The sequence below is a fragment of the Manis pentadactyla genome, chromosome 10 (genome assembly GCF_030020395.1).
Source record: "Manis pentadactyla isolate mManPen7 chromosome 10, mManPen7.hap1, whole genome shotgun sequence".
Lineage (NCBI taxonomy): Eukaryota > Metazoa > Chordata > Mammalia > Pholidota > Manidae > Manis > Manis pentadactyla.
This window is the reverse complement of record NC_080028.1, coordinates 86314551-86458729: the sequence shown is the minus strand read 5'-3', so window position 1 is coordinate 86458729 and position 144179 is coordinate 86314551. Positions and strand designations below refer to the sequence as shown.

At 38.6% G+C, this 144179-nt stretch overlaps 1 protein-coding gene and 1 long non-coding RNA gene across 4 annotated transcripts; one reads left to right on the top strand and one right to left on the bottom strand.

Moving 5' to 3' along the window:
* Positions 1-49947: 49947 nt before the first annotated feature.
* On the bottom strand, positions 49948-125570 carry ZNF713 (zinc finger protein 713). 3 transcript variants are annotated; one of them, XM_057487185.1, is made up of 6 exons: positions 125364-125398; positions 81580-81668; positions 65424-65535; positions 61113-61239; positions 60684-60776; positions 49948-52639 (listed from the first exon to the last, which is right to left on the bottom strand). In XM_057487185.1, the coding sequence occupies exons 4-6, from the start codon at positions 61144-61146 to the stop codon at positions 51582-51584; spliced, it is 1185 nt and encodes a 394-aa protein (XP_057343168.1). In that variant the 5' UTR covers positions 61147-61239; positions 65424-65535; positions 81580-81668; positions 125364-125398; the 3' UTR covers positions 49948-51581. The 3 variants fall into 3 exon arrangements, with proteins under 3 accessions (XP_057343168.1, XP_057343166.1, XP_057343167.1); XM_057487183.1 differs by lacking the exon at positions 65424-65535 and having other exon boundaries at positions 49951-52639; positions 125364-125570; XM_057487184.1 differs by lacking the exons at positions 65424-65535; positions 81580-81668; positions 125364-125398 and adding an exon at positions 64039-64157 and having other exon boundaries at positions 50687-52639.
* On the top strand, positions 64492-67247 carry LOC130679155 (uncharacterized). Its single transcript, XR_008992178.1, has 3 exons — positions 64492-64591; positions 65313-65430; positions 66923-67247. It is a non-coding gene; the product is annotated as an uncharacterized LOC130679155 (long non-coding RNA).
* Positions 125571-144179: the final 18609 nt, after the last annotated feature.

Sequence of the window (144179 nt, the reverse complement as noted above, 5' to 3'; positions counted from 1 at the left end):
CTCCAATCTTCTGAGGCATAACAAACAAGTTCTTACATGGAGAACAAATTCTTACATAATGAATAAGTTACATAGTGAACAGTACAAGGGCAGTCATCACAGAAACTTTCGGTTTTGCTCATGCATTATGAACTCTAAACAGTCAGTTCAAATATGAATACACATTTGGTTTTTATACTTGATTTATATGTGGATACCACATTTCTCTCTTTATTATTATTATTTTTAATAAAATGCTGAAATGGTAGGTAGATACAAGATAAAGGTAGAAAACATAGTTTAGTGTTGTAAGAGAGCAAATGTAGATGATCAGGTGTGTGCCTGTAGACTATGTGTTAATCCAAGCTAGACAAGGGCAATAAAACATCCACGTATGCAGAAGATTTCTCTCAGAATGGGGGGGTGAGGTTCTAAGCCTCACCTCTGTTGATCCCCAATTTGTCACCTGATGACCCCCCTGCAACTGTGCCTGTCTTAGGTTGTTCCTCCCTTGAGGAATCTTACCCGTCTCTGGATAACCAGTCATCCTCCGGGGCCATACAGGGAAATGTAAAGTTGGTAAGTGAGAGAGAAGCCTTATTGTTTGAAATGGTTAGCTTTTTATTTCTTTGCATATTTATGCCCTGTAGCTTCTATGCCCAGCATTTGTCTTGGAAGAATTATGATACTCGGTAAATTTGATATGAGGCACGAATTCTATTTAAGGGTTGTAATTAGGAAGGAAGAAGAAAAGCTATAGAAGTAGCAGGCGGAAGAAAACATGGGAAGATTGATTATTTCTTTGACCTATCTTCTTGTAGAGTAACTTCAGCATGTATAGGTTTTAAGCTACTAATTAAATTGCGCACACACATTAACATAATAGGAGTATAGTTACATAACCAAAGCATATCTGTAATTACCAGCCATCTCCAGTGAAACCAAGAAAACCAGTTAGGCACCTTAGGCATTTGTGAAAACTTATCTATGATATGGTGGATATTGTCCAACTGAATTTGAACAGTCTGAGAGAAATCAGACAAATTAAAACAACCCATTCCTGGGGAATGTTCACATCAATTATGTTCTTTTAACAGTAAATAGTCTGTAGTTGTAAGATTTTGGAGCGCTACAATTTGCACTTCTCCTAATTCTTGGTTGAGTTCCAACAGTATAAATCCAGTCAAATTTGTTGTTTTACTGTATGCACAGGCCAGCTTAGATATCTCCTTCATTCCCATGGCAAGTCCAGGAGCTGGTGGGATGAGTGCATCTACAGCTGTAGCAGTGCATGGATCTTTGTTGGGGTTTTTTGATGATCATCTTCTGGCATGAGTCTTCCAGAGAGTGCTGATGTTGGAAGTTCTCTTTCATATCGTATCTTAGTTCATTTTCGGGGTAGCCCAATTAGGCTTTGATCTTCTGTATAAACGCAAACAGACCCTTTGCCTACACTTTTATATGCCCTTTATACCCTTGTGTAGAACTCATTGGAGATTACCACACAGGAACTGCCCTTTTTTTTTTGTTTTTTTTGTTTTTGGTATCACTAATTTACACTTACATGACGAATATTATGTTTACTAGGCTCTCTCCTATACAATGTCTCCCCTATAAACCCCTTTACAGTCACTGTCCATCAGCATAGCAAAATGTTGTAGAATCACTACTTGCCTTCTCTGTGTTGTACAGCCCTCCCTTTTCTCCTACCCACCATGCATGTTAATATTAATACCCCCTACTTCTCCCCACCCCCTTAGCCCTCCCTACCCACCCAAACTCCCCAGTCCCTTTCCCTTTGGTATATGTTAGTCCATTCTTGAGTTCTGTGATTCTGCTGCTGTTTTGTTCCTTCAGTTTTTCCTTTATTCTTATATTCCACAGATAAGTGAAATCATTTGGTATTTCTCTTTCTCCACTTGGCTTGTTTCACTGAGCATAATACCCTCCAGCTCCATCCATGTTGCTGCAAATGATTGGATTTGCCCTTTTCTCATGGCTGAGTGGTATTCCATTGAGTATATGTACCACTTCTTCTTTATGCATTCATCTATCGATGGACATTTAGGTTGCTTCCAATTCTTGGCTATTGTAAATAGTGCTGTGATAAACATAGGGGTGCACTGATCTTTCTCATAATTGATTGCTGCATTCTAAGGGTAAATTCCTAGGAGTGCAATTCCTGGGTCAAATGGTAAGTCTGTTTTGAGCATTTTGATGTACCTCCATACTGCTTTTCACAATGGTAGAACTCACTTATATTCCCACCAGCAGTGTAGGAGGGTTCCCCTTTCTCCACAGCCTCGCCAGCATTTGTTGTTCTCTGTCTTTTGGATGGCAGCCATCCTTACTGGTGTGAGGAGATACCTCATTGTAGTTTTAATTTGCATTTCTCTGATAATTAGCGATGTGGAGCATCTTTTCATGTGTCTGTTGGCCATCTCTATTTCTTTTTTGGAGAACTGTCTGTTCAGTTCCTCTGCCCATTTTTTAATTGGGTTATTTGTTTTTTGTTTGTTGAGGCGTGTGAGCTCCTTATATATTCTGGACGTCAAGCCTTTATCGGATGTGTCATTTTCAAATATATTCTCCCATACTGTAGGGATCCTTCTTGTTCTATTGATGGTGTCTTTTGCTGTACAGAAGCTTTTCAGCTTAATATAGTCCCACTTACTCATTTTTGCTGTTGTTTTCCTTGCCCGGGGAGATATGTTCAAGAAGAGGTCACTCATGTTTATGTCTAAGAGGTTTTTGCCTATGTTTTCTTCCTAGAGTTTAATGGTTTCATGACTTACATTCAGGTCTTTGATCCATTTTGAGTTTACTTTTGTATATGGGGTTAGACAACGGTCCAGTTTCATTCTCCTACATGTAGCTGTCCAGTTTTGCCAGCACCACCTGTTGAAGAGACTGTCATTTCGCCATTGTATGTCCATGGCTCCTTTATCAAATATTAATTGACCATATATGTCTGGGTTAATGTCTGGATTCTCTAGTCTGTTCCATTGGTCTGTGGCTCTGCTCCTGTGCCAGTACCAAATTGTCTTGATTACTATGGCTTTATAGTAGAGCTTGAAGTTGGGGAGTGAAATCCCCCCTACTTTATTCTTCTTTCTCAGGATTGCTTTGGCTATTCGGGGTCTTTGGTGTTTCCATATGAATTTTTGAATTATTTGTTCCAGTTCATTGAAGAATGTTGCTGGTAGTTTCATAGGGATTGCATCAAATCTGTATATTGCTTTGGGCAGGATGGCCATTTTGACGATATTAATTCTTCCTAGCCACGAGCATGGGATGAGTTTCCATCTGCTAGTGTCTCCTTTAATTTCTCTTAAGAGTGACTTGTAGTTTTCAGAGTATAAGTCTTTCACTTTTTTGGTTAGGTTTATTCTCAGGTATTTTATTTTTTTTGATGCAATTGTGAATGGAGTTGTTTTCCTGCTTTCTCTTTCTGTTGGTTCATTGTTAGTATATAGGAAAGCCACAGATTTCTGTGTATTGATTTTGTATCCTGTAACTTTGCTGTATGCTGATATCAGTTCTAGTAGTTTTGGGTGGAGTTCTTAGGGTTTTTTATGTACAGTATCATGTCATCTGCAAATAGTAACAGTTTAACTTCTTTTTTACCAATCTGGATTCCTTGTATTTCTTTGTTTTGTCTGATTGCCGTGGCTAGGACCTCCAGTACTATGTTAAATAACAGTGGAGAGAGTGGGCATCCCTGTCTAGTTCCCGATCTCAGAGGAATTGCTTTCAGCTTCTCGCTGTTCAATATAATGTTGGCTGTGGGTTTATCATAGATGGCCTGTATTATGTTGAGGTACTTGCCCTCTATTCCCATTTTGCTGAGAGTTTTTATCATGAATGGATGTTGAACTTTGTCAAATGCTTTTTCAGCATCTATGGAGATGATCATGTGGTTTTTGTCTTTCTTTTTGTTGATGTGGTGGATGATGTTGATGGACTTTCGAATGTTGTACCATCCTTGCATCCCTGGGATGAATCCCACTTGGTCATGGTGTATGATCCTTTTGATGTATTTTTGAATTCGGTTTGCTAATATTTTGTTGAGTATTTTTGCATCTACGTTCATCAGGGATATTGGTCTGTAGTTTTCTTTTTTGGTGGGGTCTTTGCCTGGTTTTGGTATTAGGGTGATGTTAGCTTCATAGAATGAGTTTGGGAGTATCCCCTCCTCCTCTATTTTTTGGAAAACTTTAAGGAGAATGGGTATTACGTCTTCCCTGTATGTCTGATAAAATTCCGAGGTAAATCCATCTGGCCCTGGGGTTTTGTTCTTTGGTAGTTTTTTGATTACCGCTTCAATTTCATTGCTGGTAATTGGTCTGTTTAGATTTTCTGTTTCTTTCTGGGTCAATCTTGGAAGGTTGTATTTTTCTAGGAAGTTGTCCATTTCTCCTAGGTTTCCCAGCTTGTTAGCATATAGGTTTTCATAGTATTCTCTAATAATTCTTTGTATTTCTCTGGGGTCCGTCGTGATTTTTCCTTACTCGTTTCTGATCCTGTTGATTTGTGTTGACTCTCTTTTCCTCTTAATACGTCTGGCTAGAGGCTTATCTATTTTGTTTATTTTCTCGAAGAACCAGCTCTTGGTTTCATTGATTTTTGCTATTGTTTTATTCTTCTCAATTTTATTTATTTCTTCTCTGATCTTTATTATGTCCCTCCTTCTGCTGACCTTAGGCCTCATCTGTTCTTCTTTTTCCAATTTCGATAATTGTGACATTAGACCATTCATTTGGGATTGCTCTTCCTTTTTTAAATATGCTTGGATTGCTATATACTTTCCTCTTAAGACTGCTTTTGCTGTGTCCCACCGAAGTTGGGGCTTAGTGTTGTTGTCATTTGTTTCCATATATTGCTGGATCTCCATTTTGATTTGGTCATTGATATATTGATTATTTAGGAGCGTATTGTTAAGCCTCCATGTGTTTGTGAGCCTCTTTGCTTTCTTTGTACAGTTTATTTCTAGTTTTATGCCTTTGTGGTCTGAAAAGTTGGTTGGTAGGATTTCAATCTTTTGGAATTTTCTGAGGCTCTTTTTGTGGCCTAGTATGTAGTCTATTCTGGAGAATGTTCCATGTGCACTTGAGAAGAATGTATATCCCGCTGCTTTTGGATGTAGAGTTCTATATATGTCTATTAGGTCCATCTGCTCTACTGTGTTGTTCAGTGCTTCCGTGTCCTTACTTATTTTCTTCCCAGTGGATCTATCCTTTGGGGTGTGTGGTGTGTTGAAGTCTCCTAGAATGAATGCACTGCAGTCTATATCCCCCTTTAGTTCTGTTAGTATTTGTTTCACATATGCTGTTGCTCCTGTGTTGGGTGCATATATATTTAGAATGGTTATATCCTCTTGTTTGACTCAGCCCTTTATCATTATGTAGTGTCCTTCTTTATCTCTTGTTACTTTCTTTCTTTTGAAGTCTATTTTGTCTGATATTAGTACTGCAACCCCTGCTTTCTTCTCACTGTTGTTTGCTTGAAATATGTTTTTCCATCCCTTGACTTTTAGTCTGTACATGTCTTTGGGTTTGAGGTGAGTTTCTTGTAAGCAGCATATAGATGGGTCTTGCTTTTTTATGCATTCTGTTACTCTGTGTCTTTTGATTGGTGCACTCAACCCATTAACATTTAGGTTGACTATTGAAAGATATGTACTTTTTGCCATTGCAGGCTTTAAATTCGTGGTTACCAAAGGTTCAAGGTTAGCCTCTTTAGTATCTTACTGCCTAACTTAGCTCGCTTATTGAGCTGTTATATACACTGTCTGGAGATTCTTTTCTTCTCTCCCTTCTTGTTCCTCCTCCTTGATTCTTCATATGTTGCGTGTTTTGTGCTGTGCTCTTTCTAGGTGTGCTCCCATCTAGAGCAGTCCCTGTAAGATGTTCTGTAGAGGTGGTTTGTGGAAAGCAAATTCCCTCAGCTTTTGTTTGTCTGGGAATTGTTTAATCCCACCGTCATATTTGAATGATAGTCGTGCTGGATACAGTATCCTTGGTTCAAGGCCCTTCTGTTTCATTGTATTAAATATATCATGCCATTCTCTTCTGGCCTGTAGGTTTTCTGTTGAGAAATCTGACGTTAGCCTGATGGGTTTCCCTTTATAGGTGACCTTTTTCTCTCTAGCTGCCTTTAACACTCTTTCCTTGTCCTTGATATTTGCCATTTTAATTATTAGGTGTCTTGGTGTTGCCCTTCTTGGATCCTTTCTGTTGGGGGTTCTGTGTATTTCCGTGGTCTGTTCGATTACTTCCTCCCCCAGTGTGGGGAAGTTTTCAGCAATTATTTCTTCTAAGATACTTTCCATCTCTTTTCCTCTCTCTTCTTCTTCTGGGACCCCTATAATACGGATATTGTTCCTTTTGGATTGGTCACACAGTTCTCTTAATATTGTTTCATTCCTGGAGATCCTTTTGTCTCTCTCTATGTCAGCTTCTATGCGTTCCTGTTCTCTGATTTCAATTCCATCAATGGCCTCTTGCATTCTATCCATTCTGCTTATAAACCGTTCCGGAGTTTGTTTCATTTCTGCGATCTCCTTTCTGGCATCTGTGATCTCCCTCCAGACTTCATCCCATTTCTCTTGCGTATTTCTCTGCATCTCTGTCATCATGTTTATGATTCTTATTTTGAATTCTTTGTCAGGAAGACTCGTTAGGTCTGTCTCCTTCTCTGGTGTTGTCTCTGTGATCTTTGTCTGCCTGTAGCTTTGCCTTTTCATGGTTATAGGAATAGTTTGCAGAGCTGGGACAAGTGCCGGCTGGAAGGACTTCCTTTCTTGTTGGTTTGTTGCCCTCCTTTCCTGGGAGAACAGCGACCTCTAGTGGCTTGTGCTGCGCAGCTCCACGCAGACAGGGTTTCTGCTTCCTGCCCGGCTGCTATGGAGTTAATCTCCGCTGTTGCTCTGGGGGTGGCCTGGCTCGGGCAGCTACTCCAAAGTGGTGGAGTCGCGTTGGAGCAGGAGCGGCTGGGAGGCTTTTTATCTCCCTAAGGAGCCTCCATGCTCCCTGCAGCCCAGTGTTAGGGTGCCCAGAGATCCCCGGATTCCCTACCTCTGGATTAAGTGTCCCGCCCTGCCCCTTTAAGACTTCCAAAAAGCACCTGACAAAACAAAACAACAACCACCAAAAAAAAAAAAAAGTTTTTTTAATTAAAAAAGAAAATGTGGTCGCTCGTTTTTCTTTATTCTCCAGTGCCAGCCTCAGGTCTCTGCTCACCGGTCTTGCTGCCCTTTTCCCTAGTATTGGGGTCCCTATCCCTTTAAGACTTCCAAAAAGCGCTCGCCAGAACAAAACAGCAAAAAAGCAAAAAAAAAAAAAAATGGTCACGCGCTTTTCTTATGTCCCCCAGCACCCGGCCTCCAGTGCCCGCTCACTGTTCTTGCTACCCTGTTTTCCTAGTATCGAGGGCCCTGCACTCTGGCCCGGATTGCTGGGGCTGGGTGTTCGGCTGTCCTGTGCTCCATCTCCCTCCCACTCTGCCTATTGTTCTCCCGCCGGGAGCTGGGGGGAGGGGTGCTCGGCTCCCGCCGTGCCGGGGCTTGTATCTTACCCCCTTCGCGAGGCGCTGGGTTCTCTCAGGTGCAGATGTGGTCTGGATATTGTCCTGTGTCCTCTGGTCTTTATTCTAGGAAGGGTTGTCTTTGTTATATTTTCATAGATATATGTTGTTTTGGGAGGAGATTTCCGCTGCTCTACTCATGCCGCCATCTTCCGCCCCCAGCCTCGAAGTTCATTTTATCTTATATTAGTACTGCTAGTTCAGCTTTCTTTTTTCATCCTTATTTGCATGGAATATCTGTGTTTTTAGGTCTGAAGTGTCTCTTTTGGGCAGCAAAGAGATGGGTCCCGTGTTTTTATCCATTCAGTCACCTTATATCTTTTGATTGGTGCATTTAGTCCATTTACTTTTAATGGAATTATTGATATATACATACTGATGGCCATTTTGTTAAGTGTTTCCTTGTTGTTTTTGTCATTCTTCTCTCATCCTTGCTTCCTCTCACTCTCGTCTTTTGCATTTTTTGACTTTCTTTAGTGTTATGGCTGGATACCCTTCTTTCTTTTTATATTATAAGTTTTGGTTTGGTGGTTACCATAGTGTTCTTATTTGACATCCTTGAATATAACAATCCATATTAAGCCGATGGTCACTTTAGTTCCAATTCCTTCTAACACCACTACATTTATCATTCCCCTGCTCCACTTTTTATATATGTGTCTTATTTTATACCTTTTTAAGGAAAGATTCCATTAACTAATTTTTAGATGTGATGATTTTTGCTACTTTGTCTTTTTGACCTTCATACTGACTTTTAAGTAATTGAGCTACTACCTTTGCTATGTGTTTGCTTTACCAGTGGAAATATTACCCTTTCTTAAGTTTGTTGCCTCTAGTTAGGTTCTTTACCTCTTACAGAATTCCCCTCAACTTTTCTTGTAAGTCTGGTTTAGTAGTGGTAAACTCTTTTAACTTATGTCGATCTGTGAAGCTCTTTATCTCCCCTTCCATTGTGAATGATAACCTTGCTGGGTAGGTAGGTATTCTTGATGGGAAGTCTTTCCTTTAAGCACATTGACTATGTCATTCCATTCCCTTCTGACCTGTAAAGTTCTACTGAAAAATCAGCTCATAATCTTATGGGGTTCCCCTTATTTGTAATTCTTTGCTTTTCTTTTGCTGCTGTTATAATTCTTTGTCTTTGATATCTGACATTTTAATTATGATGCATCTTGGTGTAGACCTCCTTGGGTTCATCTTTGGAGCTCTCTGTGCTTCTTGGACCTGGTACTCTGTTTCCTTCCCCATGCTAGGAAATTTTTCTGCTATGGTTTCTTCAAATAAGTTTTCTTCTCCTGTTTCTCCCTCTTTTCCTTTGGAGACTCCTATAATGCAGATGTTAGGACATTCAATGTTGTCTCAGAGCTCTCCTAACCTATCCCTATTTAGAAAGATTCTTTCTTCAGCATCCTCTAGTCTGCTGTTTATCCCCTCTAGTGTATTTTTATTTGCTCTATTGAGTTCTTCATCTCTGTTTCTTTTTGTAGATTTCCTATGTCTTTGTTGACATCTACCTTGAGCCCACCATTTTTTTTCTCAGGGCCAGTGAGCATCTTTATAACCATTACTCTATCAGATAGATTGGTTATGTCTGTTTCATTTAGTTTTTTTATATTTTGGAGCATATCGCTCTGTCTCATCATTTTGTTAGACTTTTGGTGCTTGATTCTATGAATTAGCTGTAAAGGATTGGCATTGAGTTGGAGGGTCTTCTCGATAGACTGCATGTGCTTCATGGTTTTGTTAAGCTGAAGGCTGAGTGTAAAAGGCTTTTCCTGTTTCTGGAGCCCCCAGGATATGGTCCTGGGGATGCAGTCTTGGGGTTCCCATTGGAGGGACTTCTGGGTGAACACCTGTGGGTTCTGCACTGGTGTGGGGAGGCTGGTGGGCCAGTGGCAAATTGGAAACACACTCCAGGTAACTCCAGGATTGACAGCAGTTTAGTCTCCTGTGCCTCCTCACCCATAGGGCCGTGTACACTCTGGGCTGCTCCAGGGATTCTAGCATTGGCACTGGCTGTATCCTGCTGCTGGGTGAAGGCAGGCCCTGTGCATGTTCCCCTAAAGCCTGTGTTTGCCCTGGCCAACTCTGGGAAATCCACCATTGGTGTTGGCCCACAGTTTCCTGGGAAATCCCTATCAGGCTGGGGAACTTTCTGGTTCTGCTGATGGTGGCTGGACTGGTGGATGGCAGTGGGCAGCAAGATGGGACTGCTTGATCTCCTGTAGGTGCATTTGGATATGAGGGGCTTGGCCCAAAAGGCCACCTAGACCAAGTTTGAGGTTAGTGTGTGCACCCAGGCCCTGTTCTCTTCCACTCTAATATGTGCAGAAGGAAAACAATGTTGCTGACCAGCTCCTCTGATCCCAGAGTGCTTCCAGCTTTTCCATTGCGAAGTGGCAGATGCTTAGTTCTGAAACAAGTTCTTTCACTTATGGTCTAGTTGCACTTTAAACCACAAGGCTTTTTTCTTGCATCTAAGTACAGGGAGCCTATACCTGGCTCTCTCAGTGATATTCCTTTCCCTCCCCTCTGCCAGTCACAGTGATGGAGGTGGGGTTCTCACTACTACCATGTGTCTGTCTCTTCTTTTGTTTTTTGTTAGGTGATCTTTCTATCCCTCATTGTATAGAAGTTGTTCACTCCAGTCTCCATTCTTCTTCAGGATGAAATACTCTGTCTGCAGGTGTATATTCAGTGTGTACATGGGAGAATGTGCATTCAGTCTTTCTCTACTTTGCCATCTTTCCAGAATCCCCCCAACAGTGTTTTTCATTCCTAGCATTTCTTTTGGTTCTTTCTTAGAGTTTCCTTCTGTCTGCATACATTACCCTTCTGTTGTTGTATCATGTACACTTTTTGCATTATAATCATTGGCATATTAAACATAATTGTTTTAATTTCCTGGTTTGATAATCCTGACACCTCTGTCATGTTCGAGTTTGGTTCTAATGCTTGCTCTGTCTCTTCAAACTGTGTGTGTGTTTACAGTACCTTGCAATTTCTTGTTGAAAGCTACACTGGGTAATAGAATCTGGTACTGGTTCCCATGGAGGTTTACTTTTGAACTTCGGCTCTGATAAGTTTAATTCTCTGTTTTTAAGGTTTTTCTCTCCAGTTTTTGGGGTAGCAATTTGACCTGTGATCTCAACTTTCTGATGGATATAAGAAGAATTATTAATTTTTTTGATGGATATAAGAAGTCTCTTCAGATTTTTTCTTGTGAAGACAGGAGTGATGACTTCTAAGTTGTTGTAAACTGAATTGGAAACTAGTCATCCACAATTTATTTTTCAATTCCCCATAGTTGGGCATTTAGGCTGTTTTCCAGCAAACATACCACTACACAAGCATCTTTCCTCAAGCATCTCTGGATAAATTCTAAGAAAGGTTGAAGTTTACTAACTTTGCCTATGATTAAGCCTCTTCATATTTTACCAATACTTCTCAAGGAAGAATGGGAACAGTCAGGAGGGGCTGAAATTTTAATCACCTTTTAAAAATGTTTTATTCAATCATAACCTACATACAGACAAATATACATAGGTGTACAGCTCATTGAATTTTTAGAAACTGAACTCATCCATGTACTCAACATCCAAATCAAGAACTGGAACATTCCATCAGAAGCCCCATTACTCCCTCCCCGGCACTACTCAATGGAAAGTAGGATTAAAAAACAAAGAGTCCTATTCCATGATGTCTTTGGAACCTTAGTTTATTAATACATTGGTAAAAATCTAGGCCAAAAAAACTTGATAAGTCATGTCTGCAGTCACTTAACAGTCTGAAGTCTGGCTGGGAAGATTATATTGTGTACTTTCGGGCAAGTTTAATCATAGAAGGATTGTTTTCTTCTTCCCCTTTCCAGCTCAGATATATTTTGCACTGAAATATGGCAGTGCAGGGAGGGGGCATACTCCTTTTCCATTCTATTCTTTTCCAGTTCATCTCCTATCCACTTGTCTGTGACTCTTTCACCTCACATAGGGAATGCTAAAGGGGACAATCTGTCTCATACTCACTTTTGTATCTTGATATTTATTATATCGGTTTCTCAGTCAAAATCAGGGTAGGTAGCCAAAGCAATATTGAGAATAAAGAATGAAGCTGGGGATACCATCCTTCCTGCTTTCAAGCTATACACAAAGTTACAGTAACTGAAAGAGTATGGTACTGGCACAAAAATAGACAGCTCAATCAGTGGAACAGATAGAGACTCCAGAAAAAAACCCACACTTATATGGCCAGTTAATATGTGGCAAAGGATGCAAGAATATACAATGGGGAAAATACAGTTTCTTCAATAAATGGTGCTGGGAAAACTGCACAGCTACACTCAAGAGAATAAAACTAGCTCACTGTGCAACACTATTCAAAAAAGTAAACTCTAAGTGGGTTAAATACCTAAATGTAAGACATTAAATCATAAAACTCCCAGAAGAAAACATAGGCACTAGTAATTTTTTTCTCAGTATGTCTCTCCAGACAATGGAAACAAAAAGGAAAATAAGCAAAAGGGGCTGTATCAAATTAAAACACTTCTGTGCATGGAAGGAATCCAACAAAATGAAAAGACAACCTATTCTATGGGAGAATATATTTACAAATGATGTATCTGATATCCTTCCCCACCACAGATTGCACAGGTGTTGGGTTCTCTCTGTTATCATGTTTCTATGTCTCCTGCCATATTTTATGTGATCTTTCTATCCCTCATTGTGCAGAATGTTTACACATAGTCCTCAGTTCTTCCTCAAGATGAAGTGCTCTGTGTGTGGCTGTAGATTTGGTGTGAAAGTGGGAGGAGGTAGGCTCAAGAACTCTACACTGCCGTCTTCCCAGAAGTCTCCTATTACTCATTTTTATATTATAAAAATGGTTTGCAAATTGTGAATACATTAAACCAAGCATACTTCACTTTTCCTTTATATAATGAAGTTTTTCTTCATCTCTGAACAAAACTTGCTTGAATCATCATTAGACTAGGTGGTACAAATTTTAAAAATTCATTCTGTATTGACAATGTTAATATTTTCTAATTTATTCATTCCATCTGAGGGCTGCTTCTATATAACTGTGAATTTAAAAAATACATGTCTTTCATCCACCTTAAAAAAATCGCAATAAAATGTAGAAATCAAAAGTGTTCAGTTCAATTAATCTTGTCAGCTATATATGCCTATGTAACTGCCACTAACACAAGATATAAAACGTTTTTATCACCTGAAAAAGTTCCCCTATTTGAACCCTCCTACACTGTTGGTGGGAATGTAAACTAGTTGAACCATTGTGTAAAGCAGTATAGAGGTTCCTCAAAAAGCTCAAAATAGAAATACCATTTGACCCAGGAATTCCACTTCTAGGAATTTACCCTAAGAATGCAGCAGCCCAGTTCAAAAAAGACATATGCACCCCTATGTTTATCGCAGCACTATTTACAATAGCCAGGAAATGGAAGCAACCTAAGTGTCCATCAGTAGATGAATGGATAAGAAGATGTGGTACATATACACAATGGAATATTATTCAGTCATAAGAAGAAAACAAATCCTACCATTTGCAACAACATGGATGGAGCTAGAGGGTATTATGCTCAGTAAATAAGCCAGGTGGAGAAAGACAAGTACCAAATAATTTCACTCATCTGTGGAGTATAAGAACAAAGCAAAAACTGAAGGAACAAAACAGCAGCAGAATCACAGAACCCAATAATGGACTAACAGTTACCAAAGGGAAAGGGATTGGGGAGGATGGGTGGGAAAGGGGGCATTACGATTAGCATGTATAATGTGCGGGGAGGGGGGCACAGGGAAGGCTGTGTAACACGGAGAAGACAAGTAGTGATTTTACAGCATCTTACTACGCTGATGGACAGTGACTGTAATGGGGTTTGTGGGGAGGACTTGGTGAAGGGTGGAGTCTAGTAAACATAATGTTTCTCATGTAATTGTAGATTAGTGACACCAAAAAGAAAAAAAAAGTTCCCCTATTTGTCAGCTTCCTATGCCCACCACCTTAAGCTCCCTGACTTTTGGTATTAAAGAGTGCTATTAATTTTTCCTGTACTTTATAAATGGAATCATTGTATAAATTTCTTTGTATTTCTAAATCAAATAATGTTTTTGAGATTCCTCATTGTCGCTGTCTGAGCAGTTCATTCCTTTTTCTTGCTGAGTCATGTTGATGGACTTTGCATTGTTTCTGGATTTTAGCTATTATGAACAAGGTTTCTATGAACATTTTTGTACAAACATTTTCATGGACACATGCTTTCATTTCTCTCAAGTAAATATCTAGGAGTGAAATTGCTGGATCATAGGGTGGGTAAATATTAAACTTTATAAGACAGTGCCAAACAGTTCTACAAAATGGCTGTACTAGTTCACATTTCCACCAGCAAAGTATGAGTGTTTTAGTTTACATCCTCACCAACATTTATTGTTGTCTGCCTTTTAAGCCATTTTTATATATCTTTCTTTCTTAACAAAGTATCATTGATATACAATCTTATGATGGTTTCACATAACACAGTGGTTTAATTTACTCATATTATCAAGTCATCACCCATCTATTGCAGTCACTGTCTATCAGCATAGTGAGATGTTATAGTCATTAATTGTCTTCTCTGTGCTGTACTGCCCTCCCTGTGGCTAACCTGTATTGTGATTGTGAATTATAGTGCCCCGTAATCCTATTCTACCTTCCCACCCACCCTCCCCAACACCTCCATTTTGGTAACCACTAGTCCCTTCTCAGTGTCTGTGAGTCCACTGCTATTTTGTTCCTTCAGTTTTGCTTTGATTTTTAAAATTTTGGTATCATTAATGTACAATTACTTGAACAACATTATGGTTACTAGATCCCCCTTTTATCAAGTCCCCACCACATACCCATTACAGTCACTGTCCATCAGTTTAGTAGGATGTTATATAGAATCATTACTTGTCTTCTCTGTATGTACTGCCTCCCCCCTGCCACCCAGTTACATTATGTGTGTTAATTGTAATGCCACTTTTTCCCTCTTATCCCTCCTTTCCCACCCATCCTCCCCAGTTCCTTTCCCCTTGGTAACTGTTAGTCCATTCTTGGGTTCTTTATCCATTCATCTACTGATGGACACTTAGGTTGCTTCCATTTCTTGACTATTGTAAATAGTGCTGCAATAAACATAGGGGTGCATCTGTCTTTTTCAAACTGGGCTGCTGCATTCTTAGGGCAAATTCCTGTGAGTGGAATTCCTGGGTCAAATGGTATTTCTATTTTGAGCTTTTTGAGGAATCTCCATACTGCTTTCCACAATGGTTGAACTAATTTACATTCCCATCAGCAGTGTAGGAAGGTTCTCCTTTCTCCACATCCTTGCCAACATTTGTTGTTGTTTGTCTTTTGGATATTGGCCATCCTAACTCGTATGAGGTGATATCTCATTGTGGTTTTAAACAGTGCAAGGGCAGTCATATCACAGAAACTTTCGGTTTTGATCACGCATCATGAACTATAAACAATCAAGTCAGATATTATTTGTTTGATTTTTAGACTTGATTTATATGTGAATCCCACATTTCTCCCTTATTATTATTATTATTATTATTATTATTATAAATAAAATGCTGAAGTGGTAGGTAGATGCAAGATAAAGGTAGAAAACATAATTTAGTGCTGTATCCTCTGCCCATTTTTTAATTGGATTATTTGCTTTTTGTTTGTTGAGGTGCATGACCTCTTTATATATTTTGGATGTCAACTGTTTATCAGATCTGTCATTTATGAATATATTCTGCCATACTGTAGGCTGCCTTTTTGTTCTGTTGGTGGTGTCCTTTGCTGTACAGAAGCTTTTTAGTTCAATGTAGTCCCACTTGTTCATTTTTGCTTTTGTTTCCCTTGCCCAGGGAGATATGTTCATGAAGAAGTCACTCATGTTTATGTCCAAGAGAGTTTTGCCTATGTTTTTTGCTAAGAGTTTTATGGTTTCATATCTTACATTCAGGTCTTTGATCCATCTTGAGTTTACTTTGTGTATGGGGTTAGATGATCCAGTTTCATTCTCTTACATGTAGCTGTCCAGTTGTGCCAATACCAGCTGTTGAAGAGGTTCTCATTTCCCCCATTGTATATCTATGGCTCCTTTAGAGTATATTAATTGACAATATATGTTTGGGTTAATATACGGACTCTCTATTCAGTTCCATTGTTCTCCGGATCTGTGCTTGTGCCAGTACCAAATTGTCTTGGTTACTGTGGCTTTGTAGTAGAGCTTGAAGTTGGGAAGCGAGATCCCCCCTGCTTTATTCTTCCTTTTCAGGATTGATTTGGTTATTTGGTGTTTTTGGTGGTCCCATATGAATTTTAGAACTATTTGTTTCAGTTTGTTGAAGCATGGTGTTGGTATTTTGATAGGGATTGCATTGAATCTGTAGATTGCTTTAGGCAGTAAGGCCATTTTGACAATATTAACTCTTCCTACACAAGAGCATGGGATGAATTTCCATTTGTTTGTGTCATCTCTAATTTCTCTTAAGAGTGTCTTGTAGTTTTCAGGGTATAGGTCTTTCACTTCCTTGGTTAGGTTTATTCCTAGGCATTTTATTCTTTTTGATGCAATTGTGAATGGAATTGTTTTCGTGATTTCTCTTTCTATTAGCTCATCATTAGTATATAGGGATGAAACAGATTTCTGGGTATTAATTTTGTATCTTGCAACTTTGCTGAATTCAGATATTAGTTCTAGTAGTTTTGGAGTGGATTCTTTAGGGTTTGTTATGAACAATATCATGTCATATGCAAACAGTGACAGTTTGACTTCTTCCTCACCAATCTGGATGCCTTTTATTTCTTTGTGTTGTCTGATTGCCATGGCTAGGAACTCCAGTACTGTGTTGAATAAAAGTGGGGAGAGTGCGCATCAGTGTCTTGTTCCTGATCTTAGAGGAAAACTTTCAGCTTCTTGCTGTTAAGTATCATGTTGGCTGTGGGTATGTCATATATGGTCTTTATTATGTTGAGGTACTTGCGTGCAATACCCACTTTGTTGAGAGTTTCTATCATGAATGGATGTTGAATTTTGTTGAATACTTTTTCAGCATGTATGGAAATGATCATGTGGTTTGTGTCCTTTTTGTTGATGTGGTGGATGATGTTGATGGATTTTCAAATGTTTTACCATCCTTGCATCCCTGTAATGAATCCCACTTGATCATGGTGTATGATCCTCTCGATGTGTTTTTGAATTTGGTTTGCTAATATTTTGTTTAGTATTTTTGCATGTATGTTCATCAGGGATATTGGTCTGTAGTTTTCTTTTTTTGTGGTGTCTTTGCCTTGTTTTGTTATTAGAGTGATGCTGGCTTCATGGAATGAATTTGGAAGTATTCCCTCCTCTTCTATTTTTTAGGAAACGTGAAGGAGGATGGTTCTTAGGTCTTCTCTGAATGTCTGAAAAAATTCAGTGGTGAATCTTTCTGGTACAGTGTTTTTGTTCTTGTGTAATTTTTTGATTACCGACTCAATGTCATTGCTGGTAATTGGTCTGTTTACAGTTTCTGTTTATTCCTTGCTCAGTCTTGGAAGGTTCCATTTTTCAAGAAAGTTGTCCATTTCTTCTAGGTTATACAGTTTGTTAGCATATAGATTTTCATAGTATTCTCTAATAATTTTTGTATTTCTGTGGTGTCCATCATGATTTTTCCTTTCCATTTCTGATTCTGTTTATAAGTCTGGCTAAGGGTTTATCTATTTTGTTTATTTTCTCAAAGAACCAGCTGTTGTTTTCATTGATTTTTTTCTATTGTTTTATTCTTCTCAATTTTATTTATTTCATCTCTGATCTTTATTATGTCCCTCCTTCTGACTTTGGGTCTCATTTGTTCTTCTTTGTCCAGTTTCAATAATTGTTGATTTTTGACTATTCATTTAGTATTGTTCTCCCTTCTTTAAACAGGCCTGGATTGCTATATACTTTCCTCTTAGAACTGCCTTCACTGTGTCCCACAGAAATTGGGGCATTATGCTCTTGCTTTTGTTTGCCTCCATATATTGCTTGGACTCTGTTTTAATTTGGTCATTGATCCATTGATTATTTAGGAGCATGTTGTTAAGCCTCCATGTGTTTGTGAGCCTTTTTGTTTTCACTGTACAATTTATTTCTAGTTTTGTACATTTGTGATCTGAGAATTTGATTGGTAGAATCTTTTTTGAATTTACTGAGGCTCTTTTTGTGGTGTTGTATGTGGTCTATTCTGGAAAGTGTTGCATTTGCACTTGAGAAGAATGTGTATCCTGTTGCTTTTGGGTGTAGAGTTCTGGGGATGTCTGCTTGGTCCATCTCTTCTAGTGTGTTGTTCAGTGCCTCTGTGTCCTTACTTCTTATCTGTCTGGTTGATCTGTCTTTTGGAGTGAGTGGTGTGTTGAAGTCTCCTAAAATGAATGCACTGCATTCTATTTCTTACTTTAATTCTGTTAGTGTTTCATATATGTTGGTGCTCCTGTGTTGGGTGCATAGATATTTATTATGGTTATATTCTCTTGTTAGATTGACCCCTTTATCATTATGTAATGTTCTTTATCTCTTGTTACTTTCTTTGTTTTGAAGTTTATTTTGTGTGATACAAGTAGTGCAACACCTGCTTTTTTCTCCCTATTGTTTGCATTGAAATATCTTTTTCCATCCCTTCACTTTTAGTCTGTGTATGTTTTTGGGTTTGAAGTGAGTCTCTTGTAAGCAGCATACAGATGGGTTTTGCTTTTTTATCCATTCTGTTCCTCTGTGTCTTTTGATTGGTGCATTCAGTCCACTTACATTTAGGGTGATTATCGATAGATATATACTTATTGCCATTGCAGGCTTTGGATTCATGGTTACCAAATGTTCAAGGGTAGCTTCTTTACTATCTAACCATCTAACTTTAAGTCACTTAATATGCTGTTATAAACACAGTGTGAATTTTTATTTCTCTCCATCCTTTTTCTTCCTCTTCTACTCTTTATATGTTAGGTGTTTTATTCTGTACTCTTTTGTGTATAGCTGATTTTATTTTTGCCTTTGGTTAGTAATTGGTTGTTCTGCTTTCTTTGCTGTGATTTTATTTTCTCTGGTGATGTCTATTTAGCCTTAGAAGGACTTCCATCTAGAACAGTCCCTTTATAATACACTGCAGAGGTGGTTTCTGGGAGGTAAATTCCCTCAACTTTTGCTTATCTGGGAATTGTTCAATCCCTCCTTCAAATTTAAATGATAATCTTCGTGGATACAGTATTGTTGTTTCAAGGCCCTTCTGTTCAATTGCATTAAATATATCATGCCATTCTCTTTTGGCCTGTAAGGTTTCTGTTGAGAAGTCTGATGATAGCCTGATGGATTTTCCTTTGTAGGTGATCTTTTTTTCTCTCTGGATGCTTTTAATACCCTGTCCTTGTCTTTGATCTTTGCCATTTTAATTATTATATGTCTTGGTGTTGTCCTCCCAGAGTCCCTTGTATTGGGAGATCTGTGGGCTTCCATGGTCTGAGAGACTATTTCCATTCCCAGCTTGGGGAACTTTTCAGTAATTATTTCTTCAAAGACATTTTCTATCCCTTTTTCTCTTTCTTCTTCTTCTGGTACCCCTATAATGTGAATATTGTTCTGTTTGGATTGGTCACACAGTTCTCTTAATATTCTCTCATTCCTAGAGACCCTTTTATCTTTCTCTGCCTCAGCTTCTCTGTATTCCTGTTCTCTGATTTCTATTCCATTAATAGTCTCTTGGACCTCACCCAGCCTGCTCTTAAATCCTTTCATTGTTTGTTTCATTTCTGTCATCTCCCTCTGAAATTCATCCAATAGCTCTTGCATATTTCTCTGCAGCTCTATCAGACGGTTATGACTTTTATTTTGAACTCTTTTTCAGAAAGATTGGTCATATTGGTCTCACCAGGGCCTCTCTTTGGTGTTTGATTGATTTAGACTGGACCAGGTTCTGCTGTCTTTCATGGCAATAGAAGTGATTGCTGGCAAGTGGTGCATGTCAGTGGGGAGAACAAAGTCCCTTCCTGCTTGCTGGTCACCTTCCCCTTCTCCCTGCCTGTGCCAGTTAACTACACACAGGGAGTAATCTCTGAGTTAATCCCCTGAGCTGCTGTGGGTGGTGTAGGCCTCGGGATAGCCTAGGGCACTGCTGGGGATCGCAGGTGCTCAAAGTGTGTTCTTCTGTGAGAATGGCTCCTCTTTGTGCCTTCTGGACTTTGTGCCCATTTCCTCTTCCTGTGCCAGGCAGCTGCACGCAGGGGGAAGCCCCTTGGTCTGGCCCAGGTAGCTGTGCACTAGGAGAAGACTCAGTGTTGTTGCTTTGGGTGGGGATGCTCTCCTGTTGGTCCGCAGTAATGGCGGGTCAGCCGGTTTGCTTTTAGTGCCAGTGGGGTGGCAATGAATGGCAAGCTGCTTATCACCACGAGGGGCTTTGGAGCTGCATTGCAACCCAGGGGGTTAGGGTGCCTGAAGTTCCTTAAAAGTTCCAAGCCTGCTAGGCTGAGTGTGCCAGGACGATTTTGTCCTCCTATTAAACCCTTGTCCCTTTAAAACTTTTAAAGCACCCACTTTTCTTGTTCCAGGGCAGCCAGCTGTGGGAACCTGTTTGCAGTCTCAGTCTCGGATTTTACTTTTCCATTTCTCTAATATCCAGTACACTATTGGATGTGTGTCTGTGCTCCTGGTGCAGATAACTAGGGCTGGTTATTTAGCAGTCCTGTGCTTCCACTCTCTTCCCACTCTGATTCTTTTCCTCCCGCTGGTGAGCTGGGATGGGGGGAGTGCTCGGTCCCACTGGATCACCTCTTTGTAGCTTACCCTTTTTGTGAGACGCTGAGTTCTCACAGATGTAGATGTAGCCTGGCTTCTGTACTGTATCTTATGGTCTCTCTTTTAGGAATAGTTGTATTTGCTGTATTTTCAAAATATATATGGTTTTGGGAGGAGATTTCCACTGCCCTACTCATGCTGCCATTGTGAGGAAACTGGCATGTGAGTTCTTTACATATTTTGGATGTTAACCCCTTATTGGATAAGTCACTTATGAATATATTCTCCCATACTGTAGGATGCTTTTTTGTTCTGCTGTTGGTGTCCTTTGCTATACAGAAGCTTTTTAGTTTGATGTAGTCCCATTTGTTCATTTTTGCTTTTGTTTCCCTTGCCTCAGGAGATGTGCTCAGGTAAAAGTTGCTCATGTTTATATTCAAGATATTTTTGCCTATGTTTTCTCTAAGAGTTTTATGGTTTCATGAGCTACATTCAGGTCTTTGATCCATTTCAAGTTTACTTTGTGTATGGAGTTAGACAATAATCCAGCTTCATTCTTACATGTAGCAGTTGTCCAGTTTTCCGAGCACCAGTTGTTGAAGAGGCTGTCATTTCCCCATTGTATATCCATGGCTGCTTTATCATATATTAATTGACCATATATGTGGCTTTATATCTGGGCTTTCTATTCTGTTGCATTGATCTATGTGTCTGTTCTTGTGCCAGCACCAAGTTTTGATTACTGTGGCTTTGTAGTAGAGCTTGAAGTTAAGGAACATAAACCCCCCAGCTTTGGTATTTCTCAGGATTGCTTTGGCTTTTCAGGGTCTTATTGAATAAATGGTTTTCAAATATTTTCTCCCATTCCTAGGTTTACTTTCATTTTGATGATTCTCCCCTTTGCTATGCACTTTTTTGTTGATGTAGTCCCACTTGTTTATTTTTTCTTTTGTTGCCTATGCTTTTGGTGTCACTTCCAAAATTTCATTGGCAAGATTAGTGTCAAGTTGCTTTTCTTCTGTTTTCTTCTAGGAGTTTTATGGTTTTGGGTTGTATTTTAACATAAGTTGCTTTGTGTCTGTTGTAGGAAAAAGGTCCAATTTCCATCTTTTGGATGTGGATACCCAATTTTCCTAACATCATTTATTAAAGAGACTATCCTTTCCCAATTATGCACTCTTTGGTTCTTTGTTGAAAATATGTTGACTGTATATATGTCATTTATTTCTGGGCCCTATATTCTGTTCCATTTGTCTATATGTCTTTTATTAGCACAACAGTCTCGAGATCATCCATATTGTAGTATATGTGAGTACTTATTTCCTTTTTATGGTTGAATAATGTAACATTTTTTTAATCCAGTTATCAATTGATGGGCATTTGGGCTGTTTCCACTTTTTGTCTACTATGAATAATGCTATGAACATAGTTTTTATATGGTGTATATTTTCATTTCTCCTGGGTAAATACCTAGGATAATTGCTGGGTCATATAGTAACCCCATGTCTATCATTTTGAAGAATTGCCAGGCTATTTTCTAAAGTGACTGAACCATTTTACATTCCCATCAGCAGTATATGAAGGTTTCTATTTCTCCTCACCATCCTCCCCAAGATTTATTACCTGACTTTTGATTGTAGCCATCCAATAGGGTTTGAACTTTTGATTTGCATTTCCTCAAAGATAATAATATTATCTTTTTGTGTGTCTATTGGATATTTTTATGTCTTCTTTGGAGAAGTGTCTATTCAGATCTTTTGCCCATTTTTCAGTTGGGTTTTTAAAAATTGTTTTTTCCAAAATAGCATAATAGTCCTTTACATATTATAGATACAAGTCCCTTATCAACTATATGACTTGCAAATACTTTCTCCCAGTGTGGCTTTTTTTTTGGTATCATTAATACACAATTACATGAGCAATACTGTGGTTACTAGATCACCCCAATTATCAAGTCCCCACCACACACCCCATTAGAGTCACTGTCCATCAGCGTAGTAAGATTCTATAGAATCACTTGTCTTCTCTGTGCTACACTGCCTTCCCTGTGCCCCCACCCCACTGCATTATGTATGCTAATTGTAATGCCCCCTTTCCCCCTTCTCCCTCCCTTCCCACCCCCTGCCCCACAGTCCCTTTCCCTTTAGCAACTGTTAGTCCATTCTTGGGTTCTCTGAGTCTGTTGCTATTTTGTTCCTTCAGTTTTTGCTTTGTTTTTATGCTACACAGATGTGAAACCATTTGGTACTTGTTTTTCTCTGCCTGGCTTATTTCACTCAGCCTAATACCTTCTAGCTCCATCCATGTTGTTGCAAATGGTAGGATTTGTCTTCTTCTTATGGCTGAATAATACTCCATTGTGTATATGTACCACATCTTCTTTATCCATTCATCTACTGATGGACACTTAGGTTGCTTCCATTTCTTGGCTATTGTAAATGGTGCTGCAGTAAACATAGGGGTGCATATGTCTTTTTGAGACTGGGAAACTACTTTCTTAGGGTAAATTCTTAGGAGTGGAATTCCTGGGTCAAATGGTACTTCTATTTTTAGTTTTTTGAGGAACCTCCATACTGCTTTCCACAATGGTTGAACTAGTTTACATTCCCACCAGCAGTGTAGGAGTGTAGGAGGGCTCCTCTTTGTCCACATCCTTGCCAGTATTTGTCATTCCTATTCTTTTTTGTGTTGGGCTTGTGTTTTTACTTTCTTGGTGATGTTCTTGGAAGCATAAAATTTGTATCTTTTGATGAAGTCCAATTAACATTTTTCTTTTTTCACTGTCATTTTATTGTATTTAGAAATGCTTTGCTTAATCCAAGTTTATGAAGATTTAATACTATGTTTGCTTTTCAAAGTTTTAGATAGTTTTAGCTCTTACATTTAGGTCTGGGATCCATTTTGAGTTAATTTTTGTATATAGTGTAAGAAAGGGGTTCAAATTCATTCCTTTGCATGTGGAAACCTAGTTGTTCCAGCATTATTTTTTGAAAAGACTATTCTTTCCTCATTTAACTATCTTGGCATCCTTGTCAAAAATCAATTGACTATCCAAGGGGATGGTAGTACAGCATGGAAAATATAGTCAATGATTCTGTAACATCTTTCTATGTTGATAGATGGTGACCACACTAGAGGGGGTGAATATTTAATAATATGGATAATTGTTGAACCACTGGTGTTTTGTACATTTGAAACTGTTAGGGGGGTTGAGTTTATTTTCCTTGGTCCTTTTCCCACTGCAACAAAGTATTGAAGGGCAGAGACACAGTAGTGAAGCAGAGTAAAAGTTTTATTTGAATGAACTCCAAGAGAGGAGCAGGCCAGAGTAAGGTAGGTAAAGGCAGGTGTATTTGAATAAAGCAGAGATGAAGGAAAAATGGAGGAAAGCAGAGCTCATTGAACTGCTGGTCAGCATAAGGGCATAATCCCTTGCCAATTCCTAAAGCCAGTGTCACCCAGTGTCCAGTGTCCACTTGGATCTGCACGGTGTGGGAACTAAGTCCTTACCACCCCAGGATTTGGGGAAGCTATAGAGCACTGGATGGTGTGAGATTATGTCCTGAGATCTTCCCAAAGGCAAAGAAAAGAGATTTTCAGGCAGGCTACTAATGAGCATGATTGTATACCTGCAGTCATGACTTGGTCACCCAGGTGATGGGAACTTGCAAGCCCAAATCAGAGCTCTCAGCAGCCCCTCCCTACTTTTCTGAACTAGGAAAGAGAGACTGACACAATCAAAGAAAGGTGAATGTGGGAAACCTCAGAGTGGAGGTGTACTTAAGGGTTAAGGGTCTGGGGTTTTATAGGGCTTTTTTGGGTAAGGATCAGCATAAGGCATGATGTGTACAGGTGATTCATAATTCCTTTGAAGTTTTGTCTTAAGAATAGGGTAATGCTGGTTTGGGACTTCAGCATTCTTTGTCCACATAGGTTTATTTACTCTTCCAAAATCTGTCTCCTGCCCTGGTTACAAAATTACTTGATTAAGGGGCATGAAGAAGAGGAAAAAACAGCATATAGTTTAAATTAAAGAGTAAGTTGGGCCTTTCAGCAGGCTAAAGTAAATCTTAGAATGGCATGATCTAATTGATACAGTGAAGATATGGGCTGAGCTGTGCTCTGATACTTTTCTTCATCTGGGGAATATCTAGGAATTCCAAGTTGCTCCTGGCCTTTGGAATGTAGGGGCTGGCCTACGGCCGAGGCTGAGTCCCACTATGGCTGAACACCGCCCTTCCACTGTAGCTGACCAATGCCCTAAGATGGTGCCCGCTTCCTGGGCACCACCCTTCCTGGTTTGGTGGCATTAGCATAAGGAAGTTGCTCCTATAGGCTTGCCTCATGCTTCCGCGCTCGTGCTCAACTCATGCAGAAGGCATGCTAACAATCAGCTTAAAGGTCATGCATGATCTTGATCACCATAGGCCAGCTTCCTTTATATAAGGCGTAAGCAGGAAAGAGAAGCACACTCTCTCTCTCTCTCTCTCTCTCTCCTCTCATTCTTCCTCTCACTCGCTCCCTCCGGCTGTTGCTTCTTTTCACTCACCTTCTCCCGACCTTCCGAGCAACAATAAAGAACTGAAGTGAACCAGATCTGTGTACATATCGCTGTCGTCACCGCCACAAGGAGCGAACGCAATATCTGGTGCCGAAACCCGGGAATTTTTCTCCAACCACCCAGAGGAGAAACTGGCGGATGCAGACGCCATAGAGCTTCTTACCCTGAAGCAGTACCTGTGGACCCCATTTGGAAGGATTGCTCGGGAAGGCGCCTCAGAGGAGAAGGGTGAGTGGACCAACGAGCAAAGCGAAAGTAGAAGTAGGAAAGGAGATAGCAAGCGGCTGTGGTGGGGATTTCTGTTTTGTCTGTCCGTCATAGTGTTCTTTGTTGTACTGTTTTGTTTTGTCAAAAATGTTATGAAAAGTTAGGGCGCCAATGAAAGTTCACGGGATAGCAACGAAGCAAGGAAAGTTCGCGGTATAGAGATGAATGTAAATTAGTGATAAGCCATAAGGGAAGGAGAGGAGGTTCTTGAAAGAAGAAAGAGCCTCTGACACAGGGGGGGTCCTCTGATGAGGAAGAGGACCAAGAATTATCAGGAGAAGAGTTCGAGGCTAGGGCTGCTCAGAGAGGACATCGGCCCACATTGTACCCCTCACTGAGCCAACTGAGAATAAGCAGAGAGGAAGGAGAGACTAGTTCGGCCCCTCTCCCCAATAAGAGCAGTAAGGTAGAAGAGATTGTGCCAACCGCCCCAAATTATCCATTTTGCTCTCCAACCTATAGAGCAGAGCCACCCCTTTACCAGAGTTACTCATGTTGTGGTGGCCAGGGGTGCCAAGAACAATTGGGCAAGAATAGATGGAGGGAATGGCTAACCATGGAGGGGAATGCAGCCTTCCCAGTAATAGAAGATCCAAACACCCAGCAAAGATACCATCAAGCCCTAGATTTTAAGCTTGTTAAAAGCCCAAAGGAAGCTGCCACCACCTATGGAGTGCAAGCAGCGTTCACTGTGGCCATAGTGGAGTCATTAGCCACTCAGAATCTAACACCAGATGATTGGGCTAATGTAGCCAGAGCATGCCTTACTGGAGATCAGTACCTGCTATTCAAAACTGCGTGGGCAGAGCTTTCACAAGATACTGCCCGGCACAACGCTGCCGCAGGGAACAATCAGTGGAACCTAGAGATGCTAATGGGCACAGGACTTTACTTAGGACAGCATAATCAGATAAATTACCCGCCTGCAGTGTATATGCAAATAGCTACAGCAGCTGTCAAGGCCTGGAAAACACTCCAGGGCACTGGTGATTTACAGGGTCAATTATCTAAAGTACTCCAAGGACCAAATGAGCCTTATGCAGACTTCTTGGCAAGGCTGATGCAAACCGCAGGCCGTATATTTGGAGATGTTGACACAGCAATGCCCCTAGTAAAACAGTTGGCCTATGAGCAAGCAAATAAATGGTGTAAAGAGGCTATCAGGCCTTGGAAAAATAAAGACTTAAATATTTACCTCAAAGTTTGCAGGGACATCAATGACACTGTAGTGCAAGGACAGGTAATGGCTGCAGCCATAACTCAGGGACTGCAAAACGCATGCTTCCATTGCAAGCAGATGGGTCATTTAAAGCGAGATTGCCCGAAATTAGGCGGAGGAGGAGCCAGTGTGACCAACATCCAACCACAACGGAGATTATGTCCCAGATGGAGAAAAGGAAACCATTGGGCAAGAGAGTGCAGATCAGTAGTAGATGTGGAGGGACGCCCACTACCCCCGCAGCAGGCAAAAAACGGGAGGCCGGGCCCCCTACCTCAGGGCCCTCAAATGTATGGGGTGATCCAACAAATTCCCAGGACACATTTTCATCTGACAGATAAAGGATCCAACTTGGAGTTGAAGAACCAAGGAGAGCCACCTCAGGGAGCGCAGGAGTGGACATCTGTGCCACCACCAGACTCGTACTGACTCCCGAGATGGGAGTCCAGTTAGTAGAGTCAGACTTTAAAGGACCATTGCCTAAAGAGACAGTGGGACTTCTGTTGGACCGGAGTTCCACAACTAAAGCAGGATTAATAGTACACCCAGGAGTTATTGACCCAGATTATGAGGGAGTAGTAAGGATTATGGTCTCCTCCCCAAGAGGCGTTACAGTCATTAATTCTGGAGACCGCATTGCTCAAATTCTTATGCTTCCTAGTAAGCATAGACAATATGGACATAAAAACATGAAAAGAGGTCAATCAGGATTTGGATCATCTGGGGCCCCTCTGACCTGTCTCACATTAGAGCTGGGAGACAGGCCTATGCTTGTCCTAAAGATTAGAGACAGGAACTTCTTAGGACTATTAGACACAGGAGCAGATCGCAGCATTATAAGGGAAGATGAGTGGCCGAAAGATTGGCCTTTAAACCGAGCTGCTCAGACTTTAAGAGGGCTAGGCATAGCCCAAGCCCCATCATGTAGTGCTGCCACACTCCCCTGGAAGGACCCGGAGGGACATGAGGGAGTGATTCAACCTTATGTGCTGAACATACCGATGTCTCTCTGGGGAAGAGACATACTGACTCAAATGAACCTCAAATTAACAACAGAGACCTTTTATAGCGATCAGGCAAAATCCATAATGCGGAAGCAGGGCTATACAGGGACCGGAGGCATAGGAAAAAACCTGACTGGCATAGAGATACCTATCCCACTCTCAGGAGTGGTACCCAGTAGGATTGGAGGCCCAGGACTGGGTTTTTCCTCGGGGCCATTGAGGGAAGACAACAACTAAAAATACAATGGCTATCAGAGGAGCCCGTGTGGGTTCCTCAGTGGCCCCTTAGCAGAGAGAAAAAAGAAGCAGCCCACACATTAGTGCAAGAGCAAATTGCCGCAGGGCATCTTCAAAGTTCTACTTCCCCATGGAATACACCCATATTTGTCATAAGAAAGAAATCAGGAAAATGGAGATTGCTGAATGATTTAAGAGCTGTGAATAAACAGATGATTCTCATGGGATTAGTACAATTAGGTTTACCATTGCCTATGGCCCTGCCAAAAGATTGGAAGACGGTTGTAATAGATATCAAAGATTGTTTCTTTTCCATCCCCCTTCATTCTGAGGACTGTAAAAAGTTTGCCTTCACTGTACCAGCCATCAACCATGATTGCCCAGATGAGTGGTATGAGTGGAAAGTGTTGCCACAAGGCATGGCAAATAGCCCTACTATGTGCCAGTTGTATGTGCGTGAGGCCCTGGCAGAAGTTAGAAAAAAGTTCCCTGATGTAATTATCTATCATTATATGGATTATATTCTCTTATGTCATGAAAAGAATAGTAAAGTAGAAGAATCCCTCTGCTTCTTGCAAGCACACTTTAAGATATGGGGCCTGGAACTAGCACCAGAGAAAATACAGGCAACTTGCACCAAACAGTATTTAGGAATTAAATTGGAAGATACTATTGCTAGGCCATTAAAAATAACAATAAGAACAGATCAATTAAAAACCCTTAATGATTTTCAAAAACTACTTGGAGATATAAATTGGGTAAGGCCATTCCTAAAGCTTACAGATGAAGAGCTCAGTCCATTATATGAGACACTGAAGGGCGATTCTGATTTATCATCTCCGCGCTCTCTCAGTAAGCAAGCCAAGGAAGCCTTGAGCCTAGTCCAATCCCGCTTGCAGCTTGCCCAGGTAGATAGAATAGACTATGGCAAATTGCTATTCCTTATCGTGATACCCAGTAATAATAGCCCAACAGGGGTACTTTGGCAGGAAGGACCAATTCTCTGGGTATATCTGGCCCATTCTCCAAGAAAAACATTAAGATGGTATCCTCAGAGTATAGCTGATTTGATCATCAAGGGAATCAGGACAGCTATAAAAACATTTGGGATTCCCCCAAACATAATAATAATACCTTATACTGCTGAGCAGATTGAATGTCTTACTGCATGCTGTGATGCATGGGCTGTTGCTTACACCATCACCAATGCTTCCTTTGACAACCACTACCCAAAACATCCTTGGCTACAGTTCTGCCTCTCTAATCCCGTCATCTTTCCTAAAAACACAAGATGTAATCCCATACCCAAGGCTAAGGTGGTGTTCACTGATGGGTCAAAGAATGGCATTGGGACTGTGGTCACTGGTGACCAATCTTGGACATACAGTTTTCCAACCACTTCAGCCCAACAAACAGAGCTGTTGGCTGTAGCACAAGCTTTTACGCTTTTCTCACAGGAACCTTTTAACCTTTTAGCAGATAGTATGTAGTGAATGCTGTGTCCATCTTAGAGAATGTAAGTTATATTAGCCAGTCTTCCCCCGTTGCCAGTATTTTTAGAAAGCTACAACAACTGATCTGGGATCGATCAACACCTTTCTTTATTGGACATGTAAGAGCCCACACTTCCCTCCCAGGACCCATTGCTGAGGGAAACAGACGTGCCAATGCCCTGACCCGTGAGTTTAACATCTTAGCTCTATTTGACCCTGTAGAACAAGCTGCTCAATTTCACAAACAATTCCATGTTAATGCACATACTCTTCGCCTAAAATATAATATTACTAGAGACCAAGCAAGAGCCATAGTAGTTAGTTGCAAATGGTGTGTCACACTCCTACCCTCCATCTCAGAAGGAGTTAATCCAAAGGGGCTACTCCCCAATCACATTTGGCAAATGGATGTTACCCATATTCCAGAATTCGGTAAGATGAACTATGTCCATGTGTCTGTAGACACCTGCTCAGGCATCATTTTTGCCTCTTGCCGTACAGGAGAAAAATCTAGAGATGTCATATCTCACTGCCTCCAGGCATTTTCGGCCTGGGGAAAGCCCAAACATTTAAAAACTGACAATGGACCAGCATATACATCCCAATCGCTCCTCAGCTTTTTAAAAACAATGGATATCACCCACACCACGGGCATTCCCTATAACCCTCAAGGGCAAGGCGTGGTAGAGCGCACCAACCTGACCCTTAAAAATGCTCTCTATAAACAAAAAGGGGGAATAGAGGCAGACTTCAGATCCCCCAGAGACAAACTTAACATCATATTATTCATTTTAAATTTTTTGACATTGGACAAAGATGGCCACAGTGCAGCAGAGTGGCATAATCGCCGTTCCAGGCCTAAAGACATGCCCGCAGTTATGTGGAAGGATGTATTGGAAGGATCATGGAAAGGCCCGGATCCAGTGTTAATCTGGAGCCGAGGCTCTGTTTGTGTTTTCCCACAGGACCGAAACAATCCCATCTGGGTGCCTGAACGCCTGACACAGAGAGTGGCAAGACCAGAACCGGAAGTGCGAGATGCCGACCCCACTGATGCTCATCCTGCTACTGATCCTTCAGCAGGCGATAGTGGAACCCAGAGAACTATGGGGTCTGGTAAAGGCTTGGCCTCTACCACTCCCGGTGACTGAAACTGCACATACCTTTCCCGCCTTTTTCTCTACCTATAGTACACTTAATCTCCCATATCTGCCCTTTGACAGCTCTATGTGTTGCTGGCATTCCTTTTCATAACCTCTCTAAAGCTGCCAATCTGTCCAGGGAATTAGGCAAGATGTTATCCACCAATTGGTCCAGTGAGTTTGACGTGCTCACCACTCAGCTACGGCTAGAAATATTGAATGTTAGTCCCCAAAAGGTAGAGGCGCTGTCTGTAGCTCAGTTTGCTGAAGCCGTGCTAAATGCCACCAAAGCCTGGTCAGGCATGGGTGTTCTGTTCCATGCAATGGCAACATTGGAAAGTGCGGATGGCTCTGGTGCAGGCCATGGCAGCTATAGAAGAAGGCATCTCCCCTAGGGTGTAGCACAATATGTTGGACCAGTAGTCAAAGACGGGTAAGATCAGGAGGTACGCATACCAACCTAAGACAGGGCGCAGACCTTAGCTGTCTGTTGCCCTATGACGGGTAAGGATGCTGCACCTCCCTGACAACCTAAGACAGGCATGGTCCCCGAGCCTCATTGTGTTAAAAAACAAAAAAGGGGGAGATGTAGGGGCCGGCCTACGGCCGAGGCTGAGTCCCACTATGGCTGAACACTGCCCTTCCACTGTAGCTGACCAATGCCCTAAGATGGTGCCCGCTTCCTGGGCACCACCCTTCCTGGTTTGGTGGCATTAGCATAAGGAAGTTGCTCCTATAGGCTTGCCCCATGCTTCTGCGCTCGTGCTCAACTCATGCAGAAGGCATGCTAACAATCAGCTTAAAGGTCACGCATGATCTTGATCACCATAGGCCAGCTTCCTTTATATAAGGCGTAAGCAGGAAAGAGAAGCACACTCTCTCACTCTCTCTCTCTCTCTCCTCTCATTCTTCCTCTCACTCGCTCCCTCCGGCTGTTGCTTCTTCTCACTCACCTTCTCCCGACCTTCCGAGAAACAATAAAGAACTGAAGTGAACCAGGTCTGTGTACGTATCGCTGTCGTCACCGCCACAAGGAGCGAACGCGATATTGGAACTTCAATTAATGAATTCATAAACTCTGTGAGTCCTTTCTGGCTTTCTAGTTTTATCTTGTTAACTCTTTGAGTCCCTTTTGGTGGGCTTTATTGACCTATTCTCCCTCCACCTGCTCATATCTGTTTGTGCCTAATAAAACCATTATGATTGTATGTCAATGATACTTCAATAAAAATATTAATTTACCATCAATATAAAGGTTCATTTATGGACTCTCAATTCTGTTCTATGGATCTGTATGCTAGGACCATTGTGTCTAGAACATCATAGTTTTGCACTAATATTTGAAATCAAGAAGTGTGAGCTCTCTACCTTTTTTCTACTTGTTGAAAATATTTTGGCTGTTCTTAATCCTTGCATTTCAATATGAATTTTAGGATCAGTTTGTCAATTTCTGCAGGAAGAAAAAACAAAAAAATAAGCTGAGATTTTGGTAGGGATGGTGTTAAGTCTGTCATCAGCCTTTCTTAGCACCTGTTAATTTCCTTTTCTATGGGTGGTGTCTTTCAATGGGAGCTTTCATTTCTTTTTGCATTAAAACATTTTGCCTTCACATTTCTCCTGAAATGTTAGAATTATGTAATGTAGATATTTACCAAGTTTTCTGATTCTGATTTTAGAGGGACACATATGGACCCAAGAAAATATCTTTATTAGAATATTGGGAGGTTGAGATGTATCTGCAAAATTTTAGTGCATATTGGCAGACACTATATGTGACAGGAAATTATAAGAAAAAGATTACTTGAAGGACAAATATTTCCAGACAATCTATTTGGAGGTTCATTCCTTGTGCTCCTTGATAATACTGTCTTATTTGTCATGGGATATGAGTTATTATTGTGATGAGGGGTTGCAGTGGGTGGAATAGTGTCCACCCCAATTTCCTCACTACCCAGAATCTCAGAATGTGGCCTTATTTAGAAATTCGAAGATATAATTAGTAAAGGGTTGGGATAGTATCATTCTGGATTAGGGTGGGCCTAAAACTAATGTCCTTATAAAAAGAAGAGCACACAGAGACATACAGAGAAAAGGTCATGTGAAAATAGAGGCACAGATTGAAGTGATGCAGCTATAAGCCAAGGATTGCTGGAAGCCACTAGACACTAGGAAGAGGCAAGGAAAGAACTGTCCCTAGAGACTTCAGAGGGGACACAGTCCTATCAAAAACTTGATTTTTGGACTTCTAGCCTCCAGGACTAAGAGAGAATAAATTTTTGTTTTAAGCCACTTAGTTTATGATAGTTTATTATGTCATTCCTAGGAAATGAATTAAGGTATGAAATTAAAAATATTGAGAGAGGAGATTTTGATAAGCATGAGCACTTTCAAATATACACTGTTATGCTTAGTTTAGAGGTCAGTGAACTATGGTCCACAATCCAGATCTGGCCTCCTGTCTGTCTTTGGAAATAATGTTTTACTGGAACGCAGTCATGCCATTCATTTATGTTTTTTCTATGGTTGCTTCAGTACTACAATGAGAGAGTTAAGTGATTGCAACAGAGAACTGTATGTTCCACAAAGCCTAAAATATTTATTATCTGTCCATTTAGAGAAAAATGTTTGCTGGCATGTGACTGAAATCATGAAACTGCCTGCTCACTTCATCCCCACAGGCATCATGAAGTCAATGTAACTTCTAAAGATGGTGTTGTATTTGAAAGAATTAGGTTTGTCTATGAATGCAAAATTCTCAAAATAGCAGTGACTTAAGGGAGACAGAAGTTTATTTCTCTCTTGTAAATTTACAGTCTAAACCTGGTAATGGCAACATTACGATCATCAGGAACACTGGCACCTCCTATCTTGTTCATTTTCCATCCTCAACCTACAGTTTTCACAGCATAATCCAAGATGCAGTTAGCACATTTGTATTCTACTCAGTAGGAAGGGGGAAAGGAAAAAGAACATACTTTCTTTTAAGGACTCTTCCAGGAAATGTCACACTTCTACTTATACCTCATTAGCCAGAACCTAGTCACATGTAGCATAAGGAGGCTGAGAAATATAGTTATTATTCTGAGAGGCAAAGCCCACAGTTAAAAATCAGGGATTTAATTACTTTAGAAGGAAGGGAATATAGATCTTAGGGAATGGACTAGTAATGTCTGCCACAGCAGCAAAGCAGGTTGACTTTTGTCCTTTTTGCTATTCAAGGATATGAGGGAGGCCACTATATCTCAAGGAAACTTCTACTAATATTAACACACTTACATACATTGAACTAATAACTGTGTACAATAGGGATGCATCCACGGCTACTGTTTCAGGAGTCCCACTGGAAACGTGCTCAAGGATTTGAATCTACAGTGATTTTAGGGAAACAGAATCTGTAAGACTTCATAACTGATTTCATGTGAGGTGGAGGGTGAGAGAAATCTAGGGTAATACTCAGGTGTCTGCCTTAAGTGACTAGGTGGACTCTTGGGCATACTGGCATTTGAGAGATGAGAGAAAGAGGAGGTTCTTCAGTTTCATTTACTTGTAAGGTTATTAATTACCCCTATGTAATGCTCAATTTTGGTACCTTTTAGTCTAAGTGAATATTTAAATCTCATTTTACAAATGGCTATGTGGGTCTCAGAGACAAGTAGTTGTTGCCTTGCATGTTTACCCTTGTCTTATCTGAGCTCCTTCCATGTCCCCCAGCCATCTCTCATCTCGTGGAAAGTTCAACATGTGTGGCCCTGACAGTTACTGAACATTTTTATTTCTGGACTTTCTAGGTTTCTTACTGAGATGGCATCATGATATGTTATAGCATTATAATTGTATAAATGCACTATCACATTATTGTGGTGTGAGAGAAAATGGAGGTGGTAGCCGGGAGTGTCAGGGGATCTGGTGTCCAATTGGCATGTTATATCATGTTATATTCAAAGTATTATCATGGAGTGTGTTCTTGTGGGGTTTTGCTGTAACTCACAAATTATAAGTTCAATAAAATGATCAAGTTCTTCCAAATATCATATCACCTCTTCTCCTTCCATCTCCTATCTTTTTTTTTACAAAGGTAAAATTTTGGCTCATTTTAAGGTTCAATAATGCTGCTTTTCCAATCAACTTCTTAAAAAAATTAAAAATGATAGAAACTGAGCAACAGTACATTGAGCAATCATAAACCCTTTACTAAGACATCCATTGATCTTTAACATTTTGCCATACATTTTCTCATATATTATACATACACACACAATCATACCGACATACACAAACGTGTGTGTGTGACATGTTTTTAAAAACCATTTAGGAGTTGCTGGCAGACATCATGACACTTCACCCATATATACTCCATTCATCATGTTTCTACAGGCATACCTTGGAAATACTGCAGGTTCTGTTCCAGACCACCATAATGAAGTGAACATTGCCGTAATGTGAATATTTGCAGTAAAGTAAGTCCAGTGAATTTTTTGGTTTCCCAGTGCATGAAGAAGTTATATTTATACTATACTATAGTCTATTAAGTCTATATCATTATGTCTAAAAAATGTAAATACCTTAATTAAAAACAATGTGTTGCTAAAAAATGCTAACTATATCTGAGCTTTAAACAAGTCATAGTTTTTTTTCCTGTTGGATGGTCTTGCCTTGATGTTGATGGCTGCTGACTGATCAGGGTGATGGTTGCTGAAGGTTGGGGTGGCTGTGGCAATTTCTTAAAATAATAAAACAATTGTTTGCTACATCCATTGATTCTTCCTTTCCTGAACTTCTCTGTAACATGCAGTGCTGCTTGATAGCACTTTACCCACAGAGGGACTTCTTTCAAAATTGAAGTTGATTCTCTCAAACCCTGCTTCTACTTTATCAACTAAGTTTATGGAATCCTTTAGGGAATTTGTTATCTAAATCCTTTGTTGTAAATTCAACAATATTCACAGCATCTTCATCAGGAGTGGATCCCATCCCAAGAAACCACTTTCTTTGTTCATCCATAAGAAACAATTCCTCATCCATTAAAGTATCATGATGAGATTGCAGCACTTCAAATATAGTAATGCAAAAGTTTGAAATATTGTGAGAATTACCAAAACGTGACACAGACACATGAAGTGAGCAAATGCTATTGGAAAAATGGTGCCAACAGACTCACTTGACATGTTGCAACAGTTGCCACAAACTTTCAGCTTATGAATAATGCAGTATCTGCAAAGCACAGTAAAGCAAAGTGCAATAAAACTGGGTATGCCTCAATCTCCTAAGAACGAGGACACTTTCCTGTATCACCACAGTAAAGTCATCACACTCAGGAAATTTCACATTTATATACTGAGTCCATAGCCACAATTTCTTAATCATTCTATTATATCCTTTATAGTTTTTGCAAAATTTGATCTAGGACCTAATCAAGGATCACACATTGCTCTTAGTTGTCATGTCTACTTTCCTTCAGTCTAGAACAGTCCCTCAGTCTTTCTTTTATGACACTGACATTTAAAATGAGCACAAGCCAGTTGTTTTGCCAGTTGTCTCTCAATTTGGTTTTGAGTTTCCTAATGTTTGAATTATTGGCAGGAATATTATATGTGATGTATCCTTCTCAAAGCACCATCATCATGAATAACATGATTTCAGTGTGTCCCATTTTTTATATTAGTTTGAGCTTTGAGATAGCATCTGCCAGATTTCTCCACTGTAATTCCCTAGGTAATTAACAAGTAATTGCTAGGGAGATGCTTTTGAGACTGTGTGACTGTCCTGTTCTCCAAACAAGCTTTCAGCCAATTTTTAAACATTCACTAATGATTCTCAATTATTAATATGGTGGTTATAAAATGTGATTTTTCTATCATTCCTACTGCATTTTTAGTTGACATTATTTTGTAAGGAAGAAACTTCTCCTTTCTTCATATTATATTAAAAAGAGTAATACAATTTTGAGATGTAATCCACATACAGTGGAATACATATACAGCTTAAGTGTTCAATCAGTTTTGATGAATGCACACACACAACTCAGACTACTATTAAAGTAGAACATTTCCTTAAGTTCCCTCATGACCTTAGTCAATCCATCCCCTCCAGGAACAACCACTGATTTTAATTTCTATCACCATATTAACACTGCTTATTCTAGAACTTCATGTAAATGGAATCATATGGTATAATGCTTTTAAGTCAGGCTTCTTTCACTTAGTATAATGTTTATGAGGTAGATTTATTCTGTTGCACTCACACTTAAAATTTTTTAAATTGTTTTTGGTATTAATACAGACTAATGGATTCTTGTTTTAACAGTTTTATTGAGATAAGGAAATTTCACATTTATATACTGAGTCCATAGCCACAATTTCTTAATCATTCTAATATATCCTTTTTAGTTTTTAAGGATATACAGGCTTCACAATTCACCCACTTATAGTATAAAATTCAATGGTTTTTGCTATGTTCACAGATATGTGCAATCATTATCACAATTTTAGAACATTTCATCACCTCAAAAACAAACTCTATAATCTTTAGCTTTCAGCCCATCTCCACTCTCAGGCCTAAGCAACCCCTAATCTACTTTCTGTCTCTATCGATTTTCCTATTCTGCACTTTCACATGAATGGAATCGAATAATGTATGATCTGGCTTCTTTAACTAGTGTAATGTTTTCAAGATTCATTCATGTCATGGCATGAATTAGTACTTCATTCCTTTTTATGGCTAAGTAATATTCCACTATGTGGTTATACCACATTGTTTACCCATTTGTTAATGGATATTTGAGTTGTTTCAACCTTTCTTCTTTAATTTCCAAATTATATTTTTTAATTAATTTTTTTATTGAAGTATCATTGATATACAATCTTATATTGGTTTCAAATGTACAACACAATGGTTCAATAGTCACCTATATTATTAAATCCTCACCCCCACTGGTGTGGTTACTATCTCTCAACATAGAAAGATGTTATAGAATCATTGATTATATTCTCCATGCTGTACTACTATCCCTGTGACCAACTTATATTATGATTGAGAATTTTTGTGCCCCTGTATTTGCCTTACTCTCTCCACCCACATACCCCAACTCCTCCCCTATGGTAACCACTACTCCTCAGTGTCTTGACTAATGGACTTTTAATAATGTTTTATTCTTGTCATTCATTTGAAGTTCAAATTGTTCCAAAATTGACCATGGGAGCCTCTTTGATGCCCATGACTTTCTGACTTGTCTCCATTAGTTTTTGTGGAACAAAACTTACTTTCTGGAAGAAAAGTATGATCCAAGTTCACCTATACTTTCCCTGTCCACTGGACAAACAGATTCTCCATGGAGAAGTTTCAGAGGGGAATGGAATTTAGAAACCAAATCTAGGTGCTAGGTGAGCATCTTGCTATTGGCATTTTCTTGCTTCCAGGCTAATTAAAGGGATGCAGCTATCTACATATTGAAACACATACATACAAGCCCATCTGTGCACACACATGCACCCACGCAAACCTCTAAACACCAGTAAGTTCTCCTTCCCCATCCCTTATTTGTATCTCCTTTCTTCCACAATGAGAACTCTAGTCCCCACCTCAGCAACATCAATGACATAATGTGCTAAATTCTACAATACATGCTATATATTTTTTAAATTGTAATAATAATAATATCACTACTTAGAGCAAATCTCATAGGTAAATTCCTCTGCATTTTTTTGGTACCTAATGTGTACAGTGAAAGCACTGTTAGAAATTTTTTGGATTCCTTTTCTTCTGTGTGGTTATGATATCAATATTCTATACAGTTAAATTAATTTGTATCTGCTTGTATACAATTTTGCAGTCAAGAATAGGGAGAAATATGTCCTTTTTTATTTAATCTTATTTTTTGAATGTGTAAATCATTAAAATGATTCAAAAATCAAAACTATAAGCTCTATTCAGAGATGTTTCATTCCCTTCTTACCCTGTAATCATGTTCTTGTTTCCCATAGGTAACCAATTTGTTAGTTTTTGATTTGTCTTTCCTGTATTTCTTTTTGCAAAAATAATCACATACATACATATTTTTTCTTTCTTACAAAAAAGTAACATTGTATACATGGTCTTTTGCATTTGCCTTTTTCATTTAACATGTATTAAAACAGTCACTAATAATCAGTTCTTAGAGATCTTCCTTGTTCTTTTTCAGATGCACAGATTTGTTGAGTAGTCTTGTGTGAATATATATTTTTTCTGGGTATTTTAATAACTTTGTGCATGTGTGCTTTATTATTGTTAGAGGTATGCCTTCAGGGTAAATTTCTAGAGTGTGTTTGCTGAACCAAAAGGGTAAATGCATATTAGGTTTTACTAGATATTGCCAAATTCCCTTCCACAGGGGTTGTGTGGTTTTGCATTTCTACAAGTGATGTATAAGAGTGCCTGTTTCCTCACAGTTTTATAGAGTTTGTTGTCAAGATTTTGGTTTTCTCCTGATTGGTGAGAAATGGTATTTCAGGTCAGTCTTAGTTTGCATTTCTCTTATGACTGAAGTTGAACATCTTTTCATATTTGAAGGGTTACTTGTATCACTTTTGTGAACTCTCTTTTCAGGTTTTTTTACCCATTTTCTAGTGATTTTTAAAATCTCTTTGAAATTGATTTTTGAGTAGTGATTATTTCTTAAATTTTCATTTCCACATGTAGGTTTCTCTAAAAGCACGTCCTTTACATTTCTGTTATGTTGTCAATACTGAGTTTTTTTCAGCAAGCTGTATATTGCTATCATACTCATCAATCACTCTTTCCCCCACCATTTACCTCTTACCTTAGCTCCATGTAATAACTTTTGAGTGCCCCAAATGTAGCTTGCCAAATAGCTGTTCTACCCAAATTGGAGAGAACCTTTTATTTTGTAATCCCAGCTGGAGCTACTGCTACCAGGGCATCAGAAATTCTGCAGTTGAGGAGGCAATCAACTGTAGATTCATTATGAACATAACCAGTTATTGGGAAAGTACATGAGAGCTAACTTTAAGGAAGCACTAAGAAGTAGAGAAGCCCAGTTATTCTTACAAAATACAATGCTAGGAAGTCAGAATTTTTGGAGGACATTCATTTCCTGCTGAGCTACTCAAGGCACACTATGCATGGGTTTTCCCTGCCCCAAACACACAATACCATTCCCTTATGCCATCTCTTAAGAATATTGAGTGTATGTATTTTTTTAAAAGGTATCATTGATATACACTCTTATGAAGGTTTCACATGAAAAACAGTGGTTACTACATTCACCCATCTTATCAAGTCCCCCCCATAGCCTATTGCAGTCACTGTCCACAGTATAGTAAGATGCCAGAGTCACTACTTGTCTTCTCTGTGCTACACTGTCTTCCTCATGATCCCCACCACCACCATGTGTGCCAATCATAATACCCCTCAATCCCCTTCTCCCTCCCTCCTACCCACCCTCCTCCACCCCTCCCCTTTGGTAACTGCTAGTCCCTTCTTGGAGTCTGTGAGTCTGCTGCTGTTTTGTTCCTTCAATTTTGCTTCATTGTTATACTCCACAAATGAGGGAAATCATTTGGTATTTATCTTTCTCTGCTTACCTTATTTCACTGAGCATAATACCCTCTAGCTCTATCCATGCTGTTGCAAGTGGCAGGATTTGTTTCTTTCTTATGGCTGAATAGTATTCCATTGTGTATATGTACCACATCTTCTTTATTAATGAGTGTATAATTTTAAAAAGGAAGTTAGGAGCTGGCTTCACACAAAAAGTTGAGGACCTCTCAAAGGCATCTTGGGATCAATTTTAAATGAATTTGTTTTAAGTGATTTGTCAGTGGAGGTGAACGTCCCAGTGACAGAAATACTATCTTGTTGAAATCCGTAGGGTACATCTACATACATTAAATTAGAAAAGTCAGTGAGAAATAAAAGTCTTGTCTTAAAGACATATGATCCAGCTTCTACTGCTAAAAGTGAAAGCAACAGCTGTAGCCATAGCAGGGCTTTTGTCTCTCTCAGTGGTCATGAACATCCCTAGTGCCTAGATGCTGGTCTTTACTACCACTCTACACTAAAAGAAATAGAACCTTTGGGCAGGATTTGGGAAGATAATCCTGTGTCTTGGAGGAAAAAATTCAGGATATGCTTGGAACATCTTACTTCCAAAAATGAGAATATGCTTAAGGATAACAGATAGAGTGCCAAGAATTAAAAGAAGTTAGCTGAATGGAGTTTCCACTGGCCAGGCTGTCACAATTTGAACATTGAAAAAAATGGTTAATTGGAACTGCTTGAGTATGTAAGAGGCCAAGTGTTCATAATGATATTAAAGAACAAAGTTAATGTAATCAAGTGTGCCAAAACAGTTGCAAAAGGATGAATATGGTATGCATGATTCATTATTGATCTTAAAAAGCAATATGTATTTTTTCTTTCTAAGTATGTGCATGTGTATATATACTGGGTAGTTCTTCCTATTTCACTTAGACCAAGTAGAAAGATAGTTAGTTCAACAGTTAATCAGCTCTAAAAGTCACATACAATAACAAGGGTAAAGAGGTTTAAAAAGTGTGTTGCAAAATGAAGCGGCTAAATATTCTATAGAGGAAAACTGACATTCTTCACGCAGGAGCTAGATGGCTGTAATAATTATATTAATGAGGCATACAAAAGCCCTAAATAATGCTAGCCAAAAAACCACTGAACCAAAATGAGAGGACAATGGGCAAGATGGCTTTTGGTAAGTTCACATGTCAAAAATTTTAAACCTATATAAAAGGAAGGTCTTTAATAAAATGTCCCATGACATAACAAGTGATATTTTGTTCTAAGAGATTTTATAGATGACTTAAGGATCAGCCAATTGCTAATCCATAAATTATGCTTAATTTGTCTGAGAATTATTATTTTGGGATGAGATTACAAAAATCTGAGGAAGGTGTACAAATAGAACGTGGTAGAGCCTAAACCTAGGAACATATGAACATTCCTTACTCTGAGCACCAGTATTTTGATGTGTATTTAGGGATCACTCCTTAACTGGGAATATTTTGAAGAGGCAGAGTACATGAGAATGAATTCACACCAGAATAACATAGTTTACTGTACAATATAAGCATAATCATTTATGACCCTAAGTTATATATAATAGACTTTTAATTTTACAATTCCTATGGAGAATTGTTGAAAATCCTTGGCCAACTGTGGTCTAGTTGAATCCAGGGATTGTCTAATAATCTGGGATTGTCCAAATTCTGTGGATCCTTTCTAAAAACCCCATATTCTCACTTTTCACCTGAGCTGAGATACACTGCCTTGTATTAGAGCCCTTAGTACTCTGTGGAATATCCAGTATTTGTGTCTGGTTGCAAAATTAAACTTTGATTAAAGCTTTAATTAATCATTACTTCTTTTGTCTGAGACTTCACCTTAGCATACTCTCCCTCTTCTTGAAATCTGACTGCCCTACACTCTGCCTCCCTGATAGCAAATGAATGTTAAATTTAGCTCTTTTTGATGAGGAGATACCTCCAGAACTGATCTACCCTGAAAATGGGTCTCAACTACACAGATGTTTGAAAAGAACTACTATTAGAAATCCTCCCTGACTACAGGAACTCAAGGTTTTGTTACCTATTTCACACCCACTGATATGTGGGATATAAGTGTCCTTTGAAAAGTTTAATTTTTGTGATGAAATGAGTTGATTACTTTTTTGGTTTTTAGTGTTTTAATTTTTTAAAGGCTTAAAATAATTTCAGCTTTGACTGAAAATGTCAAAAGTCCTATAAAATCTAGTCCTTCACAGGGGAAAATAGGGAAGTCCTGATTGGGGAGATAGGTTGAAGAAAGTTGAAAAAGCAGGGGGAATGCATTCCTACCTTAGTCTCATGGCTTCTTTAGCCATGCCTGAGAAGACTGAGAGAAAGACAAAGGCAAGAAACCGAAGCAGCCCTTAGTTGAAGCTATATATGGCTTATGACAGTTTTAACATTTATAATTCTTTGGAACATCAAAATGTGGGGGGCGGAAGATGGCGGCGTGAGTAGAGCAGCGGAAATCTCCTCCCAAAACAACATATATCTATGAAAATATAACAAAGACAACCCTTCCTAGAATAAAGACCAGAGGACACAGGACAATATCCAGACCACATCCACACCTGAGAGAACCCAGCGCCTCGCGAAGGGGGTAAGATACAAGCCCCGGCCCCGCGGGAGCCGAGCGCCCCTGCCCCCAGCTCCCTGCGGGAGAAGAGCAGGCAGAGCGGGAGGGAGACGGAGCCCAGGGCTGCCGAACACCCAGCCCCAGCCATCCGGGCCAGAGTGCAGGGCCCTCGATACTGGGAAAACAGGGCAGCAAGAACAGTGAGCAGGCACTGGAGGCTGGGCGACAGAGGACATAAGAAAAGCGCGCGACCATTTTTTTTTTTTTTGCTTTTTTGCTGCTTTGTTTTGGCGAGCGCTTTTTGGAAGTCTTAAAGGGACAGGGACCCCAATACTAGGGAAACAGGGCAGAAAGACCGGTGAGCAGAGGCCTGAGGCTGGCACCGGAGAATAAAGAAAAACGAACGACCACCTTTTTTTTTTTTAATTAAAAATTTTTTTTTTTTTTTTTAATTAAAAAAATTTTTTTTCTTGTTTTTTTTTGTGGTCGTTGTTTTGTTTTGGTGGGTGCTTTTTGGAAGTCTTAAAGGGGCAGGGCGGGCCACTTAATCCAGAGGTAGGGAATCCGGGATCTCTGGGCACCCTAACCCCTGGGCTGCAGGGAGCAGGGAGGCCCCTTACGGAGATAAATAGCCTCCCAGCAGCTCCTGCTCCAACGCGACTCCACCATTTTGGAGTAGCTGCCCGAGCCAGGCCACGCCCACAGCAACAGCGGAGATTAACTCCATAGCAGCCGGGCAGGAAGCAGAAACCCTGTCTGCGCGCAGCTGCGCAGCACAAGCCACTAGAGGCCGCTGTTCTCCCAGGAGAGGAGGGCCACAAACCAACAAGAAAGGAAGTCCTTCCAGCCGTCACTCGTCCCAGTTCTGCAGACTATTCCTATCACCATGAAAAGGCAAAGCTACAGGCAGACAAAGATCACAGAGACAACACCAGAGAAAGAGACAGACCTAACCAGTCTTCCTGACAAAGAATTCAAAATAAGAATCATAAACATGCTGACAGAGATGCAGAGAAATACGCAAGAAAAATGGGATGAAGTCCGGAAAGAGATCACAGATGCCAGAAAGGAGATCGCAGAAATGAAACAAACTCTGGAAGGGTTTATAAGCAGAATGGATAGAATGCAAGAGGCCATTGATGGAATTGAAATCAGAGAACAGGAACGCATGGAAGCTGACAGAGAGAGAGACAAAAGGATCTCCAGGAATGAAACAATATTAAGAGAACTGTGTGACCAATCTAAAAGGAGCAATATCCGTATTATAGGGGTCCCAGAAGAAGAAGAGAGAGGCAAAGAGATGGAAAGTATCTTAGAAGAAATAATTGCTGAAAACTTCCCCACACTGGGGGAGGAAGTAATCAAACAGACCACGGAAATACACAGAACCCCCAACAGAAAGGATCCAAGAAGGGCAACACCAAGACACATATTAATTAAAATGGCAAAGATCAAGGACAAGGAAAGAGTGTTAAAGGCAGCTAGAGAGAAAAAGGTCACCTATAAAGGGAAACCCATCAGGCTAACGTCAGATTTCTCAACAGAAACCCTACAGGCCAGAAGAGAATGGCATGATATATTTAATACAATGAAACAGAAGGGCCTTGAACCAAGGATACTGTATCCAGCACGACTATCATTCAAATATGACGGTGGGATTAAACAATTCCCAGACAAACAAAAGCTGAGGGAATTTGCTTTCCACAAACCACCTCTACAGAACATCTTACAGGGACTGCTCTAGATGGGAGCACTCCTAGAAGGAGCACAGCACAAAACACCCAACATATGAAGAATCGAGGAGGAGGAACAAGAAGGGAGAGAAGAAAAGAATCTCCAGACAGTGTATATAACAGCTCAATAAGCGAGCTAAGTTAGGCAGTAAGATACTAAAGAGGCTAACCTTGAACCTTTGGTAACCACGAATTTAAAGCCTGCAATGGCAATAAGTACATATCTTTCAATAGTCACCCTAAATGTTAATGGGTTGAATGCACCAATCAAAAGACACAGAGTAACAGAATGGATAAAAAAGCAAGACCCATCTATATGCTGCTTACAAGAAACTCACCTCAAACCCAAAGACATGTACAGAATAAAAGTCAAGGGATGGAAAAACATATTTCAAGCAAACAACAGTGAGAAGAAAGCAGGGGTTGCCGTACTAATATCAGACAAAATAGACTTCAAAACAAAGAAAGTAACAAGAGATAAAGAAGGACACTACATAATGATAAAGGGCTCAGTCAAACAAGAGGATATAACCATTCTAAATATATATGCACCCAACACAGGAGCACCAGCATATGTGAAACAAATACTAACAGAACTAAAGGGGGATATAGACTGCAATGCATTCATTCTAGGAGACTTCAACACACCACTCACCCCAAAGGATAGATCCACTGGGCAGAAAATAAGTAAGGACACGGAAGCACTGAACAACACAGTAGAGCAGATGGACCTAATAGACATCTATAGAACTCTACATCCAAAAGCAGCGGGATATACATTCTTCTCAAGTGCACATGGAACATTCTCCAGAATAGACCACATACTAGGCCACAAAAAGAGCCTCAGAAAATTCCAAAAGATTGAAATCCTACCAACCAACTTTTCAGACCACAAAGGCATAAAACTAGAAATAAACTGTACAAAGAAAGCAAAGAGGCTCACGAACACATGGAGGCTTAACAACACGCTCCTAAATAATCAATGGATCAATGACCAAATCAAAATGGAGATCCAGCAATATATGGAAACAAATGACAACAACAACACTAAGCCCCAACTTCTGTGGGACACAGCAAAAGCAGTCTTAAGAGGAAAGTATATAGCAATCCAAGCATATTTAAAAAAGGAAGAGCAATCCCAAATGAATGGTCTAATGTCACAATTATCGAAATTGGAAAAAGAAGAACAGATGAGGCCTAAGGTCAGCAGAAGGAGGGACATAATAAAGATCAGAGAAGAAATAAATAAAATTGAGAAGAATAAAACAATAGCAAAAATCAATGAAACCAAGAGCTGGTTCTTCGAGAAAATAAACAAAATAGATAAGCCTCTAGCCAGACTTATTAAGAAGAAAAGAGAGTCAACACAAATCAACAGTATCAGAAACGAGAAAGGAAAAATCACGACGGACCCCACGGAAATGCAAAGAATTATTGGAGAATACTATGAAAACCTATATGCTAACAAGCTGGGAAACCTAGGAGAAATGGACAACTTCCTAGAAAAATATAACCTTCCAAGATTGACCCAGGAAGAAACAGAAAATCTAAACAGACCAATTACCAGCAACGAAATTGAAGAGGTAATCAAAAAACTACCAAAGAACAAAACCCCCGGGCCAGATGGATTTACCTCGGAATTTTATCAGACATACAGGGAAGACATAATACCCATTCTCCTTAAAGTTTTCCAAAAAATAGAGGAGGAGGGGATACTCCCAAACTCATTCTATGAAGCTAACATCACCCTAATACCAAAACCAGGCAAAGACCCCACCAAAAAAGAAAACTACAGACCAATATCCCTGATGAACGTAGATGCAAAAATACTCAACAAAATATTAGCAAACCGAATTCAAAAATACATCAAAAGGATCATACACCATGACCAAGTGGGATTCATTCCAGGGATGCAAGGATGGTACAACATTCGAAAGTCCATCAACATCATCCACCACATCAACAAAAAGAAAGACAAAAACCACATGATCATCTCCATAGATGCTGAAAAAGCATTTGACAAAGTTCAACATCCATTCATGTTAAAAACTCTCAGCAAAATGGGAATAGAGGGCAAGTACCTCAACATAATAAAGGCCATCTATGATAAACCCACAGCCAACATTATATTGAACAGCGAGAAGCTGAAAGCATTTCCTCTGAGATTGGGAACTAGACAGGGATGCCCACTCTCTCCACTGTTATTTAACATAGTACTGGAGGTCCTAGCCACGGCAATCAGACAAAATAAAGAAATACAAGGAATCCAGATTGGTAAAGAAGAAGTTAAACTGTCACTATTTGCAGATGACATGATACTGTACATAAAAAACCCTAAAGACTCCACCCCAAAACTACTAGAACTGATATCGGAATACAGCAAAGTTGCAGGATACAAAATCAACACACAGAAATCTGTGGCTTTCCTATATACTAACAATGAACCAACAGAGAGAGAAATCAGGAAAACAACTCCATTCACAATTGCATCAAAAAAAATAAAATAACTAGGAATAAACCTAACCAAAGAAGTGAAAGACTTATACTCTGAAAACTACAAGTCACTCTTAAGAGAAATTAAAGGGGACACTAACAGATGGAAACTCATCCCATGCTCGTGGCTAGGAAGAATTAATATCGTTAAAATGGCCATCCTGCCCAAAGCAATATACAGATTTGATGCAATCCCTATGAAACTACCAGCAACATTCTTCAATGAACTGGAACAAATAATTCAAAAATTCATATGGAAACACCAAAGACCCCGAATAGCCAAAGCAATCCTGAGAAAGAAGAATAAAGTAGGGGGGATCTCACTCCCCAACTTCAAGCTCTACTATAAAGCCATAGTAATCAAGACAATTTGGTACTGGCACAAGAGCAGAGCTACAGACCAATGGAACAGACTAGAGAATCCAGACATTAACCCAGACATATATGGTCAATTAATATTTGATAAAGGAGCCATGGACATACAATGGCGAAATGACAGTCTCTTCAACAGGTGGTGCTGGCAAAACTGGACAGCTACATGTAGGAGAATGAAACTGGACCATTGTCTAACCCCATATACAAAAGTAAACTCAAAATGGATCAAAGACCTGAATGTAAGCCATGAAACCATTAAACTCCTGGAAGAAAACATAGGCGAAAACCTCTTAGACATAAACATGAGTGACCTCTTCTTGAACATATCTCCCCGGGCAAGGAAAACAACAGCAAAAATGAGTAAGTGGGACTATATTAAGCTGAAAAGCTTCTGTACAGCAAAAGACACCATCAATAGAACAAGAAGGATCCCTACAGTATGGGAGAATATATTTGAAAATGACACATCCGATAAAGGCTTGACGTCCAGAATATATAAGGAGCTCTCACGCCTCAACAAACAAAAAACAAATAACCCAATTAAAAAATGGGCAGAGGAACTGAAGAGACAGTTCTCCAAAAAAGAAATACAGATGGCCAACAGACACATGAAAAGATGCTCCACATCGCTAATTATCAGAGAAATGCAAATTAAAACTACAATGAGGTATCACCTCACACCAGTAAGGATGGCTGCCATCCAAAAGACAAACAACAACAAATGTTGGCGAGGCTGTGGAGAAAGGGGAACCCTCCTACACTGCTGGTGGGAATGTAAGTTAGTTCAACCATTGTGGAAAGCAGTATGGAGGTACATCAAAATGCTCAAAACAGACTTACCATTTGACCCAGGAATTGCACTCCTAGGAATTTACCCTAAGAATGCAGCAATCAAGTTTGAGAAAGACAGATGCACCCCTATGTTTATTGCAGCACTATTTACAATAGCCAAGAATTGGAAGCAACCTAAATGTCCATCAATAGATGAATGGATAAAGAAGATGTGGTACATATACACAATGGAATACTACTCAGCTATAAGAAAAGGGCAAATCCAATCATTTGCAGCAACATGGATGGAGCTGGAGGGTATTATGCTCAGTGAAACAAGCCAAGCAGAGAAAGAGAAATACCAAATGATTTCACTTATCTGTGGAATATAAGAACAAAGGAAAAACTGAAGGAACAAAACAGCAGCAGAATCACAGAACTCAAGAATGGACTAACAGGTACCAAAGGGAAAGGGACTGGGGAGGATGGGTGGGTAGGGAGGGATAAGGGGGGGAGAAGTAGGGGGGTATTAAGATTAACATGCATGGGGGGGTAGGAGAAAAGGGAGGGCTGTACAACACAGAGAAGGCAAGTAGTGATTCTACAACATTTTGCTATGCTGATGGACAGTGACTGTAAAGGGGTTTATAGGGGAGACCTGGTATAGGGGAGAGCCTAGTAAACATAATATTCGTCATGTAAGTGTAGATTAGTGATAGCAAAAAAAAAAAAAAAAAAAAAAAAAGGGCAGTTCCTGTGTGGTAACCTCCAACGAGTTCTACACAAGGGTATAAAGGGCATATAAAAGTGTAGGCAAAGGGTCTGTTTGTGTTTATACAGAGGATCAAAGCCTAATTGGGCTACCCCGAAAATGAACTAAGATATGATATGAAAAAGAACTTCCAACATCTGCACCCTCTGGAAGACTCATGCCAGAAGATGATCATCAAAAAACCCCAACAAAGATCCACGCACTGCTACAGCTGTAGATGCACTCATCCCACCAGTTCCTGGACCTGCCATGGGAATGAGGAAGGAGATATCTAAGCTGGCCTGTGCATACAGTAAAACAACAAAATTGGACTGGATCTATACTGTTGGAACTCAACCAAGAATTTGGAGAAGTGCAAATTGTAGCGCTCCAAAGTCTTACAACTACAAACTATTTATTGTTAAAAGAACATATGGCATGTGAACAGTCCCCAGGAATGGGTTGTTTTAATTTGTCTGATTTCTCTCAGACTGTTCAAGTTCATTTGGACAATATCCACCATATCATAGATAAGTTTTCACAAATGCCTAAGGTGCCTAACTGGTTTTCTTGGTTTCACTGCAGATGGCTGGTAATTACAGATATGCTTTGGTTATGTAACTATACTCCTATTATGTTAATGTGTGTGTGCAATTTAAGTAGTAGCTTAAAACCTATACATGCTGAAGTTACTCTACAAGAAGATATATCAAAGAAATAATCAATCTTCCCATGTTTTCTTCCGCCTGCTACTTCTATAGCTTTTCTTCTTCCTTCCTAATTACAACCCTTAAATAGAATTCGTGCCTCATATCAAATTTACCGAGTATCATAATTCTTCCAAGTGGTAAAGATACCTCAAGACAAATGCTGGGCATAGAAGCCACAGGGCATAAATATGCAAAGAAGTAAAAAGCTAACTTTTTCAAACAATAAGGCTTCTCTCTCACTTACCAACTTCACATTTCCCTGTATGGCCCCGGAAGATGACTGGTTAGCCAGAGACGGGTAAGATTCCTCAAGGGAGGAACAACCTAAGACAGGCACAGTCGCAGGGGGGCCATCAGGTGAGAAATTGGGGATCAACAGAGGTGAGGCTTAGAACCTCACCCCCCCGTTCTGAGAGAAATCTTCTGCATACGTGGATGTTTTATTGCCCTGGTCTAGCTTGGATTAACACATAGTCTACAGGCACACACCTGATCATCTACATGTGCTCTCTTACAACACTAAACTATGTTTTCTACCTTTATCTTGTATCTACCTACCACTTCAGCATTTTATTAAAAATAATAATAATAAAGAGAGAAATGTGGTATCCACATATAAATCAAGTATAAAAACCAAATCAGTATTCATATTTGAACTGACTGTTTATAGTTCATAATGTATGAGCAAAACCGAAAGTTTCTGTGATGACTGCCCTTGTACTGTTCACTATGTAACTTATTCATTATGTAAGAATTTGTTCTACATGTAAAAACTTGTTTGTTATGCCTCAGAAGATTGGAGACTGACAAAAATTAGGCTTGGGGTGGAATAATGATTGTGCATTGAGCATTGACTCCCCTATACAGAATTTTATTGTCGTTAACAACCATTTGATCAATAAATATGAGAGATGCCCTCACAAAAAAAAAAAAAAAAAAAAAAAAAAAAGGACAGACTTCCAATGGTAAAATAAATTAGTAACCGGGATGTAATGTATAGCATAAGGAATATAGTCAAGATATTGTTACAGCCTGGTAGGGTGATAGCTGGAACCTAGAATTATGTATATAAATGTTCTACCACTGTGTTGTACACTTGAAACTCATGTAATGTAATACTGTGTGTCAACTACCCTTCAATAAAAAATAATTATTAAAATAAAAAAAAAAAAATGTGATTTCTGTCAAGGCAATATAATAAAAACCAAATTAAGCCACCTTAAATTCATTTTGGGAAAAGGTGTTACATAAATATATTTCAACAAGGAAAATGAACTATCAAGCCAATTAGTAATATTTCCTTAATTGTTTATAAAACTGGCAAGGCTCTTTGCTGGTTCTTAGCCTCACTAAGAATGGGATGCCAGCTCACCCTCTGGTATAGTTTACTACCCCATGTACCGTAGGGCACATCTACATGGATTTTTCCACACTCATTATATACATAGTGGTGCAGGGAGGCATAGGTATTCTTAGCCTCTGGTAATTATAAAAAAAACAACGAACACCTCTTCTCTATTCAAACCTGCAAATATAGCAGAAATAACAATATTAATTAAAAAATCTGTTTAAAATTAGAACAGGATAGAAAAGTAGACTTTTCTGCATCACTTGTCAAAGTTCATCAGTATGACCCTCAGTCTCCTCCAAGACTTTTTAAAAAGTGAATCTAGGACTTGTTTGAAAGTCCTATGAAAATAATGCAAGGATTGCTAAAAAAGTAATAAAATATTGCCATGTCCTATCACATTGTTTCTCAAATGGTACAGATTTAGGTGATACACTAATGGATATTTTTAATTTCAAAGTTATATATTTACTTTGATGGAAATTAGAACAAATATAATTAGCATATGAAACTCGTAATTTACACAAATAGTAATTCCTAGGACAAGGTTAAAAATTCTGAGTCCTTTTAAAGAAAAATATTAAGTAAACACTATGGTTAAAAACTGTAATATTGAGAAATAGTGCTCTTTTCTGATAATTTCAAGTTTAGTGACTGGTTACACTATATCGCTGCCTTGATTAACCAATGCTCGTATCATTTAAAAACTTTATACCATAAAACTCATAGATGAATAATTATAGATTATTGCCTACAGTATTAAAAACAGTTTTGTATCAGATTTGGAATGTGACTCCTAATATAATCTTGTTTATAAAATATTTTCACTATTTAAACACTTTCCTAGAATATAATATGCTACTAGTATAAGATCTAAATTGCTTGGTTTCTATGCATTAAAAGTTTGATAAGCTTCCTCTATGCTATGAATAATTTGATATTGAATGGAATGAAAAGGTCTTATCAAAAAGTTTCCTATATTTATATATTCATATGATTTCCCTGCCATGAGTTACATGCTGTTGAGTAAGTGAAGGATTGTGGCTTAAGGTTTTTTCACATTTATTATACTCACATAATTTCTCCCGGATATGGATTTTCCTATGTTGATTAAGGTGTGCACTCTGACTAAAGGCTTTCTCACATTCATTGCATTTATAAGGTTTCTCTCCTGTATGAGTTCTCTCATGCTGATTAAGATGTGTCCTCTGGCTAAAGGTTTTCCCACAAAAACTACATTCATAAGGTTTCTCTCCAGTATGAAGCCTGTGATGTTCAGTAAGGGATGTAATACGGCTAAAGGCTTTATCACATTGTTTACACTTATAGGGCTTCTCTCCAGTATGAATTCTCAGATGTTGGGTAAAGGAAGAATGTTGACGAAAAGCTTTTCCACATTCATTGCATATAAAAGGTTTTTCTCCTGTGTGAATTCGTTGATGTTGAATAAGATGTATCCTCTGGCTGAATCTTTTCCCACATTCATCACATTTATAGGGCTTCTCTCCTGTAAGGACTACCTGAGGTTGAGCAAGAGATGAGTTATGGCCAAAGGCCTTCCCACATTCACTGGGTTTCTCTTCAGCATGAATATGATTAGTAAGAAAAATATGTTGATTGAAGATTTTTCCACACTCATTATATACATAAGGATTCTCTCTTACATACTTTCCCTGATAGTAAATCAAGCCTGAATTATTTTTGATGCTATTTCCTTGTGTATCAGAATTAAGGGATATTTTAATTGAAGGAATTCTTTGATGCATAATAAGGTTTGAATTTAGATTATAGTTTCCCCCAAATCTAATACATTCAAGGCTTTCCACCTGTGTGATATTTTTGTGGGTAAAAGATACCTGTCCTAAATGTTTCTGCTTGTTTTCTTGGTTATACTCTAACTGGTAATCAAAATCCCAGAGTCTTCCAAAGATGGAGTACCAGAAACTGTCTCCTGTTAGTTTCTCCATTATCATGTCATGGGTTTGATTTTCATCAGAAATATTCTGGTTTGGAGTTGATTTTTTCATTTCAGGTCTAGTCTCCCCATCTAAAAGAAATTCAGAACATACAAATATTTTGCAGTATTCTCTAAGTTTTGAAAAAGAAATTGCTGCACAATGAATTACCTAGTGAAACAGCAATAATGTAGACAAGGCATATGTGACATTGAAAGTTTTAAAATATAGCCATATAACAGAAAGACTATAAAAGGATGACAAGAAGCAGTGAACAGGGAAGAATTTTAAAACGTGTGACAATCATAAAAAGAAGAGATTATCCTGGAGTATTCACGGTTCAAAGGAAAAGGAAAGGAGAATAACAAATATCAGAAAAAGGTCTGTGTTCAGAGCTGGAAGATATTAGAGGAAAGACTGTACTTAGAGAAGACAGGTCCAAGTCTAGGACCTTATAAATCTCATCTGTGGATTATTCCATTGTAATGCTAGCTTTATTTAGAAAGCATTTCTCCCTAGCTCTAATTTTTTGTTTAAAATCATAAAACTAACACTTCCTTATAGTAACATATTCAAATAATATGGAAATGCATAAAGTTACAATTCTAATCTAGAGGTAATCATTACTAATTGGAGATGATCTTGCCAGATTTTTCCTACATTCACACAAATATAAAGGTAAACCATATTTTGAACAATCCTGGCTCATGGGCTGTGATAAAAACAAAACTTCATTTCAATCTTCTACCACTTTTCAAAACTTTATTTAGTGGGGGTATTTTCCTCTGCTTCTGAATGGAGATCTGGGAAGGTCCCATGGCTTTTCCCCCAATTCTTAGGTAATAGATACTTCTACTGTATAGCATCAAGTCACAAACATAGTATTCAGTAATTAAAATAGTCATATACATTAGTCAAAATTCCAAAATTAATTCCTTTCCTCTCCTTTGAGCTGTTCCAGGCATTTTCCTCTTCCTCCTCTTCCTGTTGACCCCTTCCCTGAATCTACTTTCTCCCTGCTAGTTTTTTCCCTGACTCTACTCTCTCACTTCTTTCTCTACTTACTTGCCTGCTTACCTCTTCCTTCATTCACAACTGTTGTTTAGTTCCCTCCCAGCAAGAGTTGGAGGGTAGGAGCTGTGTTGTGGGAGGAGGGTTTAAGAGATAGGCCAATTTTTGTATGACTGGTTACCCTGACATTTTCAGGTTGGCAGATGGCTAAAATGGACTCACTTTTGGGAACTTTTATGACTCGTGGGAGTTTGTAGCTGAACCTCTTTCTGTCCTGTCATTTCCATGATCTAGATAGATAGATCTCTGTTTTGGGTAGTCCCTTGGGACTAGTCCTAGAACATGAATCCTAGTGGACAAGATCCAAGATCATGTTGGCTGATTCATGAAAAACACTCATGATGCCTTGCCCCTATAAACTTGGATAATGAACTTATCAGCTTCTCCTGGCTCACTCAAAAAAGTCATTTCATTTAGTTAGCTGTTTTGGGGCCTTGAACTGCTTTAACTTTCTCAGATGTGATTCATGCATTAGTCTTGGTCTTCAGAACACAGGGAATGTGTATCAATGCCGTAGAAGTGGTGGCTTAGAAGCTGGCACATATGATGTCCAAATTAGGACACTTCATAGTAAAAGGGGGCACCTTTAATAATTATGCCAAGAACTGGGAAAATAAATTGTAATTATGCCATAGTACTTTATATTTTGCTGTTTTATATTACTGCATATCATGAACACATTTCCACATCAACAGATATATTTTCATAGAATTTTTAAAGGTCTATAAAATATCCAATTTTATGGATTTACGAAGTACTTTTAATCAATTCATACTTAGGTTATATTGGAACTTACTCTTATCACAAACAAACAGCACAGTAAGAATAGTTAGTTGGCTGAACATAAAATAGGAATTTTAAAAAGAAAAAATCTAAATCAGAAGATTATCAAAAACAGATCAATGTGATTAAAGATGTACAAAAAAGATAATTAAACTATTTCAACCAAATTATCAATAGGACCACTTTGTTTTCAGCCAAAATGCTTTTGTCTACCAGGGATTTTGAGTCTAAAATGTTTAGAATGACTAGCTGTAGCTCTTTAGACTGTCTGTAATGTTCTCTTAACCCCATCCACAGCCTGCTAATCTTGCTCATGGAACCACAGGTAAGTATGGTGCTCCAAGCTCCTACTGCCTAGGATTAGAGTTTACAGCTTTAATCTCCTAAATTTTAGCTTTCATACTTTTGTTTATCCCTAGAAACATGGCAACCTGATCAACATGTTCATGGCCATTTTGTTGACTGCCTTCTTTCTAACTCTTGCTTCTATGAGGGAAAAGGGAAAACTCTGGTGGCTGACAGCTTACCATGATGATACCAGGAGGAATGATTGTGCTGTACACATGGACTGTACAGGTACTGCTTCCTGACTTTGAATACTTTCAAGGCACATCAGATCACTCATCACAGGGTTGCCTATCTACATCCAGTGGGATGCCAGGGGACAGGGTTTCTAATTCAGCTTGAGAAATGATTACCTTGGGCTTCAAAGCAGTTTTGAGAACAAACTCTATTCCATTTGCCCCAGCTACTCACCTAAGTCCCCATGTTAGTACAAATGAGTGCAACTGCCCTTAAAAGGAGGGTGGGCACCAATGAGGATGACCACCCTCATCACCCCATGTATACAGGAGCATGTAGAGGCGCTGTTCATTCATTATCCACTAATTTCTTCCTGAGTTGGCTTACTTGGCTAGAAACCCAATCATTCATGGAAACATCCAAGCCCTGCTTTGTACTTGTCTATCCCCTATCAGATCTTACACTGCCTATCTCACTGCTGCTTGAGATTACAGATAAAAGTGCTACTTGGGAAGAAAGTGTTTTCAGATATGGAAGCAAAAGAGTTTCCCCTGCCTACACTGTGAGAATGACATGCAATCTATCTTGTGCCCAAGTCCTAAGTTAAAAGAGTATAATGTCATGGTAACAGCAACAGACTAAGGCTCTACCTTCTGACAGAGGTTCTTCAGGCTTTCATTATTCTTACAGGAGCCTAAGGGAACTTCATAAAGAAAAACAGGGGATTTATGTAGACTATTGTAGTCTCAATGGTGTTACTATCTGTCTCCACTGACTCTGCATTTCCTGGATCAATTCCAGGGGTTATGGGCCTTTAATAAAATTCCATTTCAAGGGAATTTATAACATACTTTGTATTAAGAAAGGGTACCTTCCAGACAGGCCCTTGGTCAATATAAGCACATTGTGATGTCACTGGATAACTTAAATAATACCCTGTAGGCCTTCTGTACCACTGCATACCTCACCAGTAGACACCCCGTTTAGCATCACCCAGTGACTTTTGAACTGGATTATTCACAAAGTAGGGAGGAAGGAAACAAGAAACAAGAGGAAAGGAGAGAGGGAGGGAAGGAAGGAGGGAGAAAAAGGATTAGGGGAAAAAGAAAGGGAGGGAGGAAAACAAATTTTTTTAAGTTTATTATTTCTACTTGCAAAGCATTGTGGTATTTCCAGTTCTTTTGTTAGTTAAAAAAAATGTACCATGGTTATATTAATTTAGTGGGTAAAAATTAATTAAAAATCAAACAGAACAGGCTAAAAAAGAACAGAAAATATCAAAGTTCATCAAACAGTGATAATGATAAATGTTTGGCAAAACTTTGTTTCAGTTTTAGAGATTATACAGATCTCATGGGCTGCAATAAAAATACATTTGTTAATGAGAGTGGTGGTCATAGAGAGTTACAAACTACTGCTTTACCAGAGGTTGGCAAGCTTTTTCTGTAAAGGGTTTTGTGGGCTCTGTTGTAAATCCTCAACTCTGCTTTATATTGTGAAAGCAGTCATAGACAATATGTAAGACAGAGAATGGTTTTAGAATGCGTTACTATAAAACTACTTAAAAAATATGTGACTCTAGACTATGTTTTGTTCATCCAAAGAGTCTACAATGCTAAACTGAGTGTGTGGAAAGAAAGCTCTTTGATTAGTCTAAGATACCTTTGTGTTGACTGGTGGTTGCAATGTATGAGTGCTTTCTCCCCTATGGGCTCAACAGTGTGTGTTATCAAACCTTTGGAATTTTGCTAGTCTGATAGGTAAGAAACGGTAATTTGTTGTAGTTTCAATTTGTGTTTCTCTTACCATGTATGAGACTGAACATTTTTTCATGTTAAAGGTATTTGTATTCCTTTATCTAAGAATCATATTTGTGTATTTTCCTATTGGGCTGTTGGCCTCATTGATTTAGAGGAGACTTACATGCTAATGGGTGATTAGCCTTTATATACTGGTAAGCATTTTCCATCCTTGTTACTTATCTTTTTACTTTGCTTATTATTTTATACCATAGAGAATTTTGGGATTTGTGTGTGTTGAATGTATGAATCTTTTCTTTTATGGCTTCTAGATTCTGAATCATAGAGGCAACTCCCCATTTCAATGTTATATAAAAGATTTCCGTATGTTTTCTTCCAGATCTCTTACGTTTTCATGTTTTACATTGAAAGTCTCTGATCCCTTTGGAGTTTTTCTTGATTTAAGGGGTAAGCTATGGATCCAATAGCTACCCATTATTTATTAAAGGTCTACTTTTTAAATACTAGTTGTCTTAACACCATTTATTAAGAAATCTACCTTTTCCCTCCTAATCTGAGATAATGCTTTTATCATATACTAAACTCCTGCATGTATTTGGGTCTATTTCTAGATTACCATTCTGGTCAGTAGTCTGTCTTGTTTTAATTAATGAAATTTTATTATGTATCATCTAGCCTGGATAGTCCCCCTTACTGTTTTTCCTTTCAGAGCTCCCCTGATTATCTTTGTGTTTTGGTTTTCCCATGGGAACTCTACAATGAGCTTATTTACATGCTCTTAAAATCTTGTCGGCACTTTGTATGGGATTACATTATGTGTATAGTAGAGACACTGACTTGATTGTTCCTTTGCCTTCTTTACTCTGCTTCAACAATCTATTTACCTGGCCATACAGTTATGTAAGAAATCTCAAACTCAGTGTCCCACTCTCTTGCCCAATGAGTGGACTTATTCACATTATACTTACTTTCTGATCTCATCTAGAACTCCATTTCTTTGACTCTTCTGTTACTTTCTAGTTTTCAGTCCCCTTCAGACCTTACTTCTTGTCACTTCTTGCACTCTATGTCAAATCACCTGATTAACTCTCTTTCCCAGTTTTCCTCCTTTAGTTCTACTAGTCTAACAGGCCCTTAACCTAGGCTCTACAAACCATTTCCAGGGCTGAATAACAGGAGAAACGGCTTGCCCCTGGAAATTAGAAGCCACAAATGTATAGAGCAAAATCTCATTTGGGCCCTCAAAGCTGATCAGTAATCCCTTACTCTTTTTTGGTCAGTTTCCACTGATCTTAATAAGCTTAGTAAGCAAGTGATCCTCAAGTTCTCTACTTGTCTTCCCAATTCCTTTACATTCAATAGAAGACCTTGCCTCCTACTTTACCAAGAAAATAGGAATCATCATGTGTGAACTCCCTAAAATCTTATACCAACAAACTTATTTAGATACAAAATCACCCTAATCTTTTTTCCAGTCACATTCTCATCTCTTCTAGAACTTTGCTCCATCTTTTGTATTTATTTTCTACTTATCCTCTTTATTGACTTCTTCCCTTCAGAATTATAAACATGCTAAAATGGTTCCTGCTTAAAACAATCCTCCTTTTACACTACCTCCTAGTCTAGTAAATATCCTTTTTATTGTCTCCTTTTCTCATTGTAGCTTCTTGTACAAGTACTGATGCTTACTAGCTCTACTTTCTTATCTCCTGTTCACTCAACAACATATAATCAATTGTTCTTCTAATCACTCCCCTGTCATTTCTCTCATTGATATAATTTCTAACTTCTCTGTTGCTAAATCCACTGGACATTTTCCAGGTCTCATCTTAGCTAGGAAGAGATTTATAGACATCAGCAGATGTTAATAACATGAAGGAAGCAATATGCCAGATAGCATATCAGAATTAGGTCACATAAGCCAGAATTAGGTCACATAAGCCAGATCATTCTAGCACAGTCCCTCAATCAAAAATACTTTCAGATATCCTCATAACAAGAACTACTGATTGTGTCTCACAGTATAATGCAAAAATGCAAGTAGTCTCCTTGGAGGAGACTGCCTGTCTCTGATAACAAAGAAGAAATCAGTTATTCAAGCAAATCTGTGAACCAAGAGCCTTAAGCATCCACATATAGTTGTATAATAAAATGTGGAAATTTTCTTAAGTTAACAATTATTTTCTCTAGTTGGGTGTCTGTGGGTAGGGACATAATGGGAGATACTGTATATCCTACACATGGCCAGCCTATGTGTCTGGGGAAAGAACAGTTCTCCCTTCTGCTGGAGGTGCCCACCTTGGCAATTCACCTGAAAAGGGAGTTTTTCATGTTCTTCCTTCAGTTTCCTACTCCCCAATTTTCAGGGTGTGGAGGTTCATAGAAATGATGTTACCCAGTGTTGTCAGGGATAATGTTAGGGGTTCTTGACCAAATGTTTTCATTATTAGCCTCTATCCATGGAATGTTAGCACTGGTCAGGCCAAAATGTAGGTTCAGTGAGGCTGAAATAGGAAAAAGTTTTCCTACCTAAAATAACTTAGAGCACTGAGAGCCAGGATAGCGAAGTCAAAGTCAACTTGAAAAAGCTGATGACAGAAAGCCAAGTCCAAATGATGTAACAAGGTGTCAGAGCAAAGAATCAGAGTAGGAACTAAATAGAAATGAGGTAGGTTAGCCTGGCTTAATGGATTAGAGTGAAAAATACCTAACTCAGTATACATATGCCATAAATTTAACAGTCAATTACTTGCTAAATCAGGCAGAGCACTTTAGTTGCTAATCCAACAAGAGAGAGGTAAGATTTGGGAGATTTTTTGATCAAGAAGTCTCATATTTAGTGAGATGCTTTAAAGAAGAGAGTATGAAATTAACAGAGCCAGGTTTTGAAATATTTAATTAAAATGATAGCATGATATTCACAAACAAAAAATATAATCTAAAATCTGGGAAGATAATGTGGATGAAATACTGAGGCTAGGAATGTAGAAATTGGAAAATAACACAGAAGGCCTACTTAAATGCAATGTACTAATAAGAATGGAACACCAAGACCACAGGAATACCTGCCTTTAGAAGAATAAGGAGGAAATGAAGGTAGCAAAGGAGCAGGTGTAGAGGCTAGAAGAGGCAAGAATAGTGTATATCAGAACCCAGGGTGGAAGAAAATTTCAAGAAGTAAAGAGAAATATTGAGGCTAGGAATGTAGAAATTGGAAAATAACACAGAAGGCCTACTTAAATGCAATGTACTAATAAGAATGGAACACCAAGACCACAGGAATACCTGCCTTTAGAAGAATAAGGAGGAAAAGAAGGTAGCAAAGGAGCAGGTGTAGAGGCTAGAAGAGGCAAGAATAGTGTATATCAGAACCCAGGGTGGAAGAAAATTTCAAGAAGTAAAGCCAACACAACCAAATGCAACAGGATCATAGGAGACAATAATGGTATTTTTTTTAGCCACTGGATTTGACTAGAAGAAAGTAACTGGCAATCTCCAAGAAAACAATTTTAGTAGTACAGGTAGGAGAGAAGTCATACCATAAAGGTGATCAAGAAAATTGAAGCTATGTTTTTAGATAAGTTTAAAGAGTTTGATAATAAAAGGAAAATGAAATAATAAAAAGTAAGCAAAAATAAAAGAGGATTTTTGGTATGGAAGAGAAAGAATTAAAGAATACTGGAGAGAGAACTTATGCCTAAAAAATAGAAAGAAAGTGTTATGTGAAGATTTTCCCCACCAAGGTATTTATGGATATTCAAATGAATACCTTCAAAATAACTTGTGTAAATTTTTTTTATAAGTAAAAATGATCTCTAATCAGAAAAAGAAAATGAGAGCCTCTTCCACTATGGAATAGTCAAATATGAACTAGGTTTTTGAAAAGGTCTCGTATTCTTTAAATCCCAGAGGGAGATATTTGGAGCACACTAAGTTGAGTATTTCAGAAATGACTGTTTCCCTTCACTGAGTAGCAGATACCCAAGTGTTTGCTTCTTACCTGGATGAGTATCCACTGAGTTGCCTCTTTCCATCATCCATTGCTCCTCTTGCTCCAACTGAGTGATCACCTCTGGCTTATAAAGTTGATGCCCTTTTCATGGAAAAAATATATGTCTTAGAAGTTTATACTGTGAACAAAAGTCTCTCTCAGAAATAATATCCAACCTTTCTAGTCTTTAGGGCCTCTCTGGATTTGGAAAGGGGAGATTTCAGAGGCATCAAAATAAGGCTGCCTCCCCTTTCAACAATATCAATAAAGCCCTTGTACTGAGGAGAAAGCAGGAAACAAAGGTTTGTTTCCAAAATTGACTAGCATTCTTCTGTCCTGACCTGAACTATACTCACAAAAGCTTTGGAGATTTTCATTACTTAAGGAAATAAACCCATCTAAGAATGGGTTCCAGTTTTACAGGGTCATCATCCTTACCCAGTGTGACCAGATTCCTATAGTTCTCCAGCATCACATCTCGGTATAGATTCTTCTGAGCAGGGTATAGCTGGTCCCATTCCTCTCTGGTGAAGTCCACAGCCACATCCTGGAATGTCAGTGATTCCTGAAACATCAAATACATGCCTGCTCAGCCAGGGATCCATGAGGGAAGGGGCAAAGGTACAGCAGTAGACAAAGGTTAGGATGTTTTAGCTACTGTCCTGACAGTCTTCAGGACTCTGAGTAATCCAGATCAGAATTTGTGAAATAATTAGTACCTGTCTTTTCACCATCTTTCAAGATTTAAAAATGCATGAAATAATGCTTGTTTTTAAGCTTTTTACAACTTGTAGGGGAAAGACTTTCATATCATTTAAGTAATTTAAAAAAACCACATGGGAAATTCATGCTGTAAGATTTCAGAAATGAAAGAATTCAGGTCATGTTGAAATAGTAAAAGCACATATCATGTTGGTGGATCTTGTGTAAATCCCTAACATTTTAAAATTTTGAACAGAACAGGAAAGAGGATATTCCATTGGGTTAAAAAAAGCAACAGGGGCAAACAGGTTGAGAGGAGAAGGCACATGATGTTGGGATCAGTAAAAGAAACTGTCTTGTTAAAGGTAGGAATTTCAAATAAAAAAGGGTGACCTCTAAATTTCCTCTATTGTTAATGCTTTCTAACCTTTTGCTCTAAGAGACACAGACATGCAGACACACACAACTCAATTCTTCAGAATCAGTAGAATGTGATGTTCCAAGTAAGTTGTTTTTCCCCTAAGATTCAATATTTAAGTCACAGTATGGGCATTTTATTTAAATTATTTTTCATGCTTTGATAATATATCTTTCTCAAATATATTTCAATTCATTGATGTAGGCAATTTAGAGATGAGTCATTGAAGCTAAAAGAAATTAAATAATTTATCCAGGGATGTTTTGAGACTAAACCTCAATTTGGGCTTGTCTAATGTCTCCTCAGGACTAGTACAGAAGGGCTACTGGGGTTCTTCTCAGCAAGTCATATCAGGAGACACATTACTGGCAATGATAACTTATAATTTGGTTAAGGTGGCTATCTAACAGTAATTTCTACTGGAAAACTACTATTTCATCCTGTAATTAAAAGGTGTCTTGTTGGGGAGATACTTTGAGACTATGTAAATATTTCATTGCTCCTCAAGCTTTCATCTACTAGTTTTTAGCATCCACTGATGATTTTTGCCTGGATCAACTGTAATTATGATGGTTGCTCAATAGTACTTTTCATCATTCTTTGTACATTATTAGTTGACCTTCTACTGTGATATCAGCAGATGTCAATAACATCTTTAATTATATCAGGTGGAATTAGTTTTTTCAGTAAGTTATAATTTACTATCACTATTTTAATACTGATTGTCCTAGATTTAGTCTGTAGGAGCCCCTTCAAACTGGCTTCTGTGTCTTTCTAACATATCCTTATTCTCTTCTTTATTTTCTGGGATAGAAAGATGTTCTTTGAAGGTTCATATTGTACTTTCTTCCCTCAAGCCCAAATCAGCCATTTTTCTAAGGATCCCTGGTTCCTTTTAATGGTCCAATACTGAGTGCGTCTGCTTCCAACTAGAAGATCTGCAGTTGCAGGGTGTCATGTTCTGCTCTGCTGGTCAAATACTGAGTGGCTATGTCTGGTTCTTTTTAATGGAAAATGGCATTTAGAAACCAAAATCTGAGCACTAGGTTTTTTGAATGTTACTGGAATTAATCATTGCTTCTAGGCCCTATATATAATAATAAAATAATCAGTGGCTGCATCTGCAAAATAGAGGTATATATGTATATAAAATGATGTATGTATACATAAACATAGACACACACTTTCATATCCATTTCTCCATGTAGCTATATGTATTAAAACCAATGAGTTCATACTGCTACCTCTAATTCTAATCCAACATTGTAGGGTTCATTGTATTCTTCTCTCTTCATATTTGTTCCCTTCTCTGACCTGGCTGTCATTATACACAACATATTTATTTGCTCAATCTTAGAATGTAAACAAAATGGTCTCAGTGTTGCTAACACATGTCTCTGCACAAAAGCAGTCTATAAATTAAAGAATTTGGTAGAGTTATTTTGCTTTTACCCTCAAGGTGTTAAGTACCACTGTTTAACTTTAAAGGTTAACTCCATTTCCTGATTCTTCCAGTAATTCCCACTTACATCAGTAATTTAAAATATAGTTTAATTCAATTGATCCTGTTCGCAATCAATTTTAGGCCCTCCTTCTATACTCCCCTCCGCCCTCCCACCATTCCATCTTTTTCACCCCAAACCCATTCAAGGCCTGTAGGCAACCAATCTCAGTAGACTGAGTATCATCTTTCCAAGTGGTGTCTCTTTTTGTTCAAATGAACAGATATATTTATACGTATGTTTTTATTTCCTCTTTATTACACAAAACAGTATACTATAGATACTGTTTTGGATATTACTTTTTTCACAGATGAGTTTATCCTGGAAATCCTTCCATATCAGTTCATAGATATCTTCCTCACTTTTGTTTATAGCTGCATAACATTCTATTGTGTGAATGTTGCACAATTTATTTAACTAGTCCATTACAGACATTTTAGTTGCTTTCTTCTCTTTTGCTATTATAAATAATGCTGCAATTATTTTATATGTATATTATTTCACAACTGTGTACAAGTCTATCTGTAGAATCAACTCCCTAAGATGGGATGTCTGGTAAGAGTATATAAATCTGTAATTTTGATACATATTGTCAAATTGATCTCTACAGGGATTGTATCAATTTACATTCTATAACATTAATCTATCGCTGCTAACAAAACATCCCAAATTTAGTGGCTCTAAACATTTATTTTGTTCGCAAAATCTGTAATGTGGGCAGGACTCAGTGTGACTAGCTCACCTTTGTTCCATTTGGTTTCAGCCAAGTGGCTCAACTTTGGGCCGTGAAATTCACTTTTAAGATGGCTCACTCATATGGATGGCAAGTTGGTGCTATTGGTGGTCAGCCAGAGTCCTCACTTCCCTCCAGAGGGCCTTTCCACAGGATCCTTGGGCTTTTTCATGGCATGGGGGCTGGATCACAAGGGCAAAATTCCCAAGAGAACCTTTTTATTTCCCAGCCTCAGCAGTTGCATAGCTCACTTCCAGCATGCCACAAGACTGCCCAGATGTAAGAGGGAAATAGTCCCTTATCTTTTGATGGAAAGAGTATTTAAGTCACCTTATAAGAAGAGCCTCTGGGATGGTAGAAATTGTGCCATTTTGGGAAAATACACTCTGCCACAGTCTACTTTTTGAACAAAAACTCACATCCCTCCCACATGCAAATACACTTATCTTCTTCTCCAAGATCCTTAAGTTTCATCCCATTGTGACACTGGCTTGAAGTCCAAGATCTTGTCATCAAAATCAGACCCAAATGCAGATGAGGATCTTGGAGTGTAGTTTCCCAGGTATGGTTCCTTGAAGACTCTCTCCCTATACAATGACCTTTGAACTTAAGAATAGTTATTTGGCCCCACCCTCTAACCTACACAAACTTACAATGGTATGAAAGGCATAGAAATAACCACTAGGGACACTTCCAATTCAAGTAAACAGTAGTCCACTGCAATTCTAAAATGTAGCTGAAGTGGGCACGTGTTGAGAGCTCTGAATGAGAAACAGTTTTATTTTCAAGCTGAGTAATTCCCGGTTTCTTTATAATTTATCTTTTTCCTCTACATTTTACTTTAGGTAGCCAGAAGCCACCGGTTGGCAATATCAATCTTTTGTCTGAAAATCTACTTAGATAGATCATTGAGTTCATTAAGCATATTTCCCATTTTCCTTGTTACTGAAGGTAACATTGCCCAACATTTGTTGTTCTTGGGTCTCCTTTTCTTTAGCTCATGTTTTCCTTACTACCTCTAAGCCTGGACAAAGGTCCTTCAAGCCTATACTAATTCTCCTTGAGGTCCCTTATGATGTTACTTGTTAGTCTTTTCTTTTCCATCTTCTTCCTACTTTTTAATTGGTTCTGTTCCAAAGCTAATGCCATATGCTCTAGGTTTTTGTTTTGGCAGCACCCCACTTGCAGGTACTAAAATCCATAACAGTTATCTGTTGCTGCATAATAAATCACTCCCAAATTTGTGGGTTTAATACAGCAACTATCATTTATTTTGCTCACAGATTTGCAATTTGGACAAGACTCATGGGGACAGAATGCCTCTGATCTATGTGGCATCAGCTGGGAGGGCTAGACTTTAGATTGGAGAATACACTTGAAGATGGCTTACTCACATGGCTGGTAAGTTTGTGCTAGCTTTCAGCTAAGAGCTCAGTTAGAAACCTTGGTTACTCTCTCCAAGATGGCTTCTCCCTGGGCTATTTGGGTTTCTTCCTGGCAAAGTACCTGGGTTTAGAGAAAGCATCTCATGAAAATGAGGTGGAAGTCTTACTGCTTTTTATAACTTGCCTGGATAGTCACATCGCTTTACTTTCACAGGTAACAAACAGGCTTGCCCAGATTCAGTGTAGGAAATATAGACCTCAATGTCTTGAGTGTCAAAGTCATATTGAAAGTGACATAAAGTCATAAAGTGTTTCAGATGGGAGAGATTTTGACCATTTTTCTGAAAATGCAATTTGCCACACACCACACCAGCAGTGTAAGAAAGAGCCTGTTCCCTGAAGCTTTGCCAAGAGAGTACATTATCAAGCTTGTGGAAAATATCAAACTTGTGGCAAGTATGAAGCTTGGTGATAAAATACCAAGTTTTCTCTAGTTTTAATTTAAATTTTCTCTTTTTATGAGTATAGGTGAACGTTTTTCCTGTGTTTAAGATTCATCTGTATTTTCTTTCCTGTGAATTATCTTTTTATGATATTTGTACATTTTTCTATTGGGCTCCTAATCTCTTACTGATTTAGGTAAGAGCCTTATGTATTATAAACATTAGTCCATTGTAATTTGAGTAGCAAAATATATTTCTCTATTTGACATGTCTTTTTAGTTTGCTTATAGTTTCCATTTGTCATACAGATTTTTTGGTACTTTTAAGGAGTTGAATGCAACAATCTTTTCTTTGATAGCTTCTGAATCTTTAGCTGTAATTGAGAAAGTCTTTCCTCAGTGAAGGTAATGAAGGAATTCTATTTTTTTAAATTGAGGTATAATCAAGATACATTATATTAGTTTCAGGTGTACAACATAATGATTTGACATTTGTATACATTGCAAAAAGATCACCATATTATTTGCCACCTGTCACCATACAAAGTCACATTTTTTTCTTGTGATGAGAACTTTTAAGATTTATTCTCTTAACAACTTTCGAATTTGCAATACAATATTATTGACTATAGGCTCCATGCTGTACATTACTTATTTATTTTATAACTGGAAGTTTGTACCTCTTCATCGCCTTCACCCATTTTGCCCATCCCCCACCCCTCTCCCTTCTGGCAACTACCAATCTGTTTCTCTATGAATTTTGTTTGTTATTTTGTTCTTTAGATTCCAGATGTAAGTGAAATCATATGGTATGTGTCCTTCTCTGCCTGGACTATTTCACTTAGCATAATACCCTCTAGGTCTATCCATGTTGTCACAAGTGGCAAGGTTTCATTCTTTTTTATAGTTGAGTAGAATTCTATTGTATATATAAACCACATTCCTTTATCCATTCATCTACTGATGGACATTTAGGTTGTTTCCATATCTTGGATATCGCAAATAATGATACAGTGAACATAGTGGTGTATATATTTTCTTGAATTAGTGTTTTCATTTCCTTCAGATAAACACCCAGAAATGGAATTGCTGGATTGTATGGTAGTTCTGTTTTTAAGTTTTGGAGGAACTTCCATACTGTTTTCCACTGCAGCTGCAACAATTTTCATTCCCACAGGGCATGAGGGCTCCATTTTCTCCTCATTCTTGCCAGCACTTGTTATTTTTCTTTTTGATAATAGCCGTTCTAACAGGTGTGAGATGATATCTCATTATGGTTATGATTTGCACTTCCCTGATGATTAGTGATGAAAAGATGAACATCTTTCATGAGCCTGCTGGACATCAGTGTGTCTTTGCTGGAAAAATGTTTGTTAACATCCTCTGCCATATTTTTTGTTTTTTTTTAGATAATTATTTTTTATTGAAGGGTAGTTGACGCACAGTATTACACTACATTAGATTCAAGTGTACAACACAGTGATAAAACATTTCTATACATAATTCTAGGTTCCAGCTATCACCCTACCAAGCTGTTACAATATCTTGACTATATTCTTTATGCTATACATTACATCCTGGTTACTTATTTATTTTAACATTGGAAGTATGTCCTTTTTTTTTTTTTTGTGAGGGCATCTCTCATATTTATTGATCAAATGGTTGTTAACGACAATAAAATTCTCTATAGGGGAGGCAATGCTCAATGCACAATCGTTAATCCACCCCAAGCCTAATTTTCGTCAGTCTCCAATCTTCTGAGGCATAACGAACTAGTTCTTACATGGAGAACAAATTCTTACATAGTGAATAAGTTACATGGTGAACAGTACAAGGGCAGTCATCACAGAAGCTTTCAGTTTTGCTCATGCATTATGAACTATAAACAGTCAGTTCAAATATGAATACTCATTTAGTTTTTATACTTGATTTATATGTGTATACCACATTTCTCTCTTTATTATTATTATTTTTAATAAAATGCTGAAGTGGTAGATAGATACAAGATAAAGGTAGAAAACATAGTTTAGTGTTGTAAGAGAGCAAATGTAGATGATCAGGTGTGTGCCTGTAGACTATGTGTTAATCCAAGCTAGACAAGGGCAATAAAACATCCACGTATGCAGAAGATTTCTCTCAGAACGGGGGGGTGAGGTTCTAAGCCTCACCTCTATTGATCCCCATTTTCTCACCTGATGACCCCCCTGCAACTGTGCCTGTCTTAGGTTGTTCCTCCCTTGAGGAATCTTACCCGTCTCTGGCTAACCAGTCATCTTCCGGGGCCATACAGGGAAATGTTAAGTTGGTAAGTGAGAGAGAAGCCTTATTGTTTGAAATGGTGCGCTTTTTATTTCTTTGCATATTTATGCCCTGTAGCTTCTATGCCCAGCATTTGTCTTGAGGTATCTTTACCACTTGGAAGAATTATGATACTCGGTAAATTTGATATGAGGCACGAATTCTATTTAAGGGTTGTACTTAGGAAGGAAGAAGAAAAGCTATAGAAGTAGCAGGCGGAAGAAAACATGGGAAGATTGATTATTTCTTTGACCTATATTCTTGTAGAGTAACTTCAGCATGTACAGGTTTCAAGCTACTACTTAAATTGCGCACACACATTAACATAATAGGAGTATAGTTACATAACCAAAGCATATCTGTAATTACCAGCCATCTCCAGTGAAACCAAGAAAACCAGTTAGGCACTTTAGTCATTTCTGAAAACTTATCTATGATATGGTGGATATTGTCCAACTGAACTTGAACAGTCTGAGAGAAATCAGACAAATTAAAACAACCCATTCCTGGGGAATGTTCACATCCCTTATGTTCTTTTAACAGTAAATAGTCTGTAGTTGTAAGATTTTGAAGCGCTATAATTTGCACTTCTCCTAATTCTTGGTTGAGTTCCAACAGTATAAATCCAGTCAAATTTGTTGTTTTACTGTATGCACAGGCCAGCTTAGATATCTCCTTCATTCCCATGGCAAGTCCAGGAGCTGGTGGGATGAGTGCATCTACAGCTGTAGCAGTGCGTGGATCTTTGTTGGGGTTTTTTGATGATCATCTTCTGGCATGAGTCTTCCAGAGAGTGCTGATGTTGGAAGTTCTCTTTCATATCGTATCTTAGTTCATTTTTGGGGTAGCCAAATTAGGCTTTGATCTTCTGTATAAACGCAAACAGACCCTTTGCCTACACTTTTATATGCCCTTTATACCCTTGTGTAGAACTCATTGGAGGTTACCACACAGGAACTGCCCTTTTTTTTTTTTTTTTTTGGTATCACTAATCTACACTTACATGACGAATATTATGTTTACTAGGCTCTCCCCTATACCAGGTCTCCCCTATAAACCCCTTTACAGTCACTGTCCATCAGCATAGCAAAATGTTGTAGAATCACTACTTGCCTTCTCTGTGTTGTACAGCCCTCCCTTTTCTCCTATCCCCCATGCATGTTAATCTTAATACCCCCTACTTCTCCCCACCCCCTTATCCCTCCCTACCCACCCATCCTCCCCAGTCAATTTCCCTTTGGTACCTGTTAGTCCATTCTTGAGTTCTGTGATTCTGCTGCTGTTTTGTTCCTTCAGTTTTTCCTTTGTTCTTATATTCCACAGATGAGGGAAATCATTTGGTATTTCTCTTTCTCCGCTTGGCTTGTTTCACTGAGCATAATACCCTCCGGCTCCATCCATGTTGCTGCAAATAATTGGATTTGCCCTTTTCTTATGGCTGAGTAGTATTCCATTGTGTATATGTACCACTTCTTCTTTATCCATTCATCTCGATGGACATTTAGGTTGCTTCCAATTCTTGGCTATTGTAAATAGTGCTGCAATAAACATAGGGGTGCACTGATCTTTCTCATACTTGATTGCTGCATTCTTAGGGTAAATTCCTAGGAGTGCAATTCCTGGGTCAAATGGTAAGTCTGTTTTGAGCATTTTGATGTACCTCCATACTGCTTTCCACAATGGTTGAACAAGTTTACATTCCCACCAGCAGTGTAGGAGGGTTCCCCTTTCTCCACAGCCTCGCCAACATTTGTTGTTGTTTGTCTTTTGGATGGCAGCCATCCTTACTGGTGTGAGGTGATACCTCATTGTAGTTTTAATTTGCATTTCTCTGATAATTAGCGATGTGGAGCATCTTTTCATGTGTCTGTTGGCCATCTCTATTTCTTTTTTGGAGAACTTTCTGTTCACTTCCTCTGCCCATTTTTTAATTGGGTTATTTGTTTTTTGTTTGTTGAGGCGTGTGAGCTCTTTATATATTCTGGACGTCAAGCCTTTATCGGATGTGTCATTTTCAAATATATTCTCCCATACTGTAGGGATCCTTTTTGTTCTATTGATGGTGTCTTTTGCTGTACAGAAGCTTTTCAGCTTAATATAGTCCTACTTACTCATTTTTGCTGTTGTTTTCCTTACCCAAGGAGATATGTTCAAGAAGAGGTCACTCCTGTTTATATCTAAGAGGCTTTTGCCTATGTTTTCTTCAAAGAGTTTAATGGTTTCATGACTTACATTCAGGTCTTTGATCCATTTTGAGTTTACTTTTGTGTATGGGGTTAGACAATGGTCCAGTTTCATTCTCCTACATGTAGGTGTCCAGTTTTGCCAGCACCACCTGTTGAAGAGACTGTCATTTCGCCATTGTATGTCCATGGCTCCTTTATCAAATATTAATTGACCATATATGTCTGGGTTAATGTCTGGATTCTCTAGTCTGTTCCATTGGTCTGTGGCTCTGCTCTTGTGCCAGTACCAAATTGTCTTGATTACTATGGCTTTATAGTAGAGCTTGAAGTTGGGGAGTGAGAACCCCCCAACTTTATTCTTCTTTCTCAGGATTGCTTTGGCTATTCGGGGTCTTTGGTGTTTCCATATGAATTTTTGAATTATTTGTTCCAGTTCATTGAAGAATGTTGCTGGTAGTTTCATAGGGATTGCATCAAATCTGTATATTGCTTTGGGCAGGATGGCCATTTTGACGATATTAATTCTTCCTAGCCACGAGCATGGGATGAGTTTCCATCTGTTAGTGTCCCCTTTAATTTCTCTTAAGAGTGACTTGTAGTTTTCAGAGTATAAGTCTTTCACTTCTTTGGTTAGGTTTATTCCTAGGTATTTTTTTTTTTTGGTGCAATTGTGAATGGAGTTGTTTTCCTGATTTCTCTTTCTGTTGGTTCATTGTTAGTATATAGGAAAGCCACAGATTTCTGTATTCTGCAACTTTGCTGTATTCCGATATCAGTTCTAGTAGTTTTGGGGTGGAGTCTTAAGGGTTTTTTATGTACAGTATCATGTCATCTGCAAATAGTGACAGTTTAACTTCTTATTTACCAATCTGGATTCCTTGTATTTCTTTGTTTTGTCTGATTGCCGTGGCTAGGACCTCCAGCACCATGTGAAATAACAGTGGAGAGAGTGGGCATCCCTGTCTAGTTCCTGATATCAGAGGAAATGCTTTCAGCTTCTCGCTGTTCAATATAATGTTGGCTGTGGGTTTATCATAGATGGCCTTTATTATGTTGAGGTACTTGCCCTCTATTCCCATTTTGCTTTTTGCTGAGAGTTTTTATCATGAATGGATGTTGAACTTTGTCAAATGCTGTTTCAGCATCTATGGAGATGATCATGTGGTTTTTGTCTTTCTTTTTGTTGATGTGGTGGATGATGCTGATAGACTTTCGAATGTTGTACCATCGTTGCATCCCTGGGATGAATCCCACTTGGTCATGGTGTATGATCCTTTTGATGTATTTTTGAATTCGGTTTGCTAATATTTTGTTGAGTATTTTTGCATCTACGTTCATCAGGGATATTGGTCTGTAGTTTTCTTTATTGGTGGGGTCTTTGCCTGGTTTTGGTATTAGGGTGATGTTAGCTTCATAGAATGAGTTTGGGAGTATCCACTCCTCCTCTATTTTTTGGAAAACTTTAAGGAGAATGGGTATTATGTCTTCCCTGTATGTCTGATAAAATTCCGAGGTAAATCCATCTGGTCCAGGGGTTTTGTTCTTTGGTAGTTTTTTGATTATCGCTTCAATTTCGTTGCTGGTAATTGGTCTGTTTAGATTTTCTGTTTCTTTCTGGGTCAATCTTGGAAGGTTGTATTTTTCTAGGAAGTTGTCCATTTCTCCTAGGTTTCCCAGCTTGTTAGCATATAGGTTTTCATAGTATTCTCTAATAATTCTGTGTATTTCTGTGGGGTCCGTCGTGATTTTTCCTTTCTCATTTCTGATACTGTTGATTTGTGTTGACTCTCTTTTCTTCTTAATAAGTCTGGCTAGAGGCTTATCTATTTTGTTTATTTTCTCGAAGAACCAGCTCTTGGTTTCATTGATTTTTGCTATTGTTTTATTCTTCTCAATTTTATTTATTTCTTCTCTGATCTTTATTATGTCCCTCCTTCTGCTGACCTTAGGCCTCATCTGCTCTTCTTTTCCCAAATTCGATAATTGTGACATTAGACCATTCATTTGGGATTGCTCTTCCTTTTTAAAATATGCTTGGATTGCTATATTCTTTCCTCTTAAGACTGCTTTTGCTGTGTCCCACAGAAGTTGGGGCTTAGTGTTGTTGTTGTCATTTGTTTCCATATATTGCTGGATCTCCATTTTGATTTTGTCATTGATCCATTGATTATTTCGAAGCGTGTTGTTAAGCCTCCATGTGTTTGTGAGCCTCTTTGCTTTCTTTGTACAGTTTATTTCTAGTTTTATGCCTTTGTGGTCTGAAAAGTTGGTTGGTAGGATTTCAATCTTTTGGAATTTTCTGAGGCTCTTTTTGTGGCCTAGTATGTGCTCTATTCTGGAGAATGTTCCATGTGCACTTGAGAAGAATGTATATCCCGCTGCTTTAGGATGTAGAGTTCTATAGATGTCTATTAGGTCCATCTGCTCTACTGTGTTGTTCAGTGCTTCCGTGTCCTTACTTATTTTCTGCCCAGTGGATCTATCCTTTGGGGTGAGTGGTGTGTTGAAGTCTCCTAGAATGAATGCATTGCAGTCTATATCCCCCTTTAGTTCTGTTAGTATTTGTTTCACATATGCTGTTGCTCCTGTGTTGGGTGCATATATATTTAGAATGGTTATATCCTCTTGTTGGACTGAGCCCTTTATCATTATGTAGTGTCCTTCTTTATCTCTTGTTACTTTCTTTGTTTTGAAGTCTATTTTGTCTGATATTAGTACTGCAACCCCTGCTTTCTTCTCACTGTTGTTTGCTTGAAATATGTTTTTCCATCCCTTGACTTTTAGTCTGTACATGTCTTTGGGTTTGAGGTGAGTTTCTTGTAAGCAGCATATAGATGGGTCTTGCTTTTTTATCCATTCTGTTACTCTGTGTCTTTTGATTGGTGCATTCAACCCATTAACATTTAGGGTGACTATTGAAAGATATGTACTTATTGCCATTGCAGGCTTTAAATTCGTGGTTACCAAAGGTTCAAGGTTAGCCTCTTTAGTATCTTCCTGCCTAACTTAGCTCGCTTATTGAGCTGTTATATACACTGTCTGGAGATTCTTTTCTTCTCTTCCTTCTTGTTCCTCCTCCTTGATTCTTCATATGTTGGGTGTTTTGTGCTGTGCTCTTTCTAGGAGTGCTCCCATCTACAGCAGTCCCTGTAAGATGTCCTGTAGAGGTGGTATGTGGAAAGCAAATTCCCTCAGCTTTTGTTTGTCTGGGAATTGTTTAATCCCACCGTCATATTTGAATGATCGTCGTGCTGGATACAGTATCCTTGGTTCAAGGCCCTTCTGTTTCATTGTATTAAATATATCATGCCATTCTCTTCTGGCCTGTAGGTTTTCTGTTGAGAAATCTGACGTTAGCCTGATGGGTTTCCCTTTATAGTTGACCTTTTTCTCTCTAGCTGCCTTTAACACTCTTTCATTGTCCTTGATCTTTGCCATTTTAATTATTATGTGTCTTGGTGTTGCCCTTCTTGGATCCTTTCTGTTGGGGGTTCTGTGTATTTCCGTGGTCTGTTCGATTACTTCCTCCCCCAGTGTGGGGAAGTTTTCAGCAATTATTTCTTCTAAGATACTTTCCATCTCTTTTCCACTCTCTTCTTCTTCTGGTACCCCTATAATACGGATATTGTTCCTTTTGGATTGGTCACACAGTTCTCTTAATATTGTTTCATTCCTGGAGATCCTTTTGTCTCTCTCTATGTCAGCTTCTATGCGTTCCTGTTCTCTGATTTCAATTCCATCAATGGCCTCTTGCATTCTATCCATTCTGCTTATAAACCGTTCCGGAGTTTGTTTCATTTCTGCGATCTCCTTTCTGGCATCTGTGATCTCCCTCCAGACTTCATCCCATTTCTCTTGCGTATTTCTCTGCATCTCTGTCAGCATGTTTATGATTCTTACTTTGAATTCTTTGTCAGGGAGACTGGTTAGGTCTGTCTCCTTCTCTGGTGTTGTCTCTGTGATCTTTGTCTGCCTGTAGCTTTGCCTTTTCATGGTTATAGGAATAGTTTGCAGAGCTGGGACAAGTGCCGGCTGGAAGGACTTCTTGTTGGTTTGTGGCCCTCCTCTCCTGGGAGAACAGCGACCTCTAGTGGCTTGTGCTGCGCAGCTGCATGCAGACAGGGTTTCTGCTTACTGCCCGGCTGCTATGGAGTTAATCTCCGCTGTTGCTGTGGGGGTGGCCTGGCTTGGGCAGCTACTCCAAAGTGGTGGAGTCGCGTTGGAGCAGGAGTGGCTGGGAGGCTATTTATCTCCGTAAGGGGCCTCCGTGCTCCCTGCAGCCCAGGGGTTAGGGTGCCCAGAGATCCCCGAATTCCCTACCTCTGGATTAAGTGTCCCGCCCTGCCCCTTTAAGACTTCCAAAAAGCACCCGCCAAAACAAAACAACACCCACCAAAAAAAAAAAAAAGGTTTTTTAATTAAAAAAAAAAAGGTGGTCGCTCGTTTTTCTTTATTCTCCAGTGCCAGCCTCAGGTCTCTGCTCACCGGTCTTGCTGCCCTGTTTCCCTAGTATTGGGGTCCCTATCCCTTTAAGACTTCCAAAAAGCGCTCGCCAAAACAAAACAGCAAAAAAGCAAAAAAAAAAAGAAAATGGTCGCACGCTTTTCTTATGTCCTCCGGCACCCGGCCTTCAGTGCCCGCTCACTGTTCTTGCTGCCCTGTTTTCCTAGTATCGAGGGCCTTGTACTCTGGCCCGGATGGCTGGGGCTGGGTGTTCGGCAGTCCTGGGCTCTGTCTCCCTCCCGCTCTGCCTAGTCTTCTCCCGCAGGGAGCTGGGGGGAGGGGCGCTCGGCTCCCGCTTGGCCAGGGCTTGTATCTTACCCCCTTCTCGAGGCGCTGGGTTCTCTCAGGTGCAGATGTGGTCTGGATATTGTCCTGTGTCCTCTGGTCTTTATTCTAGGAAGGGTTGTCTTTTTTATATTTTCATAGATATATGTTGTTTTGGGAGGAGATTTCTGCTGCTCTACTCATGGCGCCATCTTCCCTTATGGTATCCTCTGCCATATTTTTTAACCAGATTGTTTTGTTATTATTACTGAGTTGTATGAATTCTTTATGTACAGGCTTATTTTATTACATTTCACTTTATAATGCTTTGCAAATTTTTCTTTGCAAGCTAAAGGTTTGTAGCAATGCTGTGTCAAGTGACTATTATTGGTATCATTTTTCCAACAGAATTCGATCAGTTTATGTTTCTGTGTAACACTTTGGTAATTCTTGCAATATTTCAAACTTTTACTCTTTATTATTAAATCTACTATGTCTGTGATTAGTGATTCTTAATGTTACTACAGCACAAACTGTGCCCATATAAAATGATGAATTTAATTGATAAATGATGTGTCTGTTCTGTTTCACTGACTGGCCGTTCCCTTGCTTCTCTCCCTCTTCTTAGTCTTCCCTATTCCCTGAGATGCAATAAGATTGAAATTAGGCCAATTAATAACTACAATAGCCTTCAAGTGTTCAAGCAAAAGGAGTCATATATGTGCCACTTTATAGCAAAAGTAAGAAATGATTAAGTTTAGTGAGGAAGGCATGCCAAAAGCTCAGAAAAGCTGAAAGGCAGGCCTCTTGCCCCAGTTAGCAGAGCTGTGAATGCAAAGGAGTTCTTGAAGGAAATTAAAAGTGCTACACCAGTGAACACAGGAGTAATAAGAAAGCACAATAGTTTTGTTGCTGATATGGAGAAAGTTTTAGTGATGTGGATAGATCAAACCAGCCACAACATTCCCTTAAGCCAAAGCCTAATGCAGAGCAAGGCCCAAAATCTCTTAAATTCTTTGAAGACTGAGAGAGATGAGGGAACTGCAGAAGTAAAGTATGAAGCTAGCAGAGGTTCGCTCATGAGGTTTAAAGAAAAAAGCTGTCTCCATAATATAAAGGTAAAGGTGAAGTGGCAAACTGCAGCAGTTAATCCAAAGATGTAGCTAAGAAGGTGGCTACACTAAAGAACAGATTATCAGTGTAGAATAAATAGCCTTATATTGGAAGAACATGCCATTTGAGATTCGATAGCTAGAAAAAGGAAGTCAATGCCTAGCTTCAATGCTTCAAAGGACAGCCTGACTCTCTTGTTAGGGGTTAATGTAGCTTGTGACTTTAAGCTGAAGCCCATGTTCATTGACCATTCTGAAAAGATTAGAGTCCGTAATTATGCAAAATCTACTCTGCCTGTGCTGTACAAATGCAGTAACAAAGCCTGGATGACAGTACATCTGTTTATAACATGGCTTACTGAATATTTTAAGCCCACTGTTGAGATCTTCTGCTCAGAAAAATAGACTCTTTTCAAAATATTACCATTTATTGAAAAACGTACTTGGTCACCCAAGAGCTCTGGTGGAGACATTCAATGAGATAAATGTTTTCATGCCTGCTAACACAGCATCCATTCTGAAGCCCTTGCATCAAAGGAGTAATTTTTACTTTAAAGTCTTATTATTTATAAGAAATACATCTCATAAGGCTATAGCTACCACAGATAGTGATTCCTCTGATGCAACTGGGCAAAGTAAATAAAAGACCTCCAGGAAAGGATTTACTATTCTAGATGCCGTTAAGAACATTCATGATTCATGGGAAGAGGTCAAATTTTATCAATATTAAAAGGAGTTTGGAAGAGCTTGATTTCAGCCCTCATGGATGACTTTGAGGGGTCTCAGTTAGATGTCTCAGTTGAGATGTCTTCAGTGGAGAAAGTAACTGTACATGTGGTGGTAATACAAGAGAACTAGAAATGGAGCCTAAAGATGTGACTGAATTGCTGCAATCTCATGATAAAACCTGAATGGATAGGAGTTTTTTCTTATTGATGAGCAAGAAAAGTGGTTTCTGGAGATGGAATCTACTCTTGGTGAAGACGCTATGAAGATTGAAATGAAAACAAAGGATTTAGAAGATGACAAACTTAATTGATAAGGCAACAGCAGGATTTTGAGAGGACTGACTACAATTTTGAAAGACGTTCTACCATGGGTAGGATGCTATCAAATAGCACCTCATGCTACAGAGAAATCCTTTGTGAAAAGAAGAGTCAACTGATGTGGCAAACTTCATTGTCACCTTATTTTAAGAAATTTCCATAACCACTTAAACCTTCAGCAACCACCACCCTCATCAGTCAGCAGCCATCAACACTGAGACAAGACCCTTCACCAGCAAAAAGATTATGACTTGCTGAAAGCTCAAATATTGGTTAGCATTTTTAATACAATATTTTTAAATTAAGGTATGTTCTCAGTGCCTTTCTATTCCTGTGAGGAACTTTGAAATTAAAGAGTAAACCGAATGAATCTATTCCTTGCAACCCAAAGATCCTAAACCACTAATGTACCAAATAAATGCTCAGCCTCAGATGACAGTCTCTTTGTCCTGCTGTTGCTCAAGTTTTATTTCCTGCCTAGAATGGTCCTGTCTTCTCTACTCTTTTAACCCTACCCAATATCAGCACAAATTCAAACTCCACCTTCTTCATTAACTATTTCCTCATCCCTCCAACCTCAATTAGATCTCTCCCTTCTCTGAACACTTGAGAAATAATACAGGTATAGAATCCCCTGAGATTTTTATGATTTACCTTCAGTGTTTTACGATTTTGCTCACACTTGACAGTTTCTTTTTTAAAAAAAAACCTAACTGGCATTTATTAAGTCTTTCCAGTACATTCAACTAGTTTTCACAGAAACAATTCCTTATTTATTAGTAATACCTCATTAGTTTATATAATACTTAACCCAATTATAGATTTGTAATAACAGGCTCGAACAGGTTTTTGAAGAGATGCAATGGATTACTGATAAACATTAACTTGTGGTAGCAGATGTCCTCAGGCATATTGAATTATGCCAGAGAAATGACAAGTATGGCTTACATTCTGGTGAGCTACTTAAGTGAAGGGTGATTAAATGATAGTCTATGGTTTCCTTTGTTTCCTTTACAACATCTAGCAAGGACATGAGTCCATGATAGGGTAAAAATGCTAGAAGGAGAAAAGAGCAATAAAGGGCTATATTAGATACAGGAAGCATCCTAGATTATCATCTGTCACAAGAGTCCCAAGAGCAAACAACAAAGATAAACCCCTAGTCAGACTTATTAAGAGAAAAAGAGAATCTACACACATAGACAGAATCAGAAATGAGAAAGTAAAAATTACTACGAACACCACAGAAATACAAAGAATTATTAGAGAATACTATGAAAATCTATATGCTAACAAACTGGATAACCTAGAAGAAATGGACAACTTTCTAGAAAAATACAACCTTCCAAGACTGACCAAGGAAGAAACATAAAATCTAAACAGACCAATTTCTAAGCAGACCAATTACCAGCAACGAAACTGAATCGGTAATCAAAAAACTACCCAAGAACAAAACCCCCATACCAGATAGATTCACCGCTGAATTTTATAAGACATTTAGAGAAGACATAATACCCATGATCCTTAAAGTTTTCCAAAAAGTAGAAGAGGAGTGAACACTTCCAAACTCATTCTATGAAGCTAGCATCACTGTAATACCAAAACCAGGCAAAGACACCACAAAAAAGAAAACTACAGACCAACATCCCTGATGAACATACATGCAAAAATACTCAACAAAATAGTAGCAAACTAAATTCAGAAATATATCAAGAGGATCATAAACCATGATCAAGTGGGATTCATCTCATGGATGCAAGGATGGTACAACATTCGAAAATCCACCAACATCATCCACCACATCAACAAAAAGAAGGAAGACCATGTGATCATCTTCATAGATGCTGAAAAAGCATTCAACAAAATCCAACATCCATTCATGATAAAAACTCTCAAAAAAATGGGTATCACAGGCAACTACCTCAACATAATGAAGGCCACATATGACAAACCCACAGCCAACATCATACTTAAACAGCAAGAAGCTGAAAGCTTTTCTCCTAAGATTGGGAACAAGACAAGGATGAGCACTCTCCCCACTTTTATTTAATATAGTACTGGAGGTCCTAGCCACGGCAATCAGACAACACAAAGAAATAAAAGGCATCCAGATTGGTAAGGAAGAAGCCAAACTGTCACTGTTTGCAGATGACATGACATTGTACATAACAAACCCTAAAGAATCCACTCCAAAACTACTAGAACTAGTATCTGAATTCAGCAAAGTTGCAGGATACAAAATTAATACACAGAAATCTGCTGCATTCCTATACACTAATGATGAACTAGCAGAAAGAGAAATCAGGAAAACAATTCCATTTACAATTGCATCAAAAAGAATAAAATACCTAGGAATAAACCTAACCAAGGAAGTAAAAGACCTATACCCTGAAAACTACAAGACACTCTTAAGAGAAATTAAAGAGGACACTAATAAATGGAACTTCATCTCATGCTCTTGGGTAGAAAGAATTAATTTTGTCAAAATAGCCATCCTGCCTAAAGCAATCTACAGATTCAATGCAATCCCTATCAAAATACCAACAGCATTCTTCAACAAACTGGAACAAATAGTTCTAAAATTCATGTGGAACCAACAAAGTCCCTGAACAGCCAATGCAATTCTGAGAAGAAAGAATAAAGCAGGATCTCGCTTCCCAACTTCAAGTTCTACTACAAAACCACAGTAATCAAGACAATTTGGTACTGTCACAAGAGCAGACCCATAGACCAGTGGAAAAGAATAGATAGTCCAAATATTAACCTAAGCATATATGGTCAATTAATATACAATAAAGGAGCCGTGGATACACAGTGGAGAAATGAGAGCCTCTTCAACAACTGGTGTTGGCAAAACTGGACAGCTACATGTAAGAGAATGAAACTGGATTATTGTCTAACCCCATACACAAAGTAAACGCAAAATGGATCAAAGGCCTGAATGTAAGTCATGAAACCATAAAACTCTTAGAAGAAAATATAGGTGAAACTCCCTTGAATATAAACATGAGCAACTTCTTCATGAATATATCTCCCGGGCAAGGGAAACAAAAGCAAAAATGAAGTGGGTCTATATCGAACTAAAAAGCTTCTGTACAGCAAAGTACACCATCAGTAGAACAAAAAGACATCCTACAGTATGGGAGAATATATTCATAAATGACATATCTGATAGAAGGTTGACATCCAAAATATATAAAGAACTCACCACCTCAACAAACAAACAAGCAAATAATCCAATTAAAAATTGGCAGAGGATCTGAACAGACATTTCTCCAAAGAAGAAATTCAGATGGCCAACAGGCACATGAAAAGATGCTCTACATCGCTAATCATCAGAGAAATGCAAATTAAAACCACAATGACATATCATCTCACACCAGTTAGGATGGCCACCATCCAAAAGACAAACAACAACAAATGTTGGTGAGGTTGTGGAGAAAGGGGATCCCTCCTACACTGCTGGTGGGAATGTAAATTAGTTCAACCATTGTGGAAAGCAGTATGGAGGTTCCTCAAGAATCTCAAAACAGAAATACCATTTGATCCAGGAATTCCACTCCTAGGAATTTACCCTACAAATGCAGCAGCCCAGTTTGAAAAAGACATATGCACCCCTATGTTTATCACAGCAGTATTTACAAAGCCAAGATATGGAAGCATCAGTAGATGAATGGATAAAGAAGATGTAGTACATATACAGAATGGAATATTATTCAGCCATAAGAAGAAAACAAATCCTACCATTTGCAACAACATGGATGGAGCCAGAGGGTATTATGCTCAGTGAAATAAGCCAGGCAGAGAAAGACAAGTATCAAATGATTTCACTCATCTGTGGAGTATAAGAAGAAAGAAAAAAACTGAAGGAACAAAACAGCAGCAGACTCACAGAACCCAAGAATGGACTAACAGTAACCAAAGGGAAAGGGACTGGAGAGGATGGGTGGGAAGGGAGCGATAAGGGGGAAAAAGGGGCATTACAATTAGCACACATAATATAGGGGGCCATGGGGAAGGCAGTACAACACAAAGACAAGTAGTGATTCTATAGCATCTTACTATGCTAATGGACAGTGACTGTAATGGGGTATGTGGTGGGGAGTTCATAATGGGGGAGTCTAGTAACCATAATGTTGCTCATGTAATTGTACATTAATGATTCCAAAATTTAAAAAACATTTTTTTAATAAAAAAAAAGAGTCCCAAGGGCTCTGGAGTTTTGGGATTTAGCTCTGCTAAGGACTGGAAAATAAAGTGCTCACATTCTGAGAACTGTAATAGCATTTCAGAGGAAAATAAAACTAAACTTACCTGGAACCTAACCATCTGTGATCCATCATTTGTTTCCTTCTCCTCCGTGTTCCCTTTCCAGGGAAGTACAGCATTCTGAGAAGGCATAACTGGGAAAAAGAGAGCAGAAGCATCTTGTTGATACATAACATTAAGGGTGAACCTAACTCTTGGAGCTTTTGCTTTGTGCTAGGATGACAGTTTAGAGAGAAACTGTTTAAGATATAAGCTTAGAGGGGTGGAAGATGGCGGCGTGAGTAGAGCAGCGGAAATCTCCTCCCAAAACAACATATATCTATGAAAATATAACAAAGACAACCCTTCCTAGAATAAAGACCAGAGGACACAGGACAATATCCAGACCACATCCGCACCTGAGAGAACCCAGCGCCTCGCGAAGGGGGTAAGATACAAACCCCGGCCCGGCGGGAGCCAAGCACCCCCGCTCCCCCCAGCTCCCGGCGGGAGAAGAGCAGGCAGAGCGGGAGGGAGACGGAGCCCAGGACTGCCGAACACCCAGCCCTAGCCATCCGGGCCAGAGGGCAGGGCGCTAAATACTAGGAAAAAAGGGCAGCAAGAACAGTGAGCAGACACTGGAGGCTGGGCGACAGAGGACATAAGAAAAGCGCGCGACCATTTTTTTTTTTGCTTTTTTGCTGTTTTGTTTTGGCGAGCGCTTTCTGGAAGTCTTAAAGGGATAGGGACCCCAATATTAGGGAAACAGGGCAGAAAGACCGGTGAGGAGAGGCCTGACGCTGGCACCGGAGAATAAAGAAAAACGAACGACCACCTTTTTTTTTTTTTTTTAATTAAAAACTTTTTTTTTTAATTAAAAAAATTTTTTTTCTTTTTTTTTTTTGGTGGTCATTGTTTTGTTTTGGCGGGTGATTTTGGAAGTCTTAAAGTGGCAGGGCGGGTCACTTAATCCAGAGGTAGGGAATCCGGGATCTCTGGGCATCCTAACCCCTGGGCTACAGGGAGCAGGGAGGCCCCTTACGGAGATTAATAGCCTCCCAGCAGCTCCTGCTCCAACGTGACTCCACCATTTTGGAGTAGCTGCCAGAGCTAGGCCACGCCCACAGCAACAGCGGAGATTAACTCCATAGCAGTCAGGCAGGAAGCAGAAACCCTGTCTGCGCGCAGCTGCGCAGCACAAGCCACTAGAGGTCGCTGTTCTCCCAGGAGAGGAGGGCCACAAACCAACAAGAAAGGAAGTCCTTCCAGCCGTCACTCGTCCCAGTTCTGCAGACTATTCCTATCACCATGAAAAGGCAAAGCTACAGGCAGACAAAGATCACAGGGACAACACCAGAGAAGGAGACAGACCTAACCAGTCTTCCTGAAAAAGAATTCAAAATAAGAATCATAAACATGCTGACAGAGATGCAGAGAAATACGCAAGAGAAATGGGATGAAGTCCGGAAGGAGATCACAGATGCCAGAAAGGAGATCGCAGAAATGAAACAAACTCTGGAAGGGTTTATAAGCAGAATGGATAGAATGCAAGAGGCCATTGATGGAATTGAAATCAGAGAACAGGAACACATAGAAGCTGACATAGAGAGAGACAAAAGGATCTCCAGGAATGAAACAATATTAAGAGAACTGTGTGACCAATCCAAAAGGAACAATATCCGTATTATAGGGGTCCCAGAAGAAGAAGAGAGAGGAAAAGAGATGGAAAGTATCTTAGAAGAAATAATTGCTGAAAACTTCCCCACACTGGGGGAGGAAGTAATCGAACAGACCACGGAAATACACAGAACCCCCAACAGAAAGGATCCAAGAAGGGCAACACCAAGACACATAATAATTAAAATGGCAAAGATCAAGGACAAGGAAAGAGTGTTAAAGGCAGCTAGAGAGAAAAAGGTCAACTATAAAGGGAAACCCATCAGGCTAACGTCAGATTTCTCAACAGAAAACCTACAGGCCAGAAGAGAATGGCATGAGATATTTAATACAATGAAACAGAAGGGCCTTGAACCAAGGATACTGTATCCAGCACAACTATCATTCAAATATGACGGTGGGATTAAACAATTCCCAGACAAACAAAAGCTGAGGGAATTTGCTTTCCACAAACAACCTCTACAGAACATCTTACAGGGACTGCTCTAGATGGGAGCACTCCTAGAAAGAGCACAGCACAAAACACCCAACATATGAAGAATCAAGGAGGAGGAACAAGAAGGGAGAGAAGAAAAGAATCTCCAGACAGTGTATGTAACAGCTCAATAAGCGAGCTAAGTTAGGCAGGAAGATACTAAAGAGGCTAACCTTGAACCTTTGGTAACCATGAATTTAAAGCCTGCAATGGCAAAAAGTACATATCTTTCAATAGTCACCCTAAATGTTAATGGGTTGAATGGACCAATCAAAAGACACAGAGTAACAGAATGGATAAAAAAGCAAGACCCATCTATATGCTGCTTACAAGAAACTCACCTCAAACCCAAAGACATGTACAGACTAAAAGTCAAGGGATGGAAAAACATATTTCAAGCAAACAACAGTGAGAAGAAAGCAGGGGTTGCAGTACTAATATCAGACAAAATAGACTTCAAAACAAAGAAAGAAACAAGAGATAAAGAAGGACACTACATAATGATAAAGGGCTCAGTCCAACAAGAGGATATAACCATTCTAAATATATATGCACCCAACACAGGAGCAACAGCATATGTGAAACAAATACTAACAGAACTAAAGGGGGATATAGACTGCAATGCATTCATTCTAGGAGACTTCAACACACCACTCACCCCAAAGGATAGATCCACTGGGCAGAAAATAAGTAAGGACACGGAAGCACTGAACAACACAGTAGAGCAGATGGACCTAATAGACATCTATAGAACTCTACATCCAAAAGCAGCGGGATATACATTCTTCTCAAGTGCACATGGAAAATTCTCCAGAATAGAGCACAAACTAGGCCACAAAAAGAGCCTCAGAAAATTCCAAAAGATTGAAATCCTACCAACCAACTTTTCAGACCACAAAGGCATAAAACTAGAAATAAACTGTACAAAGAAAGCAAAGAGGCTCACAAACACATGGAGGCTTAACAACACGCTCTGAAATAATCAATGGATCAATGACCAAATCAAAATGGAGATCCAGCAATATATGGAAACAAATGACAACAACAACACTAAGCCCCAACTTCTGTGGGACACAGCAAAAGCAGTCTTAAGAGGAAAGAATATAGCAATCCAAGCATATTTTAAAAAGGAAGAGCAATCCCAAATGAATGGTCTAATGTCACAATTATCGAATTTGGGAAAAGAAGAGCAGATGAGGCCTAAGGTCAGCAGAAGGAGGGACATAATAAAGATCAGAGAAGAAATAAATAAAATTGAGAAGAATAAAACAATAGCAAAAATCAATGAAACCAAGAGCTGGTTCTTCGAGAAAATAAACAAAATAGATAAGCCTCTAGCCAGACTTATTAAGAAGAAAAGAGAGTCAACACAAATCAACAGTATCAGAAATGAGAAAGGAAAAATCACGACGGACCCCACAGAAATACACAGAATTATTAGAGAATACTATGAAAACCTATATGCTAACAAGCTGGGAAACCTAGGAGAAATGGACAACTTCCTAGAAAAATACAACCTTCCAAGATTGACCCAGAAAGAAACAGAAAATCTAAACAGACCAATTACCAGCAACGAAATTGAAGCGGTAATCAAAAAACTACCAAAGAACAAAACCCCTGGACCAGATGGATTTACCTCGGAATTTTATCAGACATACAGGGAAGACATAATACCCATTCTCCTTAAAGTTTTCCAAAAAATAGAGGAGGAGTGGATACTCCCAAACTCATTCTATGAAGCTAACATCACCCTAATACCAAAACCAGGCAAAGACCCCACCAAAAAAGAAAACTACAGACCAATATCCCTGATGAACGTAGATGCAAAAATACCCAACAAAATATTAGCAAACCGAATTCAAAAATACATCAAAAGGATCATACACCATGACCAAGTGGGATTCATCCCAGGGATGCAACGATGGTACAACATTCGAAAGTCTATCAGCATCATCCACCACATCAACAAAAAGAAAGACAAAAACCACATGATCATCTCCATAGATGCTGAAACAGCATTTGACAAAGTTCAACATCCATTTATGTTAAAAACTCTAAGCAAAATGGGAATAGAGGGCAAGTACCTCAACATAATAAAGGCCATCTATGATAAACCCACAGCCAATATTATATTGAACAGCGAGAAGCTGAAAGCATTTCCTCTGATATCAGGAACTAGACAGGGATGCCCACTCTCTCCACTGTTATTTCACATGGTGCTGGAGGTCCTAGCCACGGCAATCAGACAAAACAAAGAAATACAAGGAATCCAGATTGGCAAAGAAGAAGTCAAACTGTCACTATTTGCAGATGACATGATACTGTACATAAAAAACCCTTAAGACTCCACCCCAAAACTACTAGAACTGATATCGGAATACAGCAAACTTGCAGGATACAAAATCAACACACAGAAATCTGTGGCTTTCCTATATACCAACAATGAACCAACAGAAAGAGAAATCAGGAAAACAACCCCATTCACAATTGCATCAAAAAAAATAAAATACCTAGGAATAAACCTAACCAAAGAAGTGAAAGACTTATATTCTGAAAACTACAAGTCACTCTTAAGAGAAATTAAAGGGGACACTAACAGATGGAAACTCATCCCATGCTCATGGCTAGGAAGAATTAATATCGTCAAAATGGCCATCCTGCCCAAAGCAATATACAGATTTGATGCAATCCCTATGAAACTACCAGCAACATTCTTCAATGAACTGGAACAAATAATTCAAAAATTCATATGGAAACACCAAAGACCCCGAATAGCCAAAGCAATCCTGAGAAAGAAGAATAAAGTAGGGGGGATCTCACTCCCCAACTTCAAGCTCTACTATAAAGCAATAGTAATCAAGACAATTTGGTACTGGCACAAGAGCAGAGCCACAGACCAATGGAACAGACTAGAGAATCCAGACATTAACCCAGACATATATGGTCAATTAATATTTGATAAAGGAGCCATGGACATACAATGGCGAAATGACAGTCTCTTCAACAGGTGGTGCTGGCAAAACTGGACAGCTACATGTAGGAGAATGAAACTGGACCATTGTCTAACCCCTTACACAAAAGTAAACTCAAAATGGATCAAAGACCTGAATGTAAGCCATGAAACCATTAAACTCTTGGAAGAAAACATAGGCAAAAACCTCTTAGACATAAACATGAGTGACCTCTTCTTGAACATATCTCCCCAGGCAAGGAAAACAACAGCAAAAATGAGTAAGTGGGACTATATTAAGCTGAAAAGCTTCTGTACAGCAAAAGACACCATCAATAGAACAAGAAGGATCCCTACAGTATGGGAGAATATATTTGAAAATGACACATCCGATAAAGGCTTGACGTCCAGAATATATAAGGAGCTCACATGCCTCAGCAAAGAAAAAACAAATAACCCAATTAAAAAATGGGCAGAGGAACTGAACAGACAGTTCTCCAAAAAAGAAATAGAGATGGCCAACAGACACATGAAAAGATGCTCCACATCGCTAATTATCAGAGAAATGCAAATTAAAACTACAATGAGGTATCACCTCACACCAGTAAGGATGGCTGCCATCCAAAAGACAAACAACAACAAATGTTGGCGAGGCTGTGGAGAAAGGGGAACCCTCCTACACTGCTGGTGGGAATGTAAACTTGTTCAACCATTGTGGAAAGCAGTATGGAGGTACATCAAAATGCTCAAAACAGACTTACCATTTGACCCAGGAATTGCACTCCTAGGAATTTACCCTAAGAATGCAGCAATCAAGTTTGAGAAAGACAGATGCACCCCTATGTTTATTGCAGCACTATTTACAATAGCCAAGAATTGGAAGCAACCTAAATGTCCATCAATAGATGAATGGATAAAGAAGATGTGGTACATATACACAATGGAATTCTACTCAGCCATAAGAAAAGGGCAAATCCAATCATTTGCAGCAACATGGATGGAGCCGGAGGGTATTATGCTCAGTGAAACAAGCCAAGCGGAGAAAGAGAAATACCAAATGATTTCCTTCATCTGTGGAATATAAGAACAAAGGTAAAACTGAAGGAACAAAACAGCAGCAGAATCACAGAGCTCAAGAATGGACTAACAGGTACCAAAGGGAAAGGGACTGGGGAGGATGGGTGGTTAGGGAGGGATAAGGGGGGGAGAAGTAGGGGGGTATTAAGATTAACATGCATGGGGGGGTAGGAGAAAAGGGAGGGCTGTACAACACAGAGAAGGCAAGTAGTGATTCTACAACATTTTGCTATGCTGATGGACAGTGACTATAAAGGGGTTTATAGGGGAGACCTGGTATTGGGAAGAGCCTAGTAAACATAATATTCGTCATGTAAGTGTAGATTAGTGATACCAAAAACAAAGCAAAAAAAAAAAAAAGGGCAGTTCCTGTGTGGTAACCTCCAACGAGTTCTACACAAGGGTATAAAGGGCATATAAAAGTGTAGGCAAAGGGTCTGTTTGTGTTTATACAGAGGATCAATCCTAATTGGGCTACCCCGAAAATGAACTAAGATACGATATGAAAAAGAACTTCCAACATCTGCACTCTCGGGAAGACTCATGCCAGAAGATGATCGTCAAAAAACCCCAACAGGAGGCGGAGCCAACATGGCGGCGTGAGTAGGACAGTGGGAATCTCCTCCCAAAAACATATATACTTTTGAAAATACAACAAACACAACTAGCCCTAAAAGAGAGACCAGAAGATGCAGGACAGTGGCCAGACTGCAGCTACACCAGCGAGAACCCAGCGACTGGTGAAAGGGGTAAGATACAAGCCCCGGCCCGGCGGGACCCGAGCGCCCCTCCCCCCAGCTCCGGCGGGAGAAGAATAGGCAGAGCGGGAGGGAGACGGAGCCCAGGACTGCCGAACACCCAGCCCCAGCCATCCGGGCCAGAGCGCAGACACAGTATATGCCAAGGGGGCCCTGGATACTGGGGGAACAGGGAGTAAGACCTCTGAGCGGGTGCTGAAGCTGATGCCCCTGTGACAAAGAAAAGCGGGGGCTTTTTGAAAGTCTTAAAGGGACAGGGACTTAACAGCTTGACGGAAACAACCCAGGTCACAGTACAGCAGCTGGAAATCACAGGGAAAACCGGGTGCACTAACCCCCTGGGCAACAGCTCTGAGACCCCTCATGGAGGCAAACAGTCAAGCAGCCCCCCCATCCATCACCCCACCGGGCGCTGTGAAAGCAGAGAAGCAGCCTGAGACAAATTCCGCCCACAGAAAGGGAAATTTCTCCCTCCCGGCCAGGCAAGACACAAAGACCCACTCTACACGCAATTACCCAACACAAGCCACTAGGGGTCGCAGTTGCCCCAGTAAAGAAAGGCCAGTAGTAAGTGAAAATTTTGGCCCTCCCAGCTGACAGTCAATAGCACCTGTCAACATGAAAAGGCAAAAAAATATGATCCAGACAAGACTAACCCAGACAGCTTCGGCATCTGCTACATCTTCCCCTGAGAAGGAATCTGGGGAGATAGATTTAGCCAGTCTACCTGAAAAAGAATTCAAAACAAAAGTCATAACCATGCTGATGGACTTGCAGAGAAATATGCAAGAACTAAGGAAGGAGAATTCAGAAATAAAACAAGCTCTGGAAGGACTTCAAAACAGAATGGACGAGATGCAAGAGACCATTAATGGACTAGAAAACAGAGAACAGGAACGCAGAGAAGCTGATGCAGAGAGAGATAAAAGGATCTCCAGGAACGAAAGAATTTTAAGAGAGCTGAGTGATCAATATAAAAGAAATAATATAAGAATCATAGGCATTCCAGAAGAAGTAGAGAGAGAAAAGGGGATAGAAAATGTCTTTGAAGAAATAATTGCTGAAAATTTCCCCAAACTAGGGGAAGAAATGGCCTCTCAGACCACAGAGGTACACAGAACTCCCATGACAAGGGATCCAAGGAGGGCAACACCAAGACACATAATAATTAAAATGGCAAAGATCAAAGACAAGGACAAAGTATTACAAGCAGCCAGAGAGAAAAAAAAGGTTACCTACAAAGGAAAACCCATCAGGCTATCATCAGACTTCTCAACAGAAACCCTACAGGCCAGAAGAGAATGGCATGATATACTTAATGCAATGAAACAGAAGGGCCTCGAACCAAGACTACTGTATCCAGCACGAATATCATTTAAATATGAAGGAGGGATTAAACAATTCCCAGACAAGCAAAAGTTGAGGGAATTTGCCTCCCACAGACCACCTCTACAGGGCATCCTACAGGGACTGCTCTAGATGGGAGCACTCCTAAAAAGAGCACACAACAAAACACCCAACATATGAAGAAGGGAGGAGGAGGAATAAGAAGGGAGAGAAATAAAGAATCATCAGATTGTGTTTATAATAGCTCAACAAGCGAGTTAAGTTAGACAGTAAGACAGTAAAGAAGCTAACCCTAAACCTTTGGTAACCACAGACTTAAAGCCTGCAATGGCAATAAATTCATACCTTTCAATAATCACCCTAAATGTAAATGGACTGAATGCACCAATCAAAAGACACAGAGTAATAGAATGGTTAAAAAAGCAAGATCCATCCATATGCTGCTTACAAGAGACTCACCTCAAACCCAAAGACGCGCACAGACTTAAAGTCAAGGGATGGAAAAAGATATTTCAAGCAAACAACAGAGAGAAGAAAGCAGGTGTTGCAATTCTGGTATCAGACAAAACAGACTTCAAAATAAAGAAAGTAACAAAAGACAAAGAAGGACATTACATAATGATAAAGGGCTCAGTCCATCAAGAGGATATAACCATTATAAATATATATGCACCCAATACAGGAGCACCAACATACCTGAAACAAATATTAACAGAACTAAAGGAGGAAATAGAATGCAATGCATTCATTCTAGGAGACTTCAACACACCACTCACTCCAAAGGACAGATCCACCAGACAGAAAATAAGTAAGGACACAGAGGCACTGAACAACACACTAGAACAGATGGACCTAATAGACATCTACAGAACTCTACATCCAAAAGCAACAGGATACACGTTCTTCTCAAGTGCACATGGAACATTCTCCAGAATAGACCACATACTAGGACACAAAAAGAGCCTCAGTAAATTCCAAAAGATTGAAATCCTACCAACCAACTTTTCAGACCACAAAGGCATTAAACTAGAAATAAACTGTTCAAAGAAAGCAAAAAGGCTCACAAACACATGGAGGCTAAACAACACGCTCCTAAAAAATCAATGGATCAATGACCAAATCAAAAGGGAGATCCAGCAATATATGGAAACAAATGACAACAACAACACTAAGCCCCAACTTCTGTGGGAAGCAGCAAAAGCAGTCTTAAGAGGAAAGTATATAGCACTCCAAGCATATTTAAAAAAGGAAGAGCAATCCCAAATGAACGGTCTAATGTCACAACTATCAAAATTGGAAAAAGAAGAACAAATGAGGCCTAAGGTCAGAGGAAGGAGGGACATAATAAAGATCAGAGAAGAAATAAATAAAATTGAGAAGAATAAAACAATAGCAAAAATCAATGAAACCAAGAGCTGGTTCTTCGAGAAAATAAACAAAATAGATAAGCCTCTAGCCAGACTTATTAAGAGGAAAAGAGAGTCAACACAAATCAACAGTATCAGAAATGAGAAAGGAAAAATCACAACAGATCCCGCAGAAATACAAAGAATTATTAGAGACTACTATGAAAACCTATATGCTAACAAGCTGGGAAACCTAGGAGAAATGGACAACTTCCTAGAAAAATACAACCTTCCAAGACTGACCCAAAAAGAAACAGAAAATCTAAACAGACCAATTACCAGCAACGAAATTGAAGCGGTAATCAAAAAACTACCAAAGAACAAAACCCCGGGCCAGATGGATTTACCTCGGAATTTTATCAGACATACAGGGAAGACATAATACCCATTCTCCTTAAAGTTTTCCAAGAAATAGAAGAGGAGGGGACACTCCCAAACTCATTCTATGAAGCTAACATCACCCTAATACCAAAACCAGGCAAAGACAAAACCAAAAAAGAAAACTACAGACCAATATCCCTGATGAACGTAGACGCAAAAATACTCAACAAAATTTTAGCAAACCGAATTCAAAAATACATCAAAACCATCGTACACCATGACCAAGTGGGATTCATCCCAGGGATGCAAGGATGGCACAACATTCGAAAGTCCATCAATATCATACACCACATCAACAAAAAGAAAGACAAAAACCACATGATCATCTCCATAGATGCTGAAAAAGCATTTGACAAAGTTCAACATCCATTCATGATAAAAACTCTCAGCAAAATGGGAATAGAGGGCAAGTACCTCAACATAATAAAGGCCATCTATGAAAAACCCACAGCCAACATTATATTGAATAGCGAGAAGCTGAAAGCATTTCCGCTGAGATCGGGAACTAGACAGGGATGCCCACTCTCCCCACTGTTATTTAACATTGTACTAGAGGTCCTAGCCACGGCAATCAGACAAAACAAAAAAATACAAGGAATCCAGATTGGCAAAGAAGAAGTCAAACTGTCACTATTTGCAGATGACATGATACTGTACATAAAAAACCCTAAAGACTCCACCCCAGAACTACTAGAACTGATATCGGAATACAGCAAAGTTGCAGGATACAAAATCAACACACAGAAATCTGTGGCTTTCCTATATACCAACAATGAACCAACAGAAAGAGAAATCAGGAAAACAACTCCATTCACAATTGCATCAAAAAAAATAAAATACCTAGGAATAAACCTAACCAAAGAAGTGAAAGACTTATATTCTGAAAACTACAAGTCACTCTTAAAAGAAATTAAAGGGGACACTAACAGATGGAAACGCATCCCATGCTCATGGCTAGGAAGAATTAATATCGTCAAAATGGCCATCCTGCCCAAAGCAATATACAGATTTGATGCAATCCCTATGAAACTACCAGCAACATTCTTCAATGAACTGGAACAAATAATTCAAAAATTCATATGGAACCACCAAAGACCCCGAATAGCCAAAGCAATCCTGAGAAAGAAGAATAAAGTAGGGGGGATCTCACTCCCCAACTTCAAGCTCTATTATAAAGCCATAGTAATCAAGACAATTTGGTACTGGCACAAGAACAGAGCCACAGACCAATGGAACAGACTAGACAATCCAGACATTAACTCAGACGTATATGGTCAATTAATATTTGATAAAGGAGCCATGGACATACAATGGCGAAATGACAGTCTCTTCAACAGATGGTGCTGGCAAAACTGGACAGCTACATGTAGGAGAATGAAACTGGACCATCGTCTAACCCCATATACAAAAGTAAACTCAAAATGGTTGAAAGACCTGAATGTAAGTCATGAAACCATTAAACTCTTGGAAGAAAACATAGGCACAAACCTCTTAGACATAAACATGAGTGACCTCTTCTTGAACATATCTCCCCGGGCAAGGAAAACAACAGCAAAAATGAACAAGTGGGACTATATTAAGCTGAAAAGCTTCTGTACAGCAAAAGACACCATCAATAGAACAAAAAGAAACCCTACAGTATGGGAGAATATCTTTGAAAATGACACATCCGATAAAGGCTTGATGTCCAGAATATATAAAGAGCTCACACGCCTCAACAAACAAAAAACAAATAACCCAATTAAAAAATGGGCAAAGGAACTGAACAGACGGTTCTCCAAAAAAGAAATAGAGATGGCCAACAGACACATGAAAAGATGCTCCACATCGCTAATTATCAGAGAAATGCAAATTAAAACTACAATGAGGTATCACCTCACACCAGTAAGGATGGCTGCCATCCAAAAGACAAACAACAACAAATGTTGGCGAGGCTGTGGAGAAAGGGGAACCCTCCTACACTGCTGGTGGGAATGTAAACTTGTTCAACCATTGTGGAAAGCAGTATGGAGGTACATCAAAATGCTCAAAACAGACTTACCATTTGACCCAGGAATTGCACTCCTAGGAATTTACCCTAAGAATGCAGCAATCAAGTATGAGAAAGATCAGTGCACCCCTTTGTTTATCGCAGCACTATTTACAATAGCCAAGAATTGGAAGCAACCTAAATGTCCATCGATAGATGAATGGATAAAGAAGATGTGGTACATATACACAATGGAATACTACTCAGCCATAAGAAAAGGGCAAATCCAACCATTTGCAGCAACATGGATGGAGCTGGAGGGTATTTTGCTCAGTGAAACAAGCCAAGCAGAGAAAGAGAAATACCAAATGATTTCACTCATCTGTGGAATATAAGAACAAAGGAAAAAGTGAAGGAACAAAACAGCAGCAGAATCACAGAACTCAAGAATGGACTAACAGGTACCAAAGGGAAAGGGACTGGGGAGGATGGGTGGGTAGGGAGGGATAAGGGGGGGAGAAGTAGGGGGTTATTAAGATTAGCATCCATTGCGGGGTGGGAGAAAGGGGAGGGCTGTACAACACAGAGAAGACAAGTAGTGATTCTACAACAGGTTGCTACGCTGATGGACAGTGACTGTAAAGGAGTATATAGGGGGGACCTGGTATAGGGGAGAGCCTAGTAAAGAAAGTATTCGTCATGTAAGTGTAGATTAATGATTAAAAAAAAAAAATGCAGTTCCTATGTGGTGACCTCTAATGAGTTCTACACAATGATATAAAGGACATATAAAAGTGTAGGCAAAGGGTCTGTTTGTGTTTATACAGAGGATCAAAGCCTAATTTGGCTACCCCGAAAATGAACTAAGAAACGATATGAAAGAGAACTTCCAACATCAGCACTCTCGGGAAGACTCATGCCAGAAGATGATCATCAAAAAACCCCAACAAAGATCCACACACTGCTACAGCTGTAGATGCACTCATCCCACCAGCTCCTGGACTTGCCATGGTAATGAAGGAGATATCTAAGCTGGCCTGTGCATACAGTAAAACAACAAATTTGACTGGATCTATACTGTTGGAATTCAACCAAGAATTAGGAGAAGTGCAAATTGTAGCGCTCCAAAATCTTACAACTACAGACTATTCACTGTTAAAAGAACATATATAATGTGAAGAGTGCCCAGGAATGGGTTGTTTTAATTTGTCTGATTTTTCTCAAACTATTCAAATTCAGTTAGATAATAACCATCATATCATTGATAAGTTTTCACAAATGCCTAGGGTGCCTAACTGGTTTTCTTGGTTTCACTGCAGATGGCTGGTAATTACAGATATGCTTTGGTTATGTAACTATACTCCTATTATGTTAATGTGTGTGCGCAATTTAAGTAGTAGCTTAAAATCTATACATGCTGAAGTTACTCTACAAGAAGATATGTCAAAGAAATAATCAATCTTCCCATGTTTTCTCCCGCCTGCTACTTCTATAGCTTTTCTTCTTCCTTCCTAATTACAACGAATTCTTAAATAGAATTCGTGCCTCATATCAAATTTACCGAGTATCATAACTCCTCCAAGTGGTAAAGATACCTCAAGACAAATGCTGGGCATAGAAGCCACAGGGCATAAATATGCAAAGAAGTAAAAAGCTAACCTTTTCAAACAATAAGGCTTCTCTCTCACTTACCAACTTCACATTTCCCTGTATGGCCCCGGAAGATGACTGGTTAGCCAGAGACGGGTAAGATTCCTCAAGGGAGGAACAACCTAAGACAGGCACAGTCGCAGGGGGGCCATCAGGTGAGAAATTGGGGATCAACAGAGGTGATGCTTAGAACCTCACCCCCCCTGTTCTGAGAGAAATCTTCTGCATACGTGGATGTTTTATTGCCCTGGTCTAGCTTGGATTAACACATAGTCTACAGGCACACACCTGATCATCTACATTTGCTCTCTTACAACACTAAACTATGTTTTCTACCTTTATCTTGTATCTACCTACCACTTCAGCATTTTATTAAAAATAATAATAATAAAGAGAGAAATGTGGTATCCACATATAAATCAAGTATAAAAACCAAATGAGTATTCATATTTGAACTGACTGTTTAGAGTTCATAATGCATGAGCAAAATCGAAAGTTTCTGTGATGACTGCCCTTGTACTGTTCACTATGTAACTTATTCATTATGTAAGAATTTGTTCTACATGTAAGAACTTGTTTGTTATGCCTCAGAAGATTGGAGACTGACGAAAATTAGGCTTGGGGTGGATTAATGATTGTGCATTGAGCATTGACTCCCCTATACAGAATTTTATTGTCGTTAACAACCATTTGATCAATAAATATGAGAGATGTCCTCACAAAAAAAAAAAAAAAAAAAAGGACAGACTTCCAATGGTAAAATAAATAAGTAACCGGGATGTAATATATAGCATAAGGAATATCGTCAAGATATTGTAACAGCTTGGTAGGGTGATAGCTGGAACCTAGAATTATGTATATAAATGTTCTACCACTGTGTTGTACACTTGGAACTAATGTAATGTAATACTGTGCGTCAACTACCCTTCAATAAAAAATAATTATTTAAAAAAAAAAAAGATATAAGCTTAAAGATTAGATGTCTGAACTGTGACATTCTTGTTTCTCTATTACATTGAGGAATTCAGTGCAGAACTTTCTCTTTCTCTTGCTATGACTTGTGGGAATTTCAAGAGAGTTCCATGGTTTTCAATACTACTACACACTTAGTGAATTTAAAACAGATGCCAATGTTCAGTTCTTATCCCCAGAGATTTGAATAAATCCAATTTCATCCAAGTTGGTCTGGAGGAGCCTGGGCAACAGCATTTAAATTCTAAAGTCTCTAACGATTCTAAGTGGGAGATGAGAACCCCTGGAAAGAGTTGATTCAGAGAACATATGTTGAGGACTAGCCTTACTCTTTAAGGGGATAAATTTACCCCAAACTCAAACTCCAGAGATCGTCTCTCCTCTATTCTCCTTAAGATAACCCTTCTAATATAAAAATATTTCATTCTTTTCATTTCTCAGAAAGTTAACCTTCCTTTTTGAGTACCTGGATTCAGTCCTCCACCAAGATTACTGTACCTTTCTGTGGTTCTTAAGTTGTAATGTCACCAAAGCTTTGTTTTCTTCTAGCAGGACTGTCAGGAAATACACAGTACTAACAGCTTCAATATCCTTCTCAGTCCCTGAATGTTAATTTTCCAGTGCCTTATCACATGGAATATCACTCCACGGTATTAAAGGTGCCTCATTTCTGCTTAGAGCCTTAGGAGCCAATGGATATCCACAAGAATGATTTCTGCTTCCCAGCTACTCTCAGAATCAATTCTGCCTTTTTCTTGCAGAGCTGAAATATGAAGGTTCCTGAAGGTGGCTATTACTTTTTTCCCCTAAAAGCACTGATAATCATGTACAGACTTCACTATGGTATCCAAATCTGTCTCCTGGCAGGGATCGTGTAAATACAATTTCAGGTTGAGCACCTGTAATGAGATGAACTAGAATCATCAGAAGAAACCCAGCAGCCTCAGTCACCTAGGGATCTCCTATCTGTAAAGAGACAGACTATTCATTCATAAAGATAGAGCACAGTAGGATATGGCATTCTTTAAAATAGTCCAAAATAATTTTAGAATTTCTCAGATTCACAATTACAAAAAGCAGAGATGTATAGATGCATCAACTAGAACAAACTTTAGTCTCAGTCTTTTCCCACCCTATTTCCCAATAGAAAACACGTGGTCCTTTCCAACACCAACAATAGAGTGAAATGTATTGATTTTCTAATAATCATGAAAGAATACATTCTTTTTCTATTCACAAAGGTTGGCCTAAGAAACTTCTCTCAAAAGCTAGTGATGGCAATGAAGAATGAAGCCATTTCTGAAAAGCATTTTTTTTAAAAAAGAGAAAACTGCAGTTGCAGTGGAACTGCCTTGTTAGATAAGGAAGTCACTCACTGCTCAAGAGATGCCCCAGATCTAACATTTTACAACCAGTTCAGCTAAGAGGCAGATCTTTCACAAGTCATTTAAAAGCACTCTAAGAACCAGGTCCTTATTTCACCAGCATAAGCTATCTGAGGAGCTAGAAAGAATTTGTGAGGATGCCTTAACATTTCAAACCAAATAATCTCAAAACAGTTTAGTCACAGTGACAAAAACATTTACCAGGTTAGGCAGACAGTGTTTCTCCTTCATATGTGCAAACCCAAGGGGATGAGGATATATACTATATATTGTGTGCAAATTTAGTTAACTTGAGAATGTTTTTAATGGCATGTGATGGGATCAGGGTCCCATAGAACATACTCAAAAATGCTCATTTATTCCTTGGTTCTTCGGTTTAATGAAGGATTTAAAGTTGAAGATCACAGACCTAGGCAAAAGAGCTGGTTCTAGAACCTAGGTCTTCTGATTCACTGTCCTGGGTTCCTTCTAGTATACTCTAAAGTCCTTGTTCATACTTGTTCTCTCCCTTTTCCTTTTTTTTACCTGCCCCCCCCACCCCCAACCTGTGTGCGATTGTTCATACAGCACACAGACCTTTCCAGAGAAGTCTCTGATTTTGCCAGTCTTTTTCAGACAAGTAACCATGATAGCTTCAAAAGTAATGAATTCCCCTGACTGCCTAAGGAATATCAGGATTTTAATAAATTCAGACAAAGAATGACTCTAGGCTTAACGTTTTCATTTCCACCCCAAGCTCTTCCAAAAATGTGAGTGAACTTTACTAACCATGTAGAAAACCCATGTAGTGGTTCTCAATCTGAGCTGTGCATTCACCTCAGCCCAAATTTTAAAATATTCTATGTAATATATACTGTCCAGGATCCACCTAAGATCTGCTAAATCAGAATTTGTTGAGGTGTAGTCTGGCACCTATATATATTTTAAATGACCCATAAATGATTCTGATATGATCATGAATTCAGAACAATCAGACCATTGGAATTCTTTGACTTCCTCAATACCAGTGATTTACACCATCATTCTAGTGCCACACCACTTCTGAAATCTTTCTCACCTTTCAAAATACTAGACTGTGAATCAGGAGACCCAGGCTCTAGATTGGATGGGGAAGAAAGTGAAGACAGGAGCGGATTAATACCTAGGGGTAAGACAGCAAAAGAATAATGTTTATTAAGCACTGTCTGAAAATTACCTGGATTATGGTACTTGTTGGGAAGCAAATTCACTGGTCCTATCCCAGACCTAATGACATAGCACCAGTGGAATGTATTATGAGCCCAGGAATTTGCATTAAAAGGTATTTCTTCCCTGGAATCAGTCCATTCTCTCTGGCCTCCTTATAGGCTTGAATCTAGCACATATCTTCTAATTCCTGTATCTTCAGCTTTATCTTTTACTTTTATTTTTAAATTTTTTGGTATTTTTAATTGAAGTATAGTTGATATGCAATATTATATTAGTTTCAAGTGTACAGCATAGTGATTCAACAGTTAGATACATCACCAAAGCCTCACCCCAATTAGTGCAGTACTATCTACCAAGAAAGATGTTACAGAATTACTGACTATATTTCCTATGCTGTACTTTCAACCCTGTGAATAATTTATATTATGATTGACATTTGTGCCTCTTTATCCCCTTCATCTATTTCACACCCTCTCCCCAATCCCTCCCCCATGGTAATCACCAGTCACTTCACAGTGTCTAAGAGTCTACCATGTTTTTGTTCATTTTGTTTTGTTTCTCTCTAGATTCCACAAATAAGTGAAATCATATGGTATTTGTCTTTGTCTACCTGGCTTATTTTACTTAGCGTAATGAAAGTCTACCCATGTTGTTGCAAATGGCAGAAACTGTTCTACCCATGTTGTTGCAAATGGCAGAAACTGTTTCTTTATTATGGCCAAATAATACTCCATTATACATATATCACATGTGCTTTATCTCTTTACCTAGTGATGGACACTTTGGTTGTTTTCATATATCTTGTCTATTGTAAATAATGGAGCAGTAAACATAAGGGTGCACATATATATTTGAATTAGAGATTTTGTTTTCTTTGGGTAAATTCCTATAAATGGAGTTACTGGGTCATATATTTCTATTTTTAGATTTTTGAGGACTCCCCCATAGTGCCTCCCATAGTGGCTGCATGAATTTACATTGCCATCAGCAGTGCAGGAGGGTTCCCTTTTCTCCACATCCTTGCCAATACCTGTTAGTTCTTGTCTTTTGGATAGTGGCCATTTTCACTGGTGTGACATGATGTCTCATTGTGGTTCTGATTTGCATTTCCCTGATGATTTAGTGATATGGAGTATCTTTTCATGTGCCTGTTGGCCATCTGTATTTCTTCTTTGGAAAAATGTCTTCTGCCCATTTTTTAATCAGAGTATTTGTTTTTTGGTATTGAGGCATACGAGTCCTTTATTTTGCATGCTAACCCCTTATCAGATATACTATTTATGAATATATTCTCCCATACTGTAGATTGCCTTTTTGTTTTATTGTGTCTTTTGCTGTATAGAAGCTTTTCAGTTTAATGTAGTCTCAGTTCTTTGTGTTTGCTTTTGTTTCCCTTGCCCAGGGAGATGTATCAGAAAAAAAATTTCTCATGCTGATGTTCAAGAGAGTCTTGCCTAAATTTTCTTCTAAGAGTTTTATAGTTTCATGTCTTATATTTAGGTATTTAATCCATTTTGAATTAACTTTTGTGTATGGTGTTAGTGATCCAGTTTCATTCTCTTGCATGAAGCTGTCCAGTTCACTCAAAACCATTTACTGAAGACATTGTCTTTTCTCTAATGTATGTTCTTACCTCCTTTACCACATATTAATTGATTATACATGTGTGGGCTTAATTTTGGGCTCTCGACTCTTTTATTGATCAATGGGTCTGTTCTTGTGCCGTACCATACTGTTTTGATTACTGTAGCTTTGTAGTATAGCTTGAAGTCAGGGATGTAATAAACCATTTTGTTCTTCTCTCTCAAGATTGCTTTAGCTATCTGGGGTCTTCTGTGGTTCCACATAAATTTTAGGTTTATTTGCTATAGTTCATTGAAAAGTGCCATTGGTATTTTGATAGGGATTGCACTGATTCTGTAAATTGCTTTGGGCAGGATGGCCATTTTGACAATATTAATTCTTCCTATCCATGAGCATGGGATAGATTTCCATTTATTTGTGTTTTCTCCAATTTCTTTCATTAGTGTCTTATAGTTATCAGAGTACACGTTTTTCACCATCTTAGTTAGGTTTATTCTTAGGTATTTTATTCTTCTTGATGCAATTATAAAAGTAATTGTTTCCCTGGTTTCTCTTTCTGCTAGTGCATTATTAGATTTCTTTATATTGATTTTCTATCCTGCAACTTTTGAGTACATTTATTAGTTCTAATGCTTTTTTTGGTGGAGTCTTCATGGTTCTCTACATATAGTATCATGTCATCTACAAACAGTGACATATTTAAAAACTACTACTTCCTTACTAATTTGGATGCCTTTTATATATTTTTTCTTGTTGGATTGTCATGGCTAGGGCTTCCAGTATTATGTTGAACAGAAGTGGTGAGAGTGAGCATCCTTGTCTTGTTCCTGATCTTAGAGGAAAAGCTTTCAGCTTTTCATCATTGTGTATGATGTTAGCTGTGGGTTTGTCATATTTGGCTTTTATTAAGTTGAGATTTGTTACCTCTATACCCATTTTGTTGAGAGTTTTTATCATGAATTTTGTCAAATGATTTTTCAGCATCTATTCAGATGTTCATATGGTTTTTATATTTCCTTTTGTTAATGTTGTGTATCAGATTGATTGACTTATGAAATTTGTACTATCTTTGCATACCTGGAATAAATCCCATTTGGCCATGATGAATGATCCTCGATGTATTTTTGAATTCAGTTTGCTAATATTTTGTTGAGGATTTTTGCATCTACGATCATCAGAGATCTTGGCCTATTGTTCATTTATTTATTTATTTATTTTGTATTGTCTTTGTTTTTGGTATTAAGAGTGATGCTGACCTCACAGAATGAGTTTGGAAATATTCACTCTTCCACTTTTTGGAATACTTTAAGAAGAATGCGTATTAGTTCTTTAAGTGTTTGGTAGAGTTCAGCTGTGAAGCCATCTGGTTATGGACTTCTGTTTTTTGGGAGTGTTTTGATTACCAGTTCAATTTCGTTATTGGTAATTATTCTGTTTAGATGTTCTGTTTCTTCCAGGGCCAGTCTTGGCAGGTTGAACTTTAATAGTAGTTTGTCCATTTTTTCTAGGTTGTCCACTTTATTAGCATATAATTTTTCATAGAATTCTCTAATAATTCTTTGTATTTCTGTGGTATCAGTTGTAACTATTCCTTTTTTGTTTCTGATTTTATTTGTGTCATTTATCTAGATAAGTCTGGCTAGGGGTTTGTCTATTTTGTTTACCTTCTCAAAGAACTAGTTCTTGATTTCACTGAGTTTTTCCGAGTGTTTTATGCTTCTCTATTTTATTTCTGCTTTGATCTTTATTATGTCCTTCCTTCTCTTAAGTTTAGGCTTCATGAGTTCTTTTTCTAGTTTCTTTATTTGTGAATTTAGACTATTATTTGTGATTGTTTTTGTTTCTTGAGGTAGGGTTTTATGGCTATATACTAACCCCTTAAAACTGCTTTTATATCATCCCACATATTTTGAACTGTTATATTTTTGTTTCCATTTGTCTCCATGTATTGGTTGATTTCTTCATTCATTTCTTCATTGATCCATTTATTATTTAGAAGCATGATGCTTAGCCTTCATTTGTTTGTGGCTATTTTTGTTTTCTTCCTGCAATTGATTTCTGGTTTCATACCATTGTGGTCTGAAAAGATGCTTGACACAATTCCAATCTTGAATTTATTGTAACTCTTTTTGTGTCCTAATATGTGATCTGTTCTGGAGAACATTACATGTGCACTTGAGAAAAAGTGCATCCTATTGTTTTTGGGTCAAATGTTCTGTATACATCTGTTAAGTTCATCTGATCTAGTGTGTTGTTCAGTGCCTCTGTTTCCTTATTTATTTTCTGCCTGGTTGATCTCTCTACTGATATAAGTGGTGTGTTAAAGTCCCCTAATATGATTAAGTTGCAGTTTATTTCTCCCCTTTGTTCTGTAAATATTTGTTTTATATAATTAGGTGCTCCTGTTTTGGATGTGTAAATATTTACAAAATGCTTCTTGTTGGATTGATACCTTTACCCTTATCGAATTTGCTTTTCTGTTACTTTTTTTGTTTTAAAATCTACTTTGTCTGATGTAAGTACTGCTACTCCTTTTTTTCCCCCCTATTATTTGCATGAAGTATCTTTTTCCATCTCTTCACTTTCAGTCTATGTATGTCATTAAGTCTGAAATGAGTCTCTTGCAGGCAGCATATAGATGGATGTTTCATTATCCATTCTGCCACCCTATGTCTTTTGACTGGTGAATTCAGTTCCTTTAGATTTAAGGTAATTATCGATAGGTACATACTTACTGACATTTTATTAATTGTTTTCTGGTTGTTTTTGTAGTTCCTCTCTGATCCTTTCTTCCTCTTATACTCTTGTTATTTGATAGTTTTCTTTAGTGTTGTGAACGGATTTCATTTAAAAATTTTTTGTATACCTACTACTATAGTCTTTAGGTTTGTGGTTACGATAAGATTCAGTTTCCTAAAAATATATGTTTATATTAATTTGATGGTTGCTCTGTTTCAAACATGGTTGGAAAGTACTTTTTATTCACCTTCCTTTCTCACACTTTATATATTACATGTCATAATCTGCATTTTTTGTGTATCCCTTAACTGATTTTTGTATAGTGATTTTACTACTTTTGGCTTTTTAATTTTTTTAACCCTATACTTGCTTAGTTAATTGGTCTACTACCTTCACTGTGAGTTTATTCTCACTGATGAAAAATCTTTAGGATTAAGAACATTTCCATTTATAGAAGTTCCTTTAACATATCCTGTAAGGCCAGTTTAGTGGTGGTGAATTCCTTTAGTCTTCATTCATCTGGGAAATTTTTAATCTGTCCTTCAATTTTGAATGATAATCTTGCTGGGTATTCTTGGTTGAAGGTCCTTCTGTTTCAATACATAAGTATTTCACTCCCTTCTGTCTGTAAAGTTTTTTCTGAGAGATCTGCTGATAGCCTGTTGGAGTTTCCCTTATAAGTAATTTTTTTTTTCTCTCTGGCTGCTTTAAATAACCTCTCCTTATCTACCACGTTCGCCCCTTGTGGCGGTGATGACAGCGATATGTACACAGATCTGGTTCACTTCAGTTCTTTATTGTTGCTCGGAAGGCCGGGAGAAGGTGAGTGAGAAGAAGCAACAGCCGGAGGGAGCGAGTGAGAGGAAGAATGAGAGGAGAGAAAGAGAGAGTGAGAGTGAGTGAGACAGAGAGAGAGTGCTTCTCTTTCCTGCTTACGCCTTATATAAAGGAAGCTGGCCTATGGTGATCAAGATCATGCGTGACCTTTAAGCTGATTGTTAGCATGCCTTCTGCATGAGTTGAGCACGAGCACGGAAGCATGGGGCAAGCCTATAGGAGCAACTTCCTTATGCTAATGCCACCAAACCAGGCAGGGTGGCGCCCAGGAAGTGGGCGCCATCTTAGGGCATTGGTCAGCAAGAGTGGAAGAGCGGTGTTCAGCCATAGTGGGACTCAGCCTCGGCCGTAGGCCAGCCCCTAAAATTATCCTTAATCTTTGTAATTTTAATTATTGTATGTCTTTGTGTTGTCTTACTGGGGTTCCTTTTGTAAGGGCTCTCTGCACTACCAGGACCTGAGTGTTTATTTTCCTCCCCAAATTGGGGAAGTTTTCAGCAATTATTTCTTCAAAGACTTTCTACTCCTTTGTCTCTCTCTTCTCCTTCTGTGACCTCTATTATGTAAATACTGTTTCATTTGTAGTTATCTCACAGGTCTCTTTCCATCCTCTCAATTCTAGAGATTCTATTTGCTCTCAGTTCCTCAGCTTTGTTGTTTTCCTATTTTCTAGTTTTCCATCTGATTGATTGTCTCTACTTGGAACAGTCTATTATTCATTCACTCTGTTTTTTTTTTTTTCTCATTTCAGTTACTGTATTCTTCAGCTCTGAGTGGCTCTTTTTTTATTTTGCTATTATTAATGTACAATTACATGAGCAATATTATGGTTACTAGACTCCCCCTATTATCAAGTCCCCATCACATACCCCATTAGAGTCACTATCCATCAGCATAGTAAGATGTTGTAGAATCCTGAGTGGCTCTTTTTAAAATCTTCTATCTCTGTTGAAGTTCTCTGTGAGATTTTCAATGCTTTTCCACAGATCAGTGAGCATATATATGACTATTACTTTGGCATCTTTATCAAGAAGTTTGGTGATGTCTGTTTCAGTTAGCTCTCATGTCTTATCCTGTTCATTTGGAACATATTCCTCTGCCTCATTTTGTGTTTCTGTGTTTTTTCCTTTGTATTAGATAGATCCACTATGCCTCCTGGTTTAGAGAGTAAAGGCTTTATAAAGAAGGTGCCCTGTGGTGCCCAGAAGCTTAAGACTCTTTGCTCACCTGTGCCTGGTTGTCATTTGCAGCACAGCCACAATTGCTGTTGGTGGGCTGTGGGTAGAGCCTCCTTTCTATCTGTCCGCTGTCAGTGACTATGTCAGGCTACTGTCTGCTGGCAGTGGCTGTGTCAGTTTTTTTTTCTGGCAGCTCACCTCAGCCAGCCTTTGTGAACCATGCAGCAGTACAACTGCTGTGTTGTGAGCAAGGATGCTTTCTGCCTGCCTGGCAGCAATGGTGGTGCTGCTGGGCTGACATGGCAGATGGGGAAAGTGCACAGGGGAGTGCAGCACAGTGCTGGGCTGTCAGCAAGAAGGAAGGAGTGTTTGGAGCTGGCTCCCCCCAGGCACATCTGCAGTTAGGCTGAGAGGGCCAAGAAATCTGGGAAAGTCTCCCTCTGCCTGCCAGGCAGCAAAGTCTGTTGCTGGGATATGCAGGCTGAGCAGGTGGGTGCTCAAGGAAGTGCCTCAGGTCTGAGCCAACAGCAAGGGGGATGGAGCATTTGGGGCTAGCTTCTGTGAATGCCTGAACAGTTCGGCTGAGGGAGGGCTGGGGAAGCATCATCCACATCCCCTTTCTCCTGAGGAGAGAGCTCTATCCAAACTCTGCCCCTCTGTCACCTTTCCTGATGGTAAATCTTTCAAACCGCCACCTCTGTGTTGGGTCTCATCAGGACCGAAGGAGTGTACCTGTCTTCCACAAGCAGCAGGAGCTTCAGCCTCCCAGAGTGCTCCAACTCTCCCTGGTGTCCAGCCCAAATGCAATATGGACTCATGTTCCCAGAGCAGATCTCCAGGGACAGGTGTGTAGGATCCCTGTGTGCTTATCCCCTCTCTGTTCCATTCGTCTCCCTCATGCTTATGGGCTGGGACGGTGGAAGGGCTTGGATTCTGACTGCAGCTCTACAGCTTGCCCCTTCTCTGTGTGATCTTCTCTTCTTCACTAGGTGTAGATGGCCTATTCTGAAGTCTTCAGGTCATTTGCAGGGTCAGTTGTATTTGCTGTAGTTGCTTCCTTGGTGTAGATGTGGAAGGAAGTTTCCTGCCTTCCTACTCCACCATCTTCTTCCTGCCAGATCTATTAGTATTTGTTTCACATATTTAGGTACTCCTATGTTGGGTGTACAGATATTTATAATTGTTATACCCTCTTGTTGGACTGATCCCTTTATCATTATGTAATGTCTTTTGTCTCTGGTTTCTTTCCTTTGATGTCTATTTTGTCTGATACTCCTGCCTTTTCTCCTTTTTATGCATGAAATATCTTTTTCCATCCCTTCACTTTTAGTCTATGCATGTCATTAAGTCTAAAATGAGTCTCTTCTAGGCAGCATATAGATGGGTCTTATTTTTTTTATCCATTCTATCCTGTATCCTTTGCTTTGTGCATTTAGTCCATTTGCATTTAACACAGCTATTGATAGTGTGGTTAAACTGCAATATTTCCAGAACCCCCACCTGACCTTAGACCATTTACATATCAATAGGTGTTTCTTACCACAGCCTCTGAAAGCAAGGGGTGGAGAGAGAACAGCTGCTCTCTCCTCCCCTCTATTACTGGTATGTAATTGGTCTGGTGCCTGTCAGTTACCAGGGACATCCCCCATGGAGTTCCTCCCAGAAGGGGCCACTGGGGAAGTGGGCATGTGGTGTTGGGAGAGACAGGGAGCAAGAGCAGAGGCCAGCGGGGATGAACAGATTCAGGTCTCATTGTGAGCAATAAAAGGGTTTCTCCCAGTCTAGTGTTTCCCTTGATTGATTTTGGTCACACCAGTTTATTTGCCCTGGGCCGGGAACACTGCTTCCCCCCAGAACTACAGATAGGTATGTATTATTGCCATTTTATTACTGTTTTATTGTCATTCTTGTAGTTCCTCTCTACTCCTTTCTTATTTTCCTACAGTCTTCTCTTGTGATTTGGTATTTTTGTTTAGTGTTATGCTTGGATTCCTTTTTAAATAAATTTTTGTGTATCTATTATAGCCTTTAGGTTCATAGTTACAGTAAGGTTCATAGTTTCCTATAATAGTATATATTAAATTGATGGTTACCTGATTTCAGAAACAATCTAAGAGTACTACTACTTTTTCTCCTTCCTTTTTCTCACTTTTTTTATAAGATGTCATAATCTATGTCTTTTGTGTATACCTTGTCTGATTTTGTATATGGAGTATATAATTTCTTTTTTTTTTGCTTTTTTAATTAAACTTTTATTGAGATAATTATGTATTCACATGCACCTGAGACCCCTTGTACAATTTGCCCAGTTTACCCCAACAGTAACATTTTGCAAAACTATTGTACAACAACCAGAATATTGACACTGATACAGCCCACCAATCTTACTCAGATTTCTCTAGTCGTACTCATTTTTTGTGTGTGTATTAAGTCTTATACAATTCTATTACCCGTGTAGGTTTGTCTATCTGCCACAGAGTTACAATACTGAACACTTCAAGCTTCAACACCACAAGGATCCCTCAATGCCCTGCCCCCTTATAAACATATCCACCTCCCTCTGGCCCTTTCCCCCCATCCTCCTCTGCTCCCCACATCCCTAACCCTCGACAACCACTAATCTTGTCCTCTATTTCTAAAATTTTGTCATTTCAAAACATTAATACATGGAGTAATACAGTAGTATGTAACTTTTTGGGACTGGCTTTTTTTCCACTCAGTGTCATTCTCTAGAGACCCATCAAGGTGGTTCTGTGCATTCATAGTTTGTTCTTTTCTGTTGCTGAGTAATATTCCATGGTATGGGGGTACCATAGTTTACATAGCCATTCACTTGTTAAAGACATCTAGACCCATACCAATTTTTTTGCTATTACTGAGGAAACCCTCCCTGCTATGAAGCTTTGTGTACAGGTTTCTGTGTGAACATGAGTTTTCATTTCTCTGGGATAAATGCCTAGGAGTGTAATTGCTGAGCCATGTGGTAGTTGCACATTTTTTGTATGAAACTGTCAGGCTATTTTACAAAACAGCTGTAGCATTTTAAATCCCCCATTAACAATGTCTGAGTGATCCAGTTTCTCTGTATCTTTGCTGGCATTTCCTGTTGTCATTCTGGTACGTGCATAAGGATGTTTCATTGTGTTTTTAATTTGTATTTCCCTGATGCCTAGTGATGTTGAACATCTTTGGCTGTGATTATTTGCCATCTTTATATTCTCTTCAGTGACCTGTCTATTTATGTCTTTTGCCATTTTTAAAAATTGTATTTTTATTTTTTACAGCTGAGTCTTGAGTATTCTTTATATATTCTAGTCCTTTGTCAAATATATATTTTACAAATATTCTGCTAGCCTGTAGATTACTTTTCTTTTTAATTTATTTTTTATTAATTTTTTGGTATCATTAATATATACTTACATGAACAATATTGTGGTTACTAGATTCCCCCCATTATCAAGTCCCCACCACATACCCCATTATAGTCACTGTCCATCAGCATAGTAAGATGCTATAGAACCACTACTTGTCTTCTCTGTGCTATACTGCCTCCACTGTGCCCCCCCCTGCTACCTTATGTGTGCTAATTGTAATGCCCCTTTTCCCCTTTTCCCTCCCTTCTCACCCATCTTCCCCAGTCCCTTTCCCTTTGGTAACTGTTAGTCCATTCTTGGGTTCTGCGATTCTGCTGCTGTTTTGTTGCTTTAATTTTTCTTTGTTCTTATACTCCAGATGAGTGAAATCATTTGATACTTGTCTTTCTCTGCCTAGCTTATTTCACTGAGCATAATACCTTCTAACTCCATCCATGTTGTTACAAATGGTAGGATTTTTCTTCTTATGGCTGAATAATACTCCACTGTGTATATGTACCACATCTTCTTTATCCATTCATCTACTGATGGACACTTAGGTTGCTTCCATTTCTTGGCTATTGTAAATAGTGCTGCTATAAACATAGGGGTGCATATGTCTTTTTCAAACTGGGCTGCTGCATTTGTAGGGTAAATTCCTGTGAGTGGAATTCCTGGGTCAAATGGTATTCCTATTTTGAGTTTTTTGAGGGACCTCCATATGCTTTCCACAAAGGTTGAACCAATTTACATTCCCACCAGCAGTGTAGGAGGGTTCCCCTTTCTCCACATCCTCGCCAACATTTGTTGTTTGTCTATTGGATGTTGGCCATCCTAACTGGTGTGAGATGATATGTCATTGTGGTTTTAATTTGCATTTCTCTGATGATTAGCGATGTGAAGCAACTTTTCATGTGCCTGTTGGCCATCTGAACTTCTTCTTTGAGAAGTGTCTGCTTAGATCCTCTGCCCATTTTTTAATTGGGTTGTTTGGTTTTTGTTTGTTGAGGTACACGAGTTCTTTGTATATTTTGGATGTCAACCCCTTATGGGATATGCCACTTCTGAATATATTCCCCCATACTGTAGGATACTTTTACTACTGATGGTGTCCATTGCTGTATGGATGCTTTTTAGTTCGATGTAGTCCCACTTGTTCATTTTTGCTTTTGTTTCCCTTGTCCATGGAGATACGTTCATGAAGAATTTGCTCATGTTTATATTCAAGAGAGCTTTGCCTATATTTTCTTCTAAGAGTTTTATGGTTTCATGATTTACATTCAGGTCTTTGATCCATTCGAGTTTACTTTTCTATATGGAGTTAGACAGCAATCCAGTTTCATTCTCTTACATTCAGCTGTCCAGCTTTGCCAATACCAGCTGTTGAAGAGGCTGTCATTTCCCCACTGTATACCCATGGCTCCTTTATCGTATATTAATTGACCATATATGCTTGGGTTAATATCTGGACTTTCTATTTTGTTCCACTGGTCTATGGGTCTGTTCTTGTGGCAGTACCAAATTGTCTTGATTACTGTGGGTCTGTAGTAAAGCTGGAAGTTGGGTAGCGAGATCACCCTTGCTTTATTCTTCCTTTTCAGGATTGCTTTGGCTATTCGGGGTCTTTTGTCATTCTATATGAATTTTAGAACTATTTGTTCCAGTTCGTTGCAGCATGGTGTCAGTATTTTTATAGGGATTGCATTGAATCTGTAATTGCTTTAGGCAGGATGGCCATTTTGACAATATTAATTTTTCCTACCTAAGAGCGTGGGATGAATTTCCACTTATTAGTATCCTCTTTAATTTCTCTTAGGAGTGTCTTGTAGTTTTCAGGGTATAGGTCTTTCACTTCTTTGGTTAGGTTTATTCCTAGGTATTTTATTCTTTTTGATGCAATTGTGAATGGAATTGTTTTCTTGATTTATCTTTCTGCTAGTTCATCATTAGTGTATAGGAATGCAACAGATTTCTGTGTATTAATTTTGTATCCTGCAACTTTGCTGAATTCAGATTTTAGATCTAGTAGTTTTGGAGTGGATTCTTTAGGGTTTGTTATGTACAATATCATGTCATCTGCAAACAGTGACAGTTTAACTTCTTCCTTACCAATCTGGATGCCTTTTATTTCTTTGTGTTGTCTTATTGCTGTGGCTAGAACCTCCAGCACTATGTTGAATAAAAGCGGGTGCACATCATTGTCTTGTTCCCGATCTTAGAGGAAAACTTTCAGCTTCTTGCTGTTAAGTATCATGTTGGCTGTAGGTTTGTCATATATGGCTTTTATTATGTTGAGGTACTTGCATGCAATACCCATTTTCTTGAGAGTTTTTATCATTGAATGGATGTTGAATTTTGTTCAATGCTTTTTCAGCATCTATGGAAATGATCATGTGGTTTTTGTCCTTCTTTTTGTTGATATGGTGGATGATATTGATGGATTTTCGAATGTTGTACCATCCTTGCATCCCTGTGATGAATCCCACTTGATTCGATTTGCTAATATTTTTTTCAGTATTTTTGCATCTATGTTCATCAGGGATATTGGTCTGTAATTATCTTTTTTTGTAGTGTCTTTGCTGGTTTTGTTATTAGAGTTATGCTGGCTTCATAGAATGAGTTTTGAAGTATTTCCTCTCCTTCTGTTTCTTTGAAAACTTTAAGGAGAATGGGTATTATATCTTCTCTAAATGTCTGATAAAATTCAGCGGTGAATCCATCTGGTATGGGCGTTTTGTTCTTCAGTAGTTTTTTGATTACCAATTCAATTTCATTGCTGGTAATTAGTCTGTTTCGATTTTCTGTTTCTTCCTTGGTCAGTCTTGGAAGGCTGTATTTTTCTAGAAAGTTGTCTATTTCTTCTAGGTTATACCATTTGTTAGCATATAGATTTCCATAGTATTCTCTAATAATTCTTTGTATTTCTTTGGTGTCCAACATGATTTTTCCTTTCTCATTTCTGATTCTGTTTATCTGTATAGATTCTCTTTTTTTCTTAATAAGTCTTGCTACAGGTTTATCTATTTTGTTTATTTTCTCAAAGAACCAGCTCTTGATTTCATTAACTTTTTCTATTGTTTCATTCTTCTCAATTTTATTTATTTCTTCTCTGACCTTTATTATGTCCCTCCTTCTGCTGACTTTGGGCCTCATTTGCTCATCTTTTTCCAGTTTCAATAATTGTGAATTTAGATTATTCATTTAGGATTGTTCTTCCTTCTTTAAAGAGGCCTGGATTGCTATATGCTTCCCTCTTAGAACTGCCTACGCTGCATCCCACAGAAGTTAGGGTATTATTTTGTTGTTTTCATTTGTCTCCATATATTGCTTGGTCTCTGTTTTAATTTGGTCATTGATCCATTGATTATTTAGGAGCACGTTGTTACCTCCATGTGTTTGTGAGCCTTTTTGTTTTCTTTGTATAAATTTATTTCTAGTTTTATACCCATGTGATCTGAGAAGTTGGGTGGTACAATTTCAAGCTTTTTCAATTTACTCGTGCTCTTTCTGTGGCCTACTATGTGGTCTGTTCTGGAAAATGTTCCATGTGCACTTGAAAAGAATGTGTATCCTGCTGCTTTTTGGCGGAGAGTTCTGTAGATGTCTGTTAGGTCCAGCTGTTCTAGTGTGTTGTTCAATACCTCTGTCTCCTTACTTATTTTCTGTCTGGTTGATCTGTCCTTTGGAGCGAGTGGTGTGTTGAAGTCTCCTAGAATGAATGCATTATCTTCTGTTTCCTCTTTTAATTCTGTTAGTATTTGTTTCACATATGTTGGTGCTCCTGTATTGGGTGCATAGATAGTTATAATATTTCTATATTATATTAATATTTCAGGGTGAAGAGGATATTCTTGTTGGATTGACCCCTTTATCATTATGTAATGTCCTTCTTTGTCTCTTGTGACTTTCTTTGTTTTGAAGTCTGTTTTGTCTGATACAAGTAGTGCAACACCTGCTTTTTTCTCCCTATTGGTTGCCTGAAATCTCTTTTTCCATCCCTTCACTTTTAGTCTGTGTATGTCTTTAGGTTTGAAGTGAGTCTCTTGTAGGCAGTATAGAGTTGAGTCTTGTTTTTTTATCCATTCAGTGACTCTATGTCTTTTGATTGTTGCATTCAGACCATTTACATTTAGGGCGATTATCAAAAGGTATGTCCTTATTGCCACTGCAGGCTTTAGATTCGTGGTTACCAAAGGTTCAAGGGTAACTTCCTTACTAAGAGTCTAACTTACCTCACATAGTCTGCTATTACAAACACGATCTAAAGTTTCTTTTTTTTTCCTCCTTTTCTCCCTCCTCCATTCTTTATATATTAGGTATCATAGTCTGTACTCTTTGTCTGTCCCTTTTTATTACCTCTGATGACAGGTATTAAACCTTAGGAACACTTCCACCTATAGCAGTCCCTCCAAAATACACTGTAGAGATGGTTTGTGGGAGCTAAATTCTCTCAGCTTATCTGGAAATTGTTTAATCCCTCCTTCAAAGTTAAATGATTATCTTGCCGCATTAAGTATTCTTGGTTCGAGTCCCTTCTGCTTCATTGCATTAAATATATATTGCCACTCCCTTCTGACCTGTAAGTTTTCTGCTGAGAAGTCTGATGATAGCCTGATGGATTTTCCTTTGTATGTGATCTTATTTCTCTCTCTGGCTGCTTTTAATAGTCTGTACTTATCCTTGATCTTTGCCAGTTTTATTACTATATGTCTTGGTGTTGTCTTCCTTGGGTCCCTTGTGTTGGGAGATCTGTGGATCTCCAAGGCCTGAGAGACTATCTCCTTCCCCATATTGGGGAAGTTTTCAGCAATTACTTCCTCAAAGACACTTTCTATCTCTTTCTCTCTTCTTCTTCTGGTACCCCTATAATGCAAATATTGTTCCATTTGGATTGGTCACACAGTTCTCTCAATATTCTTTCATTCTCAGAGATCCTTTTTTCTCTTTGTGCCTCAGCTTTTTATTCCTCTTCCCTAATTTCTATTTCATTTATCTTTTCCTCCACCATATCTAATCTGCTTTTAATACCCTCTATTGTGTTCTTCAGTAATTGGATCTCCCTCCTAAATTCATTCCTGAGATCTTGAAAATTTTTCTGTACCTCTATGAGTATGTTAATGATTTTTATTTTGAAATCTCTTTCAGGAAGATTCATGAGGTCAATTTCATTTGAATCTTTCTCAGGTTTATTCATGATTTTGCTTTGAACCAGGTTCCTTTGACATTTCATAATTTTGTATGTGGTACCCTCTAGTGCCCAGAAGCTCTACTGTCTGGAGCTGCTCCACCCCTGGAGGAATGTTGGGAGCCCCAAGGGAGCAGTGTTGGTGCTTGGGGGGAGGAAAGAGCTGTTTCCTATTTCCCAGCTATGCCTGTCTCCACTGCCAAAACCAGTGGCCCAAACACACAGGTATAAGCCTCTATGCTTTGTGTTTGTAGCTGCCATAGGCAGGGCTTCTCTCTGGCTGGCCTGACACCAGGGCAGGGGTTTCTGGTTTGTGAGCCTGAGCCACGTGCAGGCTAGCCTGGAGGAAGACACGGCAGGCTGCATATCACAGTGGGGGGCCTTGGAATTGGTAGCCAGCCAGGGTGATGGAGAGTCTGAAGATTGTTTAAGCTCCCAACCTGCTGGGCAGAGTGCACCTGGACAATTTTGTCTACCTGTCCTTTCTCCTGAGCAGTAAGCTCTGTGCAATGCTTGCCCCTGTAGCAGGCCTCTCACTTTTAGGAAGTCTCTCAGACTGCCCACCCAGATCAGACAGATATGAATCCCTGTTTTCCACAAGCAGCTGGAATCTCCATCTGTCCAGGTATTCCACATGTCTTAGCTTTCCAACCCCACTAAATCACCAGGGAATCATGCAATGTAGGTTCGTGCTCCTGGAGCAGATCTCCAGGGCTAGGTATTCAGCATTCCCAGGCCTCCACCTCCTCCCTGCTGTTTCTCTTCCTCCCACTGGTGAGCTGGGGTGGGGGAAGGGCTTGGGTCCCACCGGGTCACAGTTTTGGAACATGACCCTGTTCAATGAGGTCTGCTCTTTTCTCCAGGTGTAAGCAGTCTGGTGCAACCTTCTTTCCTGTTGCTCTTTCAGGATTAGTTGTATTAATTATATTTTCATATTACATGTGGTTTTAGGAGGAGGTCTCTCACCTCTCACACCACCATCTTTAATCCTCTGTCAACTATATTATTTCTTAATGGAATCTATTTTTTAATGAGTATTAAAATTTTTGTTTTGTATTGAAGTGATATACACAATATTGTCAATTAAAATCTGTTTCAAAAATGAATATTATACATATATATATTATTTATATATATTATATATATAAATATACATATACATATATATATATATTATACATATAATAATGACATATGCCATATTATAGTGTGTGTGTGTGTGTGTGTGTGCGCGCGCGCAGAAAAAGCCTGAAAGGATATATCAAAAAAAAAAAGTAACTGGTCATCTTTGGGTGGTGATATAGCTAATTTTTTTATGTTTTTCTATATTTACTAAAGTTTTTAATATTTGCCAGAAAATAAAATGAAGGTGCTCCAAGGAATGAGCATGATCATTATGGATGCAGAGTGAAGGCAATATTGTATCAAAGTCAAGGACCAGTTACAGAGATGTGGCAGTAATAAAAGTGAGAGATGACAGTGGCCTTAATCAAGGTAGTGGCAGTGAAGATGGAAGATTCATTACATATTTAAGGGTCTAAACTTACCAGTTTACTTTTGATTGGGAGAGAAACTATGGGAAAGAAAGAGAAGTTAAGTATGGCAATTTAGGTTTCAAACTTGGTGGTGCTATTCACTGAGATAAGGAACATGTTCTGAGAATAAGAATAACAAGTAACACAAATATGTGCTCTTATTTACAAATATTTACTCCCTTAATACAACAAACCTTGAAGTAAGTGCTATTTTTCCTAGTTTCACAGATGAAGAAATTAAAGCATAGCGAGGTTAGGTAACTTACCAGTCAAACCCACACAGCTAGTATGTTGTGGAGTTCAAAATCAAACCCAATCAATTTGGCTACAGTGTCAGTTCTGACATACTCTATGGCAAATATATAGCAAGAGGCCTAAGGAAGAATTAATTTTGGACATGTTAGGCTTGGGAAATCTGAGGGACATCTACATAGGCATGTCCAGTAAGGTGGTTGAGTATTATTTAGTTACATAGCTCAGAAAAGACGATCAGGGAAACCATGGCAATGGGTGAAGTCACCTGAGAGTAAGTAGAAAATAAATACAAACACTAACATGTGGACCTAGCTGTATTACAAATAATGACATAACCATCCTGAAGGAGTGGCAAAGGAAAGAACTAACCTAATAACTAGTTAACACTATCTTAACAGGATATTGTTAGACTAAAAACAAAGAGAACTCTACATAAATGTTGTAATCAAATTAATAAGTATGTTTCTCACAGGGGTGTGAGTTAGCAATTCTGAAACTTCTTTATGTGTATAGAAAAATTAAACAATAAGGAAATATATTGTAGATAATGAGAACCAACAATTTTTCACTATTGAAGAAAGAAGTTACTATGAGAAAAGGAGGAAGACTAAAATGAGCCTCTGTTATTGGATTGAAGTCAGAGGTATTAATATGAACTCATGGTATTTAATACATAGAAAGACACAATAGAAATATATGTATATATGGTTAATATGCACACATGTACACATTTCCTAGCTCAATTGTCTAGAAAGCCTAGAAGCAGTGGTACCCTAGTAGCCATGAGTACACCTAGCACCTAGATCTGTCCTAAATACTTCAATAAAAGGAACCAGGGATCCTTGGAGAAATGGTTGATTACAGGACTGGGCAGGGAAAATACAAGAGCCTGGAACATCTTATGCTGGCAAAAAGTGCTCAAAATAGGATACAGCTGGTTAAAATAACACAAGAGCCTCCTAATGGCCAAAGCTGAAACAATTTCTGCAATAGAATAATGATACTATTGGGTTTTAACTCATAAAAGAAAGTAAATATTGGTAAGTCAATATAGATACAAACAAAATTAATGAATAAAAGATAAGGAACAGCTTTTCCTTACAGAAAAACTCCAACTAGTAAATTAGTGGGAAATAGGGAAATAAAAATTCATTAGTCAAACATCATATTAATAACTGTTGCACTTGACAGTAACTGCACCACTTGGGGTGAGTATTTAATAATGTATGGAACTGTTGACTCACCATGTTGTATATTTGAAAGAAATATAATATTATATATCAATTACAATAAAAAATTTTAAAGCAAAATACAACTAATCTTTCTATGAATGTTCTGAATTAAAGCAGTAAAGGCTTCCTCTTAGAAAAAAATAATTGTTGCAGACAAGATATATTGACAGATGCTAAAATTAGTGGGTTTGAGAAGAATCAGGATATTTGGATAAAGTATCTCTCTGAAGATATTTATTAATTACAAAAGGAAAGATAGTTCCTTTACAGTGGAGACCCCTGGTAAATACCACCTTAACTAAGGTTATTAATGGTAGTGATCCAAACTAGTAAGACATATCAACATCATAAACCCATTAATATGATGCACTAAGAAAGATACAAGATGACTTCTATGGTGTTCTTGCTAAAAATACTTAACTTTATTCCAGTCATGAGGAAACATCAGACAAACCCAAATTGAGGAACATTTTATAAAATTAATCATTAGTATTCTTTAAGAGTATCAGGTTTGTGAAAGACAGAACTATTACAGATTGGAAATGAAGAAACAAAACAACTAAATGCCATGTTGGATACTGGATCAGAGAAAGAATATTAATGGACAAACTAGTGAAATTTGAATAATTTGATTAGTAGTGTACCAATGTTAAGTTTCTGGTTTTGACCATTATAGCATCATTATGTAAAATATCAGTATTAGCACAAACAGGGTAAATCATATATGGGAACTAATATTACTTTTGCAAACTTACTTTAAGTGTAAGATTGGCTCAAATTAAAAATTAAAAAATTAGAAAATACAAGAACAAACACCGTTAACTTTTCATTTACTCTTTTATCAAATACTTATTGAGTACCTACTATGAACCCCACACTGGACATTGAAAATAGAAATGATATAAAAAGATGGTGGAACAGGAAGGCAAGGTGGAAACCTCCTCCCACATACACTCCAAGGAAGTAACTACAGCAAATACAACTAACCCTGAAAATGATCTGAAGACTGCAGGACAGAATATATACACCTTGTGAAGAGAAAACCACATTGAGAATGGTAAAGGGGCAGAGCCATGATCAATCAGGACATATGCCCTTCCCTGATCCCAGCCCACAAGTGGGAGGGAGAGGAACAGAGTGGGGAGGTGATAAGTTCTCAGGACTCCAGCGCACCTGATTGAAGATCTGCTCCAGGAATATGAGGCCATACTTCATTAAGCTTTGATGATTAATGGAGCTGAACACCAGGGAAAGTTGGAGCCCTGTACGGGGCCAAGACTCTTGTTGCTTGTGGAAGACTGTATGACTCTGTTGCTCAACACAGAGATGATATTTTTAAAGATTTGCTAGCAGAGAAAAGTGTGCCACAGGGTAGGGATCAGAGGGAACGTTTGCCAGAGGAGAAAGGGCAGGACAACTTTTCCAGCCCTCCCTTAGCCCAGCTGCCAAGACACTTGTGAGAGTCAGATGTGAAACTCAGCACCTGCCTCTCCAGCTCAGTCCTGGTGGCATTTCCCTGTGTGCCTGCCCCACCTTGCATGCTTGACCCAGCCATAGTTCATCATTACTGACTGACAGGCATAGGTCAGCCCCACCAACAATGAATCCTAGAAGAAGCACCTCACATCACTCAAAGGGCATGAAGAGGCTAGTTGTGGGAAATCAGCCATTGCTGGCAGACAGACAGAAATGTGGGCCCCACCCTCAGCCCACCAGCAGCAACTGTGGCTCAACTCTAACATAGAACAAGGCTCAGGTGAGCAGAGCATTTTGAGCTTTGGGGCACCACAGGATGCCTACTTTATAAAGCCACTAATTTCAACACCAGGAGGAGTAGATGATGTATCTAATACAAAGGAAGAAATATAGAGCAGACAAAATCAGGATGCAGATGAATGTTACAAACAAAAGAATGAGATAAAACCCAGAAAAAGGGCTAAATGAAACAGATAAACAATCTTCTTGATAAAGAATTCAAGTAAGTCATAAAGAGTACAGGTCTTTCACCTCCTTGGTTAGGTTTATTCCTAGGTATTTTATTCTTTTTGATGCACTATAAATGGAATTGTCTTCCTGAATTCTCTTTCTGCTAGTTCATTTTTAGTACATGAGAACACAAGAGATCTCTGTGTATTAATTTTATATACTGCAACTTTGCTGAATCCAGTCATTAGTTCTAACAGTTTTTTGGTGGAGTATTTAGGGTTTTCTATATGCAGTATCACGTCATCTGCAAATAGTGAGTTTTACTTCTTCCTTACTAATTTGGATGCCTTTTCTCTCTTTATCTTGTCTGACTGCCATGGCTAGGCCGTCCAGTACTACATTGAATAAAAGTGGTGAGAGCAGAGATCCTTATCTTAGAGGAAAAGTGTTCAATTTTTCACTGTTGAGTATGATATTGGCTGTGATTTCATTGTATACGGTCTTTATTATGCTCAGTTATGTTCCCTCTATATACATTTTGTTGAGTATTTTTCATCATGAATGGATGCTGAATTTTGCCAACTGCTTTTTCAGAATCATTGAGATGATCATATGGTTTTTATCCTTTTTGTTAATCCTGTGTATCACACTGATTGATTTACAAATACTGTACCTTCCTTGCATCCCTGGGAAAAATCCAAGTTGGACTTGATGGATGAGGGAAAAATCCAAGTTGGACTTGGTGTATTTTTGAATTCTGTTTGCCAATATTTTGTTGAGGATTTTTGCATCTATATTCTTCAGGGATATTGGTCTATAATTCTTTTGTTGTAGATCTTTGGCTTTGGTATTAGAGTGATGCTGGCCTCAAAGAATGAGCTTGGAAGTATTCTCACCTCTTCTACCTTTTGGAATGCTTTAAGAAGGATGGGTATTAGCTTTTCTTTAAGTGTTTGGCAGAGTTCAGCTGTGAAGACATTTGGTCCCAGACGTTTGTTAGGAGTGTTTTGATAACCAATTCAGTTTTGTTACTGGTAATTGGTCTGTTCAGATTTGCAGTTTCTTCCTGGGTCAGTCTTGGAAGCTTGTACCTATCTAGGAATTTTTCTACTTCTTTTAGGTTGTCTAATTTACTGTTAAAATTTTTCATAGACTTCTCTAATAATTCTTTGAATTTCTGTGGTGTCTGTTCTAACTTCTTTCTCATCTGATTTTGCTTGTGACCTCTCTCTTTTATTCTTGAAAAGTCTGTCTAGGGGTTTGTCTATTTTGTTTAACTTCTTGAAGAATGAGCTCGTGGTTTCATTGATTTTTTTCTATTGTTTTTTCAGTCTCTATTTTATTTACTTCTGTGTGGAACTTTACTATGTCCCACCTTTTACTAATTTTGGGCTTTTTTTTCTTTTCCAAGTTCCATTAGTTGTAGGGTTAAATTGTTTCTTTGAGCTCATTCTTTTCTGAGGAGGCCTGTATTGCTATACTTCCCACTTAGAACTGCTTTTTCTGTATTCCCCAAATTTTTAACTTTTATTTCTTTTTTTCACTTGTCTCCATGTATTTAATTTCCTCTTTGATTTATGCCTTGATCCATTGGTTGATTAGAAGTATGTGTAGCCTTCATGTGTTTGTGTTTTTTCCAGTTTTTTTCTTGTAATTAATTTCTGGTTTCATACCATTGTGATCTGACAAGATGCTTGACACAATTTCAATTTTAAATTTGTTGAGACTTTTTTGTGTCCTAATATGATCTACTTTGGAGACTGTTTCCTGTACACTAGAGAAAAATGTGTAAGCTGATGGGTCATTTATGTTTGAACATATTCTAATAGCTTACATTTCTTTTTCCCACTCTTCCCCATTTGATGTGTATATCTTTTTACATATTTTTATTAAGTGATTCCATTAACTAAATTTTGGATGCTGTTGCTTTTGTTATTTTTATCTTTTTGACCTTCATACTAGTTTTCAAGAAATTGATCTACTACCTCTGCTCTGTTCGCTTTACCAGTGGAAAATTTTCCTTTTCTTAAGTTTCTTGTTTCTATTTAGGGTCTTTATTTTCCTATTAAAGAAGTCCCTTTAACATTTCTTGGCTGGTTTCATAGTCTTGAGCTCTTTTAACTTAGTTTTTCTGTGAAGCTGTTTATTTCTCCTTCAATTCTGAGTGGCACTACAAAAACAACTAGAAAACAATTAACAAAATGGCAAGAAGTACATAACTACCAATAATTACTTTAATGTAAATGAACTAAATGCACCAATAAAAAGACATAGAATGAGATAATGGATAAAGAAACAAGACCCATTTATATGCTGCCTGCAAGAGACTCACTTCAGACCTGAAAACATACAGACTGAAAGTGAATGGATAGTAAAAGGATATGCCATGCAAATATTAGGCAGAAAAAAATTGGAGCAGCAATACTTCTATCAGACAAACTAGACTTCAAAACAAAAAAATGTAAGAGACACTGCATTTCATTTTAAAGGGATCAATGCATCAAGCGGATATAACAATTTTAAGTATCTATGCACCCAAAATAGGTGCACCTAAATATATAAACCAAATAATAACAGGCCTAAATGTAGAAATAGAGCAACACAACAGTATCAGATTTTAACACCCCACTTATATCAATGGACAGATCATCCAGACAGAAAATAAATAAGCAAACAGTGGCAATGAATGACACTAATGTCCACCAGAAGGACTTAACAGATATATATAGAACATTCCATCCAAAAGCAGCAGAATACACTTGCTTCTCAAGTACACATGTAATATTCTCCAGAACATATCATGTATTAGATAAAAAAAATTCTTAATAGATTTAGAAAGATTGAAATTGTATCATGTATCTTTTCACACCACAATGACAAAAAACTAAAAATCAGTTAAAAGAAAAATCTGGAAAAAACACAAACATATGGAGGCTAAACAAGATGCTTCTAAGTAATAAATGGATCAGTGAACAGATTATAGAGGAAATCAATACACAGAGACAAAAACAGGAAAAAACAGTTCAAAATGTGGGATTCAGCAAAAATACCTCTGAGAAGGAATTATTTAGCAATGTAGGGCATACCTCAAGAAACAAGAAAATCTGAAATAACGTAACCTTACAACTAAAGGAACTATCAAATGAAGAACAAAGCCCAAAGTTAGTAGAAAGAGGAAATAATAAAATCTGAGCAGAAATAAATAAAATAGAGCTAAGAAAACAAAATCAATGAAACCAAGAGCTGGTTCTTCCAGAAGATAAACTAAATAGACAAATCCCTAGCCAGATTTAAAAAGAGAAAAAGAGGAGGACACAAATGAGAAACAAAAAGTTACAACCGACACTACAGAAATACAAAGAATTATAAAAGAGTTATAGAAAAAATACATGCCAATAAATTAGATAATCTAGAAAAAATGGACAAGTTCCTAGAAATGTATAATTTTCCAAGACTAACCCATGAAGAAACAGAAAATCTGAACAGATTTATTACTAGTAATGAAATTGGTCATCAAAAAACTCTCCCCCCAAAAATCCAGGATCAGATAGCTTCATGGGTGAATTCTACCAAACTATTAAGTAGAGCTAATACTTATGCTTCTTAAAGTATTCCAAAAAGTATAAGATGAAGGAACACTTCTAAACTCATTCTATAAGGCCAGCATCACTCTAATACCAATACCAGACAAAGACAATACCAAAAAAGAGAGAAAATTACAGATCAAGATCCCTGATGAACATAGATACAAAATCCTCAATAAAATGTTAGCAAATTGAATTCTAAAATACATCAAAAGGATGATTCATCATGACCAAGTGTAATTTATTCCAGGGATACAAGGATGCTACAATATTTGTAAGCCAATCAGTGTCAAACACCATATTAACAAAAGGGAGGATTAAAATGTAAGATCATCTCAATAAATGCTGAAAAAGCATCTGGTAAAATTTAACATCCATTCATAACAAAAAATTCTCAACAACACGGGCATTGAGGGAACATACCTCAACATTGTAAAGGTCATATATGACAAACCCACAGATAATGTCATACTCAACATTGATTAACTAAAAACTTTTCCTCTAAGATCAGAAAAAAATAGAAGGATGCCCAATCTGACCATTTTTATTCAACATAGTACTAGAAGTCCTAGCCATAGCAATCAGACAAGGAAAAGACATAATATGCATCCAAATTGGTAGGGAAGAAGTAAAACCATCAGTTTATGCAGATGACTGGATACTATATATAAAAAACCTAAAGACTCCACCAAAATTTATTGGAAGTAATCACTAGATTCAGTAAAGTTGCAGAAAATCAATATAAAGAAATCTGTTGCATTCTTATATACTAATAGCAAGCTAGCAGAAATCAAGAAAACAATTCAATTTACAAAGAATAACATCAAAAAGAATAAAATACCTAGGAATAAACCTAACCAAGGAGGTGAAAGTCCTGTACTCTGAATATGACACTGATGAAGAAATTGAAGACACAAATGAATGGAAAGCTATCTCATGCTCATGAATAGGAAGAATTAATATTTTCAAAATGGTCATCCTGCCCAAAGCAATTTATAGATTCAATGCAATCCCCATCAAAGTATCAGTGGCATTTTTCAATGAACTAGAGCAAATGATCCCAAAATTTATATGGAACAGCAAAAGACTCCAAGTAGCTAAAGCAGTCTTGAGAAGAGGAATAAAGCTGGGGTAGCACGTTCCCTGACTTAAACTATACTACAAAGCTATAGTAATTAAATGTGCCAGTATGGTACTGGCACAAGCCCAGACCCATAGATCAATAGAATAGAGCCCAGAAATAAACCCAACAAGGAAGCAAGAATATACAATAGGGGGAAGACAGTCTCTTCAATAAATCATGTTGGGAAAACTGGGTAACTCCTTGCAAAGGAATGAAACTGGATCACTAATTAACACCATACACAACAGTAAACTCAAAATGGATTAAGGACCTAAATATAAGATATGAAACCATAAAACTCAGAGAAGAAAACATGGGCAACAATCTCTTGAACATCAGCATGAGCAGTTTTTTCTGCATATGTCTCCCCAGACAAAGGAAACTAAAGCAAAAAGAAATAGGTGGGACTATACCCAACTAAAAACCTCTGTACAGCAAAGGAAACCATCAACAAAACCAAACATGGTATGGGAGAATATATTCTCAAATGATATATCTGATAAGGGGCTAACATCCAAAATACATAAAGAATACATAAGACTCAACACCAAAAAAAAAAGTTTAAAAAATGGGCAGAGTACCTGAATAGACATTTTTCCCAAGAAGGCATGCAGATGGACAACAGCCACATGAAAAGATGCTCCACGTTACTAATCTGCAGGGAATGTAAATCAGAACCACAATGAGATATCAACTCACACCAGTTAGAATGGCCATTATCCAAAGGACAAGAAATAGCAAGTGTTGGTGAGGATGTTGCGAAAAGGCAATCCTCCTACACAGTTGGTGGCAATGTAAATTGGTGCAGTCACTATGGAAAGCAGTTTGGAGGTTTGTCCAAATGCTAAAAATAGTAATATCATATGACCCAGTAACTCAACTTCTAGGAATTTACCCAAAGAAAACAAAATCCCTGATTTGAAAAGATATGTGCACTCCTATGTTTACTGCTGCATTATTTACAATAGCCAAGATACGGAAACAACCAAAGTGTCCATCAGTAAGGTAAAGGAATAAAGAATATGTGGTATATATATGCAATGGAGTATTATTCAACCATAAGAAATAGTTCCTGCCATTTGCAACAACATGGGTAGATCTATAGGGTATTATGTTAAGTGAAATAAGTCAGGCAGAGAAAGATATATATATATATATATCATATGATTTCACTTATATGTGAAATCTAAAAACAAAATGAACAAAATAGCAGTTGACTCATAGACATTATGAAGGGACTGGTAGTTGCCATGGGGAAGGGGGTGTGTGGGTGGGTGAAAAAGGTTAAGGGGATAGAGACACAAAATCTCTATCAAAATATAAATTAGTCATGGGAATGAAAGTAGAGCATAAAGAAATTAGTCAATACTTCTGCAACATCATTCTGTGTTGACAGTAACCACACTATTTGAGGTCGTTATTTAATCATGTAAATTACTGTCAAATTACTATGTGTATACTTGAAACCAATATAATCATGTATATTAACTATATTTCAAAAAAAACTTTTAAAATTAAAGCAAAATGGTATCAGTGCACAAACTGTCAAAGTGGTGAAGGAAACAGTCTAAAAACAGATCTGAGTATATATATAAACACGCCTGCAAACTACAATAAAAGTGCCATTTCTATTCAGAGGTTAAATGGTTCAACGGATGATGGCAAGAAAACAGGGGGGGCGGTACCATAATCCTATTTAACTCCTTACAACAAAATACCCTGTAAATATAGATAAAAATGTTAAAGGATATTTTAAAAGTCATTTAAAGTACTAGAAGAAAATAAAGGTGAATGTTTGAATAATCTTAAAACGCGTATAAAACAATAAATGACACCCAACCACGACTACACAAAAATAAACTGCGTAAGATATCAAATGAATATACGTTTAAACTCTTGGGATGGGCTGGCGTTGGGGAGGTGCGGTTCTCGTCAAAAAAAGGACACAGGGTGTCGGGAAAGCTGAGCGCGCTGCTGTGATCTCAGAGCCCAGCGCAGGGTCGGCGACTGCCACCCGGGCACCCTGGGGCCGCCACCCGCCCCTCTGCTCGCCAGCCTCCAGGCCCTCGGCGCACAGCACTCACCAGCCTCCACAGACAAAGGGCGCTCCAGGCGGCTCTTCCCCCTGACGCCTCCGCAGCTGCCCATCCGCACCTAGGTGGGACAAGGTGATGAGGAACCTGACGCCTGAGCCAATGACGCCAGTGACTGAGCCCCTGGGGCTGGACCAGCCTCCAGCGCCGGGCGGGCTGTGACGAAATCCTTCCCTCAATGGCGACCGCGCCGCGTTGGCTTCGGATCCCTGATACGCATGCGCCAGGGGTATCCTGGGCCCTCCGCTCCCCCAAAATCGTGCTGCGCACTCTCACCCGCGCCCCCGGCCAGTTGCTCTCAAGGACCACGCTAACCCTCGAGCCTGGCCCTAGGTTCCCAACCCTCACAGAGATGCACTTTGGAAAAGGTTGGAGGAGAGCGGGCCCAGGACACTCCCACAGCCCCTGCCAATCAGAAAAGTTGGACTGCCTGGCTGCCGCGCCGTGTCACTGCTCCGTCCCTAAGGTGATGGTGTTAAGACTTAGCTCTCCTCAATACTGCAATACTGCCCACATTTTGTATTGAAACCCAAAATATAATAATGATTAAAGACATTTTTTTTGATAATACAGGTCTACTGATGAGAAGAATTCTTTTATGAGGATAACATTTTGCTTTATTGGGATTCATTGTTCCCCATCACCAAAATCAAATGCAAAGGTTTATCTGTTAATTCTAGATTATAATGAGGTCTTATGTATTTCATTTTTGAGAACGTTTCAAATAGATAGGGACTGCCAAATATTGGTACCCACAAGCATGATTTAAATTGAGAGAATTCATTGCTTGAAAAGCATTTATAGAATTCTATTGTATTCTATTTGCCTCTCAGCATGTCATTAAATGGCAAACTAATCACTTCTAAATGAAGGTTAGGTGGCAACTCCTCAATTGCTCAGTTAAATGGAATTTGAGGTATGAAAATATCCTTTACACTTTCATAGAGGTCTGAAAATGCTACTAGAATAATAGTTTGCACGTGGAAGATATAGCCTCTGCTAATTTTTCATGAGGGTAAGGATCTCAGTTCTTATTTTAACCTTTCACTGCACTGGAAGTGTAATAAAGCAGCTTGACATTACTTGTGATGCAAACACTGCTAGCTGTCATCAAAATAACTTTAGTGTAGGACAAGTTATATATTATAAGCTTTGCCTGCCTTGTAATTTTAGGTTGATTTCATTAAGAAACATCAAATTTGCAGCAGAAGCTAATACCCATAGCCGTTCAGTGTTTGATAAGTGCTTGTGGATGGTTCTTTTCATTTTAGAAAAATTTCTATCTCAGCCCTGAGGTCAGATCTTAATAAAATTTTCCACGTTCAAGCCATCAAATTGCTACATGGTAGGGCATGTCAGGATATTTGATTTCTACTTTTGACAAAAATTCATGAAACCAAAAATGGTTAAGTCCATGAGAGCAAATTAAAATTGCCATTGGCAATACTAATTCAATAACCCACAGTAGATTCAAATATTTTCCGTAAAGTACCTCCTTAGCAAATCCCACTTGAGGTTGTACTGAATTAGGGCTTTCTAAATTTCTTTGAAAATATTCTCCCCCAAAGCTACTCTATATAGACTATAAAACTAATTCTTAAAAACTAATTATTCAGTTACTTAAAAATTGGCATTGACTCCTGAATAAACAAACAACAGCTGAAGAGTATCCATGTGTTGACTCATCAAGAGCTAAGCAAACTTACTTTATTGCAACCTTATTTTCATTTTTTTTCTCTTTGTGAAGAAACTCCAGTGTGATGAGATATTCCATTTTGAATTTTCTAATTTTTCTGATTGTTGCGTCCTGACATAGTTATCATGGTTATATCTGACCTATATTCAGCTTGCTTTTAGGATCCAAAGTGAATAGATGGTTTGGCAATTTCATTTTAGGTTACAATGAACACAATAATACTGTAAGACAAAAATCCAGGTATAGTGTCATTCAGCTGGGTCCTCTGTTTAGAGTCTTGCAAGGCCAAAATTAAGATGTCAGCAGGGCTATGTTCCATTCTGGAGGCTCTGGGGATAAATCTGCTTCTGGTGTCATTCAGGTTGTTGGCTGAGTTCAGTTCCTTGTGATTTTAGGACTTTCCTTACTGCCTGTCATCAGGAGCCCATCTGCCCCTACAGGTTGCCAATATTCCTTCTGCTTTATGTGGCTCCCCTTAAGCAGTGTCAGGTTGATTCCCCTTAATGCCTCGAATCTCTCTGACTCCTTCTGTTGCATCTCACCAAGACAGTCCTGGTGTTTTTGAAAACACTGGGGCAACTCATGGTTTCTAAAGGAGGACGAGGTAGAAATTCACCTTTCTGATCCAGAAGTCTCATATCAGGGTAGGAAACAAAGAATGCACCCCAGGTTATTTATAGGAGTGAGTGTAAGAATATAGTAGTTATCCTCCATTTACCCCATGGTCCCAAGCACATAAGCTGGTGAGAATTATGCCTGGGCTTGCCTGGGGCTTGACTGGGCTTACCCTGCCTTAGCAGCAGGCCCAGCGGACCCACAATAAAAGGCACCACGCTGCTGCCCTCTCTCTCTCTGTCTGTGTCTCTCTGTCTCTCTCTCTCTGCTGTCTCTCTCTGTCTCTCTGTCCCTCTGCTGTCCCTGCTCTCTCTCTCTCTCTCTCTCTCTCTCTCTGTCTCTCTCTCTCTGCTCTTTGCTCTCTGTCCCACTGCTCTCTCTGCTGCTCCCTCTCCCTATCTCTCTCTGTCTTCAACCCCCTTCTGGGGCAGCCACTCTCTCTTTCAGATAATAAAGTCTCTTGCATGGGCCCGTGTCTCCTGAGTCATTGTGGGTAAGGAGGGTCACGGCGAGATACCCTTTCAGTGAGCATCTACAAAAATCATGAATGTGCCCACAGGGTTGGGGTAGGGAGCTACAAAATCAAGAGCTAAAGCATTGTGGTTTTTATTCTGAAATCCTAGACTCTCTTGTGTTTTATTAAGGTACAGATTCTTAGAGGAAGGCATTAGACTTTGTTACTGATGTCTGCTACAGAGGTGGGAATTAATAGTGTATACTCACCAGTATAGTTACAATTTGGCATCATTAATTGGCACAAGGAAACTGTGAGTGTGGGCATCTGAAAAGATTGCCATACTAAAGAATGTTATTCTTTAAATAAAAAAATTAAGTACTGCTATATGATACCATAATGAACCTGAAAACCTTATGCAAAATGAAAGAAGCAGGTCACAAAATGCCACATAATGTATGATTTCATTTCTATGAAGTGTCCAGAATAGGCAAATCTATAGAGACAGACAGTAGACTAGTGGTTGTCAGGGTCTCTGGAGGGGGGAATGGGGAATGACTGCTATCGAAACAAGATTTCTTTTTGGGGTGATGAAAATGTTCTAAAATTGATGGTGGTGATTATTAAATGAACATGTAAACATCATTGATTTGTATACTTTGGTTGAATTGTATAGTATATGCATTACATCTCAATAAAACTGCTTATATTTTAAGAGGAAACAAATACTGCATTAGCCACTATAGGAGCACACGAGACACAGAATATGGGAGAGCAGAATTACATTAAATAAAGTGACAGCCAAACATTTTGAGGAACACATTTTGAGAGAGTTCCTTTTTGTAAAGGACAAGCAAGGGACTCAGATGTCCCAGGTGAGAGGAAGAGTCTCTTAGACTTGATCTTCAAAGAAGGAAGTTTTAGATAGATTTGAAAATTTCCAAGATTTCCATTCTTTTCAAGTTCATACCCAGCACTCAAGAATGTCCATAATTTTTCAGTCCTTATGTCTGAGGATGTTCCAACAGGTCAGGGCAGACCTGTGATAGGCCTATGCAAAGGGTTCAAACTTCTGAAGGATGGTTAAACAAAGTAGCCTCTGAAGTTTATTCCAAACTGGAGAAGTCAGTGAATTAATAAAATAAAATTAAGCTGTGTTCCTAGTCCTATTGATGAGAAAAGAGGAAGTCCTGAAATAAAACAAAAGCATTTATTTGGGGTCTTCAAATTGTAGTCTGGATACAAAGACTCAGGTAACAACCTACAGACAGAGAAAAGAGGCAGAACTGAATAAAACAAAGGCATTTATTTGGGTCTCAGAATTGCATCCCATATTGTGTTCCATTAGGGAGCAAGTTAGGGGTTTTCCAAGAAAGACAAAGGGACTGCTTGTATATGTTGTTTACAAAGAATTCTGATTGGTGTTATAAGGCTGAAAAGTAATCTTAACTGAATAAAATTGGTGACTAAGGCCATCAGTAAGTCAAGTCTCTTACTATAGCAAGTTGCTAGGTATGAAGGCTGAGTTCTTGAATTTCTTACAGCTTAGCCCAGTTCAAAAGTTCATGGTTTCACCAGTGAGGGCATGCACAAGGCCCGTCTCCTTAATGGCCTCCCAGATTTACTTAAAACCCCTTGACATAGGCAACTCCATTTTATTTCACCTTATATATTTCACCCTTTGATCAAGATTTTTCTCTGAAAGCATTGCTGATTAATTGTAGATTTGTTTAGTCCCATGCTACTGTGTTGGGCTTGTCCCAAGTCATGCCCCAGGTCAGGGGGAATTTTTAATACTGATGGTTGTTTCAAGGAGTCACTGACAGTAGGGTCAGGCTACATTGAGCAATAAAGAGGCAATCAGGAAATGGTTCTTAGGCAGTTTCCTCACCCAGGGCTTTCTTAAGCCATTTGTAGGTGCAGATGAATCGACCCATTATGTGACCATATTTTTGGTAGTTGTAGAGGTTCAGAATTCCAAAACCATCAGCTAATTAAGTGGAAATTTATATCAAGGCAATGAACATAAGAAGAGTAATTAGCAATAATAATATTTTTAAAACCTCATGGACATTAGGCATATTAATGTAGGTAATTAGGAAAGTATTAAGAATGTTGAATTACAAAGTTTCTAAATGTCTCAATAAGTTTGTCAGTGTGATAGAACAGATCTAAGGAAGTAAAAGAAAAAAACCCTTCATCAGTTGTTTACCAAGAATTTAGATAAGAGGGTAAATTATAGCTCATTGGTTGATGGAGGACATTTTATTTGTTACTAAGAAAAGCATAGTTTGTGCAGTCTTCATAAAGTCCTTTAAAGGGTTTTGCAGTGTAGGGGCAAACAGAAATATAAGGCTTAACCATCAGCAATGAGGGTCACACACACAAAAATAAAATGTTAACTCTGGAATTAAAATTCTAATAATAAAGATCATTGCAAGAACTTAGAAAAAGACAGATATGTTGGCTGGTATATGAGTTCCAGGCAGGACAGAGTAATAAACCAGTGAGAGATTCAGTCCATAGGACAAATAACCAATATGAAAGCAGTGCATTCTGTTAACACCACAGACTTTTACCATGAACTAAGGGGCTCTACTGTGTGTAATATAGCAAAAAGCGTTAGGATAATTATTAGGACAAATAGTTCAACCAACAGTACTTCATGGTTTTATTTCCCAAAGAATCCGAGGAGTGTTTTCCAAGTTAAAATGCCAAGTATTAACCCATTCTTGGAATTCTTCATTTTGTTCAAGAGGTTCACAAGAAGTAAAAGGATACATGTTACAAAAGGTATCATATTACTTCATAGAAAAACAGATAAAGAAATTTCCCCAATAAGATGGCTATGAAAAGGGTTATAAGGAAAATAAGTCATTGGTAAAAAAGGACAGGCCTGTTTCAGTGTCTTGGGAAAGCTGTCTACCCAGATAGCAACTTCAACTCTGGATCAGTTTGAGTATTAGGTCTGCAATTTTTTCTGAAGTCCACTGGGGGCTGGAGCTTTCTTTAAATGAGAAACATGAATCCAAGAATCAATGCCTTTGAATTTAGCTGCACAAGAGTTGGTCGAGAGTACCTAGTAGGGTCCCTTCATGGAATTGCAGGGCATCTTTATGGAGATGTCTTTTCCAGTAGACAAAATCTCCAGTTTGTAGATCATGGTGGAGGAGGTCTTTGTCTCCCAGGAGTGCACTATGAAAAGATCTTTCAACCAAGCATGGATTTTTCTTTAAGGCTTTTATTAGCCCCTTATAGTATTCAAACATCTTTCCTTTGGCCAGTATGGGTTCATATTCCCCAGAGTCTAGTATCATAGGTCTTCCAGTAAGGATTTAAAAGGGAGATAGTTTCTTTCCCAAAAGGTGTGGATCTTAGTTTTAATAAAGCAAATGGCAGAGTTTTAGGCTAGGGTTAATTAAAAGCTTCTATAATTTGTGCTGTGTTTTACCTATGTCATTGGTTCTTTCTAACAACCCTGATGATAGGGGATAGTAGGTACAGTGAAAATGCTGTAGAATAGGCCAGATTTCACAAACTTCCTTGATTATTTGTCCCTTGATTATATAGAATTCCTTGATCACTATATAATTCAGATGAAATTCCCCATTAGGTATGATTTTCTCTAATAATACTTTGGCTACTGCTAATGCAGTGACTCTATAACAAGGAAAGGCTTCCACAAAATGAGAGTACAGTATTACACAAAATACCAGTACATATTTATATCCTTGTGATGGGAATAGATGGATAAAATCCAATTGCCAAACTTCAAAAGGTACTGAGGGTAATGTGAAATGCCCCATAAAACTGTGAATAGGATTCCCAGAATTATGTCTGGGAAAAATTAAACAGACATAGTAAATTTCTGCTGCAATTTTATGAGATGTGTTCCAAAACTATTGTTTTCAGAGGCAGGTTCAAGATGGCAACCTAGAGAGACCCTGTGCCCACTGTCTCCTACATACACACTGAATTGACATTTGCATACAGAGTAGTTCATCCTGAGGTAGATCTGAGGCCTGAGTGAGCACCTGCTCAATGAAAGATAAAAAGACCACATAAAAAATGGCATGAGAGACAGATACATGGTGGAGGGAGCCCCAAACCCAATACAGCCCTGCTTTAGGGAGAGTGTTGTTCCAGGAGGAGGGGGTTCCCTACTCTGGGCAAGTTCACTATGAATTTAGTGAGACCAAATAAAGACAAGGGCAAGTTAGGGGTGTTAAAAGGGGTTTGTGCCATGTTTTTTCTCACAGCAGTCACCAGCTATGTACAGGTGCCAAATACATCCCAGTCTCTCCTGGCTCTGGCACTGCTCCCCTCTGTGGGGTCTCCCCTCTTTCCTCCCCTAGAATGGGGTCTCTACAGCTTTCCTCCACCAGGTCCCCATTATCTCCTAGTTGTCCCTCTAGGCTTCCCTTCTTTGATCTCTCCTGTTCTCCTTCATTCTACTCCATTCTCCCAGCTTCCCCACCCCTAGCACAGGCAGGAATTCTTGGGCGGGTTTCTACGGTGTCTGGTGGATGCCCAATCAATTATGTACCAGGAACTAAGGAAGGGAGAGAATGGGTGTTTCCTCTCCACCCCTCCCCTGAGCCAGTACTTCTGTGACTGAGCAGCCACTCTGTCCCCAGTAAACATCCCGTAGATATGCAAACAGGCTCTTTCAGGTCTACAATGGATGATATTAAAGCCAAGGACTGTCCTGGTCAGAAATTTTATTTTATCTACAGAGGAATATCACTGAGGGACCAGACTGCAGATTCCATTGTTCTGGGGCACAGAAAAAAAGGTGCAGTTTAAAGGGTTTAAAGGGAAATCACACTATACATGAAGGAAACCCAGAGGAACTGCTAGAATTCTCTCTGAGACCAAAGGTGAGCACTACTGTTTACATTCCCCTCCCCACCAACAAATTTTTAAGGGTAGAAAGGAGCAAGGTGAGTACCATTATTTATATTCCTCCTGCACATTGCGAGTGTAAATGTGCTGTTGTTCCCCCTGCAGATTGATAGGGTGGAAAGGAGCAGGGAAAAATGTTTACATTCACCCCCATATATTGATATGGTAGATAAGAGCTGGGTCAGAGTGCACACACCATCTCCAGACTTAACCAAGTCAGTCTCCTATACCCTGTCTGTACCCAAGCACTCTGGCCAGAGATCCAACAGTTCTACCAGTGCACCCCTAGTGAGGCACCCTTTGTATTGATTCACCATGTTGCAACTCTTCCATCCCAAACCCATGGTTCTGATCAGTGCCCACCTAGGAGACCCCCTGGACTACACTCCTTTGCCCATTGCTTCCCTGTTAGCATGGCTCAGCTGATGTTCTTCTGGGAGACTCCCAGACTATGCATCTCAACTCTTGGCCACCCTGCCAGCATGACACCAGCTGACACTCACCCCAGGGACCCCAGGCCCATGCCCTGGGAGCCCTAGCCCCAAGACATCCCAGCCCATGCACACCTGGCCTCCAGTCAGCCAGCCAAAATTTCCAAGCACATGCAGTCTTCCTGGAGTATGTTACTACACAAGGCCACCTTCAAGACTGGAAGAGGTAGATCCCTTTTGCCTAACTTTTGGAACAAACAGAAAGTCGAACAAATTAGGAGAAAGGAATATGTGTGAAACAAAAGAATATGAAAAACTTCAGAAAAAGGACTAAATGAAACAGACATAAACAATCTACCAGACAGAGAGTTTAAAGCAAATATTATAAAGCTCACCAGGCTTGAAAGAAGAATGGACAAGTTCAGGGAGGACATCAAAAAAGAGACAGAAACTCTATAAAAGAACCAATTGGAGATGAAGAACACAATAAATAAAAATTAAAATACACTAAAGGGAATCAACAAACAGCACATTAGAGGATGCAGAATGGGTCAGCAATTCATCTTTCCTTTAGAGTAATGGAAAGCACTCAAGCTGAACAGCAGAAAAAGAATTAAAAGAAAAAATAGGTTAATGGACCTCTAAAACATCACACATCCTAATAATCATATTTTGGGAGTTCCAGAGGAGGAAGAGAAAGGGGTGGAAAGCTTATTTTAAAATATAATTGCTAAAAACTTCCCTAACCTAGTGAAGGAAACAGACATCCAGGTCCAGGTGCAGAGAGAGTCCAAACAAGATGAATCCAAGGAGTTATACACCAAGAAACATAATAATTAAAATGTCAAAGATAAAAGGCAAAGAACTTCAAAGCAGAGAGAAAAACAACAAGTTAGGTACAAAGGAAACCCCATATAGCTAGTAACTTTTAGCAGAAACTCTACAGGGCAAAAGGGAGTGGCATGATACTCAAAGTGTTGAAAGAAAAAAAAACCCTACAACCAAGTATACTAAACCAGGCAAGGTTTTCATTCAGAATTAGGAAAGATAAAGAGCTTCCCAGATAAATACAAGTTAAAGCAGTTCACCACCACTAAACCAGCCTTGCAAGAAATGTTAGAGGGACTTCTTTAAGAGAAAGAAAGAAAGCTATAGCGAGCAGATAGAGAATTATGAAATGAAAAAAGTCGTTGGTAAGGAAAAATATAGCAAAGGTAGTAAATCAATCACTTAAAAGCTAGTATGAAGGTTAAAAGATAAAAGTAATAAAAGCAATCACTTCTAAAAATTACTTAAGAGAATCATTAAATGAAAAGTTATAAGGGAAGACATATGTGAAACTGAGGAGAGAGGTAAAAGAGGTAGCTCTTAGAATACATTCAAGCTTACACAACAATCAACATAAACTCTTATATATGTAAGATTTTATATATAAGCCTGATGATAACTACAAACAAGCCTATAATAGACACACAAATAATAAAGAAAAAATAATCCAACCACAACAATAAAGAAAGGCATTATGCACAAGGGAAGAGAGGAAGAAAAGAAAGGAACAGAGGAGAATGAGAAAAACAACTAGAAAACATTTAACAAAATGGTGATAAGTACATGCCTATCAATCATTTCCTTAAATGTAAATGGATTAAATGGTCCAATCAAAAGATATAAGATGGGTGAATGGATAAAAAGATGACCCATCATTATGCTGCCTACAAGAAACTCACTTCAGACATAAAGACACAAATAGACTGAAACTGAAAGGATGGAAAAAGATATTTCATGAAAACAGAAATGAAAAAGAAGCTGGAAGACAGTATTTATACCAAACAAAATAGACTTTAAAACAGACTATAATAAGAGATGAAGAAGGGCCTATGGTTAAGGGTTCAATACAGCAAGAAGATATAACAATTGTAAATATCTATGCACCCAACAGAGGAACACCTAAATATATGAAGCAAACATTAATAGACATAAAAGAGAAATTGATGGTAATATAATTATTGCAGGGGAATTAACCTCCCCCACATACATCAATGGATACATTATACAGAGAGCAAATCAACAGAAAAAATGGTTTTGAATGACACATTAAAATCAGTAGACTTAATAGATATATACAGAACATTGCACAATACCAGCACAGTACACATTCTTTTAAAATGCACATCAAACATTCTCCAAAATAAGTGATATGTTAGGCCACAAGACAAGTCTCAATAAATTTAAGAAGATTGAAATCATACCAAGCATCTTTTCCAACCACAACAATATGAAACTGGAAATCAATTACAGTAAAAAAACAACAACTGGACAAAACATAAACACACGGAGGCTAAACAGCAGGCTACTAAGTAGCTAATGGGTTAACAAAGTGGAAAGGAAAAATACTAGGACAATAATGAAAATAGAAACACAATGGTTCAAAATCTTGATGCAATAAATATTCTAAGAAAGACATTTATAGCAGTACAAGCCTACTTCAAGATAAAAGGAAAATCTCAAATAACCGTATCTTGAAAGAACTAGAATAAAAGAACAAACCTCAAAATTAGTAAAGGTGGGAAATAACGATCAAAATGGAAATAAGTGAAATAGAGGCTAAAAACATAAGAAAGAAACAAATCCTACCTTCTGCAACAACATGGATGAAGCTGTAGGACATTATGCTCAGTGAAATAAGCCAGGCGGAGAAAGACAAGTGCCAAATGATTTCCCTCATTTGTGCAGTATAACAACGAAGCAAAACTGAAGGAACAAAATAGCAGCAGACTCAGAGACTCCAAGAAGGAACTAGTGGTTACCAAAGGGGAGGGGTGTGGGAGGGCAGGCAGGGAGGGAGGGAGAAAGGGATTCAGGGGTATTATGTTTAGTACACATGGTGTGGGGGATCACGGGGAAAACAGTGTAGCACATAGTGGATCTGTGGCATCTTACTGCGCTGATGGACAGTGACTACATTGGGGTATGGGGGGACTTGACAATATGGGTAAATGTAGTAACCACATTGTCTTTTCATGTGAAACCTTCAAAAGCGTGTATATCAATAATACCTTAATAAAAATTTAAAAAAAATTTTTTAAAGAAATAGAGGCTAAAAAAATACAATCAGTGAAACTAAGTGTTGATTTTTTCACAAGATTAACAAAATAGACAAATAATTAGACTTATCAAGAAAAAAGAGAAGACACAAATAAAATCAAAAATGAAAAATAAGTTACAAAGGACACCACAGAAATACAAAGAATTCTAAGAGAATTCTATGAAAAAAATTATAACAAACTTTTAAAAATTGTCAGTGTTATTTTACTGTGGACCCTTTTTTAAGTTTTTAATTTTGGTGTCATTAATATACAATTACAAGAGAAACATTGTGGTTACTAGATTCCCCCTATTATCAAGTCCCCACAACATACCCCATTACAGTCACTGTCCATCAGTGTAATAAGATGCTATAGAATCACTACTTGTATTCTCCATGCTATAATGCCTTCCATGTGCCCCCCCGTACATTATGTATGCTAATCGAATGCCCCTTATTCCCCTTTTCCCTTCCTTCCCACCCGCTCCCACAGTCCCTTTCCCTTTGGCAACTGTTAGTTCATTCTTGGGTTCTGTGAGTCTGCTGCTTTTTTGTTCCTTCAGTTTTTTGCTTTGTTCTTATGCTACACAGATGAGTGAAATTATTTGGCACTTGTCTTTCTCCGCCAGGTTTATTTCACTGAGCATAATACCCTCTAACTCCATCCATGTTGTTGCAAATGAGAGGATTTGTGTGGGTTATTTTTGTGGCTGAATAATATTTCATTGAGTATATGAACAACATCTTTATCCATTCATCTACTGATGGACACTTAGGTTGCTTCCATTTCTTGGCTATTGTAGATAGTGCTATGATAAACACAGGGGTGCATATGTCTTTTTCAAACTGGGAGACCTGCGTTCATAGGGTAAAATCCTAGGAGTGGAATTCCTGGGTCAAATGGTATTTCTATTTTGAGTTTTTTGAGGAACCTCCATATTGCTTTCCACAATGGTTGAACTAGTTTATATTCCACCAGCAGTGTAGGAGGATTCCCCTTTCCCCACATCCTCTCCAGCATTTGTTGTTCCTATTCTTTTCTATGTTGACCATCCTAACTGGTGTGAGGTTATATCTAATTGTGGTTTTAATTTGCATTTCCCTGATAATTAGTGATGTGGAACATCTTTTCATGTGCTTGTTGGCCATCTGAATTTCTTCTTTGGAGAAGTGTCTGTTCATACCCTCCACCCATTTTTTAAGAGGGTTATTTGCTTTTTGCGTGTTGAGGCATGTGAGTTCTTTATATATTTTGGTTGTTAACCCCTTGTCAGATATGTCATTTGCAAATATATTCTCCCATATGGTAGGATGCCTTTTTGTTCTGTTGATGGTATCCTTTGCTGTACAGAAGCTTTTTAGCATGATGTAGTCCCATTTGTTCATTTTTGCTTTTGTTTCCCTTGCGCAAGGAGATTAATTCAGAAAAAGTTGCTCATATTTATATTCATGAGATTTTTGCTTATGTTTTCTTTTTCTTTTTCTTTCTTCATTTTCATTTTATTTATTTACTTATTTATTTTATTAAGGTATTATTGATATACACTCTTATGAAGGTTTCACATGAAAAAACAATGTGTTTACTACATTCACCCCTGTTATCATGTCCTCACTCATACCCCATTGCAGTCACTGCCCATCAGTGTAGTAAGATGCCACAGAGTAATTATTTGCCTTCTCTGCACTACACTTTCTTCCCCCTGATCCCCCACACACCATGTGTGCCAATCATAATATCCCTGAATCCCCTTCTCCCTCTCTCCCCGCCTGCCTTCTCCCAACCCTCCCCTTTGGTAACTGCTAGTTCTTGGAGTCTGAGTCTGTTGCTGTTTTGTTCCTTCAGTTTTGCTTCATTGTTATACTCCACAAATTAGGGAAATCATTTGGTACTTGTCTTTATCCACCTGGCTTATTTCACTGAGCATAATATCCTCCAGCTCCATCCATGTTGTTGCAAATTCTAGAATTTGTTCCTTTATTATGGCTGAGTAGTATTCCATTGTGTATATGTACCACCTCTTCTTTATCCATTCATATTCTGATGAACACTTAGGTTGCTTCCATATCTTGGCTATTGTAAAAAGTGCTGCAATAATCATAGGGGTGCATATATTTTTGAATCTGAGAAATTATATTCTTTGGGTAAATTCCTAGGAGTGGAATTCCCGGTTCAAATTGTATTTCTATTTTTAGAGTTTTGAGGAACCTCCATATTGCTTTCCACAATGGTTGAATTAATTTACATTCCCACCAACAGTGTAGGAGCATTCCCTTTTCTCCACATCCTTGGAGCATTTGTTGTTCTTAGTCTTTTTGATACTGGTCATCCTAACTGGTGTGAGGTGATATCTCATTTTAGTTTTTATTTGCATTTCCCTGATAATCAGTGATATGGAGCATCTTTTCTTGTGCCTGTTGGCCATCTGACATCTGAATTTCTTCTTTGGAGAATTGTCTGCTCATATCCTCCACCCATTTCTTAAGAGGGTTATTTGCTTTTTGGGTGTTGAGGCATGTGAGTTCTTATATATTTTGGATGTTAACCCCTTGTCAGATATGTCATTTATAAAAATATTCTCCCATACTGTAGGATGCCTTTCTGTTCCGATGGTGTCTTTTGCTGTACAGAAGCTTTTAAGTTTGGTATAGAGCCATGTGTTCATTTTTGCTTTTGTTTCCCTTGCTCAAGGAGATGCATTCAGAAAAAAGTTGCTAATGTTTATATTCAGGAGAGCTTTGCCTATGTTATCTTCTGAGAGTTTTATGGTTTCATGACTTATATTCAGGTATTTGATCCATTTCGAGTTTACTTTTGTGTATGGGGTTAGACAATCCAGTTTCATTCTCTTACATGTAGTGGTACAGTTTTGCCAACACCAGCTGTTGAAGAGCTGTCATTCCCCCATTGTATGTCCATGCTCCTTTATCATATATTAATTGACCATATATGCTTGGGTTTATATCTGGGCTCTCGAGTCTGTTCCATTGGACTATGGGTCTGTTCTTGTGCCAGTACCAAATTTTCTTGATTGCTGTGGCTTTGTAGTAGAGCTTGAAGTCGGGGAGCATAACTGCCCCCCGCAGCTTTATTCTTCCTTCTCAGGATTGCTTTGGCTATTCGGTGTCTTTTGTGGTTCCATATGAATTTTATAATTATTTTCTGTAGTTCATTGAAGAATGCTGTTGATATTTTGATAGGGATTTCATTGAATCTGTAGATTGCTTTAGGCAGGATGGCCATTTTGACAATATTAATTCTTTCTATCCATGAGCATGGGATGAGTTTCCATTTGTTAGTGTCCTCTTTAATTTCTCTCATGAGTGTCTTGTAGTTTTCAGAGTATAGGTCTTTCACTTCCTTGGTTAGGTTTATTCCTAGGTATTTTATTTTTTTTATGCAACTGTGAATGTAATTATTTTCCTGATTTTTCTTTCTACTAGTTCATTCATTAGTGTATAGGATTGCAAAAGATTTCTGTGTATTAATTTTGTATACGGCAACATTGCTGAATTCAGATATCAGATCTAGTAGTTTTGGAGTGGATTCTTTAGGGTTTGTTATGTACAATATCATGTCATCTGCAAACAGGGAGAGTTTAACTTCTTCCTTGCCAACCTGCATGCCTTTTATTTCTGTGTGTTGTCTGATTGCTGTGCCTAGGACTTCCAGTACTATGTTGAGTAGAATTGGGGAGAGTGGGCATCCTTGTCTTGTTCCCAATCTTAATGTAAATGCTTTCAGCTTCTCACTGTTAAGTATGATGTTGGCTGTGGGTTTTTCATATATGGCCTTTATTATGTGGAGGTACTTGCCCTTTATACCCATTTTGTTGAGTTTTTATCATGAATGGATGTTGGATTTTGTCACATGCTTTTTCAGCATCTATGGAGATAATCATGTGGTTTTTGTCCTTCTTTCTGTTGATGCAGTGAATGATGTTGATGGATTTTTGAATGTTGTACTATCCTTGCATCCCTGGAAAAATCCTACTTGATTTTGATGGACGATCTCTTTGATGTATTTTTGAATTCGGTTTGCTAATATTTTGTTGAGTATTTTTGCATCTGTGTTCATCAGGGATATTGGTCTGTAATTTTCTTTTAATTTGGCGTCTTTGCCTGGTTTTGGTATTAGAGTGATGCTGGCCTCATAGAATGAGTTTGGAAGTATTCCCTCTTCTACTCTTTGGAAAACTTTAAGGAGGATGGGTATTAGGTCTTCACTAAATGTTTGGTAAAATTCAGTGGTAAAATTCAGGAGTTTTGTTCTTAGATAGGGTTTGATTACCAATTCAATTTCATTGCTGGTAATTGTTCTGTTTAGATTTTCTGTTTCTTTCTGGGTCAGCCTTGAAAGGTTGTATTTTTCTAGAAAGTTATCCATTTCTTCTAGGTTATCCAGTTTGTTAGCATATAATTTTTCATAGTATTCTCTCCAAATTCTTTGTATTTCTGTGGTGTCCATAGTGATTTTTCCTTTCTCATTTCTGATTCTGTTTATGTGTGTAGACTCCCTTTTTTTTTCTTGATAAGTCTGGCTAGGGGTTTATCTATTTTGTTTATTTCCTCAAAGAACCAACTATTGCTTTCATTGATTCTTTCCATTGTTTTATTCTTCTCAATTTTATTTATTTCTGCTCTAATATTTATTATGTCCCTCCTTCTACTGACTTTGGGCCTCATTTGTTCTTCTTTTTCTAGTCATTAATTGTGATTTTAGACTGTTCATATGGGATTGTTGTTCTTTCCTGAGGTAGGCCTGTATTGCAATATACTTTCCTCTTTGCACGGCCTTCACTGCATTGCACAGATTTTGTGGTAATGAATTATTGTTGTCATTTGTCTCCATGTATTGCTTCATCTCTGTTTTTTTATGGTCATTGATCCATTGGTTATTTAGGAGAATGTTGTGAAGCCTCCATGTGTTTGTGGCATTTTTCATTTTCTTTGTATAATTTATTTCTAGTTTCATGCCTTTGTGGTCTGAGAAACTGGTTGTTACAATTTCAATCTTTTGTAAATTTATTGAGGCTCTTTTCGTGCTCTAGAATATGATCTGTTCTTGAAAATGTTCCATGTGCACTTGAGAATAATGTGTATTCTGCTGCTTTTGGATGTAGAGTTCTGTAGATGACTGTTAGGTACATCTGTTCTAATGTGTTGTTCAGTGCCTTTGTTTCCTTACTTATTTTCTTTATGGTTGATCTGTTCTTTGGATTGAGTGGAGTGTTGAAATCTCCTAAAATGAATGCATTGCACTCTGTTTCCCCCTTCAGTTCTGTTAGTATTTGTTTCACATATGTAGGTGCTCCTCGTGTTGGGTGCATAGATATTTATAATGGTTATATCTTCTTGTTGGATTGACCCCTTTATCATTTTATAATTTCCTTCTTTGTCTCTTGTGACTTTCTTTGTTTTGAAGTCTATTTTCTCTGATATAAGTACTGTAACTCCTACTTTTTTCTCCCTATTAGTTGCATGAAATATATTTTTCCATAGTACAGATGGTTTGGGGAAGCTAAATTCTCTCAGCTTTTGCTTATCTGGACATTGTTTAATTTCTTCAAATTCAAATGATAATCTTGCCAGATAATGTATTCTTGGTTCAAGGCCCTTCTGTTTCATTGCACTAAATATATCATGCCACTCCCTTCTGACTTGTAAGGCTTCTGCTGAGAAGTCTGATGATAGACTGCTGGGTTTTCCTTGGTATGTGATCTTATTTCTCTCTCTGGCTGCTTTTAATAGATTGTACTTATCCTTGATTTTGCCATTTTAATTATTATATGTCTTGGTATTGTCCTCCTTGGGTCCCTTGTGTTGGGAGATCTGTGCACCTCCATGGCCTGAGAGACTATCTCCCTCCCCATATTGGGAAAGGTTTTAGCAATTGCTTCCTCAAAGACACTTTCTATCTCTTTTTATCTATCTTCTTCTTCTGGTACCCCTATAATGCAAATATTGTTCGGATTGGTCACACAGTTCTCTCAGTATTCTTTCATTCTTAGAGATCCTTTTATTTCTGTATGCCTCAGCTTCTTTGTATTCCTCACCCCTAGTTTCTATTCCATTTATTGTCTCCTCCACTGTATCTAATCTGCTTTTAATACCCTCCACTGTGCTCTTCAATGATGGGATCTCTGTCCTAAATTTGTTCCTGAGTTCTTGATATTTTCTGTACCTCCATGAGCATGTTTATGATTTTTATTTTGAAATCTCTTTCAGGAAGATTAATTCAGTTTCACTTGGTCCTTTCTCTGGTGTTGAGATTTTGCTTTGAACCAGGTTCCTTTGATGTTTCATATTTACATATGACGCCCTCTAGTGCCCAGAAGCTCTGCTCTCTGGAGCTGCTCAGCCCCTGGCGCAATGTTGGGGGGTCACAGGGGCGTGGTGATGGTGCCTGGGGGGAGGAAAGAGCTGTTTCCAATTTCCTGGCTGCTATGCCCATGTCCATTGCCAGAACCAGTGGGTTGAACACACAGGTGTAAGCCTCTATGCTTTGTGTTTGTAGCTGCTGTAGGCGGGGCTTCCCTGTAGCTGGCCTGATGCCAGGGCAGGGGCTGCCAGTTTGTAAGCCAGGTGCAGGCTAGCCGGGAGGAAGACACAGCAGGCTGTGTATCACCATGGGGGGACTTGGAGTTGTGTAGCCAGCCAGGGGGATGGAGCACCTGAAGATCATTTAAGTTCCCAACCTACTGAGCAGAGTGTACCTGGACAATTTTGTCTACATGTCTTTTCTCCTGAGCAGTAAGCTCTGTGCAATCCTTGCCCCTTTAGCAGCCCTCTTACTGTTAGGAAGTCTCTCAGACTGCCCAGATCAGCCAGATATGAATTCCTGTTTTCCACAAGCAGCTGGAATATATGTGTCTCCTGGTATTCTGCCTATCTTAGCTTACCAACCCCATTAATCACCAGAGCACTATGCAATGTAGGTGTGTGCTCTGAGAGCAGATCTCCAGAGTTCAGCAATCCCAGGCCTCAACTCCCTCCCACTCCATTTATCTTCCTCCCACTGGTGAGCTGGGGTGTGGGAAGGGCTTGGGTCCTGCCGCATCACTGCTTTGGTACGTTTCCCTGTTGCATGAGGTCTGTAGTTTTCTCCAGGTGTATGCAGTCTCATGCAGCCTTCTTTCCTGTTGCTCTTTCAGGATTATTTGTATTAATTATATTTTCATATTATATGTGGTTTTAAGAGAAGTTCTCTGTCTCACCTCTCATGCTGTCATCTTTAATCCAATCAAATTATACCAAATTTCATGACCTAGAAGAAATGGATGGATACTAGAAACATATGATTTTCCAAGACTGAGCCAGGAATAAATAGAAAATCTGAATGAATCAATTTCCAGTAATAAAATTGAGTTAGTAATTTAAAAAATCTCAATAAGCAAATGTCTTCCCATGAGAATTCTTTCTAGCATTCAAAGGGTTAATACCTGTCCTTCTGAAATTATTCCCAAAAATTGAAGAGGAAGGAAAGCTTCCAAATTCATTCTATGAAGCTGGTGTCACCTTGATACAAAAACCAGAAGAATCTACAAAAAAAAAGAGAAAGTTATAGGCCAATATCCCTGATGAACATAGATATGAAAATCCTCAGCAAAATATTAGCAAACAA

Bases quoted from the DNA above. Each gene is read 5' to 3' on its own strand.
- ZNF713 (XM_057487183.1), bottom strand. From the start codon at position 125,427: ATGGGCAGCTGCGGAGGCGTCAGGGGGAAGAGCCGCCTGGAGCGCCCT. The intron at 60,777-61,112 runs GTAAGGATGATG...TTCCATGAAAAG, and splicing joins TAGGAATCTGGTCACACTGG to GGCATCAACTTTATAAGCCA. The intron at 52,640-60,683 runs GTAAGAAGCAAA...AATTTCTTTTAG, and splicing joins CTCAGTGGATACTCATCCAG to ATGGGGAGACTAGACCTGAA.